The sequence below is a fragment of the Carassius auratus genome, linkage group LG44F (genome assembly GCF_003368295.1).
Source record: "Carassius auratus strain Wakin linkage group LG44F, ASM336829v1, whole genome shotgun sequence".
Classification (NCBI taxonomy): Eukaryota; Metazoa; Chordata; class Actinopteri; order Cypriniformes; family Cyprinidae; genus Carassius; species Carassius auratus.
Window position 1 is genome coordinate 6,388,362 of NC_039298.1, and position 144,179 is coordinate 6,532,540.

Here is a 144,179-nt window from a genome sequence, read left to right on the forward strand (position 1 = left end):
GCAGGTTTGGCCATGGGACTCGCAGGGGCAACTGAAGAAGTGACCGGCGGTGTAGCGGTGATAGTCGAAGCAGAAAGTTGAGTTTGTTGTAGTAGTGAGGACCGTACAGCGTTAACCAGTTCGGTGAAGGGATCCGCGGTGCGGTCCTCGCCTGTATCTGGAGAGCTCTGCATCTGGTCTGGTCTTCTGTCAGACACAGACGAGGACACAGAAGATTCAGTGAAACAATATTTAATGTGAATCAGAGGTTTCAGACACAGGTGAATCTTGACACGTGGAGGACACAGAAACAACACAACTTTCCTTCAGGTGAGTGGTGGTGCAGACGGTGACTCAGACTCAGACGATGGTAGTAGAAGTTCCGATGAGGATGAAGAGGGGAAGGCAGATCAGGTAGGTAGATTAATGTCGTTCAGGTAAGTGAGGAGATCGGTGCAAGACCAGACACTGAGTGATGGTGACTGGTGGCTTTATATGTGGTGCTGGTGATGATGCACAGGTGTTTAGAATTCAGGTGATTGGGGACGAGTGGGTGTGGCGTAAGTGTCCGATCCTGGGAGTGTAGCAAAATTTATCTTTGGCGGTATGGTTCCTTATGGGGGTTCTTGCTTAACATTAACCCCCCAGAACCATGAATTTAGAAATACATAATAATTAAGACTTTTAATAAAGTCTTTAAAGCAAACGGTGATAATTATGTAGATGTGGCAGTGGGAAGTCTATCCTGTAGCCTGGTTATAAAGATGGGTGTCTCTCAGCAGTGAGGTCCATGCCAGCTAAGATTTTTGGAAGCCTTAGTGATCTGAAACAAACAAGACGACAGCCAGAAGGTGCACAGTAATGTGCTCATGCTTATAATGGGGAGGGAGGGAGGGTCGCGAGCAGTTGAGTATACTTGCTGAGCAGTAGTGCCATGTATATATATGTCCCGTGTCTTATAGGAGAGAGGTGGTGATTAGAGCGATTTGACAGCTGACCGCATCAGCTTTTCTCAGCTTTGCCTCCGTGGCATGACTGAATTGACGCTGCGCTCGATTTCAGTCAGGAACCACTTAGGCAAGTTTACTTGAGTTTATTGAAAACAATTTATCTTTGGCATTATGGTTTCTTATGGGGGTTCTTGCTCCCAGAATAACTGAACATACAAGAGCTTTAACATTAACCCCCAAAACATAATAAGAGTATTACTGCCTGAAGAAGAATAACCCCGACACCACGTGATCATCGTCATGTGGTGAGTCTGGCCAATCGTGAACAGCTGTGTCGTCATCAGTGCTCCAGCTGTCACTCTGGAGAAACTGCAGGCCGAATCAGCCGGCTGCTCTCGAAACACTCTCGCGATACTTGATGCCACACGTGACGGTCATGTGCATCGGCGCCGTCTCAGTCGGACAATATTCTGCCCGGTGTGCACTGCTTCAGTCAGAATGCGATCCGTTTGCACAGTTCTGGTGAGTCGAACATGCCTGATGCTCAGCGAGTCAGCTGCCTAAGATCGGATGCAGCCAGTACTTCTCACTATTAATTCTCGATGGTTTCAGAGGATGGTTAGTCTTTATCACCCTCTGTTGTTCAGAGAAAGGTACACCAGGGTTCTTAAACCTTCGAGTAAATCCAAGCACTTCCAAAGGTATTTCATTTTCCAGCACTTTAGACTGGGTAATTTTTTTTTTTAATTATTATTATTTTTTTTGCATAAATACCTTAGTATTTATAAATACTAAATACATATGTAAGGACGAAAGAACCTGAGATACTTTGATCTCCTGAGAAACAGACAATACAAACATACACGGGCATCTTCGAGACAGGAGCAGGAGACCTCCTCCCCTTCTGGCCATTTGTTTCATTATAAATCCCTTCACCCATTCTTCCTTCTACTCAGTCTGCTCAAAATGATTACATGAAAATATCAATGCAAGTGATCTAACACTCATGTCTAGTATCATTGGAAATGTCTCAGTGCAACTGGTACAATGGTCTCACTCTCACAAAAGTAGATTAGAAGATAATACAGATCCGAAGAGTTAAGAGATATCTTGATTACTGTGATGGAAGTGTCCTTTCCTAGGGCCCTCCATGTAAATTACCCTCTGTTCCCATTGAGTTGTAAAACCACCCAGGCTTGGGACCTGAGGTAATGCAAATTCCAATTGTTAGTTTATGTCTTCATCTCGGGGGATGTTTGTCTTGGTCTGATGTATTTAAGGGATTGCAGCAAGAGGATCAGGGCGATTTCTGTAGCCAGAAAGCCCGTAGTGTGTTGTGTCTCTTCACTTCATACTATGTATTTTCTAAGGTCAGGTATGCATATTTTACTTTTAGATTCATCTTTGAGAATTTGATGTTTTGTATTGATATGATTTGATGTGTTTCAATTGGATATGTAATTGGCAAAATACATATCTACCTGACTGTAAATAAATTGTTACATTTTGATTCTATTCTGTCTTACTCTGTAATTATTGACTAGTAGATTACGTTGTATCCTTGTTAGCAACATGAGCACCCGAATGAATGAGTTAATATAAAAATAGAGTTAACTAGAATAATCAAATGTCAGAAGAATATTAATTGAAAAGGCATACAACCAATTTGCATTTCAATCTAAATTCGAGGTCATGCTAAAATGGAGTCAGATTAAATAATAAAATGGAGTCAGATTTGAGTTTAACCTAAACTGAATAACTTTACGCGCTGAAAGACAGAACACGCAGGAAACCTTCATCCAGCACCGGATACCTTCCTTGGGCCGAGTGTCTGGACCTTACAAAGTGGTGACCCCGACGTGATCTCCCTAATTATGCGAGTGACGTCTTTCCAGCGCTAATTTCAAATTGATTCTCTCTGAAGATATAAGGTTTGAGCTTCTTCCCTGTCTACAACTGCTGTGGTAAGTTCATTCGTTTTTCTTATTAGAAGTGTTGAGGGAAAGCTTTTTGCATTTCACATATAGACACATTTTTAGAACGGGTCGACATACCCATTGCTAGACCGGAGACCGTAGAAATCCGGTAGGGGGAGAATTAACCGGGAAACATGGCTTTTCAGGGACAATACAGTGACAGTGTAGATCGGGAGATCATGGAAATTCCAGCATTACAAATAAAAGACACACTTCTTAGTTTAAATGATAAAGGATTCAATCTTAAATGGAAAAACAATGAAATTGTAGCTTGGTTTTTGGCCGAGGGCAAAAAATTGGCATCTAAATCGAAATATAAGAATATCCCAACTGCTATCGTCTACCTGCTTCGTAAAAATGACCTCGAGACAATAGCTGAAAACAAACGCACAATAACAAGCATCAAAAAAAATTGAAAAAGGGCGCTCTGAAGAATTGCAAAAACTAAGAGCACAGGTCGAGGCATTTACATTCGAAAGACAAGGTTGGGCAAGAAAGAGTGAGATGATGTCAAGAAAACTCGAAGAGCTTCAAAATAAACTCCAAACCGGCAATAATTATATATCAGCTCTTGAAGACTGCTGTAATAATGCAGGCTTCCCAGTGGCTGCAGTTAAGCAAGCGGCACTGCATGAAACCTTTGATTATGATAGAAACAGCGATAGTGATGATGATGATGTTGCCGCATTAGATTCTCAGAGAAACCGAGATCCCGTTCAGAGACACGGAGAACAAAATCAGCGAAGTCCGATTAAAACCAGAGCAAAATCCAGCGAAAAACCCTCCAAATCAGTTAAAATTGCTGTACTCAAAACCATAACAAATACAAACAATGAAATAACCACGATTAGCCGCCCATTAACATGCGAAGAGTGTACAACACACAAACAGATTGTGGGAATGATGCCCAGAAGAGGGCCATTCCAACCGTATTGGGAAACACTTATGCTACAAGCCACAGTGTATAAACTGGAAACTAGGGATGTATGGCAAATCGCACTCTTAACCATTCCTGAAGAACTCCGATCTAAATTAACCCCTCGAATGAAATCTGGAGACATAATCAAGCGAAACAATAACGAAACTGACGAAAGTATCTTTGAACGATTAAAACAGGCATTGCTAGATATAAGGGGTCCAACAAGCGCAGATTGGAGCAGGATACTACAAATTAAGCAGGAAAGCAATGAACCATTTGAAACATTCGCCGAACGTCTGTGGACGACATACAAAGAATATTCCGGTCTAGAAAATGCAAGCCGTGATCACGAACCATTGTTACAACTCATAAAGAACAATGCTGGCACTCCAGTCCAAAATGCTTTGTTAAACGGAGCAGATTCAGCCGAAAACACATTCAGAGCGATTGTAGATTGGGGTTCAAGCAGGGGCGTAGCAACCGGGGGGGACGGGGGGGACACGTCCCCCGCACTTTTAGAAACAGGTGATTCTGACCCCTGCTAATTTTTTTTTATTTTTATTTTTTTAGGATCCAGCGTGAATATTTCCTGTAGAGTTCTCTGATTTGTTACTTAGATTTGAGTGAAGTAACATTCAGCCAATCACAGAGCGAATCATCTCCTGGGCGCGTCTGCTGTGAGCTTCAAATCTCTTGTTGCTCTTCTGAATTTTCGTTCGTTCGTTTGTTCACTTTGCTATTAGGCCGTCTGGGATAAAATGCACCCCAGAAAAAAGCAAAGGACAATAACATCCTTTTTTTCAAACACACACTGTAAGTATGTTACAGTATGTCGCGATAAATTTTTCATGTTATGATTTAACCTATTGAACCCGTATGGACCTCGTCACGTCGCGCCGGATTCAGTGTGTTAAATGCTCTCCTAATTGTCACTTTGGATAAAAGCGTCTGCTAAATAAGACGTAACAATGTTATTGGTTTCTGCTGTCTTTTGTTTGTCTACGTGCTGCTCGCGGAGTAAAATTATCATTTCACAATAAATCATATTTGTTTTGCAACGAATATCTTAAAATACTTTATCAAATTTTATTCTTTTAATTCATAACTGTTACTTTATGTCCTAACTAGTCTGCAGGAAAGGCAGGCTGTGACGTCACTGGCAGAGAGAGGGGGCAGTTGCTCAACCTCTCCAGAATGTGTACAGGTGAGATTTGTATAAAAAAAAAAAGCAGATTGACTATCTTAAACTGCAGGAGGGAACTTTTGACGCTCTAGCGGTTAATAAACAGAACTGCTTGCGTCTTGCGGAAGAACATCATAGCCGGAACTACTTCTCTCTGTTTATGTCTATGAAGAATCACAAAGGTACTGGGTTACTCCGCCGCGGTACCCCGAAGCAATCTAAAATAGTCTGAATATAAACACTTATAGGTGCACCCTAGTGATTCAGGACAAGCTAAAAACACGGTTTGGAAAATGGATTCATGGTGTACTCGCTTATTATATACATTTTTCTACATTTTGAACACAAACAAAGTTACGGACCGCAGCTCTGATTGGTTGTTTTTTACCGGGAGCGATGGAGTTTCTGCAAATGGCAATAGGACACTGGGAGGAGCCAGAGGAGCTTGATTTTTTCACAGATTATCTGTCTCATATTTTTCATAAAATGTATGTTGTATAAAATTACTGTAGATGTAATCTGTATACTCATTTAACACCTGTTTTTGTCCAACTGTTAAAAAAAAGAGTTATTGTTCAAATGTAGTGCAACTGAAATATTGTAAATATCATAAAATATCTTTATTTCATAAAAAAAAAAATATATATATATATATATATATAGATGGTCTCCCATTGGTCTCAAAGTCCTGCAGTATTTTTAAATTTTGAGTATGATTTAACAAAAATAGGTTCCTGTAAGCTATCATGTCATGTTCCCAAATTTGAAAAAGTAAAATGCCAATTGGTATTCTATTTAGAATTTATTATGAACATCAGCTTTGGGTCAAATCACCATACAGCTGTCCCCCCCACTTTTAAAATGGCTGCTACGCCCCTGGGTTCAAGGATAGAAAACAGATGAAAATCAAAGCCCCAAACCATTGCATCTGCACAGTGGATGAAAGAAGGGAATTATTCTAAAAGCAATGGGGCTGAAAAGCATGTCCACTTCTTGGAGGAGGTGACTTGCTGTGATGAATCTAGAACTTTTAGTTCAGAGGAAGCCTGTGCCACTGCTCAAGATAGTGTGCCGATTTCAGTTCTTAAGGAGATTCAGCACCATAATAGCGCAGAGTCGTGGACCAGAGCGCAAGGTGTAAAGAAAACATTAGAGATTCATGAAAATCCTCAAACTTCAGGAGAACACAGCAAACAAACCTGTGGCAAAGATAGCAGGTTTTGTTCTTCCTGTCAGAAAATAGGCCATACAGAGGAAAAATGCTGGTCACTGGGAAGGGGTAGACCTCCACCTTATTTTCTGAAATGTAGGATATCACTTTCTAAAGGCAAAGATCAGGGGTTTACATGTAACAAGTCTACCTCTGGTAACACTCTTAGTGAGTTGACTGCATTGTTAATGCAAGGCCTTCAGCTACTGACTTCACTTACTAGTGGGTTAGCAGTTTAATAGCAATGAGTTTAATATGGAAACATCCAAATTTCAATAATCCTGCTTGCATTTTCAAATTTATAATTGTGCTGAACATTGTGAGCATAGAAAACACATTATAGTTGTTTGTGCTATTAAATGTACACATAGCTTAGTTTAGTTTATTCTTTAAAAAACACATGACTGCTTTACTGTAAGTGTGTAAACAGTTAGGTTTAAGGTTGTAGATGCTACATGCATTCTAGACCATGTGTCTTGTGTAAAATTGGAATAACTTTAATAATGGAATTGCATCGCAATTTCAAGTTGCATGTGTGTCCGTGTTGAATTTGTTTGTCTCCTGAGTGGTACACTCTGCTATTTTCTGTATAGCTGCAGTTAAACCATGTAGAGGAGCATAGAATAGCCATGTGGCCACAGTGTGATTTCATAAATGTCTCAATGAAAATGCTCTCCTCACATGTGAGAACTTAAACCGTGTGGCAGATTGATTTGCTTTACAGTGCCAAAAGGGAGGAAGTGTGATTTCATTTCAATAGTTTGGCACAAGCGATAGCAAACCAATTCATCCTTCACTGAGGAGCACCAACTAAAAATTTGATCTGATCAGAGACAATGGCATTATTTGGAAATGGAAACTCTGAATTTGCAACTAATCTTGTAATAATAAAAACATTTTATGGAAGTATTTTGCACATAAATACATAAACACCTTAGTTAAGCACATGCACAGACCTGACTGAACTCACGCTGCGCTCGATTTGGCTAATGCAATAAACAGCTATGTACATCTTTTCACAGCCTACAATGTCTAAAGGAGGGACACCACAGTTCTGATTCCATGGTTCAATTCACATCTTGTAAAATGACTGCCATCTTGAAATTTCAAGTGGCTCGAACAATTTTCTTGTCAAGTGACCCATGAAGACTGCTCATGCCAATTTGCATGAGCAGTCTCTGTGGGTCACTTGACAATAAGCCACCTACAGCTACTTAAAATTTCAAGATGGCGGCCATTTTTCAAGATTACCACCACCTAAATGGAGCAGTTAAGCAATATAATTGTTTAGTTAGTGACATAAGCATACAAATTGGTATGAGCAGTCTCTAAGGGTTGCTTGACAAGAAAACACACCCAGCCACTAGAAATTTCTATTTTCAAGATGGCTGACCCCTGGAACCTCAAAAGGTCAATTTTCCGATAGAAATGTATTGTTTTTTCTTTTTCATTAAGGATGATTTGGTATCATTTTATTTCATATGTTTTAGACTATTCAAAAGAACAACTTTTAACACATCAAAATACAGTTGTGTTGATTTGTTGATTAAAGATAGATTAGACAAGAGTGAATATCTGCTCTACCAGGGCACAATGCTGTTAAACTGAGAGTGGGGTCAATGTTGGCTAATTGTAAAGTTAGTATCCCAAATGCTGTCTAATCTACCCCAAAACAGTTAGATGACTGTTTTGGGGTAGACGCACCTGAACTGACAGGTTGTGCCAGTGCGGGAGAGCTGAGCCAAGGTTAATGGGGTTTTAGCTAACCGGATGGTGTACAGATCACACAGGATATAAATGGCACTGGATGAACGATCGGACTAAGTGTAGGGTTAAGGCATGAACTTAGTTGTATCCCATACATCAAAGTGCTTGGTAAAGGGTGGTAAAAGGATAAACCCTCTGCCCATACATTTGCTGCAGACATGGCAGTGAAACAAGGACACAAATCCTAATGATTGATGTCAATGACATAGACATTTTAATCATAGCCACTTCTGTTATGCCGTCTTTGATGCAACTTGGCCTGGAGAAAATTTGGGTGACGTTTGGCAAAGTAGAGAAGACAAGATGGATCTCTATACGTGAGGTGGTTTCAGCCATAGGACCAGAGAAAACATGTGGTATCCTCTTCTTCCATGCCTTCAATGGTTGTGACATTGTGTCATCCTTCCATGGCAAATCAAAGAAGTCTGCCTGGAAAATATGGGACCTGTGTGATTAGGTCTCAAATACATTTGCAAGACTCAGCAAATGTCCCTCTGCAGTCGATGATAGTGACCTGCAAGCTTTGGAGATATTTGTTGTACTAATGTATGACAGGTCAAGCGATGTCACCACTGTGAATGAGGCCAGGCTTTCTTTGCCAGAAAACAAAGACAATATGACTTGATCCCATCAACTCAAGCAGCAGTCAAAGAGAATGCCAAATATGCTTCTTATGAGACTGGATACTTGTGGGGACAGGCACTGAAGTGACATCCACAAATACCGAGCCCATCCGACTGGGGATGGGTTAAAAAGGACAAAGAGTGGAAAGTCTTCTGCACTCCACTTCCACCTATTGCAGAAAGTTGTTGGGAGTTGACCAAATTGTGGGTGCAACAAGGCATGTACTGGAAGGTGTAAGTGCTTCAGATATGGAATCAGTTGCACATGCCTATGTAGTTTCCCCTGCTTTAACCTATTTGCATGTTTCCTTTGCCAGTGTTAGCCCTGTTTCCGGTGTAGGCCTATGGCCCGGTTTCCCCTCGCCACATCGGTGCATCATGTTTTATTTTGTCACCAGACTATCACTGTGACATTTTCATTTTAATTCCTTAGTATTGTTTGAGATACTTTCTGTTTGTCATGGTTCCACGGCTGTGTCAGCCAGAGTCGCTGTTGCCTCTGGATCTGTTCTTATTGACATTCAGTATTAGTCATTACTCAATTTTTTGTTTGGTCCATACAGCACCACAACTGTGCTAATTTATCAATCTTATTTTTTGTTTCCCCATCTCTCAGTAATAATTTGACATGTTTAATAATTGTTAGTTTAAAAAAACAAACAATAACAAAAGCTCCCTTGTGACTTAACTTGTCGTGGTAGGGGGGCTTGTGTACCTCAATGAACCCTGACAGGCTTTACCAAACTGGACAGGTCATGGGTGAGGAGTCAGACAAAACACAGTCAAACTACCTCTCTTGAAAGAGTCTTTTGAGGAACCCAATACATTTCCATTAAACAATTTATCATTTAAAGATCCACATGGCGGGCGGCAGTAATCCAGAAAAATTGCCGCCATCTTGAAATTTTATGTTGCTGTGGGCGGTTTCTTGTCAAATGACCCTTTGAGACAGCTCATGGCAATTTTCATGGTTGTATCACCAACTAAATGATTTCTTAAACCTAATTGCTCCATTAAGGTTGTGGCCATCTTGAAAATGGCCGCCATCTTGAAATTTCACGCAGCTGTGGGTGGCTTATTGTCTAGTGACCATCAGAGATGGTATATATCACTATATCACTTAACTGCTCCACTAAGGTGTCGTCCATCTTGCAAAATGGCCGCCATCTTGAAATTTCAAGTGGCTCGGGCAATTTTCTTGTCAAGTGACCCATGGAGACTGCTAATGCCAATTTTCACACTTCATAATCTGAACGATTATATATCATAAACTGAACGATTATATCAATTAGTCGCTCCACTATACAAAAATGCATCGATTTGCTACAGAAGGCCTTTGTTCAGCCCCCGGAGCCGTATGAGACAGTTTTTTTTATTATGGATGGGTGATTTTTATTTAACTTCTTTTAGACTGATGCACTGCAACACCTGCTGGATTTGTCTGGAAGAAGAAATTCATATACACCTAAGATGATTTTCGGGTGAGTAATTAAGGGCTAATTTTAATTTTCGGGTGAACTAACCCTTTAACACAACAGGAGAGACTGTTAGAAAGGGAACTCTCTGATTACGTACGTCACCAAGATTCCCTGAGATAAGGGAAAGAGTGTTGCATAGGCTACTGTGGTGCAAATGAGTCGAGGATTGCCGCTTCAGTTGAAAGATTCTGACGAAATGGCACTTATATAGTCATCTACATGAATGTGAACAAATCAGGCATCAGTTATCAGAGTAAACAGAAGTTTAACAGCAGAGAACCAAGGTTACATCAATAACCGGAGCATTTTCAAATGTTTGTAATGAAACATTATATTAATATTAATAATTATTTTACATTCATATCTGCAAATCACTTTCGTTGTGAAAAGAAAATCAGTCAGATGACTGCAGTTTTACTGTTGTGATGGGAATTTCCCCTCTCGATATATGAACATTTGCTTGTTGAAAATCACAAGTCCAAACGCATTTTATGTAATGTGCTGCACATGATGCAAGACGTCAGTGTGTCATTTTTCAAGAAGAAAGTGGATCAGGGAGATTTCTCTCTGTCACAATCACTCAAGAGGAATCAGCCAATGAGAAGACGCTTCCTCAGAATTCTTCTGAACACAGACTGTTAGAGATGTACCACAACTCTTTTATTGAACTGAAATTGAACAACACTGCATCCACTTCTGTTCGTGAAGTGATATGCTTGATTTACACTCAATGGGAATGTAAAGGGTTTACATTACAGGTAAAAGAGATTGAACATTTCAACAAATTCATAAAAGGATAAAAAAAAAAACAATCTCCATGGATGGAGTTACAGGCATAAAGAAAAGAAATAAACACTAAACCTAAATTGTAATTTTAATAAACATAGTGCGCTTGCACCTTCTGAAGAACCCATCACCAATGACAAGCTGCAGATTGCCCAGGAGACTCAGGGGAGTGTGTGTGTGTGTGTGTGTGTGTGTTTTAAAGAGCTGACAGTCAACATCACTCTGTCACTGACTAATGGCTACACAGCTGAATATTACAGTAGAGGAATCAAGAGAAAGCACACTCTGCTTAAGAAGGAATCACATTAACATTCATTGTGCGAACAGCAAATGAAAAGATTGAATCATGTAACGTAACTGATATTTCTAGAAAAGCAGTCTACTGCTGAGAGAAGCTGTGCTCCAGCGAGCGGTTATCTGTCCGTCCGCATCAGTATAGAGACCCGGACGGGATTTTCTAGCTGTTGGTCCCTGGGAAGGTTCCTGTGCCTAAAATGATTAAATGATCCATTCATGTTGGTCTTTGGGTTAATGAGAGCAGTTCAGCACTTTATTTTCATTCACTCTCTCTACCTCATTCATTCCAATTTATTATTAATATTTTTTCTCTGTGGTCAATACTAGCATTCATCTCAACACACTCTTAGTCTCTAGAGGTTCAGGTGACCATGCACTGGTCTCTTCACCTCATTTTAAAGGTTCTTCTTTCTAACAAGGCACTGTCCGTCCCTCACTCGTACTCTGCGATCAGCACCATCATTCCCACACCGAACAGCAGAGCAAGTATCTCCAGCATTGACTGCCAGAAGCTAGAGCGTCCCACCAGCAGCTCTGGAAGAACCGTGACGGTCGCGATATAAACGAAGCCTCCCGCAGTGAAGGGCAGGATCCAGGCTGTTGCCGCGGCACCCACCCCTTCAGCCAATAAGGAGCAGGCAGTTCCAGCTAGTGCACCAATGGCGGTGAGGAGCTGCAGACACATGGCCTGATGAAAACAGCAGAAGTAAGGGTCAAGTAAGAACAGTGCTGTTCAGAAAACTCTTTTTTCAACCATTCTCAGGCTCTCTGGAGCTCTGTACCTTCCTCTTGGTGCAGCCTGACTGGACGAGGATGGCGAAGTCTCCAATCTCATGTGGGACCTCATGTAAGAGGATGGTGATGGTGGTAACAGCGCCGACCGCTGGACCTACCAGGAATGACGCGCCGATCGCGAGACCATCGGTGAAGTTGTGGGTGAAATCAGCAGCCAGGTTCAGGTAACCCGACACTTTAATATCTGCAGACACAGAGTTGATCCGTCAGAGACAGCATCGCTGACACACGCAAACACAACACCTCAAACACTGGAGCTTCTGTACCAGAACCCGGCTCTACTGCTTTCTTTGCAGCCTTCTTCTCCTTCCCTCCCTTCTTCTCTCGTTTCTTGTCATCATCCTCTTCATCGCTGTCTTTAGCCTTTGGAGCAGCTGAAAACATGGCAAGAAAGGGTTTTATTGTATGTGGAAACCTGTCAACAATGTCCGGATCACTGCTCAAAAAAAAAACACAGAAAAGAAAAAAATAGAGAAGAGAGGAATTACATTTCAGTATTATTCATTAGCAGCAGGATTGTTTGCGACGACATGATTCTCTGCTACATTACGAGGAACAGCTGCTAGGTCTCTGTCATTCATCATCGAGTGACAGAGGTACAGATTCTCACTCTAGAGAGAGGTGCTTTAGCAATGTTTCAAGGGCTTTAAATGCAAACACACTCTGACTGGTTTGAAGTTTAGAGACTCTTACCATGAGAGTGAGAGTGAGAGTGTCCTCCCTTCAAAAGACGAACAAATTTCTCAACCACCAGGAACGCAACAATGCCAGCCAGCACCCACAGCCCGACCAACATCATGTGACCATGGGCGGCACCTGGGACAGAAACCACACACTGACTGATGCTTCAGGAAACAGCAGCAGAGCATCGTGTCTTTCAGTGACCGAACAGCAGCCTACCGTGTGAGTGACCGTGTGACTCCTCACTACCATGTGCCCCGTCGCTGCCGTGTGACTGACCATGATGAGAATGAGGTTCTGTGTTGGGACGAGATCAAGGGGTGAAGGTTTGGAGGGTTAATAGAGTCTTCTGACAGGAGAACAAGCCTTCATTTGATAGACCATCTCGAATAAAATCAGCACTACCAATATAATATATTTACAGAGTCTGGGGAAGTGTGTCTGGAGTCATGTGACAGGATGTTCTGGTCACATGACCTCCACAGTGTGCTGACTCACCCAGCGCATGAGGGATGAGATGAAGGAACGCATCCCCGAGCAACCCTCCGGACGCGAAGCTCAGGAGCACTTTGAGCAGGTTCTGGTGCTGGTCCGTGTTCGACTGCACTGGGATGAGGAAGAGGATGAGGAAGGGCGCAGCGCTGATCAGCAGAGTGGCTCCAATGGCCTACGAGCAGGAGACAAAGAGAGAGAGAGAAGGGAAGCTCAATGCTGTAAAGACATGGTTTCAGCCAGTCCTCCACAGACCCCTGGAGGTTAAAGATGGCACTGCAGAGCGTCTGTGGATGGAAACAGATCTCGGAAATAAAGACATTCAATGTTTTTCTCAATGTTCTGAGCAAATGTGTCTCGTGTTCTATCATAGATATATATATACACAGATGCCTCAGTGACTGCTTCTGTGGGCCGCTGTAGTAGCATTCTGACTATAACATGCAATTGAGAGTTAGAATTCTGTGAAAGAAGAAGTCTGAACTGTGAGATAAAAATCCACAATAACATTTAAAAAATATATATTATTCAGTGATGGAAAAGGGCTTTCATAATTTCAGATGGTCCAGCAGTCCATCATCTGATTATATGAGTGAATATTAGGCTTTGATTTGAATGAAAACAGCGCATCTGTGCATTAACGTGCATCAGCATGTTTACCTGCATCCAGAGCTCCATCGTGCTCCGCTTCCCTGCTTCCACATCTCTCTTCAGCCGCTCTGCTCCGTGTCCATGATCGTGTCCGTGAGCGTGTCCGTAATCGTGTGCGTGTCCGTGATCGTGTCCGTGATCGTGTGCGTGTCCGTGATCGTGTGCGTGTCCGTGATCGTGTGCGTGTCCGTGATCGTGTCCGTGATCGTGTCCGTGTCCGTGATCGTGTGCGTGTCCGTGATGCTCCTCTTCAGCGTGGGGCAGGTTGGCTTCAGCGCTCCACTTGCTGGCCCCATGATGCATCTTGGCCCCTCCGTGCGAGTGTCCGTGGCAGCCTCCGTCGCCGTGCGAGTGTCCGTGAGCGAGCGTCTGCTGACACACGGCCATCCCAACAGTGATCAGAAACAGTGATCTGATGAAGGTCCTCATTCCTCCTGCACACAAACACAACACTTCAGTCATGATGAGAGACAGGTCCATGCACTTCCATGCAGGTCCATGTAGGCTTTCAACTAACAGGAGGAGCTCATAAAAACTGCACACACAATAATATAAGAAACCAGAGAAATCTTCAGAACAGTTTCAGATCAAGTACAGGATTTCACACAGAATGTCATCCAGTATGTCAGATTTAGTTCAACTCAAATAGCTTGAACTAGTCAAATCGGCCGGTTTTTTTGGGGGGTTTTTTTTTTGGAGGTCAGATTATAACAGATTTTCACAGCTTTTATGAACTCGTACTTGTCACTAACAATTCACGAACAAACGAACGAATGAATGAATGAATGAACGGACACACAGACGTCACGTCAGAACAACATCCTGCAGTAAAGCGGACATGATGACAGCAGCAGAACTGAAGCAATGAAATCTGTTTCCGAGGGCTCTGTGTTACTGGAGACCGGTTATTAAGAGCAGTTCCCTCCCAAATAAGTATTTTGAAGTAAAGCCTAACGAGAAACAGTGTTTCATCTTTACGTTAAGACAAAATAAAAACAATCTCCGGTTTTCCGAGACGTAGGAACCCTGAAGATCAACCGAATCCAGCGACTTAAATCAAGTCTAAACCATCTGTGTCACAGTAACCGAGCGAAAGAGCTCAGGATGATATGTGTGTGCTCAAAGCATCGGCTCCATTCAGTCATTAGAGCTAGCGTCAGGTAAATCATCTCTAGCGTGAGTGTTTGAACAGGATTACAGCTTCTCTGCAGCATCAACACACTAGAAGGAGCAGATCAGTGCAGTAAACACACGGTCACTCTCACAAAGATCGTCATGTAAAGAACTGACCTGCTGCTGTATCCGCACACGACTCCGGTAACCTTTAAAACCGGTAACGGGAAAAACAAACAAACTCCGATTTCACTTATTTTGCGCAGTCGATCAAATAAAGACCAGTAAATGCTGCTGCTCAGGCTCAATCCGACGTGGCATTTAGTCAACGCACTGAAATCCCGCGAGACTTCCGATCTTTGCGTTCAAAAAGAGCTAAAACAATGAAATAACGCGATATTACAGTCGCACGTCAAGCCGGATGCGAATGCTTTAAATTAAATACTTAGTGCTTTTTTAAAAGCTGTTTATCATTAGTATTATTTTAAAGCTATCTTTCTTTCATTGTACATTGGGTTAGTGATGAATCAGAAAATGATGTATTATTTTAAAGAAATTACTGCAATAATTCATCGTTTCCTATGAGGTATAAAGTTATTATTGCGCGGGGGATTGAGTTACTTAGGAGTATATAAATTAAACTTTCTGTCTCAGAGTAAAAAACAAACAAACAAGACTTTAGTTCTTGATATTACATCTATATAACTCACATTCATGTCGCAAACTTGCAACTTTTTTCTTCTTCTTTGAATTGTATTTTTATTTTTGTAATTTTAACTTTAGATCTCACATTATTGACTGTATTTCTCATAATTGTGCCTTTTTTAATGGTAAAGAAAATAAATGGTAACACTTTAGTATAGGGTCCAATTCACACTGATACCTAGCTGCTTATTAGCATGTCTATTATTAACATATTAACAGCTGTTTATTAGTGCTTATAAAGTACATAATAATGCATGACATCCATAATCCTACCCAATTCCCTAAACTTAACAACTACCTTATAAACTATAAGTAAGCATCAAATAAGGAGTTAATTGATGCAAAAGTTATAGTTAATGGTTAGAATTGGACCCTAAAATAAAGTGTGACCAAATAAATTAAATGCTTGAACTGCATTTTTATTTTAATTTTAACTTTAGATCTCACATTATTGACTTTATTTCTCATAATTGCGACTTATATGTTGTTGTTTTTTAATGGTGAAGAAAGCAAATAAAATGCTCTGTAGTACTTTGGAAATGTAAAGTTTCAACAGTCATTAATCAGTTCTTATAAAAGTAGACCAATCTAACCTTTACTTAGCAGTTAATGTTCCTATGCAAATGAGTTGCCCCGAGAAAAGAAATATGAAAAACTGAGATCGCTTTAACAAGTCAGATCAAAACAAGTCCGTGTGCTATAATCACTCTCAGAACTGTGAACAGCAGAACACAAGTTTGTTTTCGACTGGTCATAGTCTGGCCACCTGGCCGAGAATCATGTTCTGGTGGAGGAGCCTAACAACATCAAGGTGAAACTCTACTGGAGTCAGATTTGATTCTGTTTCTTAGAGAGTAGAGAGTGTGTATGTGAGACCCAGAGTCACACGCTTCTCCTGACCTTCATTATAAGTGACAGACATGTCCAATCAATCATCCTGGTGTCCAGTCTGGCTGATAATTTTCAGAAAGGTCAAGTTCAGAGCTCCTCTCCACTGACCCCAGAGACACAGACGGGAGATGCCATTGTCCTGATGCTAATCAGAGAGCCCACTGAAAATCACTCCATTCGATTACAGCCGTCTGCATATTGAGCATCTGGCCCTGAAATGTGTCCAGTCGTCCCTTCTGTGCAGCCCCGTGACCCTGCAGCCGCCCCGTCCTCCTCACCATCAGATGAGCAGCAGAGCTCAAGCTGACGGCCATCTCTCTCCGTGTGTCTGTCCAGCCTGGCCAACGGTGTGAAGCTGCAAACAGATCCAAGAAGTGCTCTTTAGTTTAATCTGAATGCTCCTGAACATTCTCCTGCTCTCAGCCTAACTCTTCTCTCAGTCTTTAACTCTGGTAGTTTACAGTGTCATGGTTAAAGCATCACGGAAGAGACTGGTCATGCTAGAGCAAGAGGCTCCACACTGATAAACGTATAACTAACCAGACTGTGAGCAGCAGGTGCGACTGAAGTATCTTAATGTCTGGACAGAGCTAGTGTTGTTTTTGCTGGTCTGTTTTAATTTTAGTTTCAGTCTGTATATAATGTAGTTTAAGGTTTTAAAAAAAAACACATTATTTTCCACGAAATGTACATTACTGTTTCTCCTCTATGCCCTGCCTTTCTGAAACAGGACGATTTCAGAGATTTGGGCAGTGTTATGCAGATCTTCCCACACAGTGAAGTAGACATGTGGGGTGTGTTTAAACAAGGCATTTTAGGGGAGCGTGGATGGGTCTTCACTTCTATAAGAATATCTCTTTGGGTTTGAGACTCTTCAGTCTTTGCAGCTTATCTGATCTATTCACGAACAGCGTGTAACACTCCAAAGATAAAGCGTGTTTGAGAATGTTAACTGTGAGAGGATGATTGCAGTCCATTTCATGGTGTAATAGAAGTAGAACCAATGGGACGCTGCATCTTTCTCTCTCTGCTCTCAAGACACAATATTTTTTTAATTCACAGTGTTTAATGGGATTGTAGTTCTTTCCCTCATTGAAGTAAAAAGAATGTGTCTTTGTCTTTTTGTGTAATCTATGAATATATATATATATATATACATATATTCATACACACACGCACAGGAACCAAAGACTGGTGAAAAATTGAGTGACTATAAAGTGACGTGACATACAGCCAAGTATGGTGACCCATAGTCAAAATTCATGGTCTGCATTTCACCCACCCAAAGTGCACACACGAACACACACAGTGAACACACACACACACACACACACACACACACACACACACACACACACACACACACACACACACACACACACACACACACACACACACAGTGACCACACACACACACAGCAGTGAACACACACACACACACACACTGTGAACACACACCCGGGGAGCAGTTAGGAGTTCGGTGTCTTGCTCAAGGGCTCCTCAAACTCAAACCCACAACCCTCGGGTTAGGAGTCAAACTCTAGAACCACTAGACACAGTGATGTAGGACACGACCATTAGGCCATGACTGTACTCTGGATCCCCACATGCTCTAGAGGAAATCATCTGATAACCCTCAGGAACATTTCTCCAACCAGCGGTTTTATATCTGAACGGTTCTTACAGCATGAACCTCCGAAGAACAGAAAAGTGAACATTATGAACATTATGTTAGTTTGTATATTGATTTTAACAGGAGTTTTCCATGCCTGTGTGAAATGCATTTTTTGGTATTCACATACAACTTTATTCACCTTGGAAAGCTATTCATCGTGGTTATGTAATGTTATATAAATAATACTATTGATAAACAGCTTTTAAAAAAGCACTAAGTATTTAATTTAAAGCATTCGCATCCGGCTTGACGTGCGACTGTAATATCGCGTTATTTCATTGTTTTAGCTCTTTTTGAACGCAAAGATCGGAAGTCTCGCGGGATTTCAGTGCGTTGACTAAATGCCACGTCGGATTGAGCCTGAGCAGCAGCATTTACTGGTCTTTATATATATATGTTATATAATATAAAAAAATTTTATTGGTACAGTAACTTGATCAATACTGTTTTCATCAGTCTTAATAGCTTGTTGGCGACACTGTTCCTGGAGCTCCACACTCTTAGACAAAAGTGCAAAAGCTGTGCCTTCAAGACAAGCTCTTGCACCCCTAAAGGCACAGCTTTTGCACTTTTTTCCCCTGACAGTGCAGCACCGCACATAACGCATGTCTTCATTGTCTGACACAGCAGTATGAGACTCTACTGATGAGCTGAACGATGTGGGTTTGTCTTTGAATTGAAGAAATAGATGCTGCAACTGTTTTTAGCTGTTACAGCTCCATGGCACACTGCCAAGGTCTCAGGAGCCAGAGGAGATGATTGAGACGTCACAGTCGAGGCTGGCTCAGCAGTCTGTGCATATCTGTCTTCAGTGTTAAGCATTTTTGTTACAGTGCTGCTGAAGTTGCACAAAAGGTGTCAGACGGAGCCAGAGACCTTCAATCCTGTTACTGTAACATACGCCTCGTGACATTGTGTTCTCTATCAGTTATAAGCTCATCGTTATAAAGTAACGAGTCTTTTCTAGTGTACAGTGAAACCTTGGTTGTATCACTTGGCTGTGTAAGATTTAAGTTGCATAAGGTCTTTTTGGACAATGGACAAAAGCCTCCATTTTATTTGGGAGATGTGTAATGGCTGTTGAATACACACATATAATGCAACATTTCCAAAGCCTAAACAATGCAATGTCAAAAAGTAAGATCTTATTTTTACATTCTAGTTAAATGCGCAGACGTATTTTATCAGTATAGTGTGTTTTTCTTCACAAAGATCCAGTGTGTGTCCTCATGTAATCGAATGTAAGAGGCGTTGGAAGTTGAAATCAGTGTGTGTGAGAGAAGTGCAAATGTAAATTGGATAAGAGCAGAGAAGAAGACATCGCCACAAATACTCCAACTGTTTTGGAATGGGGTGTTTTTTAACCACACACACAGTACGTTTTGGTCATTTTCAGGCCAATCCACATTAAGGGTTAACCCGGCTATTCTCTGCAGTGTTGGAGGTGTCAGCACCTAGCGTTTGTCAGTTCTTTAGGTTTGATCTGAGTGACACACACACACACACACTCTGTGCTGGATCGGGGTGGTCACCGGGCCCCTTTCTTTCACACAGCGGCCCCTCGGTTCAATGTTAACGTCCAGCGTTCACACCCTGGCCTCCTCTTGTGCTGTCCAGCTGGCTGTAACCTCTGACCTCCTGACCCTCACTCCTGACCCCTGGACTCGTTCCCACGCCACACGTTTGTGTACGGCCCTCCGAGGCCATCGCTGCCACGGTAACAGATGGAAATAACTTTGTTCAGTCGAGAGGTGGACAATCTGCCAAAACTCTCCTCAGTAACGTCACGTACCTCTCCAGAGCCTCCGATCATGTGATCTGATGAGACTGACAGTGTCTACACTAATAAAAACCTTCACCCCTCAGTCAAACTAATGTTCAGACTCAAAACTCAAAACGTGACGAAATGCTTCATGTCTCTCAAGCAGCTGTCTGTTTAATCTTCTGAGAGCTGGACAATATAATCTAAATATTTACAATATAACACAATATAAATCATTTTCAAGCACAGTAAGTACGTTATAGTTGTTCTGAAGTCAGAGAAGATACTAATGGAAATGAAAGTCATACTTTATATTTTACAACATCCCTGCTTAAATGATGAATACTGATGAAACCCACATCAGACTCTTGACAACCAGCTATTGTCATCTAAAACAAACCAATTGTATTTTCACCAATGCTTTTGGAGTATTGCTCACTGTTGCTTTGAACAAAACTGACCACATTTCATTCTCCTAAATGCCTTTGAATGACATTTAATCTTTGATAGAGAACACTATGAATACCATATAGCTGAGTCCAGAGATCGTTATCTTCTCATCGTTATATATATCATCATATCACGCAGCACTATGCTATAAACACAGTATACTTCCTTTAAATGGGCATGAAACTATGTGCAAAGCACTGTGCAAATCAATTTTACTTGACCTGACCTGATTTTCTTCTTCTTTTGTTCCTCAATATTTGGCATGAATTAATATCAATCCTTACATGGATCAATACAGTCATTCTGGGCACTGTCAAATAAGCACAGATTCAGAGGACATACACATGACTGCAGCGAACTAACCATACTTTACATGTCAGGAGAGATTTCTTTAGGTGGAAGATGCCATAATTTACTTCATGAACTGCTGAGTCTTTTTTATTTTTATGCTCAAAAATGTAAACATGATAAATCACATGAGGCCATTCTGAGCATTTTGTGCCTAAAGCTAAATCATACTCAGCAAGTGAAACAGTAAATCAGGTCTGAATGAACACGACTGGTTTTCTTGAGCTGCCCAAACACATACTTCCACTCCTTACAGAGAAATGAGCGCCCTTTGACCCTCGTTCTGAGTGAACAGGACCACAAACAGAACTCCAGCTCATGTTCTGCACATAACCGGGGCTTTTACCGTTACACGTTAAGTGCTTCTGAACGCTTTATTCTGAAGCGCTGGCTTCAGATCGTCCGAACCCTGACAAACGCCAAGCTGAAGTCACAGTCATGTTTCCTGCATCTGTATCTCCATCGCTGCAGCACGGCCTCCTCCCTCGCTCTTTCTCTCTCGCCCGCTTCATTGTTTCGCTAGAGATTCTCTCCATTGAGCTCCAGTCTCTTAGGAAACCCCAGTCCTGCATGAAATGAGGGGGACAGAAGAAAAGGAGGTTAGGAGGGAGGACGGGGGAAAGAGGAGGATTCTCACACAGAATGAGAGGGACGGCGTGAGGAGAGAACAGAAGATGTTGAGGAGCTCTCTCTGGCCCAGGGATCTTCACTCTCTCCACACAGGCCTTCACTGAGGAATATCTCCTTTTCTGTTTCTCTTCAGGAGGAAAGCTGTAGAGAGACAGCAGGTCATTCGGTCTCGTGAGAACTGAATGAGAAATATTTGGGTTTGTATTGAGATGACTGCAGATTTTGAGTCTTCACACCGTGAGGCTTGTTCCGATTACTGGTGTATTTTCTATCTGGGCAAATGACTCTTCGTTTCACTGCAAGCATTTTTGGGGAATATGTTGAAAAGATCTCGCTCAGAATATTTGTTTTCTGTTCGCAGAACTCAGTTTTGAATGTGATGTGAAGTCGAGAGCTGTTCTGTGTCGGGATCACTGTTTGTGTTTGTTATTAGCAGGTGGACTCTAGATGGAGACTGTCACATTTTCTACTCGTATTTTGGGGGAAATGTATAAGCAAGGAACACGTGGAGTCATGGAGTCAAAGATCTCATGTGGGCCTGGTTATTAGATTCATAAAAAAAAGATTCCACTGCTTTGGAAAATCCTGACGAGCTTGATGGATGGATTAATTTTTACCAACATTTACCAAAATGTAACAACTAGAGATGAGTGTTATGCTGTGATGAAGTTCCATCATAAGTTGTGGAAGAAGCGGCTCTTATCTGAAACCATCAGTTCAGTTGAACCCACCGAAGCCGAAGAAAGAGGAAAAGATCAATTCGGGTTTTTGTTTTGTTTTGTTTTTTAAGTGGTGTTTAGTCAAACTCCATGGAGACTGAAGCATATTTACAGCCTGTCAAAGCCAGAGAAAGTGAATGGTTTGATTAATCTCAAATCTTTTGTGCGGCTCTGTGAGTTATGGGTTAAGATCCTGCCGTCGGCCGCTGCTATTATCTGAAGTTGTGTGCTTTGATCGTGTAGGAGATGAGGATCCTATTGTGAGACAAACTGCCCGGAGAACTGACCCTCTCACCGCTGACTACTGAGTCCAGCCAGACGCTTCTGAAGAACCCAACACAGCAGGAGCAGACCACTGCTTCTCTCCTCTTCTCTTCTCTCTTCGTGTGTCTGGTCTCATGTTGACTGTCTGGTGCTGATTGTCCAAACGCAATTCTTGTGCTTGTGTGAAGCAGGAGTTGTGGATGGACATCACGCTTCGGACCGTCCCTCACGTCTCCAGAACAGGCCCAACATGGGGTTCAAATGGTAAATGGTAAATGGACTGCATTTATATAGTGCTTTCAACAGACCACATGGCCATCCAAAGCGCTTTACAAGTTGCCTCACATTCACCCATACACACTCACATTCACACACCGATTGCGGTGTCAGCCATTCAAGGCACATCCAGCTCGTCGGGAGCAGCTGGGGTTAGGTGTCTTGCTCAAGGACACCTCAACACTTGGTCAGGTGGAGCCGGGGATCGAACCACCAACCTTCCGGTTTGTAGACAACCTACATGAACCACTGAGCCACTGCTGCCCAACATTGTTCCTCTGATGTTTCTCTTGAGATGTGCTTCAGGAGCCACTAGGAGGCCTCAAGATGACTTCAAACTAATTCAAATAAGACAAAACAAGCTTTGAAATATGACAAAACAACTAAAAATCTATCATTTATCAATTTATTAAATACACTCCAACGAAATATTTAATATTAATTTTAATTCTAGTTATTTGAATCTGTGGACCCTTCTGATTTCTGAAATATATATGTAAAGCAAAGGTTTCCCAAACCGGGATTTCATGGGTCTATGAAAAGTAAATATTTAATTAAATCATAGAAAATTTAATCTAACACTAAAGAGATTTGCATGCCGTGTGCTCATTAGCTGACAGCAGAACATCACACAGAAGTTGTTAAATAATTAAGATTTGAACAACATTTGTATCCTTTTAAGTCAAAGAGCTTTGGCTTGTGAATGCTGCTCAGCAGAGTTTCAGAAGAGACCTCAACAATACCTCAAACTGTGCTCAGATCTGCCAAGTAACCAAAATGTGACCTTTATTTAGTGCTGTGCTACTCAGTTTTGCCTTGTTTGTGTATCGTGTTTTTATTTAAGACAAAACTGATGATCAAATGAGCTATTACTAACTCAATTAACCCCGTAAAATTAATTAAAGTCGAAGAGTAGAAATAAACAGTAGAAGAGAAATCTCTTGGCAGTTCTGTTTTCCTTTGACTATGCATTTGAAGTTAGAAGGAGAAAAAAAGGAAGATTACATATTAAAGGATGGAGTGAAAAGGGTGTTGATGTGAAGGAGTTGCACTGTGAGCTGAAGCTGAAACACTGTTTCATCTAAACAGTCAACAAGGTGAAAATCTGAAATTCAAAAGAAAACTCAAATCTATCTGTGCAGATGGAACTGAAAAAGCAACAGAGAACAGCAGAAAGAAAGAAAGAAAGAAATAGGGAGCGAGATAAAGAGAGATGGGCATTAATATGCTAATGGCCTGAGTGAATACACAACAGCTCTACTGACCAGACTAATCACTGCTGGACACACACTGAGGTTAATCCCACACACACACACACACACACGTTAATCCTCACTCATGGAGGTGCATGCGTGTGTGCACACATTATGCACGCTCACACATTTGCATGGACACAGCACACATGCTTGGTCACTGCCACACACACACACACACACACACTTCACCTCATGATACTTTGCTCTTGTATTTATCTTACACCCATGGCAAACCTAAAAAACCTATAGAATATATATTTATGCATACTTATGTATTATTAAAATGTATAATATTATTTTTTTCATGAATAAACAGTTTCTTTTGTTGCGATACACTGTGCACAAAAAAATTGTGTAACTGCATATCTTTTTTATGTCACTTTTGATGTGTGATTTCAACTTGACTTGTTGGATTATATGTGAAAAATAAATAAATAAATAAAGCTATAATAGCATAACAAATGTAAGCTCCGTTTCCTCAGACAGTCCAGCCTCTGGGTTTCTTTATTCTTCAGACATCTCATGTCACTGCTCTTCTGACATATGTCTCACGAGAGCAGTAACGTTTGGAAAATAAAATAACATTATAATCAGCAGTGTTGTGTTATAAACAGTATTACAGTTTTAAATTTGCTTAGACGGTAAAAGTGCTTTAGGTGTACTCAGTGAAACCATTCAGTCATAGACTGAATCTTCAGACAAAATCTGCAAAACTACTAGCACATTATGTGCTTTAAACACAGTTTGCTTTTGTAAAACAAACATTTCGCAAAGCATTTTTAAAAAACTGTAAGCGTGCAATGAAAGAAAAATGCGTTTTGAAACTATAGCTCCATTTCTCAAAACTCTACACACAATACCAAATACACAAACACATGCAAAACATTTCACATATCTTGCAAAAGCAAATATTTCATTGAAAACTATTTTATCTTTTTCATTTTGTGCAATAATTCTACACACCAACATAAAATAATCCATACATGCCAAATTACACGCTGCTCCCTTGTGTGTGTTCTGCTTGTTCAGAGTGCAGCGGAGCCAAGAGTTTGTCACAGCACTCACACATGCATATGCACATGTACAGTATGCATGCACAACTGATGAATTTACACAGTTATGCTGCTTTTAGCTGTGAAATAAAGCAGACTTTCTGACTTGGCTTGTATGCACATTCAGTGTGTATGTGTGTGTGTATTGTAAATACACTCACACAGTGTATATATTGCGAGCGTGTTTCACCAAGTACAACATCCCTGATAGCATACACTTCTAGGCCTTATCTGGGCCAAATATGGCACATATGGCTGAGTTCTGGCTGTGGCAGAGGTCATTTGGGCCATATCTGGCCCACACACATCAGTGTCAGTTCTGGCATGTTGTATGTGGGCCAGATGTGGCCCATGTGTGACAAACCGGTTTTAGGTTGAAGTAATGTGACTGTTTCAAGCATGTTTCGATAAATGACAACTTTTATAAATGAAAAATATAAGCATAAAACTTTTGATAAATACCCCTGGCATAATTTACTATTTTAGTAACTGGCAATCTTTTTATAAAGGCATAAAATATCTTACAGACCCCAAAATCTTGAATGGTTGTGTCACGGTTCATGAATTCACTGTCTCTCTCTCGTCTAGTGTGCTGTTGTGTGTGTCTGTGGGCATGGTCACTGATCAGCGGTGATCAGTAGCGCCAGCTGGATTCTATTGTTTGTTCCCTTTATAAGTTCAGTAACCAGTGTCTCATGTTGTCAGATCGTTGTGCTTCCCGGTGTGTTCCTGTACCTGTTCCTGTGTCTGTCTAGTTGGATTGGATTCCCCGTGTTGTCGTCGTGTTCTTCCCCGGATGTCACGAGGGTTTACTACACTGACCGGAATACCATTCAAGGGATCATCACTGGACTGAGCACCTTCACCAGTTGTCCACGAGGTCCCTGCGTCACAGTCCATCCTGCGTTGTGTCCGCCCGCCTGTTCTGCTGTGCTGAGATCGTCATTGTTCTATGTTCTGACCTTTTGTACTGAGTACCAATAAATAGCGTTATTGCATTTACATCCTGTTTCTGTCTTACGTAACAGGTTGTGTAAATTAAGTTCATTAAATGTTACCCTGGCATATGCAGTCCATTCTATAGAGACTGTATCTGTTCCCCAAAAACCGACGACAAATAATATTTATTAAGGGATCTAGAATTTATTTTTTTCAGTTTAAACCTACTAGATTAAAAATAGTCATTTTTAGCCAAGCATACACAAAACATGTAATAACCTTGTACTCCATTGATGAAATAGTAAAAAGTGCACATGATATATTGTCACGTTTCTCCAAATGTCCATCCAAAGGTTATTAGAAACTGCACAGCACAGGACTTGAAGGACTTGTGAGAACTTCAGATGATACCAATACTCAAAAGACCTTAGATGATGGCAACTAAAGATGGACATACAAACTACCGCCACTGCAAAAAAAGGTAATGTTAATTTGCAAGAGCTGTTGTCACCATGGTCTCTGGGTGTAGGCTCCGGGAAAGATCCTCAGAGATGTGAATGCCAAGGAACTTGTAGCTCTTAACTGTCTCTACTATCTCTCCATTGATGTGAAGGGGAACGTGACCCTCTCTCTGTGACTTCCTGTAGTCCACAATCATCTCCTTGGTCTTGCTGACGTTTAGAGAGATTCTTATCAGCACACCATGCTGTGAGTGCATTAACCTCATCTCTGCAAATTTGATGATGATGATGTTGGAGCTATGCTTAGCAGAGCAGTCATATGTGAACAGGGAGTACAAGAGAGGACTGAGTACACATCCCTGTGGGGCACCAGTGCTGAGTGTGTGTGAGGAGAATGTGTGAAGGGTTATAATGGGAATTATATTGGTTTAAATGTGAACTATAATGGTGTCTACTGGAATTTGATGGATTCTGTTTGTATCTGGTACAGTTGTGGCTCACATCTGTCAGCCAGACTCAGGTTGAGTCATCACCGTCATTCAGCGCATTATATGGGCAAGAAGAATGTGGGAGATGTGGGCCAGAAGTGGGCCACATGTCATTTGCTATCTGGATCAAAATCCTTGTTGATCCTGGAACAACATTCCAATCAACCTATCAGAATTGAGATATAACTTTTCAGAAAATACCTGTTTTAGGATTACAATAAGAGTTAAATTAAATTAAAATTTATGCATTTAGCAGACGCTTTTATCCAAAGCAACTTACAGTGCATTCTGGCTATCAATTTTTACATATCATGTGTTCCCGGGGAATCGAACCCCCAACCTTGCTCTTGCTTGCTTGCTATGCAGTGCTCTACCAGTTGAGCTACAGGAACACTAGAGTTAGGTGCTTCTACACCCTTGTTAATCAGCTATTATTTCCCACTGATTTTAGGAATAAATTATGGGTAAGGTTGGGTTTAGGGGTAGGGATTGGGTTAAGTCTAAATATTTTTTGACAATAACGTTGATATTAAATTAATTCAAAATTCCTGTATTCCAGACAGAAAAGATAATACCTCCCAAACTCCCTTTAAAACACCATATATACACATTTGTTTTGTTTATTCTTTTTATTTTTTATTTTTTATAAAGCTTTACATGGTTTTGCTCCTCAGCATATGATCATCATGTCTTGTACAATGCCTTACGTTCTTCCAGTCGTCGTATTCTTTCTGTTGCCCGTTCACGTTTCAAAACAAAACTACGATGGCTTCTCCAAAATTCTGGAACAGTCTAACCAATATTAGATCTCCCTCTTCTGTTTGTATTTTTAAATCTTCCCTAAAAACCTAATCTGTATTCTTTATATTTAATGTGAGGGTGTTTATATTTTTACATATGTTTACAAGGTTTTGATCCATTGTGTTAATTCTGTTTTAATTTTCTTCTAATTTTGTTTTAATATTTCTATACAGCACTTTAGTTGCAACTTCTGTTGTTTTGAAATGTGCTTTATAAATGAATAAACTAAACTAAACAGAAAGTGGTGGCAAATCGCTGTTTTAATGAGTAAGCCATTCAAACGATTCGTTCAAACGGCTGATTCATTCAGAAGCAAGAATTACCCTGCATCCCAGTCTTCATACTATCCATCCTAAATAGTATGTGAGATCAGAATAAAAGTGTCCCAAAGCTTAGTGTTTGAAATTATAGTGTTACGACTTCTAGGGGTCAGCCGTAACAGGAAAAGGAAGAGAGTCTGAACCAGAGAGAGGTTGAATAAACAATAATTTATTTACAAGTTGGGACTTAGCGTCAGGGGCAGACAAGGCCAAAATAACAAACAAAAAAATCCTCTGTTAACCCTCTACACTTCCTAAATCAAAATTAAAGAAACCAAAAGAAATAAAATACAGATTCAACTTACCTGACTCCCTAAACCCAAAACAATGTGAAAAGTGAAATCAAAATAAAAATGGCGTCTAACCCCCTACTTCCCTTAACAAAAACTAAGATCAACAAAATGTTTACAAGATATATATATATATATATATATATACACACACACAAGTTAACAGCAAACAATTTACAATCAGAATCCAAAATCGTAGTCAATCAGGCTTATGTCAAGTTAACCGGGAATATCACAGAATTTAAACAAAAATAAGACAATACAATATAATTATCACAGAACACAATCTTATTCACCAACACACTATCTCTCTGGTAAGACACTCAAATTCAAACAATCAACAATAACAAGGCAAACAGCAAACTATGGAGTCACACGCATGGCACAATCATGGCCTCTATTGAGTGTTTGGGGCAGTCCTTATATCTGGATCAGGTGAAGAGGAGAACCAATCGCAGCCTCCAATTAATTATCTCCAGGAACCGCCCATCTGAAACAAACATGCACAGAGAACACAAGAGGGCAGAATGGAAACAACCAACAAATGACTTTTGCTCATAACACCCCCACCCACAAAATAAAACATCCTGTTTTACAGATTAACACGAGACAGTGATTCAGCAATCACATTTTCAATGCCCTTTTTATGACAGATCACCAAATTGTAACTTTGGCAGATTAGCGACCAGCGCATAAGACGATGATTAGCATTTGACATCCGTTGAAGAAATACAAGAAGGTTATGGTCAGTATAAACCGTAACAGGTTTTGAACTGGAGCCAACATAGACCTCAAAGTGTTGAAGAGCGAGAATTAAGCCAAGGGCTTCTTTTTCTATGGTACTATAGTTAATCTGATGTTTGTGGAACTTTTTCGAAAAGAAACTTATTGGGTGATTCAAACCAGCTGCATCGGTTTGAAGAAGGACGGCTCCAGCACCGGTACCACTAGCGTCCACTTCCATCAAAAATGGTTTTTCAAAACAGGGGGCAGCGAGCACAGGGGCACTACAAAGCAAAGTTTTCAAGACTTCAAAGGCGGACTGACATTCACAAGACCACTTAAATGAGACTGCTTTACGTAATAGTCCAGTGAGAGGACTGGCAACATCTGAAAAATTCTTACAAAAACATCTGTAGTAGCCAGTCATTCCAAGAAATCGACGGAGCTCTTTCCTAGTTTTAGGAGCTGGGAAATCAAGGATGGCTTGTATTTTGGAATTAAGAGGACACACTTGACCATTTCCAACCTCCTTACCCAAGTATGTGACAGTAGCACAACCAAATTCACACTTTGATAAATTCAAGGTTAGGTTAGCATTTCTCAAGCGTTTGAAGAGATTATCCAAAGTTTTGAGATGGTCTTTCCAAGTATCAGCATAGCACACCACATCATCCAAATAAGCCTCACAATTTGACACATCAGACAACACTATGGACATTAGTCGCTGAAAGGTAGCTCCAGCATTTCGAAGGCCAAAAGCCATAACACGGTACTGCAAAAATACGTCAGGTGTGGCAAAAGCAGAAATCTCACATGCTTGCTTTGTGAGTGGCACCTGCCAATATCCTTTTAGCGGATCTAGTTTAGTCATGAATTTAACGTTACCTACCCGATCAACACAATCTTCCATACGAGGAAGCGGAAAAGAGTCAGCTTTAGTTAAAGCGTTAACTTTACGGTAGTCAGTACAAAACCTGGAGGTCCCATCTGGCTTAGGGACAAGTAGACATGGCGAACACCAGGGACTGGCACTAGGAACTGCTAAATTGTGTTCTAGCAAGTACTGGGTTTCCTGCTTCATTAGTTTTCTTTTAACTGGGTTTACACGGTAGGCATTCTGTTTAACTGGGGCATGTGAACAAACATCTATATCATGTTCAATTACGTGGGTAGTTGAAGGGAAGTCATTAAACAAAGTCGGGTATTTATTAAGAAGACTGGAAATATCTGCTTGGGCAGACACAGGCAAATGGGACAATTTTTCTGACAGATTCAACAAAGCCTCAGAATTTGGCAAACGAGCTGACAAGAATGATGCACTATTCATTTTCAAATCATCACTTTCAGGTGAATAATCCGACAATGACACAGTAACTGGTACAACAGTAGCAACGGGCTTACTAACTTCAGAATCAGAACGTGACGAATATGCTTTAAGCATATTAATGTGGCAGACTCGTGACTTCCTTCTTCGATCAGGGGTATCAACTACATAGTCAGTGTCTCCTAGCTTCTCCTTGATGCTGTAAGGACCAGTGAACTTAGCTTGGAGTGCTGAACCTTGCACTGGAAGTAAGATAAGAACTTTATCGCCAGTCTGAAATGATCGCGATACAGCCTTTTGGTCATAGTGATATTTCATTTGGCTTTGCACAGAACTGAGCGATTGTTTTGCCAACTTCCACACCGCATGCAAGCGTTCGCGGAACGCACTGACATAATCCAATACATTGGTAGTTGAAGACGAACGGCTAGATGAAAGAATTTGCTCTTGCAAAATTTTCAATGGACCACGAACAGTGTGTCCAAAAATTGACTCAGAGGGACTAAATCCAAGTGATGCTTGAGTGGTATTACGTACTGCAAATAACAAGAGCGGGATGTGTTCATCCCATTCTTTTTCATGTTCCACGCAAAAGATTCGAAGTATCGACTTTAAGGTTTGATGAAAACGTTCAATAGCACCTTGTGACTGAGGGTGGTATGCACTGGACACCTGATGCTTGATATTTAACTGTTTCATTACCTTTGCAAACACTTTGGACATAAAATTGGTACCTTGGTCAGACTGAATGTATTTTGGCATTCCGAAAGTAGTGCAAAACTTTACAATTGCCTTGATAATAGCATTAGCTTTGAGGGAACGTAGCGGTTTTGCCTCAGGAAACCTAGTTGACACACATATTAACGTTACTAGATAAGAATTTCCAGACTTGGTTTTGGGCAACGGTCCTACACAATCAATCAGAATTCGCTCAAACGGTTCACCTAATACAGGTATAGGTTTCAATGGAGCTGGAGGAACCACGTGATTTGGTTTGCCCGCTATTTGGCACGCATGACAGGATTTACAAAATTTGACTACATCTGACTTCATGGAAGGCCAAAAGAAATGCTTCATCAAATGATCATAAGTTTTACGAATGCCAAAATGGCCAGAAAGCTCATGATCATGTGCAACACTCAGTACCTGCTCTCTGTAAGGTTTCGGGACAACAACTTGTAAAACAGTACTCCAATCATAGTTGGTGTGGCGTGGAGACCACTTACGCATCAACACATCATCCTCAAAGTAGTATGCAACAGGATGCTCTGACAAATCAGTCAGCTCAACAGCGGCTTCAACACAATGAGTCAAAGTTTTATCAGCACGTTGTGCCTCAATTAAAATGGGTTTACCAATGGGTAAATCAAAACCTGGGAGTGCACACACCTCTACCTGATCAGTACTAACCTCCTTTGCATTGACAGCATTGTCAGCACACATAAATGAATCAGACAGATCCACAGTATCTCTAAATTTGCGAGCTTGAGCTCGGGTCACAATGCATGCGCCAAACACATCAGGAAACTCTTCCTGCAGAACATCACCCTCATGCACAATAGGAGTATCTATTACCTCAGGCAGACAAAAAACTTTATCACCTGCCAGATCATTACTAAGAATGAGTGACACCCCTTTAACAGGTAACTGTGCTTGGACTGCCAGTTTAACCTTCCCTGAAATGATCCCAGAGCGTAGAAACACTTGGTGTAAAGGAACTTTAACTACTGTGAGATCAATACCCTGTACCAGCACATTAGAACCACAGCTTGACTGTTCAGAGAATGGCAACACATTTTGTAGGATAAACCAGCACCAGTGTCACGGAGGATACGAATATGCTTCAACTCAAACTCCGTTTCACCCAATGATACTACATCACAGATAAAGGGTTCAAAAGTAGACTCAACCACTGAATTCAAAGACACATTTTGTTCTGATGCGAAAACCTTTCTTTCGATCAATGCAACACTTTCGAAGGGTTTGCTTTTCTACTGACCTTGCATTTCAAGGTGGGACAATTAGCGATGAGGTGCCCAACCTCATGACAATAAAAGCACTCACGGTTCTCATTACTGTCTGCACTCGAAATGTTCTTTGGTGCCACTGTGGCATCCTTAGAAGTACGAACTCGATCAGGGAAATTACGCTTTGTGGGTGAAAACACTATTTTATGCGTTAGTACAAATTCGTCAGAAAAAACGGCAGCCTCAGAAAGAGATGAGACTTTCTGCTCATTTAAGTAGACCACAATTTTCTCTGGTAAACAACTCTTAAACTCCTCCAACAGCAATAACTCTTTAAGCTTTTCAAACGTGTCTATCTTGTTTGCAGCGCACCATTTATCAAATAAATTAGCTTTGTCTCTCGCAAATTCAACAAACGTTTGGCTAGGGATTTTCACAAGACTGCGGAACTTTTGCCGGTATGCTTCAGGAACTAGCTCATAAGCACGCAAAACGGAATTCTTCATTACATCATAATCCAAGCTCTGCTCAAGTGTTAACGCTGAGCAGATTTCTTGGGCTTTACCAATGAGTTTACACTGCAACAACAGTGGCCAAACATTACGTGGCCATTTTAATGTGGCAGCGATTCGCTCAAACACAGTGAAATAAGTGTCAACCTCACTTTCTCGAAACAGTGGTACTAGTGCAATTTGGCGGCTAACATCAAATTCAGGTTGACTTACTTGTGGGTTGCGTCGAGGTGCAGGAATGGGACCTGGAGTGGAAGCACTGATGGGTGACGACACAGACACGCTCACACTAGGCGCATCAGCAGCTGAGGGGAGAACAGGTGATCTGGTTTTGAGCTCAAGCTCCAATTCTTTGAGCTTGATTGCTCGCTTAGTTTCAAGCTCAACTGTGCGAACATGCAGCAGCTGACTTTGATATTGTTGCCTGCTCAACTCCAACTCCAACTCTTTTAGTTTGATTGCAAACCGAGGATCGCTCGGAAAAGGGAGATCAACGGGATCCATGCTGGCCATCTCCTCGGCTTTGGGATTCTCCGCCCCCTTACCCACGGAAATTGGCAACTGATCTGCAACACCCGCTTCACTCACCTCTGGCAAAACTCCATTTTCCACCAAAAGCTTATAGATCACATCCCTGATCTCACGCTTCACTGCACCACGAGGAACTTTAATTTGATATAAATCAGCAACTGAAAACAGATCATCTTTGCGACAAATATCCAATTGTTCAGCAGTAGGCTGAATTGCAAACTTTTCCAATTCAAATTTAGAGTTCCTTCCCCCTTAAAGTGACAACCACTAGCCAAACAAAAAAACAAAGCAAATTTCATGAATTTGTTTTATCACAAACACGTGACCGAAAAACTCCAATTGGTTTGTGGGGAAAAACTCCTTTTTAAGACGAGCCCCCAATTTCTGTTACGACTTCTAGGGCTCAGCCGTAACAGGAAAAGGAAGAGAGTCTGAACCAGAGAGAGGTTGAATAAACAATAATTTATTTACAAGTTGGGACTTAGCGTCAGGGGCAGACAAGGCCAAAATAACAAACAAAAAAATCCTCTGTTAACCCTCTACACTTACTAAATCAAAATTAAAGAAACCAAAAGAAATAAAATACAGATTCAACTTACCTGACTCCCTAAACCCAAAACAATGTGAAAAGTGATATCAAAATAAAATGGCGTCTAACCCCCTACTTCCCTTAACAAAAACTAAGATCAACAAAATGTTTACAAGATATATATATATATATATATATATATATATATATATATATATATATATATATATATATACACACACACACACACACAAGTTAACAGCAAACAATTTACAATCAGAATCCAAAATCGTAGTCAATCAGGCTTAGGTCAAGTTAACCGGGAATATCACAGAATTTAAACAAAATAAGACAATACAATATAATTATCACAGAACACAATCTTATTCACCACTCCAGGAACCGCCCATCTGAAACAAACATGCACAGAGAGCACAAGAGGGCAGAATGGAAACAACCAACAAATGACTTTTGCTCATGACAATAGTCTGCCTCGACCCAGCTTCCACTCCACAATATGTTTGATCAGTGCTTTAAGTGGGCCGGTACGCACCGGTACTCAGTACCGCCACTTCCAAATATAGCTCTTGAGCATACCGCCACCTCTCCGTGCGCCAGGAACATGCTTTTAGCGTACCGGTACGCTCATTTGGACATCTGTTTTAATAGAGGTTTTAATCCTTTGCCAGTGCTGCCGTTTTTCAGAGCGCCCATCACAATGTAAGCTTCCTAATTCATCCCACCGAGAGCAGAGACTACATCACCCACATACCCATGACTTTTACAAGTGAGAAGCGCATACGTTGCTTTTATCGCTGTCAGTAACAACTTAACATGGCCGGAGAGAATTTGTGAAACGCGGACAAGAATTCAAATGCAGTGAACAACACTTAATATGCTCTCATGGCTTCAGATTCTGAGTACTACATCATAACGGCTCGCTGGCTGACACCCCGCCATATCGCTGCAGCTCAGACGCAAACTAATGAAGTTAATGCAGTAGCTCTTTCAGGCAGGGTGACCAGATGTCCCGAAAAATTCCGGACAGTCCCGAAATCGAAAGTGTTGTCCCGAATCTGGCCCTAATTGTCCCCAAAATTATACTAAAGCAAAATCTTGAGTAGTTATTGTCTGATAAACATTAAAAATTGTCTGCGGAGGTTGAGTCGTTCTGCAACCAGCCCCCGCCGGCTGCTCATTGGCTGCAGGATCTTTTTTCTAAGTTCTTAAAAAATATATATATATATATACGGTATAATAGAGTACCGGCACCTCTTTTGGGCCACTTAAAGCACTGTGTTTGATCATGCTCATTTCCCAAAATGGCTTAATTATTAGAGAGAAGAGGAAGTCAACAGTTGTGTTGTTTGTAGACCATTTGTCAGAACTTAATTAACACAAAGATTACAGCTGTTACAACATGATCAACTTCATTTACATGAAGGGTAGTAAACCGAAAATGTATAAAAGGTTTGAACCCAAGTTACTACATGTACTTTGTGACAGCTATGTTCCAATAAACATCTTCATCAAGATCTTCAATGTCCTCATCACCTTTTCTTACAATAGCACACTCACCTAAAGGATTATTAGGAACACCTGTTCAATTTCTCATTAATGCAATTATCTAAGAAGAGCAACTTTGACTGAAATAACCACTTGTTACAACCAAGGTATGCAGCAAAGCATTTGTGAAGCCGCAACATGCACAACCTTGAGAGGGATGGGCTACAACAGCAGAAGACCCAATCGGGTACCACTCATCTCCACTACAAGTAGGAAAAAGAGTCTACAAATTGCACGAGCTCACCAAAACTGGACAGTTGAAGACTGGAAAAATGTTGCCTGGTCTGATGAATCTCGATTTCTGTTGAGACATTCAGATGGTAGAGTCAGAATTTGCGTAAACAGAATGAGAACATGGATCTATCATGCTTTGTTACCACTGTGCACGCTGGTGGTGGTGGTGTAATGGTGTGGGGGATGTGTTCTTGGCACACTTTATGTTACATGTTATCTATATTCTATTTCATCTGCAACAGCAATGTAAACTTTTATAAACATCCGTTTGGTTGTTAACTTTAAATGCATCATTATGCAGAAAATATGAGCAGAATTATCTGCATAAAGACCCACGGCACAAAGATCAGCGTGTTACTTCATTTCTCTACAATATGGTAAGAGGTTAAATTAAATGTGGAGGATTTTAACTGTAACAAGATGATTGACAGATCAGTTTATAGTGTCAGGGAGCATGTAACTATGTGACACACGGTCCTTTAAGGACGCAATTGTGTGAAGTGATAATATGTCCTAAAGCTTGCCTACTCTTCTACTACACACTCAAAATTGTGTGCTTTTTCTTCACCAAAAAGAAGACGTGTTCTCAGTTTCTCACGTAACCTCTGTTCCCTGCTATTGGAATTACCTTTTCCTCCAAATACTACTGAAGTGCCTGAATTATGAGGGGCTCACACTATATAAAGCAGCGCTTGTACATCATCCATTCAGAATCTTGACTAAAACAAATTGGCATTCTAAAATCCTGAAATTGGTGACACGGCAATAACAGCAATGTGTCATTCCCTCATCTCATGGAACTGAGGTTACATGAGTAACCGAGTGAGTGTCACTGCGATGGAGCCTGGCTCGATTAAGTTTCACATAAAGAACTATAATGATAGAGGCAATGATATTGACACCCTTGTAAAATACAGTTAAGGTCTACAGGACCTAGTCAAAACCATGTAAAACTCACACCAGGAGCAGAGTTAATGCAGGTGAAATAGAAAATGTGAAATGGTGGTGGCTCCAGAGCTATCACATATAGATTAGTTGAAGTTTATTTAATTTCAATGAAATTATGTTTTATGATGCAATCGTCATACCGGTGCTCAAATAAGCAGAGTATGATGGTGCTCATGTCTTAAAAGACAGTTACTGACAGCACATGTGAGGTAAGCGACAAAACATCTAGGTTATAAAACCTCAAAAAAGTGCTGGGTGATGACCAGCCTGCCACCCTGCAAATGTCTTGAATAGATATGCCGTTTGTCCAGGCCAACGAAGATGCGAGTCCACAGGTTGAGTGGGCCCAAACCCCTATAGGACATTTCATGCTCTTAGTGTCAGAGCGAGACTGGGACTCAGTTGCAGCATCAGGCTCCTGTGAGGGGAACATAGGAGGTTGAAAACCAATGGAGCACTGGAATGGAGACATACCTGAGGCCACCACTGCCAAGGAGTTATGGGCATAATCAATCCAGAATAACTGTTGGCTCCAAGAACTCGGATTATGGGATGTCAGGCAGCGGAAAGCTTGTTCCAGAACCTGGTTTGCCCGCTTGGACTGCCCATTGGTCTGAGGGTGAAAACCTGACGACAGACTCGTAGAGCCCCCGATCTGTCGACAGAACTCCTTCCAGAACCGGGAGACAAACTGTGGCCCCCTATCAGAAACCATGTCCACCAGAAGGCCATGAATCCGGAAAATGTGGTCAAACGCCACTTGAGCTGTCTCCTTAGCTGAAGGCAGTTTTGGAAGGAGGATGAAATGGGCTGCTTTAAAGAAGCGATCAATCACCATCAATACTACGGTGTTACCCCTCGATGGTGGAAGACAAAGTCAAGGTCTATGTGTGACCAGGGGTGGGAAGGGATGGGTAAGGGGTGTAGCAGACCAACAGGAGGCTGATTAGAACTCTTGTTCTGAGTGCAAATTGGGCAGGCAAACACAAACTGCCTGACATCCTGGGCCATGGATGGCCACCAAAATAGCTGGCGGATGGCAGCCAGAGATCTCAGAACCCCAGGATGACAAACCAACTTGGATGAATGCCCCCACTGGAGGACTTCAGGGCGCAGCTCAGCCGGCACGAAAAGTCTACCCTCTGGGCACTCCCTTGGCACCTCTCTCTCTCGTATGGCTTCCAGCACTCTCCTCTCTACATGCCAGGAGAGGGACCCCACCACAATTTCTTTAGGGATAATGGTTTCAGTTGATGCACCCGTTCTCCTAGTATCTCTGTAAAAATGGGAGAGGGCATCAGGTTTTATATTTTTGGAGCCTGGGCGATACGAGAGAGAGAAGTTGAACCGACCAAAGAAGAGTGCCCATCGGGCCTGGCGTGAATGCACCATCTTGGCCGAACGGACATATTCCAAATTCTTATGGTCCATCAAAACCAAGAAGGGCTGTGCTGACCCCTCCAGCCAGTGACGCCACTCACCCAAGGCCAGTCTGACCGCCAACAGCTCCCGGTTCCCTACGTCATAATTCCGTTCTGCTGGGCTCAGGCGGTGAGAGTAGTAGGCACAGGGAAGTACCTTCCCATCTCTGGGGGATCTCTGAGAAAGGACTGCACCTTTTCCAATCTCAGAAGCATCCACCTTCACAATTAACTGACGTTCAGGGTCTGGAAACGAAAGAACAGGAGCAGAAATGAATCTGGACTTTAGGTCATTAAAGGCCTCCTGAGCATTCAAATTCCATCTAAACGGTACCTTAGTGGAGGTAAGAGCTGTCAAGGGTGCAGCAACCTGACTAAAGTGCCTGTAGAAGTTGACAAATCCCAGAAACCGCTGCAGTGCCTTGCGTGAGTCTGGAGGTGGCCACTTGGCTACGGCCCTTACCTTAGCGGGATCTGCTTTGATTCCCTCCGCGGAAATGATATATCCCAGGAAGTGAACTGACTTGGAGTGGAAAACGCACTTCTTCGCTTTAACATATAGCTGGTTCTCCAGCAGCCGTTGTAGCACCTGGCGCACGTGTTGGGTGTGTACCTGACGTGAAGGAGAAAAAATAAGTGGTGTAACCCAAATTTTGACTTCTGTCATGTGTGCATTTGAAACGTGCTTAAAAGTACAGGACAGCCTGTGCTGAAGGCCTCAGCTGAACTTTAGACTTAGAAGACTTCTATATCAATATGGAATTAAGAAAAGTTAAAGATATAGATTTCCGAGAAATGTTTATACCTCTAACAAAAAACCGCATGATTCAGAGACATTCGATAACGAATGTTTTGATATCTGTCTGGGACGTGGCTGCAGAGACGTGGCATGAGTTTGATACAGATTTGCAGGACTATAAGAGGAGGCAATTCACCCCTCCTTTGCTCAGCTCAGACTGAGTTCAGCCTAGACCCTTCTAGCTGGACTTAGTCTTTTCTCACCTTTTTCTTCCCATATTCCGGGGCTCACTTGAACTCTTTGATCATCTTACAGGTTTTTATTCATATCAGATACATTGTCTTTGTTGTTGTTATCTCGAAATGCAGGTATTTTATATGCTTGTTATATACTTTGTATTATTTTACTAATATTTTGAATTGCTTTTGCATATTGCAATCAAGGGTATTGCATTAATTTTAAATGAGTAAAATCCACTATATATGGATTGCTTTTAAAACTATATTAATTTTGGGATTTGTATTTTCTATATTTGAAGCTGATTTTAATACTTACTAATCTGTTTGCAAGTTATGAGTTGTATTCTCATTTCCTATATTCTTTGAATAAATTGGCATACTAAAATACCACCCCACCGTCTGACCAGGATTGAAGTCTCATTTTTTTGCATCAATAAGAATGTCATCAAGGTACACAAAGACAAACTTGTTAACCATGTCTCGCAACACGTCATTAACCAGTGCCTGGAAAACAGCTGGGCCATTTGTCAGGCCAAAGGGTAGCACCCGGTAGTCATAATGTCCCGAAGGAGTGATGAATGCTGTCTTCCACTCATCCCCCTCTCGAATCCGAACCAGGTGATAAGCATTACGGAGGTCCAACTTACTGAAGACCTTGGCTCCCTTCAAAAGTTCAAAGGCAGATGACATTAAGGGCAGGGGGGTACCTATTCTTAACGGTAATGTCATTCAAACCTATGTAATCAATACAAGGGCGCAAGGAGCCATCTTTCTTCTTAACAAAGAAAAACCCTGCGCCGGCAGGAGACAAGGAGGGACGGATGAGAGCGGCATCAAGGGACTGACGAATATATTTTTCCATAGCCTCTCTTTCTGGACCAGACAGGGAATATAACCGACCTCTGGGCGGAGAAGTGCCTGGGAGGAGGCAATCATAAGGCTGGTGCAGAGGCAGGGACACAGCCCGGGACTTGCTGAAGACCTGCCGCAGATCGCAGTACTCCTCCGGCACCCTGGACAGATCAGCATCATCCACCTGCACAACAGGAAACACAGCACCAGGAAAAGAGGCAGAATCCAAACAAGACTCAAGACAAGACTGCTCCCAAGACAAAACTGAATTTCTGGCCCAATCCACATGAGGGCCATGCTGCACCAACCACGGGTGTCCCAGAACCACGGGGGCACTCGGGGAGTCAAGAAGGTACATTTACATTTACATTTAATCATTTAGCAGACGCTTTTATCCAAAGCGACTTACAAATGAGAACAATAGAAGCAGTCAGGTCAACAAGAGAACAACAACAGAATACAAGTGCCATGACAAGTCTCAGTTAGTCTAGTATAGAACGCATAGCCAGGTGTATTTGATTTTTTTTTTTTTTTTTTTATTAAATGAAAAAGACAAGAAGAGGAAAAGTACTGGTGTTAGTAGGTTAAGTGCAGGCGAAAAAGATGAGTCTTTAGATGTTTCTTGAAAGTGAGTAAAGACTCTGCTGTACGAATTGAGATTGGGAGGTCATTCCACCAGCTGGGCACAGTCCAGGAAAAGGTCCGTGAGAGTGATTTTGAATTTCTTTGGGATGGCACCACAAGGCGTTGTTCACTTGCAATGCGCAAGCTTCTGGAGGGCACATAGGATTTAACCAGTGAGTTTAGGTAAGTTGGTGCCGTGCCAGTGGTTGTCTTGTAGGCAAGCATCAGTACCTTGAATTTGATGCGAGCAGCTACTGGTAGCCAGTGTAACCTGATGAGGAGGGGAGTAACATGAGCTTTTTTTGGCTCATTGAAGACAACCCTCGCTGCTGCATTCTGGATCATTTGCAGAGGCTTGACAGTACATGCAGGAAGGCCCGCCAGGAGAGCATTAAAATAGTCCAGTCTGGAGAGAACAAGAGCTTGGACAAGAAGTTGGGTTGCTTGCTCTGACAGGAAGGGTCTAATCTTCCTAATGTTGTATAAGGCAAACCTGCAGGACCAGGTCGTTGTAGCAATGTGGTCAGTGAAGCTTAACTGATGATCCATCACAACTCCTAGGTTTCTGGCTGTCCTTGAAGGAGTTATGGTTGACGAGCCCAGCTGTATAGAGAAGTTGTGATGAATCAATGGATTAGCTGGAATCATCAGTAGTGCAGTTTTTGTAAGGTTAAGCTGAAGGTGATGGTCATTCATCCAGCGGGAAATGTCACTCAGACAGGCTGAAATGCGAGCAGCTACCGTCAGGTCATCAGGCTGGAATGAGAAGTAGAGTTGGGTGTCATCAGCATAGCAGTGATAAGAAAAGCCATGCTTCTGAATGACAGATCATAAAAATGTCATGTAGATGGAGAAGAGAAGTGGTCCAAGTACTGAGCCCTGAGGAACCCCAGTAGCAAGGTGGTGTGACTTTGAAACATCACCCCTCCAAGACACACTGAAGGATCTGTCAGAGAGGTAGGACTTAACCCACAGGAGAGCAGTTCCAGAGATCCCCATCTTTCTGAGGGTGGACAGGAGAATCTGGTGATTAACAGTGTCAAAAGCAGCAGACAGGTCCAGTAAGATGAGTACCGAGGATTTTGAAGCTGCTCTTGCTAGTCGCAGGGCTTCAGTAACTGAGAGCAGAGCAGTCTCAGTTGAGTGGCCACTTTTGAAGCCAGATTGGTTGCTGTCCAGGAGGTTGTTCTGTCCAAGGAACATAGAAAGCTGGTTGAACACAGCCCGCTCAAGTGTCTTTGCAATGAATGGAAGAAGGGATACCGGTCTGTAGTTTTCAAGAAGCGCTGGATTTAGAGATGGTTTCTTGAGCAGTGGGCTTACCCGAGCCTGCTTGAATGCTAAGGGAAATGTTCCAGATTGAAGAGAGGAGTTGATAATGTGAGTAAGTGAAGGTATGACTGAAGAAGAGATCGCTTGAAGGAGGTGAGTGGGGATAGGATCAAGTGGACAAGTAGTAGGATGATTGGACAGGAGAATTTTGGAGACGTCCATCTCTGAGAGTGGGGAGAAGGAGGATAAAGAGTGTGCATCAGTCATTGTGAAGTTTTCCTCAGTCTGTGGTGTGGAGAATTGTTCACTGATGGATCTCGTCTTATTTGTGAAGAAAGTTGCAAAGTCGTCCGCTGTAAGAGTCGATGGAGGAGGTGGAGGCGGCGGATTAGGAAGAGAAGAGAAAGTCTTGAATAGTGTCCGAGCGTCACAGCAGCTGTTAATTTTGTTGTGGTAATAGGATGTTTTAGCTGTTAAGACCTTTGCAGAGAAGAAAGAGAGGAGTGATTGATACACACTGAGGTCCGTAGAGTTTTTTGATTTCTGCCATTTCCTCTCTGCAGCCCTGAGTTTAGAGCGATGTTCACGGAGAACCTCGGACAGCCAGGGGGCAGATGGGGCAGTGCGTGCTGGTCTAGACAACAGTGGGCAAAAGTTGTCCAAGCAAGATGTTAAAGTGGAGCAAAGAGTGTCCGTAGCACTGTTCGTGTCCAGAGCAGAAAACTGAGAGAATGGTGGAAGAGAGGATGAAACCACAGCAGATAGGCGAGATGGAGAGAGTGAGCATAGGTTCCGTCGAAAAGTGACCTGCGTTGGAGTGTGTGCCACTTCAGGAGTAAGTGCTAGGTACAGGTACAGCTCGGTTATCTCATGGTGATTGCCAGAAACGATAAGACTTACAGGAGGGGTGAGGTGAGTGATGGTGGTGATAGGGGAATCATCAGGAGACCGAACAGAGATAGGAGTAGAGAGGGGAATGACAGGAATTCCCCACTGCTTGGCCAGTGCCGTGTCCATGAAACTACCACCAGCCCTAGAATCCACCAGGGCCGAACAGGAGTGACTAGAACCTCCAAACTGGACACCCATGGGAAGTAGTGTGTGGGAAGAGTGGGGGAAATTAAGAGGAGATGTGTCCATCAGAATCCCCCTGGCTACTGATGGGCCCTGGTATTTAGCTGGCATTTTCTGACGAAGTGTCCGGCCCTCCCACAGTAGAGACAGAAGCCCCGGGTGAGGCAGGACCGGGGTGGATTCGCTGGTCATTTCTCCCACCCTCCAAGAAGTGCGAGCAGTCAATTGTTGGTGACGAAGGTGAAGGCAGCTCTCAACACGGAGGGCCAAGTCGACCAGATCATCAAAACTGCGTGGAAGCTCTTGGGTGGCAATCATGTCTTGGATCTCCTCATCTAGTCCAGCACGGAACACAGCTCTGCAAGCCCCCTTATTCCAGTCACAGGCCGCTGCTAAGGTCTTGAATTCAATGGCAGACTCAGTCACTGAACGGCCTCCTTGCCGTAGCTGTGCCAGCTGGGCTGCTGCCTCATTACCCCGAACAGAACGATCAAATAATTTGACCATCTCCTGTCGAGAGGACTCAAAAGAGGCACAAAAGGGAGCCTGGGCCTCCCATACTGAAGTTCCCCAGTCACAGGCCCTGTCTGTGAGGAGGGTTACAACATAAGCCACCTTAGTCTCTTCCTGGGCATACAGGCGGGGCTGGAGGGCCAAGACTAGGGAGCACTGAGACAGGCTAGTGGGGTCAGATCGTTCTGTCAGAGCGAGACTGGGACTCAGTTGCAGGTGCTCAAAAGGTCAGTTTAATAGATGGGCTTTAATTTCAAAGGACAGACAAAATTAAAATTAACAAACAAAACTATCCAGGAACAGGGCAGTCTGGAGGAGATCCAAAAGAGCCTCCTGGACGAATTCCACTTGGAAATCCACTAATGCAATGCCCGGATAAACTGACAGGGAGGCGGGGGCGCTGTTAAGGTGGGTAACTGGTGGCGCGCTACGATGCTGCGAAGAAGAGGAGTGACAGCGATCGGTGATCACTAGCACGGAAGGCTGGAGAGTAGCGCTGCCTGAAACCAGGAGGAAGTGGGAAAAAACAAAACTAGAGGATGAAAACAGAACCGGCACGATCTCTGTGGAGGCTAAACAAGAGATGCGGACAAAGCTGAGACATGGACGAGAACAACACGACGATCTGACAACAGGCAGCACACATGAGGAGACTAAATAGAGAAGGAGTGATTATCATGATGCAGAGCAGGCTGATAATAATGAAACAAGAGGGTGGAGACAGGCACCACGGTGACACAGAAGCACATGGTAAGTGTAAACAACCACACACTATAGGGAAAAACATACAGATCAGCCCGGGGACGTGACACTTAGAGCCGTAAGCCAAAGCAATTGTGTTAATGATCCAATGTGACAGCCTTTGCTTGGACACAGGCAGACCTTTTGTGCACCTTTTGTGCACCTTGCCAAAGCTGCTCCAAGAGCCTGAACTGTCTAGAGCTCTCGATATATATGTGCACCGCACTTACAGGATACAGCAAAAATGTAGAAATGTACAGCAGCTCTGGCCCGGCCAGTGTTTTAAGATAGACAGCAGTTTTATGACCTGCACTTTAAATAGAACTCTAGGCACATAACCCTTCTTAGGCTTTAAGGTGTGTCTGCAATCTCCTGGCCTGAACTCAATACACGAGTCCTGAATTGACAGTGCCTACAGGTCCCAAGCTCAGTTAACAGAAGCCAGTGTGAGCAGGAGTGCTGTCTTGGGAGAGAGCACTCGCAAGCTTGCCAATTGTATGGGCTCGAACGGGGGTCCCGTGAGGTTTTCAAGTACAAGCTCCAAGTCCCAAGTGGGTAAGGTGGAAGCGCGAGGAAGGTTCAGCCTTATTGCTTCTTTTAAAAATTGTATGATCCGCATCCTCACTAGTTCTGGGAATCCATCTCTGAGGAATCCATTTCGGTTCCACTAACATTACAGATTCCCTTTCTTCTCTGATTTTGCCAAGCAAGCAAGGCAGAAGTTTCACTAGAGGAAAGGCATACTTTCGTACCTTCAGCCAGCTGTGAGCAAGTGCATCCACACCCAAGGGAGACCGTGTCGGTGAATAAAAAAGTGGGAAACAAGTGTTCTTTGCTGATGCAAATAGATTCACCTCTGCCCTGTCAAATACACTCCAAATCATATTGACTGTCAAAAGGTGTAATCTCCACTCTCCGTGGACTCCCCCTCCCCTCAACAGTAAGTCTGCGCCGCGATTCAGGGATCTGGGGACATGTACTGCTCACCAATCTCAGTGACTGCAAGCTCACCCTCTTGGTGATTTATAATCACTACCACTGTCATGTTTTTTATCCTGATGAGAACGTGACGGTGGAGAATGTCTGGGAAAAAAACTTGAGTGCTAGGTGTAAAGCACAGAGCTCTAGACAGTTTATGTGCCACAATTTCTCTTTTTCTGACCATGAGTTAGAAGTCTGAGATTGTCGCTGAGCAGCGAGCTCTCTGATTGAACTTAGACTATCCAATCATTGAGTCAAGGAATCGCATTCCGCTCTGCTTTAGAAAAGAGAGAGCAGCATCCATGCACTTCGTAAACGTATTAGGGGCAAAGGATAAACCGAAGAGTAGAGCCGTGAATTGATACGCTATCCCCTCAAATGCAAATCTCAGGAAGTGGGCCTGTGGCGGGGGGCTACCTGAATGTAGAAATAAGCATCCTTTAAATCCACGGCGAAAAACCAATATCTCAGTCTGGTGTGTGAGAGGATTTGCCTTAGCATAATCAATTTGAACAAGCGCTTCAAAAATCAAGGATTTGACAGTCCGCCGTCTTTCTTTGGCACTAGAAAATAATGACTGTAGAAGCAGCTCTCACAATCTGCAAGGGACACTGTCTCTACAGTGTGTTTTGCAAGAAGATTGTGTATTTCCTCATACAGAACTGAGGCATTCTGCTACTGTACAGTGGACATGAACACACTGTTGAAACGGGTGGTGTGCGGATGAACTGAAGCATGTAGCCATTTCTTTTTTTGATTTCATAACCCCCTCTGATATCCTTTGCGATGTCTGCCACGCTTCTGTGAACTGTGACAGTGCAACTGTGCAACAGCGTGATGGATAACTCACCATTGGGGGGCAGGGAGTTTAATATCACACAAGTGTGAGAGTGAGTAATGGAGGAGAGTGGAGTGAGAGGAGGAAAATTGCCCTGATATTGAGGTGAATTTTTAAATATATATATATATATATATATATATATATATATATATATATATATATATATATCAATGCTCTGGATGTTCATCTCCAAAATCAGCTCAAATCTGGGCCACAGCAGCTCCAGCACAGCCTCCCAGTACCTACACACACACACACACATACACACACGCACACACACGCACACACTATTCACACGACACATCAAACACAGACAGTTCTTTTGCGCTCGACGTAATGGCGTCATTGGCAATGATTGCCCTTGATTCAACTCTTCGGATTACCCATGCTCATAACACTAGCACAGAATCAGTTCAGAATCAATCACCAAAAGAATCAGTTCAGTTCAGACGCTCTGTGTGTCAGTCTGCTTCACGCTGAATCACGCATGCCGGTATCATCAGCTCCTCGGTTCTTGAATCGGACGCGTCTGACAGAAACGGTTCTCGGTTCAGAGTACTGGTAATCCGAAAACCGATGCAACCGGTTCTTGACTCGAGAACGAGAAACGCTCCTGCAGTGGGCATGTACGTTCGTTATCTGGCTCTACTTCACATATTTTCCTCCGGCCTTTATTTATGACCAGCCTTTATTTGTCCGTATTGACCACGCCCCTGGCCACTATCAGAGGTCCGGCATTTATTTGATTATCGGTTTTTATCTGAGGAATTACGGTATATATATATATATATATATATATTAATGGTGGGCATAGATTATTTTTTTTTAATCTAGATTAATCTCACTGTGATTTTGAAATTAATCTATATTAATCTAGATTAAAGTGGCTCATTCGAATTCTGCCGAAGGCATTCAGAATATGTGTGTTACCCAAATAAATTTGACAAACAGTAAGTCTTTGAGAAGGGGTTTATCAAGCTAGGTGGTGCATTAGAAAAGGGGCTCATCTCCTGTTTCCAAAATGCATCACAAAGTGCTTGAAAGAGCTGTAAACTAATTCCACATTGAACAAGGTGCAAACAACCTTATGCCTGTTTCACACGTACTCCGTCTGCAGTGCGTATGCGTTGCATATTTTTTTTAGACACCCATGTTAACGGATTCCAGTAGCGTTCCAGTAGCGTTGCGTCTGCAGCAGTGCAGCGATCCTTTACGTACCGAGTAGTGGACTGCAAACATGTCCTGTGTGAAAGCACATCGAGTCCGTGCTGCACCACATACGTAACGCACACGGACTGCATATGCACTGCAGACAGAGTATGTGTGAAACAGGCGTGAACAGGGCCGTAGCTGGGGTCAGCACTAGATAGTCTTCAATGTAAAAATGAAATATACAATCAAACCTACATATATTCACCTTCAACATTTAGACAACTTCAACATTTCTCACATTATTACAGTTTTGCTATATATATTGTTGTGTCTTTTGCCGGTTCTCAGAAGAATCAAACTCAGTCAGGGATTTTTTCTCTCAGAAGAAAATACTTTATTTTAAGCAAAACAAAGCCGAGAGTTCCTTGCAAGGAGATCTCTCGAATGCTAGGTTGCATCTCATTATATACCCTATACAGGGCGTTTCCAAATAGTCAGACTTTTTCCTTATGCTTGAAATTTTAATACCTCCCTAGGGAGAAGAGGCCCTCTACTTGTTTTGGTATAAAGAAAGGCCCTTTCTGTATGTCTGGCCATATGTTTTTCATCAGTTCTGAACATTCCAGCACGTAGGCATATTCCTTTCTATCCTTTACCTATAGGATTATAATGGAAAAACAACTAGCAACAAAAATGGCTAGATTTACATTGATTATTCTTGATTGATTAAAATCTTACTAATAAAAATCTTCCACAATATCAAAATTGATATCTGGTGTCTGAATAATTTTTGGTTTGACTGTTAAAACTACAAAGTAATTCAGTCAAGAGCAGTGAGTGATTTTCATTTTCATTTTCTTGGATTAACATTACAGCAGCCAGTAGCTAAATTAGGCACGGTCACGTTAAGAGACGATGAACGCATCCAATATAATACACATCCCATTTTTTTCCTCAACTGTTTACTTTCACCTCAGAAATAACTGACAGTTTTTTCGAGCATAATTTCCAAGGTGGATATTTTGTATCTATTTGTTGGCACAAGAGCAAAAATAAGCAAATTCGATGTTTAAGTGTTTTGAGACGCCTTTCTCTTTGTGAGCCCTGAACACCAGAACAGTGGCATCGTTCAGGTGCAGGAGGGACTTCGAGGAGAACTTCGCAGAAGAGAGCTCGGTTCAGTGTCACTGTCCATGATACGCGGCTCTCTCTCTCTCTCTGCACCGAACAAAGCACGAGTAACCAGCCCCATAAGAGTCTCACGGCTGATCGCCGATAACGGCCCACCACTAATATATATATAGATAAAAGGAACAGTCAAAGCACAAATATGACAATCGTTCTTGCTGCCCACAACAAGCAGGGGTGCGTGTTGAACACACACAGCGGAGCAAACAGACTTCTTCTGTGGCTCATATTCACTAGGTGCAGACAGAGTCAGGAATGTGGCTTTGATTCCAGAAGCAGCTGTCTTGCCTCAACACCGGCTCATCGGTTTTTCCAGAGGAGCGGGAATGCACAGGAGGGTTCATGTCAGCGCGTTTTGGCAGGAAGTGGCTAATGGCCTCAGACTGTTTTTGCACTTCAATAAAGCACTATGTGAACATCTCCACTGCTGCCCTAAAAAAACCTGATGGATTCATGGGTGCATCCAGAAGGTCTGTCTTCTCCGAGTCTTTCGACTCAGTCAGGGTATGCCACAGGTCACGATCCAGCACTACAAGATTCCCCATGTTGTAGCTGATCGCATGAGCTGTAACTTTTGTCGCTCTGAGAGCCAGATCCATGGTGCGTCGGAGCTCTTTGAAGACTTCTGTGTCCGGGGTGTCCTTTCAGCCATGGTCCGACTGGAGGTACCACTCATCCAGACGGCTTCTGGCCGGCAGGAAGCACCCATCCCCAAACCGCGCTCATCAACCGCCTTGGTCAGGATGCTTAAGAGCCTGACATCACTATAATGTCCCCTGCATCGCTGCCGTGGGGTGCTGTGTAATCCAGCGGGCTGGTGGACCACTCCTCCCTCACAGACGCTGCCACTGAAATGGCATCATCTTCATCCTCAGCATCCTCCATGGCACTGAAAGACCTCATATCTTGCACTGGGGGAGGGATGGAGATCAGTGGTCATGAAGTACACTCGAAAGGATGCTGCACCAAGGGAGTGGGGAGCACATCACCTGACCCAGACAGATTAACACCAGAAGCTTGCGACACTTTACTACTTGGCTCAATAGAGGCGGCAGAGGAAGATCATGTCAGAGATATTTGGGAGAGTTCATTGCCTTGGACAATGGCAACACGGATCTTGAGAGTCTGAAGGCTCCTATCTCCACAGTGGAGGCAGTGCAATCCCCTAGCCTTGCCTCTGCATGGGTGTGACTCAAGCAAAAGTCACATGATTCATGGCCATCAGAGAGTTTGATTGGCTCCATGCAGGAGAGGCAATCGTGAGAGGTCATCCTTATCTAAAGCTCACTGGAACACAATAGGGGAAAGAAGGCATGTCTGCTGCAGCGTGGCTTACCGTGACGAGGGTAGGAATCTGAATGAATTCATTGATCTCACCATCCGTATTGACAATTTGATCCGCTCACGACGCCCAACACAAGCTCCAGTCCACATGTCTCACGAAGCGGCCATGAGTCAGGAACCAATGCAACTAGGAACGACCCACATCACGCCTGAGGAACTGCCAATTGACCCTAACTCCCTGTAACTCACTCTTGGCAGTGGAGGCGCTAGATGGACGACCCCTCGGTGACGGGAGGATTCTCCAGATCATGGAGGAAGCCACGCTCCTCATCCAAGGGCTTCATCAGACCTTCATCTTCACCAGCTTCAGCAGGGTTCTTTTTTGTTAAAAAGAAGGATTGGGGATTTCAAGACTGGGAGGGAGAGATAGAGAACCAGAGAGAGCGAGAAAGAGAAAGTCAGGAGAGGTTCTGTAGGTGTATGTGAGTGTACATGTGTGTTAGGGCAAGTTAGTGAGCTACATTCAAGTAAGAGGAAACTTTACCATAGGACTTGGATTAATCAAGATATCACAACAGGCATTGGTCCATAGGATTTACTCAATATGTCAAAGAGTAACAATTACATAAAAATTAGAAGACAAGACTGGACCTTTAGAATGAACAGCTAGACAATGTGTAATAATAAAGTGCAATTGTACACTATAATAACGGTATTACATTAATAAACAAATAACTTCAACACTGGACACAAGCCAAGCACTGTCCAACACACACACAGAGAGAGAGAGAGAAGAGAGAGAGAGAAGAGAGAAAACATCAAACAGAAAACACAAAGCCTCTCTTTGAAACGAATTTCGTTTGGAATTTATTTTATCTTAATTTTAATCCATGTTTCATTATTTTGTATAATCACAACACGTTCAGACATGAACCAAAACTCAGCGTATAGGTAGCCTAGGCTACTCGCCTCACAGTCCTAAACAAATTAGAAATATCCTATATCTATTATCTACAGAAAGCTTGAAATTTCTTCTTTTAAACAGAACCATTCAAAACTAAATAAAAGTAGGCTAGGCAGTGGTGGACTGGGACAGTAAATCAGGGAATCTGACTCCACCCCAGGCTACCTCTGTTTCTGCAGTCACCACCCAATTCATGTGTCCACCAGACTGATAAACTCTTTGGCTCTTTCAGTTGTTTGAATTGGGTTATACTTAAAAATAAATCAAAATCCTTAGACTGTGGACAGGCAAAATAATCAAATTAAGTATCAAGAAGTATCAAGGCATTCACTGTCTCTATCATCTTTCCCTGAATCCCCCTCTCTCTCACACTGCACATCGAGTTTCTCTGCAATATCAAATAAGCACTTTCAATAATCTATATTAATTATGCAGCCATCAATTGTATGTCTCAATGATCACAGTCCTACTACTGATGACCTTATAAATCATAAAAGCACATATTTTTCTAAGAGTATAGCCAGCATGTTTAGTTTTGCTTATAGCTTAAACTTTAGCTGAAGGTTCCTGCTCGGACTCAAAAGCTGAACTGTCCACCCTCTCTTGTTCAAAGCAGGAGCACTAACAGCACTAGTGCTACTGTTGCTTCCTTCATCACCTTCAAAATAAATAAGCATTGTACACTAGGCTATATATGGTAGGCTAGAAATAGAAAATCAGTTTCTGGTCAATTTTGGCACAAAAAAAATACTGTATCTTCAGGGGCGTCGCACCCGTGGGGGATGTGGGTGTTTTAACACCCACACTTTTCCCGGTGAGAGGGTTCAACACCCACACGTTTTCTGCAGTTTTTCCGCAGTTTTGCACAAACGCCTTTCTACAGTCGCTCCTCCGTTTCTCTGGCCGCTCTGTGTCTGCGCTCGCTGCGACTGCCTCCTCCCCCCTCCCTCTCATGACACCTGCTTTGAGTGTGACTGGCTGATGATTGGCTGTTCTGCCTTAAGTCCCGCCTCTCTTGGAGTGTTATCGGTCAGCTCATTCTGACGAGGCGAGGCGGGAACTTATGGTTATTGTTATTTACATCTCCCTTTTCCAGGTACTTGGAATGAGTGTTTGTGCTTTCAAGGTTTTTAAATAAACTTGATATGTGTTTGGGAAGATGTTCTGTTATCGTTTTGTTGACATGTCGAGTGTTTTCGGTATTATATTTAGTTTTTTAGACTAAGGCTAATTGCTATTATTGGGATATTGTTCAGCAGCTAACTTAGCTAAATTCGGTTATGTAACGTTATGTGGCATGCAATGTATAACATAACTGTGATGAAGGAGGCAGGGAATTGACGAGAAGGGGGGACAAACTGCCATTGTTAAGCAGTGTAGTTATGGGTCATTGCCAGTGCAACTGATTTTGATATTTTGAGTATTGTTTGTTGATTAGCTGAATACTTTTGTGGATACTTCCCTGTTGTGTTTGATTGTAACGTTACCTGTTGAGGAGAAAAAAGTGAGAAATGATGACATTGTTTGCATACCTGTTGAAGAACTATGAAAGAAAAGTGTATATTATTTTAATGTTTAAAAACAGTAAATTGTTACATTATTTATACCACCAGAGAAAAAGCTTTGTGTGGGCATTTTTTTCTCCTCTTTTCTCCCCTTTTCAGGCCATAAGTAAGCAAAATTTAGCAGTCTCAGTCACAGTCCTGTCAGACCCATGTCACTATCAAGCTTACCGCTGTCTTTTTGTCACGCAGTATCATTAAGATGCAGAAAAGAAAGAGGCTGGAGAAGATTGACACCTTTTTCAAGAGAAATCCTGTAAGTGAAGTTGAAAGCTGAAAGTTGAAAAATGTTGACATTAAACAACAGTAGCCTATTCCCATTAGATACTGTTCGCATTTATTTCATGATATTACTTTTCAATATTCCCTGAGGTTTGCTAGTGCCACAGCTGTAACTGTTTTTCTCTATTCCTTTACCACTGCCCATTATTACCACTTTAGGAGAGGAAATTGCTGGAGGCATCAGTTTCAGAGAGAGCACAGGAAGGTTCTCAGGTGAGCAATGAAAATAATGTTACAGTTTCTGAAAGGGGTCTATGAAAGAAGAGAGGCCATGTGTGTGTGTGTGTGTGTGTGTTTGTGTCATGGGTGGTGCTTATTTCCATCCCAGGTGCACACGTGTGTCTGGTGTGTTTTCATTTCAAATGTTTTGATTAGGGTGTATGTGAGGATGTGGCCAGAAGTGAAGAAGACAGAGATGAAGCGGGAGGAAAAGGCAGACACGAAGCAGGCAGACAAGAAGAACAGAGTGAGGGAGAGGTCAGAGAGGATAAGGATGAAGATGAAATGGTAGAGAGAGTAGCAGAGAACTCAAACATGGCTGTTACTCGCCATCAGTTCAGTAAGCCCAATCAACCAGATCCAAAATTAATTGCTAAACAGTCCTTGCCCAAATATACTCTGAGTTTTCAAACTCAGTGGTACCAGAAATTTCCATGGCTCCATGTGAGTCCTGGTGTTGAGGGTGTATTGTGCTTTTACTGCTCCAAAGCCTTTAACTCTGAGACATCACCTCTTGCCAAGAATGCTGATTCAGCATTCATTTCATCTGGGTTTAAAAATTGGAAAAAAGCCCTTGAGCGATTTACTGTGCATGAGAGATCTGATAGTCATAAGACAGCCATGACAACGCACATCTATGAAGATCGATCAGTACAGGTTCAGCTATCTAGTGTGAGTGTGAAACAGCAAGAGGAAGCAAGGGGATGTCTTCTCAAAATCATTGGTGCTGTGCAGATGTTGGCTAGGCAGGGTTTACCTTTTAGGGGCCATGAATGTGGTGAGGGAAATTTTGAACAGGTTCTGAAGTACAAATCAGAGGATGACCCCTCTCTAGCCAAGTGGTTGACAGGTGGTAGGAAGGATGTATATACTTCAGCTATGGTTCAAAATGAAATCCTGACTTTATTCAGCAGCGTGATCATATGAGAAATAGTTGAAAGCATCAGATCACTTCCACACCTGCAGTACTCTGTGATGATGGATGGGACACGAGACGTGTCTGGAAAAGAGCAAGAGGCAGTGTGTTTGAGATATCTTGACAAGGATTTAGTCCCTCATGAAGAATTTATTGGTCTTTATGAGGTTTCTTTGACAACAGGAGAAAATCTAGCAAAAGTAGTCATGGATGTTTTGCAGCGCCTAAACTTGCCTATCACTGGGTTGCGTGGCCAAGCATACGTTGGGGCCGCAAATATGGCTGGCAAATACAATGGAGCACAGGCCATTGTAAGAAAAATACAACCTCTGGCTCCCTATGTTCATTGTGCTGCCCACTGTGTTAACCTAATTACACAGCGGTCCTGTACTGCCTCAATATTTATCCGTAATTCTCTGGATCGGGTCAATGAGTTGGGAGTGTTGTTTGGGCAGTCAGGGAAACTGAAGGACATATTTAAGGGAATTGCAAGGTCTGAGGAGGGTGAGGGTCCATGTCACAGTATAAGACCTCTGTGTCCAACAAGGTGGACGGTCCGCACTAGTGCCATCCGCACTGTGCTAAACCAGTACGAGTGCATAATCAAGGCTTTGGCTGAGATGGCAGTGAGTGAGTCTGATGCGGCTAGTAAGGCACAGGGGCTGTACGAGACATTTCAGCAGGGAAATGTTGTCCTTGGTCTTGTATGTGCTTTGGAGATCACAGGGGAGTTGGAGGTTTTGAATATGTCCCTCCAGAGCAGAACACAGACCCTAGATGGTATGCTTTCAGCTGTTGCCTGTGTTAAGGAAAGTTTCAGCAAAAAGAGAAACACAGAGAGTTTTCAGGCTCTTTACATGAAAGCAACAAGGATGTGTGAGACACTCCATCTCACTCCTATTGCCTCTCCTCGTGTCCGTATCCCACCTCAGCGCTTCACAGGTAATGCTCCTGCACATGTACATGTCTCCCCTCCTGACTACTACAGGACTGAATTCTTCAAAGTTCTGGATGTTGCTGACATGCAGTTTAGAGAACGATTTGAGCAGGAGGGAATGCAAATGTTAAGGCACCTGGAACAAGTTCTCTTAACTGGAAAGATACATGGTGTTGTCCAACAGTACCCAGAAATCAACCCAGACATCCTCAAAGTTCAGCTTGTATTGTTCAGAATGAAGTACAGCTTCCAGTCTAGTACTGAAATTGTTGCTATTCTTCAAGGGATGACCCCAGAGGTCCGTGGTCTCTTTGACCAAGTCGAAACAGTGACCCGACTCCTCCTAGTTGTGCCTGTGTCATCAGCAGAGTCAGAAAGGAGTTTCAGCAGCCTCCGGAGGCTGAAAACATGGCTTCGCAGCACCATGACACAAACCCGCCTGAACAGTATTGCTGTGTGCAATGTACATAAAGACAAGCTGGACAGGGTAAACAGAAAAATGATTGCTGAACAGTTTGTCTCCTGTAAGGAGGGCAGAAAGAGCACTTTTGGTTCTTTCAAATGAGTGGTAGTTGGTCATATGTTCATTGGCCAGTTGGTTGTTGTTGTTGGTTGCGACTATATAAATATTTGTATTTTTCTAAAAAAAAAAATTTTTTGTTCTCAATATATGTTGTTTGTATATCTGGAGTTTGTAACAAAAATAATTTCCCCCTGGGATTATTAAAGTATTCCTGATTCTGATTTTTTTGATTCTGAAGTCTTTATTTGATAACATAATTTATAACTAACTGTACAATTAAACGTAGTATAATTATGGTAGGTTTGCCTTAAATAAAAGATCGCCGCTTGCATTCATGTGTGTTTTTATCTGGTTATTTGTTTTGTGAAAGATCTGCAGCATAAATCATTATCTGTCTACGAGTAGCCATTGTTATTGTTTTGCATTAATTATCAGATTAAACAGATATTAAAAGTCATGTATTTTTTACTGTGTAAAATAATCTTGTGAAAATAACGATGGAACAGACTGATGTATGTGTACAATTGAGAAATGGATACTTCTGAAGATAAATCGCAGCCCACGTCTCACGAGGTAAATATTTAATATAAAAATAATAATAACAATGCAAACATCTTCGAGAAATAAGTAATTTGTACATTAACATATTTGGTAAGATAAAATACATTATATAGCTGTGTATACACACCATGAGTTAAACTTTCATCTCGTGAACAATAGTGAACATTAGTGTATTTAATTCAACAGGACCGAAACATACACAGGTTTCAAATCCACTGGCTCAGTTAACATTTGTAGTATAGTGATAATAGCAGTGTATATCTTATTTGCATATGAAGTGATATTATAAATCCTGTAAACATATAGAAGGTAATTTTTGGACTTCTCTGGTTCTCTGCACTGACTTTAAGCACAGCCGGAAATACCTACGCACACACTCGCAAGACCGGAAATCCAAGATGGCGGAGATATGCAACTAGCCCATTAGTATTGAACAAGAGTGAATGATTTGTAGAGGTTTTTTTCATAGCTGTTGTTGTAATGTCTGGGAATCCAAAATGCGGATGCATCAACAGAAACATATATTATCTGAACCCTGTTTGTTTTACGTGTTATTTATTTAAACCATATTACAGGTCTCAGCGCCTGTCGAACCGTGTGTGCTAAACTGAACAGTTCGGTTTTTTCAGTGAACCATAGTAAATATAAATGTAATTCTGACCGACCTGCTCCCTTACTGGCGAAAATGGCTTGGATTTTGCAGCAACTTGCTGCGTCTGTGGCCAGGGCTTTTCTCGTTTCCCTCCCTGCTCCTCATTTGCGCTCCATTTTTTGCGCGATTTTCTTACATAAAGCCTGCCTCGGGATTTTTCTCCGGCGCATTCACTACTGCGAAGATCGCGAATCAGTGTCAACCTCATCTATTATCGCATTTGTAACTCGCGGTATTTTAATTTGAAAATTGCTTGTATTTTGACAATTGACTGGATTGTCTCTGTTTCTTGGTGTGACTTCCTTCCGGAATTGACGCGGATGGCTCGCGGCTCGCACAAAAAATAGACCAGACGCCGAAACTGGCGCTTCACTGTCGCCAAACGGAAAATCTAACCGCACTTGGCGCTTGTTAATTTCGGACCCTGGGCCAATAAAAACTGGACCGCGGGCCGTAGTTTGGACACCCATGGACCCAGTTAGATGGGGCTTCGAAAATGTACTACCTACTATCTACTACTTTTTACTGGCCTTAATTTGGCATAATTTAATTTACTACCTTTTACAACCCCGCGGAAACCCTGTTAAATTTGTTAATATTTTTTCTAACCCTGATATTATTTGCACCTTTACCTCATCTACATTTGTAAGAAAAACTTTAAAGTAACATGTTGTTCTTTCCACCAGCCAATGACAATTCTGAAAGAAAACTAATTATGTTTGTAGTAACACATGCAACTTTAACACACATCTGAGGGTCATATAAACCATGTGCTTGTATTTCAATGTTACTATTAATATTGTGGTTATTTTAACAAATAGCTAATTCAGTTCAACTGTATGAAGTTAAAGAGGGTGAATGTTATTACTCGACTGAATCTGCACATGAATTTAACAAAGTGTTCATTCCAGGGGCTGTCAAAATGACAGTTTCAAATCAGTCAGAGCTGCAGAAATGCATCCCAGACAGCAACATAGTGTTGGCCCAGATCCGGCCCACATCTGGCCCGCATGAAATCCATGTGGGCCAGATGTGGGCCAGACTTGGGCCGAAACTGCTTGCTGTCTGGGATCCATCAGGGGGCATGAGGCAGGAAGTGACTCTGCAGTAGTGACAGGACACTGTGGACCTGTGACAACAACATCTCTCTGCTGAATGAGCTGAACACCTTCTTCGCTCGCTTTGAGCAACAAAACAGCACCACTGTACAAAACACTCCACCTCCTCCCGGGGAACAGGTGATGACGCTGACCCCAGACAGCGTGAGGAGATCCTTCAGCAGGATCAATGCCCGCAAAGCTCCGGGTCCTGACAACATCCCTGGGCGTGTACTGAAAGACTGTGCAGTGGAAACTCACTGATGTCGTCACAGACATTTTCAATATCTTACTTAGTCAGGCTGTTGTCCCCACATACTTCAGAGCTACCACCATCATTCCAGCCCCGAAGAAGCCATCTCCATCCTGCTTCATTGACTACCGTCCAGTTGCACTTACCCCCATCATCATGAAGTGCTTTGAACGGCTAGTCATGCACCACATCAAGTCTGCCCTCCCCCCCTCCCTGGACCCCTTCCAGTTTGCATATTAGTCCACCCGCTCCACCGATGATGCCATTGTCACTGCTGTCCACTCAGCACTCACCCATCTGGACAAAAAGGACTCTTATGTCAGAATGATGTTCATAGATTTCAGTTCAGCATTCAACACAATCATCCCTCAACAGCTCATCTACAAGCTGAGTCAGCTGGGGCTCAACACTTCGCTGTGCAACTGGCTGTTGGACTTTCTGACTGGAAGACCTCAGGCAGTACGGGTCGTCAGCAACACATCCAGCACCATCACACTGAACACTGGGGCCCCCCAAGGATGTGTGCTGAGCCCCCTCCTCTTCACTCTGCTGACCCATGACTGCACACCATCACACAGCTCAAACCTCTTCATTAAGTTTGCAGATGACACGACGGTGGTGGGTCTCATTAGCAACAAAGATGAGACAAACTACAGGAGCGAGGTGAGCCGCCTGGCTGGGTGGTGCAGTGACAACAATCTTTCTCTGAATGTGGAGAAGATGAAGGAGATTGCTGTAGACTTCAGGAGAGCACACACTCAGCAGGTTCCTCTGACCATCAACGGTGCGACTGTGGAGAGAGTGAGCAGCACCAAGTTCCTGGGTGTGCACATCACAGAGGACCTCGTCTGGACCGAAAACACAGCAGCACTGGCCAAGAAATCAATGACTATACTTCTTAAATAAGCTTTTTTTTTTTTTTTGCAATAAAATATTTTTATCTGCACTGTTCACTTCATGGGTTTGCACTCTATCTGCCATGTGCCTTGCACGGCTTTATTTAACTTTTAACTTTATTTTCTTTCTTTTTTTTTTTTTTTAAATGTCCTTATTGTATAGTTGTATTTTATATTTTATATTTGATCTAGATTTTTAGGCTCTACTGTTTGTGTTATCTGTATGCACCGTGGGTCTGAGAGTAGCACAATTTCAATTCTCTGTATGTATGTACTGTACATGTGGAAGAATTGACAATAAAGCAGACTTGACTTGACTTGACATTCTGGAATGAATCTTTAATGTGACTCGGGAAGAACAACTAATTTTGAGGAGTGATTTGTTCAGCTGCGCATGCACAACATTCTATCGGTTCTGTATTTTGAGTCTTGGGGTTTTCAAGTCATTCGTTGATCATGTGACATTATTCTGTGTGGTCACATCATTTCAAATGAAACAAATTTAAAATAGCCAATAGCATTTTGTTTATATCTGCTCGGGCCAGAGCTCAACTGCATTTGACAGCCACAGTCTAATAGATTACCCTCTAGATTCAATATGAAACTTTTAGTAAAACAAAATAGTGGTCCTAATCATGCTGAGGCTGTGTTGTTGTAAAAGTTTTTTTTATATAGGCCGACTCACACATATGATCTGCTTTGTGCAATCTTGTATCTGGACTGGAGCCAAAGTCCAGATCAGACTTTGTGTGCTGCAGCAGTTTATATAAAAAACAATGTGAAACCAGACCTCATTTGGACCTATCAAAAGCATATTTACACTGTCTAAATTGTTCCCTATCATCTACCGTAGACTACAGGAGAACTGAGCAGCGTAGAGCGCCCTCTCACAACTGGAGACGGTAATGTTTTCTCTTTGTTCATGTCTCTTAGTTCATTTCTCTTGGTTCATGTCAAATTAATTTTGATAAATAAGTCACACCTAACTATAATTCGCAGGACCAGCCAAACTATGAAAAAAAGTGTGACTTATAGTCCGGAAAATATGGTACATGTGCACTACAAGCCATTCACTGTACAGAAAATACTACACTGTGAACAAGTGACTGATCTCAGCTGGTGCTTCAGATTCTAGAGAGCATTTGATTGGTCAGAAGATAAGATGAGAAGATGAAGTACAATGTGGCGTAAAAAAAAAAAAATGTTGAGCCGTTTTGGTGAAAGTGACAAACTGTTTTGAATGCTTATATCTTCTAAATGCGAATTTTGTCACTGTTTAGGAGCACACTGCCTTATAGATAACCTTAAAGGGATACTCCACCCCAAAATGAAAATTTTGTCATTGATCCCTTTACCCCCATGTCTTAAAATCTTTTTCGTCTTCGGAACACAATTTAAGATATTTTGGATGAAAACCGGGAGCCATCAGTGGTTCAATCAAACGTAACATTAAGAAGCAATGAGAATACTTTTTGTAAGCGAAGAAAACAAAAATAACGACTTTATTCATCAATTCCTTTCAATTGCAGATTTTTGTTCTTGTTTTAATCATAACACTTTGATTAATTTCTATAATAAACGCTGCGTAAGCTGAGGCTGATTCTTCAGTGAGGGCATGACAGGATTCATTGTGAGAGCATTGTGATGTGGATCCCAGACTTCCACTTTAAGGCCGGGATGAGCTCTTCTTCTAGAACATGTCAGTAGATGATTTAACACTGATGATGATGATGTGTGTCTGGATGGCAGTGTGATCTCCTGCTCACAGATACATCACCTCAGCCAGCGTCACCGTGGACCTCCTGTCGAAGGACCTGGCCCTGCGTCTTGCTCCGGAGGGAGAGAAGCGGTTCAGCGTCTCCATCATCGGGACAGTTCTCTGTGAGTCACGCTGCTGTCTGTCCTTCAGACGCTAAACGTCTCTTCTACGCTGTGACACAAGGCCAGAATCAGACGCCTCGACTGGGACAGAAGCCCAGGGAGGACACCTCCAGCCTAAAAGAGGACGATGACCTCTTCCTGCGGCTCTGCTGAGATCAGCACAGACCCGATCATCCTCTTATTCCTCCTATTTCTACAGTAGCTGCAGCAGTAAAGCCATCAACTGTACATCTGTGGAAAACAAGGGTCTGTTCATGTTCCCACATTACACGAGACAATTAATACTGCACTGAGACAAGTGCATCCCATCACTCCTCATGTTCAGGACATTGTGCACCCTGAAACCAAATTAATTAGCTATTATTATGCTTTGATCCACGGAGAGAGAATAAACATCTCAAAAGCAGAGGAGATCAGTCTGCTATCTTGCTATTACTCTTCTACTCGTAGGCGATGTCCATCAAAACCCTGGGCCTAATTCCAGCTGTAGTGTACAACTCGCCACTGGACAGGGTAGGCCGACTGTTGATTAGAAACTGTGCCATTTCATGACTGCGATGTCCCAAAGTAGTAATCAAGCGTGATGGTTGCAGCAAACGTGCTCCCAACACTTCCAAATATCACAAAAGTGTGTGATAAAACATCCACTCATAAACAATGCAACCTTTTGCTGTTTCAAACAACAAATCACGCAAAACCTAAAGGGTTACTCGGGGGACATTTAAACATTAGAAGTGTTGCTTCAAAGATCAACTCGAGAAACTACTCATGGACTCAAATCTGGATTTCCTCTGTAGGTCGGGATCATGGCATGGCATACTTAGTAACAGGGTATAATATCTTTAGAAAAGATCGAAATACTGGCAGAGGAGGTGGATTACTGATGTATGCGAAAGATTGTATAAACTGCAATGAAATTGAACTAAATTGCATGGATATCGAATGTATTGAAGTAAGAATGATTTTATCTATCAACATGTCATTCACGGTTATTTGTATATATAGACCCCGTCATCAAATAATGTTTTATGAATTCCTGAGAAATATTTTGAAAGAATTTGATAGGAACAAAGAGTTGATTTTAGTTGGAGACCTAAACATTAATTGGACAGAGAAGTCAAAAAGGAAGAAAACTTAAAGGTATAACACAATTGATACCATGTCCCACCAGAATAATCCCATCATCTCAGACGCACATTGATCTCTTTTAGACTGATATTCAGCAATAAACCAGAAGAATAACTAAAACATTTAATTTTTTGAGGGGGCTATCGGATCATAATCTGACAATGGTATCACGGAAACTAACAAAACAAAGGTTCATATGCCAGCAAGAAAGTAAAAAGGTCTTAAACATTATACCAAAGAGGTTTCTCAATGAATTTGAAAACCAGTTGAGTCAACTAACATGGAGTGAGATCTTGTCCACAGTTTAATGAGGTTAATAGTGTTACAAATAGTTCAGTAAAAGGGTTTTATGTGTCTAATGAAGCAGTGGGATCATGCTCTAAAAACTGCAATTAAGTCAGGGTTAGCCCATCATAGAAGAACATTTCAACAGTTACGTAATAAAGTTGTAAATGAATTGAGAGAGGGAAAAGCAAAGTTTTTTATTGATATTATAAATGATTATAAAGGGCACAGTAAGCAAACTTGGGAAAACATCATTAGAGCCTTAAAGAAGACCAAAAACAGAGACAAAGAGTTTGAATAGCAAGGGACTTTAATTAAAGATAAAGATCAAATATCTTCTATGTTTAATAGTTATTTTATGAATTCAGTTCAAGATTTGGCACAAGGCTTTGGTCTAAGAGGGAAGGTTATTTCACCATCAAATGATAATCTTCCACTGTTTAGCTTTTCTGAAGTGCCAGAATCTTCCATACTTAAAATATTAGGTAAGTTTAAGAACTCTAAGGCTAAAGATGTTTTTTCCCCAGTGCTTGGAAATCAGCTGTTATAACCCCTATTATTAAGGCTGGAGGTGTGACTAATTTAACCAATTATAGACCTATTAGTATCCTCCCTGCTGTTTCTAAAGTAATGGAGAGGATAGTCACCCCATGCAGTTTGGATTCAGGAAACACCATGCCACAGAAACAGCCACTTGTTATCTTATTGAGCAAATAAAATCCAGCCTTGACAATGGAGGGGTTGTTGGGGCTGTTTTCCTCGATCTTAAGAAGGCGTTTGATACAGTAAATTATAATGTTCTGTTATCTAAACTCTCAAAGATTAATTTCTCTCCCAGCGCTCTGACATGGATGGAGTCTTATTTAGATTCTAGAAAGCAGTGCACCAGGATTAATGATAGATGCTCCTCCTTTGCTAACTGCACTACTGGAGTCCCTCAGGGATCCATTTTAGGACCAATTTTATTTAGTTTATATATTAATGACCTGCCATTGATTTACCCAGTTCACATCCAATTGTACGCTGAAGATACAGTTATCTACACCCATGCGAAAACTAGAGAACAAGCTGCAGCAAAACTTACTGCAGTGTTGACCAAAGTATCAGACTGGTTAACTCTCAATTGTTTTACTCTTAATGTAAGCAAAACAGTGGGTATATATTTCTCTATTAAGAGGAATGTTACACAACATCAACCCGATATCTGTATTATGGGAGAGATGATACATATTGTTGATCCATTGATACATTTCAAGTATCTGGGCATAATTATTGATTCTAATTTAAGTTTTAAAAAACACATAAAAAAGATCTGCAATTGTGTCAGAGCTAATTTGGCTAATTTTAGACATATAAGATGAAGCTGGCCCCAGGTGGGTCGGACCACACTAAAACCTTTATGTACCCTTTACAAACAAGCTGTGAAAGTTCTTGACAAAAAGCCAAGAAACTATCACCATTGCACCATCACAAAAAAATACAATGTATTAACCTTTGATAGTTTTCTGTTTGCAGACATGTGCCTGATGTATAAATTGATCCATGATCTTGCAGCTACCTCACTCAAGCAATGTGTGTCACCAGGGCTTCTGTAAGAGGTGACTGTTACACCCAGTTTAGAAAGACAAAAAGGTCTCTAGCCTCATGTAAACAGACGGTTGTGTTTCTGGACAGCACCTGTGGGGTTTGGGACAGGCCCTAAATCCAGAAAGTCCTCCATTCTTGTTCGCTTACAATTTCATTAATTCAGTCAATGATTTAAACACTTGATTTCACCAGCCCTTCTCTTTTCTCCTGCCTCTTTGGTTGACGAGATGAGTTTTGGATAGCTGTGTATAATAAACCGATTTAATACTGAAATTTAGTTTGAAATGGAAGTGACTGCAATAATGATTAAAATAATCATGAGACTAATTGTTTATTTTAATCTACTAACAGCCCTAATATTAAGGTTGTGTCGTAGCCCGGGCTATAGTCAGAAGATAGTTACACACCTTCATGACTCTTCTTTCTTTTTTTTTTTTGACTCTTGATTTGTGGACTTTCTTTTTTTAAAGGTGGACACATTTATGAATCTGAATTGAATAAAAGCTTGTTTCCTCCACAAAATAAAGACAAGGGAATTGCAACTTCCCCCCCCTCACTATTCTAAGAACAAGTCCCATTTACAACCATGATTACGAAACACTAATGTGAGAAAAAATGTTTTTGAGATAGGAAAGTCACGAGCACAGAACTGAAATGATCCTGCACTGTAGTGGGCTAAATGGTTATTTTTGTTTCTTTCCTAGCTAGTTTTGTACAGATTCACCCATGCGTTCTTCATTAATACAGAAGGACACATCTGGACACAGAGTCTAATCATGACTGAACGGACAGATTCCAGACTTCACGAGTTCCTGGAAGCGGAAAGCATCGGTCAAGAAGGAGAGCAGGACACAGATTGGCTAAACAGTTGACTTTATTGAAGGTTTACTTCTTCTTGGACACTCCCACAGTTCTGCCGCGGCGTCCGGTGGTCTTGGTGTGCTGACCGCGCACACGCAGACTAGAGAAGAAGAGAGGAGAGAGAGACAGCAGTGAGTACATCACATCACCTGAGGACCGAACACATCTGAGAGGAGACTGAACCAGAGATCAGCACTGTCGTCCCTCAAACCTGCGGTGTGCACCTGCCCCAAAAACTCAAGTCTCATAACAATTCTGAACGGATTATAGCATCGAAGACACACAAAGCCCTCTCTCCATCATCACTAAGTATGGAGAGTTACACTGCATCTTTTTAAATAAATCCGTCACTTTCAGCAGCGAGTCACTTATGAACGGCTAAACGCCTCTGATCCCACGACTAACACGTGTCTGAGCGCTGACACTCACCCCCAGAAGTGACGCAGGCCGCGGTGAGCTCGGATCTTCTTCAGACGCTCCAGATCTTCTCTCAGTTTGTTGTCCAGACCGTTAGCGAGGACCTGTGGAGAAACACATCATCACTCAGAGCAGCCGTGAGCGATCACCGCTGGAGAACACCTTCATCACGCCTCAGACCGTACCTGACTGTATTTCCCATCTTTGATGTCCTTCTGTCTGTTCAGGAACCAGTCAGGGATCTTGTACTGGCGAGGATTCTGCATGATGGTCACCACCCGCTCCACCTGTCATCAACAACACACCTGTAAACACCGGTCCACCTCAGAACATGTTTGACCATGACTCCGCTTCAGTTCTGTGACTGATGTCTGAAGGAAAGTGAACGCTTGGGTGTTTAATGAGGTGTTCTGCTGAAACTGAAGCGCACCTCATCATCAGTGAGTTCTCCGGCACGCTTGGTCAGGTCGATGTCTGCTTTCCTCAGCACCACATGAGCATATCTCCTGCCCACCCCCTGCAGAACACAACACAGATCAACACACACACACACAGCAGATCAACACACACACACACAATCACTCGGGGCAGAACTGAAGTCTGTAACCGTGCCTGTGCGGAAAGCTCACCTTGATGGCGGTGATGGCGAACGCGATCTTGCGTCTTCCGTCGATGTTGGTGTTCAGGACACGCAGGATGTGCTGGAACTTCTCTGGAATGACGAGCGACTGAGAAAACACACACACACACACGTGCGTTCAGTCCATCTGATCAATGCTATAATACACTGTATAATTACACTGTATTATGTATTGTATTACTTTATGCTGTAATAAAGCCAGCGAATTACACATCTATTCACCAACCGAAACTAAACACAACCCGACGCAAACATCTGATAATATGAAACCCTTGCTAATACTAATGCCCGGTTTTGTACACTGACCGAGCGCGGGATTTCTGTCACTCATTAAACTTTTAACCCTTTATCATAAACCAGTCATGTTAACTTAAATACATCCTATATGTATTAAATAATAAGATGTTAAATTGGTGACATTAAACACTCGCCAATAATTACGATGTTGTAAGATTTCAACAACAATCTTCAGGACATAATTTCGTGCCTTACCATCTTGTTCGCTGGTTCCGCGCAAAGAGGAAGTGATCACGATCTCGCGATAATTTCACTGGACGCGCGAGCTCGACAGGAACTTGTTCCGGCATGATACAAATGTCCGGCTGGCCGATGCGAACAAAAATATATATATTAAAACGATTATGTTTAAAAATATAAAGCTCAGTTATTGTTGTTTTATACACTGTAGTTATATTACAGAGTGTTTACTTTTTCTTAAGTAGGTTTCTTATGATTGTTCAGTGTGACACGCGTCTTTTTCTCGCCGACCGGAAGTTCGCGGGACTGTGATACTGAACGGAAGTGTAGTCTTTGTGAACTACAGACGCCATGGCGGAGACGCTGCTGACCGGCGCGGACTCTGCGGAGTATCTACAGGACGAGGTGAGGAGCCCTTGACCGCTGCGCCGCAGCAAACATCAGCGCGACTCATCTCGGCATGTGCAGCTCGTTATTTCGCTCGACATCCTCAGATATTTCGTGTTTGGTTGTCATTTTAGAAAGATCACGTGACAGCGCACTGACGTCTCAAAAATTGACACAATATAGCGAATAGTGCAGGTCTCTTTTATTATTCACCAATGTCACATTTTGTCACCGCTGTATTCTCTGTTGTGTATGCAAGTTTATATACTACTATATACTCACATGCAAAAATGACTAATAATGAATGGCAAGTGTCAATAGTTGTTTTAATCACGCCATCAAAACTTAAGGAACTTTATGACTAATGATTTTTAGATATTTGTTGAAACATCAGCAGATCTCAGTCAGTTTAGTCCCATCAGGATTTCAAAGATACATATCTGATCTGTATATAAGCAGCAGTATCTAGTTATATAATAATATGTAACATCTAATAAAGACGGGGATATGAAAGGTTTAAATGAGAAGAAATTGAAGCCGTGACGCTGCACACTTTGTTAAAGAAGATGCTGGTATGTGTGAAAAGACAAATCTGCTAATGCATTTATTATTTATTTATTTTTATTGTTATTATTTTTGTGACTGAAGTTGCTGCAGCTTTTCTCTGAGTTTGGGGTGATATTTGTGCATAATTTGTCATGTATTAATGTAGTTTCTTTGAGTGTCAAGAAGAGTGTAGTTACATGTAAATCGTTTATTTTTTTAATTTTTTTTAAATTAAATTATTGATTTCAAGTGTGCAGGCAGGCCCTTCAAACTTTAAAGGTTTAATTACTAATTTAATGTACTGACAGATTAACAGTCACGTTGTTCTCTATCATTGTCATATGGTTGATTTTCTAAAATATTTTAACAATATTTACATAATTTTACAGTTGCATTCTTTCCAAATGTTAAAAGGGCTGGTCCTCTCTGTTCATGTGATGATGACAGTAGAGCATCTGTTTGTGGCTTTGCTCTCGAGATAATGTGTGTGTGTGTGTGTGAGAGAGAGTGAGTGAGTATGAGTGAGTGAGCGAGTGAGTGAGTGTGTGTGAGTGAGCTAGAGTGAGTGAGTGAGTGTGAGAGTGTGTGTGAGAGAGTGAGTGAGCGAGAGTGAGTGTGAGTGAGTGAGCGTGAGTGTGAGTATTATACCTGGGGTACTCCTTTTCTAACCCAAATATTTGGTCTTGTAAACGTGTTTCGGCATATCCCCATTAAAATGTGTGTTCTGCGCATGTTCTATTCGCTAGGAATCTTGGTCTTTTGAGTCTTTGGATACAGGAAGAAGAATCGGAAATGACGCATATTGCGTCTTACGTCCAGACGCTAACCGTGCGTCGCCGTTTACATCGGGATATTGGCGACTGATTACACATTCCATGTATACAGGAGTAACTCTCTCTGCTCACGCATGTAAATGGGTTATCCCGAATGTTTCAGAAACCCAAAAAGTGACCTTAACCCGACCATAACCCGAATTTTAACAGCTTGTAAACGTAGTCAGTGAGTGAGTGTGTGTGAGAGTGAGTGTGTGTGAGAGTGAGTGTGTGTGAGCGTGAGTGACTGTGTGTGAGTGACTGTGTGTGAGTGAATGAGTGTGAGATTGAGTGTGCGAGAGTGAGCGAGAGTGAGTGTGTGTGAGAGAGTGAGTGAGAGAGTGAGCGAGAGTGTGAGTGAGAGTGAGTGTGTGTGAGTGACCGAGCGAGAGTGAGTGTGAGTGAGCGAGCGAGAGTGAGTGTGTGTGTGTGAGTGAGTGTGTGAGTGAGTGAGTGAGCGAGAGTGAGTGAGTGTGTGTGAGTGAGTGAGTGAGTTAGTGATAGTTTGTGAGTGTGAGTGAGCGAGCGAGAGTGAGTGAGTGAGTGTGAGTGAGTGAGTTAGTGATAGTTTGTGAGTGTGAGTGAGCGAGCGAGAGTGAGCGAGCGAGAGTGAGTGAGTGAGTGTGTGTGAGTGATTGAGTTAGTGATAGTTTGTGAGTGTGAGTGAGCGAGAGTGAGTGTGTGTGAGTGAGTGAGTGTGTGAGTGAGTGAGTGAGCGAGAGTGAGTGAGTGTGTGTGAGTGAGTTAGTGATAGTTTGTGTGTGTGAGTGAGTGTAAGTGAGTGAGCGAGCGAGAGTGAGCGAGCGAGAGTGAGTGAGTGAGTGTGTGTGAGTGAGTGAGTTAGTGATAGTTTGTGAGTGTGAGTGAGCGAGAGTGAGTGTGTGTGAGTGAGTGAGTGTGTGAGTGAGTGAGCGAGAGTGAGTGAGTGTGTGTGAGTGAGTGAGTTAGTGATAGTTTGTGAGTGTGAGTGAGCGAGCGAGAGTGAGTGAGTGTGTGTGAGTGTGTGAGTGAGTGAGTGAGTGAGTGAGCGAGAGTGAGTGAGTGTGAGTGAGTGAGTGAGTGTGTGAGTGAGTGAGTGAGCGAGAGTGAGTGAGTGTGTGTGAGTGAGTGAGTTAGTGATAGTTTGTGAGTGTGAGTGAGCGAGCGAGAGTGAGTGAGTGAGTGAGTGTGTGTGAGTGTGTGAGTGAGTGAGTGAGTGAGCGAGAGTGAGTGAGTGTGAGTGAGTGTGTGAGTGAGTGAGTGAGTGAGTGAGCGAGAGTGAGTGAGTGAGTGTGAGTGAGTGAGTGTGTGAGTGAGTGAGTGAGCGAGAGTGAGTGAGTGTGTGTGAGTGAGTGAGTGAGTGTGTGAGCGAGAGTGAGTGTGAGTGTGTGAGTGAGTGAGTGAGTGAGTGAGCGAGAGTGAGTGAGTGTGTGTGAGTAATGAGTTAGTGATAGTTTGTGAGTGTGAGTGAGCGAGCGAGAGTGAGTGAGTGTGTGTGAGTGTGTGAGTGAGTGAGTGAGCGAGAGTGAGTGAGTGTGAGTGAGTGAGCGAGAGGGAGTGTGTGTGAGTGAGTGAGTGAGTTAGTGATAGTTTTTGTGAGTGTGAGTGAGCGAGTGTGTGAGTGAGTGAGTGAGTTAGTGATAGTTTGTGTGTGTGAGTGAGTGTGAGTGAGGGAGCGAGAGTGAGTGAGTGTGTGTGAGTGAGTGAGTGAGTGAGTGAGTTAGTGATAGTTTGTGTGTGTGAGTGAGTGTGAGTGAGCGAGCGAGAGTGAGTGAGTGAGTGTGTGTGAGTGAATGAGTTAGTGATAGTTTGTGTGTGTGAGTGAGTGTGAGTGAGGGAGCGAGAGTGACTGAGTGTGTGTGTGTGAGTGAGTGAGTGAGTTAGTGATAGTTTGTGTGTGTGAGTGAGTGTGAGTGAGCGAGCGAGAGTGAGTGAGTGAGTGTGTGTGAGTGAGTGAGTGAGTTAGTGATAGTTTGTGAGTGTGAGTGAGCGAGCGAGAGTGTGTGTGTGTGTGAATGAGTGAGTGTGTGTGTGAGTGAGTGTGTGTGTGTGTGAGTGAGTGAGCGAGAGTGAGTGAGTCAGTTCAGTTCAATTGAGCTGTATTGGCCTGACTGTGGAACAGCACAATGTTGCCAAAGCAATAAACAATGAACAAGTTATATAGGCATGTAGATAATTTAAGATGAAAGAACTTATTCATTGCCATATTGTACATATATTATCACACAACACACACACACACACACACACACAAATAATACTAAAGGTGAATATTTACAGAGAGCATTGATAAAGAATGTGTCATGTTTCGGCAGAAGTCTGACTTTGATGTGGCTCCTGCACTGAATCTGGGGGATCTGGACATCACCACAGATGAGTTCATTCTGGACGAGGTGGACAGTGAGTTGTGTTTTCATTGGCTAAGGGAAGGGCAGGGAGCTTCTTCCCAGAATCCACTAGTAAGATGCTTGTTATTTGTGTGTTTTCAGTTCACATTCAAGCGAATCTGGAGGATGATCTGGTGAAGGAGGCACTCAAGACGGTGAGATGAAGCTGATCTGCTGTGTGTGTTTGTGTTTGTGTGTGCGTGTCTCATGTGTTTGTGTGGATCAGGGTGTGGATCTGAGGCAGTACTCCAAACAGGTGGAGACGGAGCTGCAGCGCATCGAACAAGCATCAATCAAGGACTGTATCCATACCTCAGTGCATTTATCACAGAATCACTCATCCAAAGAAACAAATCTTTACTTCACTACTTCATGAGGATCACTTTCCTATCGCTGTTATGATTGTTTTTTTCCTTCTCTGTTTGACATGGATGTTAGTAGAGACCCTTAACAGTAGCGCTGGTGCAGATATCAAAGAGAGTCAGAATATAGCCTCTTTACACAACCAGATCTCAGCCTGTGACTCCATACTGGAGGTGAGTGTGTCCTGCCTTCTACAGTAGTAATTAATAACGAACGGAGAGTGTTGTTCAAGCTCAAAATTCAGAAACTAAAATCTCAGTTTGAAGAAACAAAGTCACCTACATCTTGGATGCCCTGGGGGTAGCAGATAAACATCACATTTTCATTTTTGGGTGAAGTATCCCTTTAATAAGATGCAGATTAATTCTCTGCCAGCAGGTGGTGCTCATGAACAGCAGTGATACAGTGTTTCCTTGGTTACCGCTGTAAACAAAGCAGAGCTGCTTATGAACTCTACTTTAATCTGGAGTTGTACAGTGGCAAGATGAAAAGAAAATGCCACTTAACTTTTCTAAAGACTCTCAGAGATATATACATATAAACTCCTGCTCCAATTGAATCATGATTTGTTTCGAATCTCAACCGAACTGAATCGTGATAATCTTTACACCCCTAATCTTAATTCGGGCAGCTTTGATGCTGCTGGGCTCTTTGAGCACATCTGGAGCTGTCTGAGGGATGTGAAGCTGTGTTGAGTCTGCTGCTTTGCTCCTCTGTGTCCAGCGCATGGAGGGCATGTTGAGCAGCTTCCAGAGCGACCTGTCGTCCATCAGCAGTGAGATCCAGACGCTCCAGCAGCAGTCGGTCAGCATGAACCTGAGGCTGAAGAACCGGCAGGCCGTGCGCAGTCATCTCAGCCAGCTGGTGGATGAGCTGGTCGTCCCCAGCACCATGATCTCGTAAGGACACGCTCATCACAGGCAGCGCTGTAGCGTCTCAATCATTCAGTTAGGAGCTCTGTGTGTGTGTGTGTGTGTGTTTCAGTGTGATTCTGGACAGTCCTGTGACGGAGCAGGAGTTTCTGGAGCAGCTTCACGAGCTCAACAGCAAGATCAACTATGCTAAAGAGCTCAGCTTCAGAGAAACCCTCGCCTGCTCCGACGTACAGGACATCGTAGATCGCCTCAAAATTAAAGTGAGAGCAAATCAGAGATTCTACTTGATCAAACAGATGTATTGAAAATGAACACTACTGAGTTTTCTGCTCACAGGCCGTCTCAAAGATCCGGGAGTTCATCCTGCAGAAGATCTACTCCTTCAGAAAGCCCATGACCAACTACCAGATCCCTCAGAACACGCTGCTGAAGTACAGGTGCGTGGCTTCATCAGAGGAATGAGAAGCAGAAGATTTCTCCGAGAAGGCAGAATTAGGCCCAATCCCAATTCTATTTTATACCCCTTCCTCTTGTCCCTTGAAACAGAGTGTCAAGGGGTAGCGGAGAACATATTCCCCTAAGGGTTGGGACACCACTACCATGACGCCACACGCCATCGTTCGTCATCTAGATCTAGCTCTGCTGTGCTGGTGTGCATTAGAGCCTTCATCGTTCTGTATTAATGAGCTGCTTACTGACACACACACACACACACACATATCAGAAATCATGCAGCTCACACATCCAGGAGAAAATAAACTTGTCAACACTGCCCCACGACTTTTATTAAATACAGTTTAAATACTGAATCACTACTATATATTTTCCAGTGATGAGAGGATATAATCACTGTTTTAAGTAAACTCACTCTAAAAAGATAAACACACAGACGCGAATACACACAACTTCCATTTCTTTCTCTCTCTCTCGAATTGGCAATATTTGAGAAAATGGTTTAGCGGTTTCTAATTATTGGGGGGATTATCCCCCATCAGTGTCTACAGCAGTTATGGTCCTGATCAGACATGTGCTGTGGCACTATCATGCAATCTGAAATGATATGATGTTAGCAAATATTAGCGATTTTTTGCAAACATTTCTTTGAGTAACATGACCGTTAATATGAACTCACAATTGAATGGAACATAAAACAAATGAATACTTTTCGTTAAGATCTTTATTTATGCTAAAAAAAAAGCTTACATTTATGTGTCTTTTTGTTCGCTGTAGTAGCCATGTTTCCGAGATAATTCATACCCCTTTGTTTGAAGTGTGGCTATCTGGCCCTTCCCCTTACCCCTACCCCTCCAACCAAAAGGGAAAGGGGAAGGGCTAAGGGGTAGAATTGGGATGGGCCTTAGTCTTCGTCTCTGGCCTCTCAGTTCAACCCCACTGTGCTGTAAAACTGTTTCTCACATGTAGAATGTCTTTCCTTCAACCCTGGAACATTACACTCCACAATACCCTGAACACAAAGATTGTGGGTTATTAATTTATCCACATGACGGTGGTCCCCCGTGTCTATGCCTGCTCCCTACTTGTGTTTACTAGAGCCTTTCTGTAATGAGAATATATATCATATATCAATATCATTCTCTCTATTTTGAACTACTTTGATCTTCTCATCTCTGTTGAGAGAGAAGCGCTGTCTGATTACGGATGTGTTTCAGGTTTTTCTATCAGTTCCTGCTAGCCAATGAGAGGACCGTTGCTAAGGAGGTCCGGGACGAGTATGTGGACACCATGAGCAAGATCTACTTCAGTTACTTCAAGTCCTACAGTGGCAGACTGCTGAAAGTCCAGGTGACAGACTGTGCTTCTGGAAGAGCTTGAGAGTGTAGTATTTATCGAGCGCTAACGCTGCGGCTGGCGCTTCACATGCTGCTCAAACAATGACTTCATTAAGTGCTTCATTTGTGCCTGCTGTGTAAGCAGACAGATCAGATGTTTGTGTGGTTTGAGTTAGGTCTGATTTGGGCACCCAGATCTACAGGCTGCATGTAGCTAAAAAAGCAAATGTCAAAATAATAATAGGCTGATAACACATCTGAACGTACGTATGTATGATGGATATGTATGTAATTTAGGATTCTCTCTCTTTCTGTCAGTATGAAGATGTTGCAGATAAGGATGATCTGATGGGAGTGGAGGACACAGCCAAAAAAGATATCCTTCAAACCGCCGTCTGAACACAATCACTTACAGTAGCACACTTACTTCAGGATCAGTATCAGATGTCTTTGGGATTTGGTAGGGAAAGCATTAGCTTTTGGCTGTGCCATTATGATGTGGTTGATTCCTTTAACTGCTATGCAGGGTTTTTCTCCAAGCCTTCTCTCAAGAGTAGGAACACTATTTTTACTGTTGGCCCGAGGGGGGCAGTGCTGAGTCCTGCAGAGCTGGAGGGGCCCATACTGATCCCACACACTGCTCAGAGAGGAGACACCAGAGTGAGACACTCCGCTTCACACACACACACACACACACACACACACACACACACACACACACTGCTCAGATAGGAGACACCAGAGTGAGACACTGCGCTTCACTCACACACACACACACATATGCGCACACACTCTCACACACACACACACACACCCCATAGGCTCATGTGTGAAAGCCCAATACTCAGCCTCTACTTGCCTGTAAACACTGATGGCACCAAGGTTATTATAGTGTAGTTTTGCATTTTTTAGTTCGTTTTATTTCAATATCATTTTCAAATTTGCAATAAAATTTAGTTGAGTTTTTATTCGTTTCAATAATAATTTTGTCAGTTTTAGTTTGTGAACATTTCTATTTCATTTTTATTTAGTTTGGTTTTAGTAATTGAGGTTTAGCAGAATGAACTTCCAGTGCGCAGCAGAACAAAGAGAGATCTTAACCTTGTTAACGCAAACGTCTGGCTCATTCATCTGCATGCTCTGCAGTCTGATTGTGTCAAAGCAACTGAACAGCATTAATTAGGAAAAGAAAATTAATTAGGAGACGTCACTGTTCGCTATGGTGTCAGTATAGCAGCTGGAAATTGAAAATTGCACATATATATATATATATATATATAAAACATGTTTACTGAACAGATCACTCTTTCTTTAAGAATAAGAATTATAATGAAAATGTTCTTAGTGATAAAAATCCACCTCAGAGTCTGCTCTATCCTATAAGGAGTCCTTTTACATTACTGTAAGGTTACGGTTAACAACAGAGCGCTAACTTCAATTTAATTACTATTTTTTAGTGCTGTCAATCGATTAAAAAAAATTAACTAATTAATCGCACAATTTTTTTTAATTAATCGCGATTAATCGCAATTAAAAGACTGAAACTTTTTGGATATGTAAATGTAAAATGTAAATAATTAATGTAAACTCAAGACAAAGAAACTATTTAAATGCAAAATATGATTGTTTATTGGAATTTTTGTTTAACTTGTAACACAGATTTTCTCATGTAAACAACATACCTGCAATAAACCATCAATATCCTCCAAATTAACTGTTGGCTTGAAAGCCATATTTATTACATAAATAAAAACACAGGCATGTAAGTACCATTTGAATTTCAAGACAATCAATGCCAATAAAGAAGTAAAATGATTTCCATGTTGAATTCTAAGTGGACTGCAAAAAAATTCCAAAGTATAGTCATTGCCAGTGCTTTAAGTGGGCCAGAGCACCAGTACTCAGTACCGCCACTTCCAAATATAGCTCTTGAGCGTACCGCCACCTCTCCGTGCGCCCAGAACGTGCTTGTAGCGTACCGGTACGCTCATTTGGACATCTGTTTTAATCGAGGTTTTAATCTTTTACCTGCACTGCCGATTTTCAGAGCGCCCTTCACAATGCAAGCTTCCTAATTCATCCCACCCAGAGCAGAAACTACATTACCCATTCACCCTTAAGTTATACAAGTGAATAGCGCATGTGTCGCTTTTCCCACTGTTAAGTGTCAACAACTCAACGTGGCCGGAGAAGGTGTGTGAAACTCGTTGTGAGTTATACTAAAGCAAAATCTTGAGTATTTATTGTCTGATAAACATTAAAAACTGTCTGCGGAGGTTGAGTCGTCCTGCAGCCCCCGCTGGCTGCTCATTGGATGCAGCATCTTTTTTCTAAGTTCTAAAAAAATACCGTAGACGGCAAGGCACAAATTTAGATATTCATTTATCTAATTAATCTATAGCCTATGCACAAAGACAATATGATCTTTTTGTCCCCTTTTTGTTTTAAAGCTTGATGAAGAGAGAGAGCGCAAGTTGCTGCAGCTGAGGAGGACAGTGATGCACGCGTACAGGAGTGATTGACAGTTCGCGGCACTGTGTACAAAAAATACTCCGCTACACAATTATTTCCTTATTTTCGTTTAAGCTTATTAACGTTAGCGTTACAGAAAGGTCTGATTTACGCACTGTTACAGTCATTGTTTTTTTTTTTTTTAAACAATGACATTTGAGTTCATGATTTTAATGTTGCTGTTTCTTGTGGCAGACTGAAGAGTAATCCGGCAGAGTTTTATACTGAAACTTTCCGTCTAAAAGTCCTTCCTTGGTCTTATCCATATTTCTTTGCACGTTGAACACACATAGGCCACAACTGGAAATAAAAAAAACTGCAACCGCGTTAATTGCGTTATTTTTTTTTTTACGCGTTAAATATTTCAAATTAATCGAATGCGTTAACGCGCTAATTTTGACAGCACTACTATTTTTATATAATTAACACTCAAAAATGTATGCAAACTGTAAATTGCAGTTTTTAAATGAAATTAAAAGACCGTCAAAACCGCATTTTCTGTTTCCTGAAGAAAATGGACATCATTTGAAAGACGAGACATTGATTTTTATCAGAAGTAACAATATATAAGACTGTAAGTTTCCAATGAAGTTCTGCTCGTGCAGTGGTTAAAACAACACTGTATTTGTTTGGTTCATTTGCTCACCGAACCGAAAGAATATTGAGTACGAATACGTGTACCATTACAACCCTGCCCTCTCTGTGTGTTCCCTGCTGATGGGTCCGTCTCTCTCTGTCTCAGTACCCGTACGAAACGCTCTTCCGCAGTCAGCACTACGCTCTGCTGGACAACGGCTGTCGAGAGTTCCTCTTCCTGTCCGACTTCTTCATGGTGGCCGGAAACTCTGCTCTGGATTTGTTCAACAGCATTATGGGAAAAACACTCAGCATGTTCCTGGTACAGTCACTCCCTTACGAAGATCAGTATCTTGAAACATGATATCCCCATATTTCTGTTGTTCTAGTGATGTAATTGGCTTACAAAATCTACATTATTATTATTATTATTATAGTTTGTAATAGTTTTTTTGTTAGACATTGTCCATTCTTCATCTTTGTGTCTCTCCTCGGTCTGCAGAAGAGTCTGTCCACGTACCTGTCAGACTGTTACGACAGTATTGCCGTGTTTCTCTGCATTCACATCATTCTGCGCTTCAGAGCCATCACAGTCAAGAGGAACATCCCCGCGCTCGACAAGTGAGTGCCTCGTTCATCACAAACACAAGCTGTAGAGGACAGTCGTCTGCTCTCATTCTGCCCAGGAATGAACCCTAGTGTTGTAGTGTTACAGCACAAAATATCACTTCATGTGCTCACTAAATCCATGAAGTTGGTGGGTGTTTAACAGTTCACCCGAGCACCCATGGGTTTATTGGATGGGACGGTAAGATCAGACAGGAAAGTGCGGGGCTATCAGTGCCAACATATCCAGGGCTCCAGACTCTGATACAAGTGCAGTTACTAATAATATTACATGTTTGTTTCTTGGTAATGCACATTTGACAGTGAAGCACTGAGCTTGAGTTGGGACGTGCACAAAATTTACTTTTATTAACAAAACTGTGCAAAATTTAAGTTAAAAAATGACATGGATTTAAACGTCCTTGAATCATGATGTAAAGTGAAGGATCATCAGGCAGTTGGTGGCACGGTTACTCCATCCCAAAATGAAAATGTTGTCATTAATCACTTACCCTAATGTCGTTCCAAACCCGTAAATCGTCAGAATACTCCCATCTGCCATCAGTGATTCAACCATAACGTAATGAAGTGATGAGAATACGGTTCACACATAAAAAAAATAAATAACGACTTTATTCAACAGGTCTCATCTGTGTCTCTCCACATCAGCGTAGCACCATATTGGCAGCTTACATTCTTCTGTATCATCCGCGCCACAAGGATGCACTGTTTTCTTTCAAATCAAAGTGTAAATATAAATAGAAAATGTATCCTTGTGGCGCGGATGATACAGAAGAGTGTCAGCTCAAAAAAGTCTCTAATTTGGTTTTATTCACCTATTATTTTACTTGGCAGTCAGTGGGACAGTCATAAGCCTCCAAGTTTTTATCCAAAATATCTTAAAATGTGTTCTGAAGACAAACCAAGCTTTAGGGGTTTGGAGCAACATGGGGGTAAGAGATTAATGACAACATTTTCACTTTAAGCTGGTTATGTTTATATTTTCTGTAGGCAAATTACATGATGTACTGTAGGCTATTTTATCAGTGTTGTTCAATAAAACCATACAATTGCTTGGTTTTGATACTTTATCTGAACCAGTTATTATCACCTCATCATTAGCTTATATAGTAATAGCTATACTATAGTCTGTTTTATTTGTATTACTAAAAATACCAGATTACTCATTGTCAAAATAATCTGTATCAGGTAACGTATGTAACCATAGTTCCCTGAGTAGGGAATGAGACATGCGTCCTCTAGGGGGCGCTTTGGGGAACACTTCATCATGACCCGTGTCTGAAGCATACATTGAAAAAAACCAACTTGTTGGCCGGTGACAGCCTCCGACAGCCTCTGACGTCACTACCGGCGCGACTATAAATCAGCACCGGGAGAGCACGTCATTATCTTCTTCGTCTGAAGCTTGCGTCTGAAGCATGGCAGAGAGCTAGAGGACACAGTGTCTCGTTCCCTACTCAGGGAACTATGGTTACATATGTAACCTGAGACAGTTCCCTTTCGAGGGAACTTTGAACTGCATCCTCTAGGGGGTGCTTTGGGGAACAGTATACCCACGCCATCATGCTGAGGGGAGTGCAGGCACTAAGTACCAACTCTACCATTTCCATTGGAGTTGCCCCTGGGACGTTTAGACGGCTGTCTCAGTACCCCTTACGGCAAAAAGGCCTAAGCTACATACCCAACTTAATTGTTAGGGCCTCGGCCCAGGGTAGAGCTGAAGGCTTGGAATCAGGAAAGATTCCTTTAAAGGGATACGGCTAAGAACCTAGTATTTCTACCAAGTCCTGCCTGTCTTACAGGGGCTACCGCTAGCTTACGCATAAGCTTGCTGAAAGAGCTGTCTCTACAGATCTCTAGTAGCAACACTCTGTTTAGATAGGTATCCGAGGATACATAGGTGGAGTGGCGCCCAAGATGAATGGGGCTTTTACCAACTCAAGAAAGGGCACGAAGCAACCACGTGAAGCCCTCACCATATAGGATTTTAGAAAGAACGCAGAATACTAGCGTGCAAACTTACCACAGTGTGGACTTCAGAAAGTGTGCAAAGACTTCACGTGCACACTTACCATGGCATGGATTTTCAAATACTGTTCTAAGGAGCTCTCATGGCACTCCGATAGAGCAGCTCATAGATAGTGTATCTCAAAACAGTATGATTGTCATCAACTCAATCTGTGGAAACAATCCTGGAGCGCTCTGGGGAAAAAACAGAGAACTCAGTCTCATACGAGAGGAGAACTCCGAGCTCAGAGTAGCGCGCTCATAGGTGACCCTTTTTTGGAAAAAAGTGGAGCGCTGCAAATTACCACGAGAATCACCCAAATAGCCCCTCATGTTGAGGGTAGCAATGCTTGAGGTGTATAAACAAATACACACTTGCTGAATGGAGCACAAAGAACCAAGGTCTGATCATCTCAAGAAAGGGAACGAAGCGGAGCGCATAAACCTTATCGTACAAGATTTCAGAAAGTTTGCAGAGTTTTGCGTGCAAACTTACCACTTGTGGATTTTTAGAAAGTGCGCAAAGTGTTCACGTGCACACTGACCACCATGTGGTTTTGAGAAAGTACACAGAGCTTAGCGTGTGGACTTAAAGGTTCCTAAGCATCGCAGAGGTGCTGAATCTCACGGGAGAGGCAAGCTCAATTTTACAAACCTCGGGCGAGGGGAACATCACCTGAGGCAGCATATACAAGAAGACTTCTGTAACTGCCACCTCCACTACCCGCTAGATGCGACAGCACCCCTAAGCAGCCAGGAGACCCCTCAGTGTGACCTTGCCGGACATCCATGAAATTCCCTGCAGTGCTGTGCCAGGCCTGATGATCAAGGAGGCTCCCTCAGAAACCTGTGATCTCAGCTGCCTAATACCGGAACATTAAGCCGGATGGCTGGTGCTGGCGAGTTTTTATTACCACTGAAACTGAGCACTGCAAAGGAAACTCACAGAGTTTATTAGTAGACACGTAACCTCCAGCAATTAAACACACATAAGTATATACAGAGATGGGTTACATTTACTCACCAACCCTCCTGCGCTGGAGCCCCGCTCAAGGGGCGCCTCCTTTTAGTCTGGACCATCAGTCAGGTGGTTGCTATGAACATAGAACCATTAAACCATTATAGGTCCAGCACAGGAGACTGTTATACAAGATGTTTCCACCTAACCTCGATCAGGTGGAGAGCTGGTGGTTACAGGGGAATTAGGAGGGGGAGGATAAAAGCAGAAGTTAACCCTCTGAAGTCGATTAACGCATATACGCATTATGAGGCTATTTTCTCCTTATAACCTCTTAGATTCCAGAGGGTTAAAAATCCCCAAAGGGAACGAGTAGATACCTCGGTATCACTCCGATTCGGACGAGAACGCTGCCTCGTCTAGATCATACCCCTTAGGTTCTGCTTACCTCCTCTTGACCCATGATTCCTCTAACTCCTGCCCGCAGGTGGAGGAGGAGCGCTAGTTCAGCTACCTGATCAGGTAAAGGCCCCTGCCTCTATCCAGGTCTCTTAGCAGATCAGTCAGATATGCTTGAAGCACCAGCATTGTGTGTAATAAAGCCACAGCCTGACCTGCTTCTGCGTATGCCTTGCCATTTAAGCGACTTGATTTTCTGAAGGGGCTTAGATGACAAGGCATCACCTCGATGTCGGCAGATTACTTTCATGCCGAAACCGATGGATGAGAGAAGAAAACGGCATCTTATATTTCTTTTTAATCTCTGTATGGAGATCATGCACAAATGAAAGGCTCACCAGAGCTGGAGGGTTATGGTCAAAAGGTAATTTTCGCTCAATAACCTCCAACAGCTCTACATACACAGGGCAGGAGAATTGAGAAAGCTCAGCCTCAGCTCCTTCACCATCCTCAAATATCTCCTGCTTTTCCTGGGTAAAAACCCAGCAGAGCACTAACCTCAGTATCAGAAAGTTTTAAAGATATAACATCATCCTCCCGAGGCTCTCTCTCGTCAGTCGCCCTTCTTTTTTTTCTTTTTTTTTTTATGAGCGCGAAAGGAAAGGTCCCTCTTTAAACCTTTCAGACAGATCCACATGTATTCTCACGAGCTCATTTTCTTCCATGCCTCAGCGTGGACAGATCCTGAACCGCAGGAAGCAGATGGCTGCCTTTTTTTTTTTTTAATCAGAAGAGAGATGAACGAGAGCGGAGCTTTTTCCATTGAAAAAACGCTCACAATGCATGCAGATTGCCTCCTCAAAGACATCGCGTGCATGCTCTTCACCCAAACAAATGACGCAAAGATAGCGTTTGTCTTCGGGTGTCAAATAAACGCCGACACGGATGCACACATCGTCTAAACGCTTGCTAGTTGTCGCCATGATAAACAGAGAAAAATCGCACTTACCGGTTCTCTCAGAAGCACGCTTCAAACAAAACAGTCAGTGAAGATGAAGAAGATAATGACGTGCTCTCCCGGTGCTGATTTATAGTCGCGCCGGTAGTGATGTCGGAGGCTGTCGCCGGCCAACAAGTTGGTGTTTTTTTAATGTATGTTTCAGACACGGGTCACAACGAGGTGTTCCCCCAAAGTGCCCCCTAGAGGACGCAGTTCAAAGTTCCCTCGAAATGGAACTGTAGATTACTTGATTACCAAAGTAATCATTAGTTACAGCCCTTGATTAGTTAAAATACTTCAAAATACAGCTGCATTGTTTTGAGTTGTGTGATCAAAAGACAAATATTTAGTCATTTTAAAAATGTTTTAAAAATAGTATTAAAGTATTGTCTCATTCTGTCTTTATATCTATATATATAAAGCTTTCATTCTTCAGGTCAATTATACATTCATGAAAAAGAAAATCAGTTTGAATAAGGAAACTTTGTCTATCTTTTGAATTGTTAAAGTTGCCACAGTCATTGCATGCTTTTGTGTTGCATTTTATTGGTGCCATTTTGTTTTATTAGTTTATTAGAATTTGAAAGATAATAACAATATTGTTTAATAAGTGAGATCTCAGATTTTAGTCCTTGTAAGCCAAAAAAGTAATGCTTGAAAGTCCTGTAATTTCAGTTTCTGTAGGAGGCCTGTCCTCAGTACTTCCTTGGGTCCCCTGTATGAGCACGTACTGTAAAATAAAGTGTAAGCTGATGCCTGCCGCATTGCATGCCATCAGTCCTCCAACATTAGCAATGCAAATCACAAGGTCTTTAACACGGGTAACGAGCGAGAACAAACCTGTTTAACTGGTTCTCACTCCCTATAAGCATCCCGTGTTGCATGTCTAAGACTTTTTACATAAATTAGTCATGGCATTAGCACTATACTGACCTCAAACATGTCCTTTAGCATCTTAATTTCACCAGTGCTGGGAAACGCCTTTCTGTTTCTGCTTTTTTTATTGAGAGTCAGTGGTGTCAGATGTCTTTTAAGAGGAAATAATTGAACATTGTTTCATTTCTAGTCTTCAGCATGTTTGGCTTTAAACATTCGTCTTGGAGTGAGCTTTATCCATTGTTACTAGGGATGAGTACCATCTGAAACCCAGTATTAAACTGACACAAGCACACAACATGAAACCCTGTTTAATTATGATGGAGGAGCAAAGTAAACATTCAAACATCTGCTTACACTTTAGGCATTTGTATGTGACATTAAAATGATATTAAATCACTCAATGTAACTGGATCTTCTTGAACCAGTTCAGCAAATCGAACTGAATCGTTTAAAACATTTTTTATTGTCGTGTGAATAGCGTCTGTGTGTGTGTGTGTGTGTGTGTGTGCAGGTACTGGGAGGCTGTGCTGGAGCTGCTGTGGCCCAGATTTGAGCTGATTTTGGAGATGAACATCCAGAGCATTCGAAACACTGATCCTCAGAAACTTGGTGTCCTGGACACCAGACCACACTACGTGTGTATACTCACATACACACACACACACACACACACACACACACACTCCTTCAGTGTGAGTTATGATGAGATGTGGGTAGATTTTAGAAATGGCCAGAGGAGGAGCTGCTCTTCATCAAGCATTTCATCAGTGTTTATGTCAGTCACTCCAGAATGAAGCAGATCGCTTCATAAAGAACGTTTCATAAAGTTCGTAAAGTTTCTGCTAGTGCAAGCATTGTGTAGGTTCATTCAACTACATTTATTACTACAACTACATAAAGGTATTATTAAACAAATAAAATGACATATTGCTCATGTTGTCTTTAGATTTGAAAATACAACAACAATTGTTCCAGTTTTCTTTTTATTTCTATGCGTGTACTGATATTAGAACCTGCATCTTTGCATTGATGCATTGATGGTCTTGAGAGAAAACACTGTCTCTTGTCACATATTAAACACAGCATCCACACAGATCAGATGTGTGTTCTCTGGATCATATATATATAGTGGGGTACATGTGGTCTGTTTTTCTTGCTGTTGCTGTAGATCACACGCCGGTATGCTGAGTTCTCCTCTGCTGTTGTTAGCATAAACCAAACCTTTCCGAACGAGAGGACCCATACTCTTCTGGGACAGCTGCAGGTGAGAGCAGAAACACCTCTGTGTCCTCCTGACGTAGAGCGGCTCACGCTGAAGCTCACCTGCTCTGGTTTCAGGTGGAGGTGGAGAACTTTGTGCTGAAGATGGCGGCTGAGTTTCCCTCTAGACGAGACCAGCTCATCTTCCTCATCAACAACTACGACATGATGCTCGGCGTGCTCATGGTGAGGCGACTCGCTGCTAACCGCTACGACTCTGGTGGGTGTCAGAGCGCACCATAACGTGTGTGTGTGTGTGTGCAGGAGAGAGCAGCTGACGACAGTAAAGAGGTGGAGGGCTTCCAGCAGCTGCTGCTGGCCAGAACACAGGTATATGATCTGAGATCCTGAGCACCGGCGCACACTGTGTAATGTGAGTAACCCTGTGTGTGTGTGTGTGTGTGTGTGTGTGTGTGTGTGGGACAGGAGTTTATAGAGGAGATTCTTTCACCTCCGTTTGGAGGCATGATTGCGTTTGTGAAGGAGAGCGAGGCACTAATGGAGAAAGGGCAGCTGGACAAACTCCGAAATGATGAAGGTGAGTGCTGAAGCTGCAGAGGTTTGTCTTATTGGTTTAATCGTGCTTCTTTAACCATCTGGAGTCGATTAACGTGTATACGCGTTATGAGTCATTTTCTCCTGATAACCCCAAAAATAACTTAAATTACACTTTCAGTTTTGATCGTACAGATAAGAGCAATATATCAACCGAATCTGTAAAGGGTCTACTTTTTTTCTATACAGACATAATAACAGCAAAATTTTGTGCTTTTATAAAATAAAGAAAACAAACAAGGTGTGCTGTCTGCAGCCTTTGTCTGCGCTGATCTTCGTTTACAAACACGTCATTAAAATGAACTGTAACTCAGTGAATACTAAACGAAGAGACATGAGAGATATATCTATAGAAAACCTGACATGCCTACTTCAAATATTATGTGAAATAATTATCCATATGAAAACAATGCGATGTCTGTTTTTCACGTCTCCCTTCATTATCTTCTAATGTGACCATGCCCCCGTGCTGAACGCGCTATTCAGATTCTAATGTTTCTCTGAAGCGCGCGGCTTGAATACACCCACAACAGAAGACAACGCAGAGAGACTGTTCAAGTTTTTTATTTTACTGTTTGCTTCATGATGAGAGGAATAAGACATAATTCACCCCAAAGAGATGTGATGTGGATTACCTCAGGATTTGAGATTTGGATTTCCTCAGAAAAAAAGTGAAGCGCTGTATTCAGCAGAGATCATAAACGTACGTCTTTATTTATATACTTGTAATAGGTTTCACATAGTGTATAAACATTTTACTAGTTAGACTTTTTCCGAACTATAATTCCTGACTAAATGTATAATCAAGTGAATCATTATGAAGTTTCATTCACATCATCTAAATGTTCTACTGTACTTCTAGTATCAGTGACCAAGTGTAACAATATACACTGTACCATTCCAAAGCTTGGAGCCAGTATATATAGAAATTAACTTTAACCGCATTAATAATAATAATAATAATAATAATAATAATAATAATAATAACAGTATTTTTTGTTTGTTTGTTTTTTTAGTAGAAAATCTGAATATTAGAAGGAATTCTGAAGGATCATGTAGATGGACTAATGATGCAAAAAATTCAGCTTTGATTGTTCTTAATAAACTTTAACTGTACTCGAAAGTGAATATTAAATAATTTTTGTGAGATAATTAAATATATTCTAAAAAAACTACAAACATAAAAATATATACATTTACTTTGTCCTCACATACTTTCTTGTAAGTCTTCCCTCTCAGTCACAAACCTGACTGAAACCCTATCATACACCCAGCGCAAGCGTGCTGGTCTAACAGAGAGGTGTGTTCAGGGGCATTGCTATTTTAAGGAGCTGAAAATAGACTGCGTCATAGACCAGCTCAAACCTAGTCTAAAGTCAATGGCGCAATATTTTTTGTTATTTAAAGAGCGCGTTGGTAGAAAATGCGCCTCTGGGCGGGTCCATAGATGATCGTCACACAAACATGCCAAATATTAAAAACAAAAGGATTACAATGTAAAAGAATATTATTGTGTAGGCTACATTAATATACAAATGTAATGATGGAGAGTCCTTGCGTATATTAGAATTACGCTACATATTTGCAATTCAGCCTATTAATACTTGTAATGATGAATGAAATTCTACTTCATCCAACGCCGCCTTCACCTCGGGAAGCTTTGGTGGATTCCTGCTTGTCCCGTAGATGATCTGCGCAGATTGGTTTCTTCGCTTGAGAAGCGTTCAGTTTTTCTGCTTGCAAAAAAATTTGGGAATGGGAGATGACACTCTGATTGTTTTTTTTGAACATTACGCCCATTACTCTTTAAGAGAAAAGGGACAACCCATTCCAGAAATGCACCACGGACCATTTTTCCATCGTTAAAATGGCAAAAGTGGATTTGGAAATGCCCTTAGTGCACCTGCGCCATGTGCTTTACACTTTGCATTTAGATCATTAAAATAGGGCCCTCATTATGCAGCTCATTATGCAGCTCATTATGCAGGTCTTTGTCTTCTCAGGTGTAAATCACAATGATATTCATGATAGTTGACGCCTACTCACATATGGCTTTTACCAACAAAATGTGTCTTAGAAAATTTAAATCAATATATTGTTTTCTGTGAGTAAGTAAACAAGATGATCTTCACATCATTTAGAAAGAATAATTCTAGGCTAGATGCTCCAGGTTTGTCAGTCTTGTGAACAAATTTTCTGTATGTGTTTCATGACCTTCAAAATTTTAGTTTTTCACTAACCACATATAAACGTTGTTTTCTCAAAAACACAATCATGTACATACATGCTATTTACATATTATTGTAGCCTAGTTTATACTGAATACACTGTTTTCAGACTTTAGCCATGTAAATGTATATGTTGAAAAAAGTCAGGGCATGTCAAAAATTCTCCAGGCCTCAAAACCCCCCTAGACTTCAGAGGGTTAACTGATGCCGCGTTTCCACTGAAATTACCCGGTAAATCAGCAAACAGCAGCGTACTTGATAACATCAGTCAGCTGCCCTTGGCTAATGCAATTTTCCTCTGTGTATATTTACATTAAAACGGAATAGGATATCAAATACCACTGCGTCCTTTCGTTTTCATTTAAACAGAATAACAGCTGTGTACTTAGTTCAGGGATATGTGTATATGCAGCCATTACAATGAAACTAAATATTATATCAATTGCCTCTTTAAAATTTTCATTTGAACATATACAGTATTGTTCAAAATAATAGCAGTACAATGTGACTAACCAGAATAATCAAGGTTTTTCATATATTTTTTTTATTGCTACGTGGCAAACAAGTTACCAGTAGGTTCAGTAGATTCTCAGAAAACAAATGAGACCCAGCATTCATGATATGCACGCTCTTAAGGCTGTGCAATTGGGCAATTAGTTGAATTAGTTGAAAGGGGTGTGTTCAAAAAAATAGCAGTGTGGCATTCAATCACTGAGGTCATCAATTTTGTGAAGAAACAGGTGTGAATCAGGTGGCCCCTATTTAAGGATGAAGCCAACACTTGTTGAACATGCATTTGAAAGCTGAGGAAAATGGGTCGTTCAAGACATTGTTCAGAAGAACAGCGTACTTTGATTAAAAAGTTGATTAGAGAGGGGAAAACCTATAAAGAGGTGCAAAAAATGATAGGCTGTTCAGCTAAAATGATCTCCAATGCCTTAAAATGGAGAGCAAAACCAGAGAGACGTGGAAGAAAACGGAAGACAACCATCAAAATGGATAGAAGAATAACCAGAATGGCAAAGGCTCAGCCAATGATCACCTCCAGGATGATCAAAGACAGTCTGGAGTTACCTGTAAGTACTGTGACAGTTAGAAGACGTCTGTGTGAAGCTAATCTATTTTCAAGAATCCCCCGCAAAGTCCCTCTGTTAAAAAAAAGGCATGTGCAGAAGAGGTTACAATTTGCCAAAGAACACATCAACTGGCCTAAAGAGAAATGGAGGAACATTTTGTGGACTGATGAGTGTAAAATTGTTCTTTTTGGGTCCAAGGGCCACAGGCAGTTTGTGAGACGACCCCCAAACTCTGAATTCAAGCCCCAGTACACAGTGAAGACAGTGAAGCATGGAGGTGCAAGCATCATGATATGGGCATGTTTCTCCTACTATGGTGTTGGGCCTATTTATCGCATACCAGGGATCATGGATCAGTTTGCATATGTTAAAATACTTGAAGAGGTCATGTTGCCCTATGCTGAAGAGGACATGCCCTTGAAATGGTTGTTTCAACAAGACAATGACCCAAAACACACTAGTAAACGGGCAAAGTCTTGGTTCCAAACCAACAAAATTAATGTTATGGAGTGGCCAGCCCAATCTCCAGACCTTAATCCAATTGAGAACTTGTGGGGTGATATCAAAAATGCTGTTTCTGAAGCAAAACCAAGAAATGTGAATGAATTGTGGAATGTTGTTAAAGAATCATGGAGTGGAATAACAGCTGAGAGGTGCCACAAGTTGGTTGACTCCATGCCACACAGATGTCAAGCAGTTTTAAAAAACTGTGGTCATACAACTAAATATTAGTAAAATGTTTGTACAAAATAGTTTTGAGTTTGTACAGTCAAAGGTAGACACTGCTATTTTTTTGAACACACCCTTTTCAACTAATTGCCCAATTGCACAGCCTTAAGAGCGTGCATATCATGAATGCTGGGTCTCATTTGTTTTCTGAGAATCTACTGAACCTACTGGTAACTTGTTTGCCACGTAGCAATAAAAAATATACTAAAAACCTTGATTATTCTGGTTAGTCACATTGTACTGCTATTATTTTGAACAATACTGTAGATCAACTGAATACAGACCAAAGATAACCTGTTATATTTACCAAAACGAATTATATTTTGTGTTTAACCACTAAAGACACATCAGAGCCAGCGGCACACATCAGAAGGTCTAGCTGAGTTGAGAGTGCTCTCGGCGGATAGATGATCACTGAGCTCTCGCTGATCGCGTGGAGCTCACCGCCTCCGAGATCGGCAAAAATAGGCGCTGTCTTTATAAATAAACCACAGATTTGAGTTTTAAACAACTACATTCTCGCCTGAAATACTTTTAAAATTACATTTCATGACACAATAACAGTAATATTTTGAAAATGTTGATTCGAATAAATGGTGGTCGAACTCAACCAGTGCTGCGTGAACTCAACCAATCAGGATGTTTAGTGCTCAAGCCCCGCCCCCAAAAGTTCCGGAACTTTGAAAAAGTACCACCTCGCCAGCAGGGACTTTCTGAGGAGCATTTCTTTACCCGGAACTTTATTTAGTTCCTGGTTCCTGCGGTGGAAACACACTGAGTACCAGGCCAAAGTCCCTAGTTCCTGGGTAAAGTTCCTGCGGTGGAAAAACAGTGATGCATTAAAACATAGAAATACACCTTTCATATATATAAATATATATGTTTGTATAAAATAATAGCTATTCTTAATATTCTGTTAGACATTATATTTTATTTTTACTATATTATAAATATTTCAGTGATTTATATCTGACAAATCCAGATCTTTTTGACTCTTTAGATTGAGTTTCCTAGTTTAGCTGTTTTTCTGTTCAAATATGTCTGGTTATTGTTGTCATCCTAATGGAGATTCTCGTTCTTACAGTCACCATCACCGCTCAACACTTACTGTACGCTACTGTTCGTGTTTTGAATTAAATGTAAAAAAGCCTTTCTCCTTTTTCTAATGGTCCGTGTGTGTGTGTGTGTGTGTGTGTGCTGATGTAACGGTCCATGTGTGTGTGTGTGTGCTGATCTAACGGTCCGTGTGTGTGTGTGTGCTGATGTAACGGCCCATGTGTGTGTGTGTGTGTGTGTGTGTGTCAGCTCGTATCACGCAGCTGGTGCGGGGTTTCTCCAGCTCGTGGAAGCAGTCTGTGGAGGCCTTGAGTCAAGACGTCATGCGCTCCTTCACCAACTTCAAGAACGGAACCAGCATCATTCAGGTAGAGCCTGGTGAAGTAATGAAGTAGCTCATAGATGCTCTGTCAGACTGATGAGACGCTGTCTGCTTGTGTTCTCTAGGGAGCGCTGACCCAGCTCATCCAGTACTATCATGGTTTCCACAAGGTCCTCTCGCAGCCCACGTTCCGCAGTCTGGCAGTGCGCTCCGAGCTCATAAACATCCATCATCTGATGGTGGAAGTCAAGAAACACAAGCCAAACTTCTGAACCCTTCAGTATCTGTGGTAGCTACACTGCAGAAACCATTCTTCAGAAGAACATGATGCATTTCCCTGATAAGAAAAACTAGCTAACTGAAGTAACTGAAGTCTTAAAGGGTTTTTTTATTTATTTATGGAAAACAAGACATTAAAAGTATGATATTTTTCAGTTTAGAGCTTTCAGTCGATGGAAAGAAGTGTTGAATATTTGGAGCATTATTCTCATTGTTTGGTCATTCTTTTGTTTGGAAATTAGCTGATTATGGGATCTTCTTTTCATAAGGTGTGTTTGTAATTTCTTCTTTTATATGATTTGATTTATTTCCATGTTTGCTCTGTAAATTCAGTTTCAGCTTCTGTAAATGGTTTTGTGTTCCTCTCGTGTCTGAAAGTACAGTGTGTGGGGACGGATGTCTTCATAAAGTTATAACAAAGAAAAGCATTCCATGTCTCAAAATAAAAGATATCAGATCTAAAGTCTCTTTAAATATTCCCATCATTTTATCAGTTCTTTAAAGTGAAAAAGAGGCTTTACTAAAGAGGAAATTTTGCTGAGTCATTTATTAACAATACTTGATGTGACCGAATTTACCTCATTACATTTCTCAAGGCAGGAAGTCAATGAACTAAAAATGATTAACATTTCAAATTCACAGACAATTCAGTTAACAATTGCAAAGTTAGTCATAACAAGCTTAATTTTAAGGATAGATTCAAACAGGCATTTCTTTAGCTGCGGATCCTAAACATTTATTGCTCATTTCTTTCTTTATTGATCCATTCAGTCTTCCAGATGTTAAAATCCTGTCATGTTATTTGCATATGTTCTCCTCCTAGCTTATGTAGAAACATATCTCAGAGTGATTAGAGAGAGTGTTTGCCTATTCGTTTTATTTGAAGAGCATGTGGCCTAAAAGAGCTCTTGATATCAGTGTGGACTCACGCAAGCTTCTTTCAGTCTACTCTACAAACATTTCTTAAATGTCTGATGAAAGTATACCATCAACTCTTGGCAGTTTTCATACTTTGGTTTTATTTAGTGAACTCACACACACACACACACACACACACACGAGCTAGCATCAGTGCTTGACCAGTCTACACAGTAGATCACAACTAACTCTGGGACAGTGCTGCATGCCACATTACATTTCATTTCAATAACATTTCCAATCTGAAATTTGTTAAACGTTGTAAAATTGACACATGAAAATAATTTACAAAAACAAAATACTTCACAGTATGGACAGACTTCAGTTTAAGCTTCACCACCAGCCTTTGTACATGGTGATTCTGTGTTTCTGATGCAGTTTAGAGATGACTTTGCCCTCGAAGTCTCCATCATGAGGTCCTCCATTAGAGTCCATGCCGAAATCCTCAAAGTAATGATGCCACGCTCCTTCTTTTGAGGGTCCAAACCCAAACACACTGACCTAAGAGAGAGGAATCATTACATCACACAGAGCCTTACCGGAATACATCTATCATCTGATGTTAACTCGTCTCTATTTGACTCTAACTCTAGCACTCTCTATTCTAATTCTATTCTCAAAAAGAAATCTTTTAAAATAAAACACTAGCTTCTCTCATTTTTTGCATTCATTTGTGTAGTTTTTATTTATTGTACAATTAAAAAAGCAAGAAAAAAGGTCTCACTAGCTTTAATCTTTTTCTATGATATCAGTTTTTAAACTGCTATGTGTACTGTGTTAAGCTGAGTTGTTATATAACTTGTTATAGCACTTGTGTTTTACTATGGTATCATTTACCTTTGCATTTAAACCAGATTACTCAGAGGCAGAATAACATACAAGCATGGCCCTTGATATTTCTAGATCTATAACCGTGCTAGGGACTGATGCGTTTACACTTTGGAAATGAAATGACTGAAGATAGCAGGGAGGGTTCACTCAGTACTCCTCACCTCATCACAGATGTGCAGGGCGAATATTAGAGAAATGAAGCCAGTGGAAGGATATTGTCCATGACTCTGCAGCCAGCTCTCATAGATGTATTTCATAAATGCAGGATGGAGGATCATCACCTTAAAAGAGCAACACAACAGTCCCGTGGGGTAAATCTGCAGATGTTTCTCAATAATAGTAAAAGTTAGCCATTTATACATTCACAGTTGTTCTGCATTGATTTGACACATTTCTCCGAACTTGGATCACTGCTCTCAGATCAGTTGTAAAAACAGATTCTGTTTTCATTCATTTTATATCAATTACAAATGGCATCCATCATTTTCTCAAAACACTGTAGACAGGATCCTCAAATGTTTTCACAATAGTTCATACCGCCAACTAAAACTTGGCTGAAGAAACTGTATTTCTTGGTTTTACACAATCAGCCCAAACACAGGAAATGCAGATTTCCAAGTTGTTTACACATCAACAATTATAAACAGAAAGTCTCAGTCTGCCTGATATATATTAGGGGAGTTACGGTATATAACTCAGACGTCACGGTTCGGTACAGCAGCAGGAAAAAAATAAGCACATTTTTATTATTATTATTATTTTAAACTGGTTTACTGAACAAATTGCTCTTTCTTTAAATAAATTCAATAATAAAAATAAAAATAAAGGGGATAAAAATCTACCTTGGCTTATGCTCTAGTGAGCCCTTTTACATTAGTCCTACTATAAGGTTACAGTTAATAACAGAGCCCAGACTTAAACTGAAGTTTATGTTTAATTTGCATTTCATTTTTTTATGTGACAAGCAACACTCAAAAAAAAAAAAGAAAAAAAAAAAAAAAACGTGTATGCAAACATGTAATTTGCACAAAATGCAGTTTTTAAATTAACTTCTAAATTCTAAATATTCTGATGAAATGTGTCTTTCACACAGTGCCTCAACTCGTTTCACAACATTCATAATGTTTTTCTACAAAACTACCACTGGTTCTGCAACTATTTACCTAAATTTATGTGCCTCTAGAAGCTTGCGTTCTGCAAGTGAACGTCGCTTGATTGTTCATCCCAAAGAAGCACAAAGTCACTTTTACAGACTTTTAAATTAAATGTTCCTCCTGGTGGAATGACCTTCCCAACTCAATCCGAGCAGCTGAGTCCTTAGCCATCTTCAGGAATCGGCTTAAAACACATCTCTTCCAAAAACTAACAATCAAACAAAATCTAACTAGCTTTCTAATCTTTTTGTATTCTGTCTGTTTTAATTTCATTTATTATACAATTAACAAAAGCAAAAAAAGACCTCTGACACTAGCTTGCTCTATTCTTTTTTTATTCTATCTGTATTATTTTTATTTATTATATTATTTAAAACTCCATGCTACGTGTACTGTGTTACCCTAACTGAGACTTGTTATAGCACTTGTGCATCATTGCTCTTTTTGTTGTTTTTGATTGCTTCCACTGTCCTCATGTGTTTTGGATGAAGTTGCTTTGGATAAAAGTGTCTGCTAAATGACTAAATGTAAATAATATCATGTAAATAAACATAAAAATAATAAGACTCACTAACTGGTAAAGTAAAATATAATGAGAACATAATCTTACTGCCGTCTTGCCGCGGCTGAAACACTTTTTGAGCGATGACATGAGATGTTCATTCATGTTCATTTTGCTTTAAAACTAGAAGTAAACGAGACGACTGCAAGGCATTTATACAGCGATCTGTCACCGACTAAAACAGAATATTAAAAAGACATAATTTGAAAGATGAGGCTTTGATTCTTATTAAAAGTAACAATGGAAGTTTTGATCAGTAAACAAGTGCACGGAATAATCATACACCCCTAAAAATAAATAAATAAATAAGTAAATATGTAAATAATGTGTGTGTGTGTGTGTGTGTGTGTGTGTGTGTGTGTGTGTGTGTGTGTGTGTGTGTGTAAAGGAAGGGGTGTACTGAGAGAGAGAGCAACAGTGGAAGAGGTAGGAGGAGAGGAGGAGGGGGTGTAAGAAGAGAAGGAGAAGGAAGGATTGAGGGAGAAGAGATATTTAGATTGAAGGGCAATGTTACGCTGGGAAGAGAAAAAAAGGAAAAAATTCAGGAAGGCTACAGACAGAGCCACCTGATTGACCATGTTATAAATCATGGTCTCTTCTTGGGAGAAGCTGGCCAGAGTGTTCAGCCAAATTAAACCGATCCACAGTGGCTTCAATTATCTGCACATTTCAGAGAGAACAGCAGTAAGTAACTACACCATTCTGGTTCTATGAGTATATTCTAGAGCCTTATTTATTTACAGTTTGTCAAAAAGAGCATTAGACAGCTGCAGCTCATCCAGAACACTGCTGCCAGGATTCTGACTAGAACCAGAAAATCTGAGCATATCACACCAGTCCTCAGGTCCTTACACTGGCTTCCAGTTACATTTAGGATTGATTTTAAACTACTTTTACTCATATATAAGTCACTAAATGACCTAGGACTGAAATATATTGCAGATATGTTCACTGAATATAAACCTAACAGAGCACTCAGATCACTAGGATCGAGTCAGTTAGAAAAACCAAGGGTTCACACAAAATGTCCGAACTGATTGCACTATATTTTACCTATTCACTGTATTTTATGTTAAATCATTTTTTTTAACTGTTTAAAATTAATTTTAAATAAGTATTTTTTTTTCTTTAAATAATTGTAAAAGTTTTAAAATTGCTTATTTTATTTTTGTATTATTTTTCTTCATGGTTATGTTACTTTCTTTTATGTAAAGCACTTTGAATTACCATTGTGAACGACATGTGCTATATAAATAAACTTGCTTTGCCTACAGTGTAAATGTTTCTAATTGTTCAAATTTGTTTTGGCTAGATAAACAAGACTAAATGGACAAGAACATGTCATTGTTGACATTGTGGTCCAGAACAACACCTTTCTCCTTAAAGAAATTCAGCAAAGAATCATAAAAGACAATCAATTTTTTTGTTATATTCACCAAAGCAGTCCTGCCACAAATGATCATGATCTCCACTACAATAGAGCGCAGATTGTTCAGGTATGTGAATGCCACACAGTCTGCACATTTACTGTACAAAACAAAGACATGTATTTCCTGGACATTATAAGTCACACACTGGAAAAGTTTATTCATCTTTGATAGTGATGTATGAAAGTGAGAAAGCTCAAAAACATCCGTTTTTTTTTCTTTCTTTTTTTTATGGAGTTGAATAGCAGTGGAACTCATTATGAGTACCTGTATGTTTCTAGAGATGGAAAGTGTGTGTTCAAAACCCTTCCAACCAAGTGAGTCTTCTTCAAGCAATGGAAGAGGCCTGTGGAGATGTTCAGGCAGAAGCTTGTCATGATGGATTCAACATTCACACCATTTTTTCCCCACAATGCCTGGCTCATGAGAATATATGTTGTGATGTAGATTCAATTCTCTGGCCAGATGTAATTGAGAGACATGGTCAAATTGTTTTATTGACTGCGGTGCATTTATTTATTTATTAATTGAAGAAATTTATTGAAGAACACAAGAACAAGGTGGAGGATCCACTTGCAGTAGGATTTATTGAGAGTACAAATGAAGAACTAACACAGGGATAAGAACAAAAAAATACGTTACAGAAGCATAGACTAGACAACAAAGACTGAAATAACTGGACCAGCAAGATATTTCAGGTCATAGGAAGTTCATGTACAACCTCTGCGATTGCATCTAGGCAGACAGAGAGTACAGAGACGTCATCTTGGGGCGTGACAATTCAGGCTATATGGTACGTCCACACCAGAAGCGAATGAAGCGTTAAGCACCAGTGATTTAAATGTTAAGTCAATGCAAATAGACATCCTGTGAATGAAGCCCTGTTCACACTACCAGTGACACACAGCGACATAATCAGCTGGCGACTTCCGACGACATGAGCAACAGTGACCGTTGGCGAAGGAATGTGGGCGTTTCAAGCAATGCGAGTCAAGCGACAAAAATTGAGAATTCTTCAACTTTATGCAAATAATCAGCAAATTTCGCGAGCAGCAACCAATAGGAGTAAAGAATCTGTCTACGGCGCTCACACGTCACCGTCTCGAGTCAGTGTTGCCAGATTGTAAATGTCCAAGGGCGGAGTTATTTATCTATTCTAAACCAACAACATTTTGACACGACCTGCAAATTACCACAATAGATAACAAGGCGTATTTTTGGACGGAAGCAGTGAGACAAAATACTATCCCATTATTTTCAGTGACTGTCTGCATCGCGGCGCATATTAAAACATATTAAAATTATTTTTAACACTTGCTTTGTCGTGTCTTGTAAAGAAGGAGTTTAGATGTTGCTGTGTGGTGCAGTTAACTCCACATCTGAGCTGCTGTCATTGGAACCCTGCATGTTGCCAGATGTTGAAGGGGTTCTTGCTGTCATCGACCGCAACTAGTGCTTGTTGGCTTTAAAGCAGGGCACTTAACACACCCTGAGGTGCACACGAACACATTTAGAGTGTCTGTAATGAGCCGATTTCTTGTATGAGTAAAGAAGCCCTATTACTGCAACTACCATCATTTAAATTTCCATAAAATTCTGAAATTATCGTACATTACGGGATTTTTTTAATCGTACAAATACGATAATTATCATACGTCTGGCAACACTGTCTCGAGTGCACGCAAGACAGGACAGATTTCCTGAGCGATTTCACTGTTTTATATGATTTGACTGCAACCACACACACATTAACATTAGAGCAAGCAGTAGAAATGCCCACAAGCATCTTCACAGCACGAGTATAGCGACACACATCGAAAAAGTCGATGGCGGTGTGAACAGGGTTTACAGGCAGTGTGATAGACGAGATTTCAATGGAAAACGCGCTTTCTGGCACTTTGACACGTGAAACGCCTGATTAGTGTGAATCGCTCGAGTTGAGTTGTCGTGCTGCATTAACCAATCAGGAGCTTGCTCTAGTAGTGACATGATTTCGATGTAGCGAGCGGAGGGAAAATCCGAAACAAGAATGGAGATCAAAGTCATCGTCGCTGCATGTGGATACCCAGAGCTGTATGATACTTATTCATTCTTTTACAGAAACAGGAATAAAAATGATCTTGCTTGGAAGAGACAGATTAATTGAATAAAGACAAAAGATTACCTGTTAGATTTATCCAAAACGAATTATATTTTATGTTTAACCACTAAAGAGACATCAGAGCCAGTGGCAAATTTCAGAAGGCCTAGCCGAGTCGAGACTGCTCTCGTTCGTAACATGAGCACTGAGCTCCTGCTGATCACTTGGAGCTGATCGTCTCCGAAATCACCGAAACACATTTTTAAATAGGTGCTGTCTTTATAAATAAACTGCATATTTGAGTTTAAAACAACTGCATTCTCACCTGAAATACTTTTAAAACTACACTTCATGACACAATAACAGTAATATTTTGAAATTATGAGAATAAATGGTGGAAATCACAATGTATGAAGACATGAACAAAGAGTAAGGGGGTCTACAGGGCAGAAGTGGAGGGAGGAGAGAGGAAGGCTCAAACAGAGCCACCCCGATTGACCATGTTATAAATCATGGTCTCTTCTTGGGAGAAGCTGGCAAGATTGTTCAGCCAAACTTAAACCGATCCACAGTGGCTTCAATTATCTGCACATTTCAGAGAGAACAGCAGTAAGTAACTACACCATTCAGGTTCTATGAGAATATTCTAGAGCCTTGTCTATTTATAGTTTAATTCTCTAGTGTAAATGTACCTTACTGTTCAAATTGGTTTTAAGAATTGAATTTTTGGGTAGATAAACAAGACTAAATGAACAAGAATATGTCATTGTTGACATTGTGGTCCAGAACAACACCTTTCTCTTCAAAGAAATTCAGTAAAGAATCATAAAAGACAATCAATTTATTTTGTAATATTCAAAACAGGACAGGCTGCATGCTCACAGATGACTTCAGTAGTAGAAACGGAACAGCCAGGGAGCTCACAGGCTGGCGCCTACATAGCACTGAGCTCTGGGGCTTGAGTGGACTTTGGTGCAAGTTCATGGACCGATTCATGGACTGGAACGGGCTCTGGAGCAGACTCACTGCATCTGAAGGAAAATCGTTTTGATCTGTAAGGATATTTTTGCAGCTGGGATGGCGTCGAGAGGCGGGTTGATTAGAAAGTCATCAAGAGGGTGAATGAGGTGTGGAATTGTGTAATTGTTCGGCAAATTAAACAGACCGTTTCTGATAACGTGTAAAAAATCTTGGGGCTGCTTTGCATACGAAAATGAAGTGTACAGCGAACACAGAATTTCCTGTACCAGAATACCCTGAATGAGTGCTGGATGAATAGGCATCGCTTTAAAAAGTTGAAGTGGTGTCAACTTTAGCGAGCCAAATGCCATGATCCAAAATTTTATCATATTGATCACATGATCAATGTTCTGCTATTTAAGATAAAATTCATTAAGAGGAACCAAAGTGTTTATGCGGGGCTGACAGATCGATTATAAGGCATTTGTTAAAAGAGAATTTCCCTAGTGGCCACTCAGATGGGCCAAAGTGAACACTTTTTGTAAATAATATGATAACTGATCATAATATAGATGTGCTCTGCTTGACAGAAACCTGGCTAAAACCTGATGATTACATTATTTTAAATGAGTCCACCCCCCAAGATTATTGTTATAAACACGAGCCGCGTCTAAAAGGCAAAGGGGGAGGTGTTGCTTCAATTTATAATAACGTTTTCAGGATTTCTCAGAGGGCAGGCTTCAAGTATAACTCGTTTGAAGTAATGGTGCTTCATATAACATTATCCAGAGAAACCAATGTTAATGATAAATCCCCTGTTATGTTTGTACTGGCTACTGTATACAGGCCACCAGGGCACCATACAGACTTTATTAAAGAGTTTGGTGATTTTACATCCGAGTTAGTTCTGGCTGCAGATAAAGTCTTAATAGTTGGTGATTTTAATATCCATGTCGATAATGAAAAAGATGTATTGGGATCAGCATTTATAGACATTCTGAACTCTATTGGTGTTAGACAACACGTTTCAGGACCTACTCATTGTCGAAATCATACTCTAGATTTAATACTGTCACATGGAATTGATGTTGATAGTGTTGAAATTATTCAGCCAAGTGATGATATCTCAGATCATTATTTAGTTCTGTGTAAACTCCATATAGCCAAAATTGTAAATTCTACTTCTTGTTACAAGTATCGAAGAACCATCACTTCTACCACAAAAGACAGCTTTTTAAGTTATCTTCCTGATGTATCCGAATTCCTTAGCATATCCAAAACCTCAGAACAACTTGATGATGTAACAGAAACTATGGACTCTCTCTTTTCTAGCACTTTAAATACAGTTGCTCCTTTACGCTTAAGAAAGGTTAAGGAAAACAGTTTGACACCATGGTATAATGAGCATACTCGCACCCTAAAGAGAGCAGCCCGAAAAATGGAGCGCAGCTGGAGGAAAACAAAACTAGAGGTATTTCGTATTGCTTGGCGGGAAAGTAGCATATCCTACCGAAAAGCATTAAAAACTGCTAGATCTGATTACTTTTCTTCTCTTTTAGAAGAAAACAAACATAACCCCAGGTATTTATTCAATACAGTGGCTAAATTAACGAAAAATAAAGCCTCAACAAGTGTTGACATTTCCCAACACCACAGCAGTAATGACTTTATGAACTACTTTACTTCTAAAATCGATACTATTAGAGATAAAATTGCAACCATTCAGCCGTCAGCTACAGTTTCGCATCAGACAGTGCACTATAGACCCCCTGAGGAACAGTTCCACTCATTCTCTACTATAGGAGAGGAAGAATTGTATAAACTTGTTAAATCATCTAAACTTACAACATGTATGTTAGACCCTATACCATCTAAGCTCTTAAAAGAGGTGCTTCCAGAAGTCATAGGTCCTATTCTGACTATTATTAATTCCTCATTGTTATTAGGACATGTCCCCAAAACCTTCAAACTGGCTGTTATTAAGCCTCTCATAAAAAAGCCACAACTTGACCCCAGAGAACTAGTTAATTATAGACCAATCTCGAATCTCCCTTTTCTGTCCAAGATACTAGAAAAGGTGGTATCCTCACAATTATATTCCTTCTTAGAGAAAAATGGTATATGTGAGGATTTCCAGTCAGGATTTAGACCGTATCATAGTACTGAAACTGCTCTCCTTAGAGTTACAAATGATCTGCTCTTATCATCTGATCGTGGGTGTATCTCTCTATTAGTTTTATTGGATCTTAGTGCTGCGTTTGACACAATTGACCACAACATTCTTTTGCATAGACTTGAACACTTTGTTGGCATCAGTGGAAGTGCATTAGCATGGTTTAAATCGTACTTATATGACCGCCATCAGTTCGTAGCAGTGAATGAAGATGTATCATATCGATCACAAGTGCAGTATGGAGTACCTCAAGGCTCAGTTCTAGGGCCGCTACTCTTCACGCTTTATATGTTACCCTTGGGAGATATCATCAGGAAACATGGTGTTAGCTTTCACTGTTATGCTGATGATACGCAGCTCTATATTTCCTCGCAGCCCGGTGAAACACACCAATTTGAAAAACTAATGGAATGCATAGTCGATATAAAAAATTGGATGACGAGTAATTTCTTACTGCTAAATTCAGAAAAAACAGAGGTGTTAATCATAGGGCCTAAAAACTCTACTTGTAATAACCTAGAACACTGTCTAAGACTTGATGGTTGCTCTGTCAATTCTTCGTCATCAGTTAGGAACCTAGGTGTGCTACTTGATCGCAATCTTTCCTTAGAAAGCCACGTTTCTAGCATTTGTAAAACTGCATTTTTCCATCTCAAAAATATATCTAAATTACGGCCTATGCTCTCAATGTCAAATGCAGAAATGTTAATCCATGCATTTATGACTTCAAGGTTAGACTACTGTAATGCTTTATTGGGTGGTTGTTCTGCACGCTTGGTAAACAAACTACAGCTAGTCCAAAATGCAGCAGCAAGAGTTCTTACTAGAACCAGGAAGTATGACCATATTAGCCCGGTCCTGTCCACACTGCACTGGCTCCCTATCAAACATCGTATAGATTTTAAAATATTGCTTATTACTTATAAAGCCCTAAATGGTTTAGCACCTCAGTATTTGAATGAGCTCCTTTTACATTATACTCCTCTACGTCCGCTACGTTCTCAAAACTCAGGCAATTGGATAATACCTAGAATATCAAAATCAACTGCGGGCGGCAGATCCTTTTCCTATTTGGCGCCTAAACTCTGGAATAACCTACCTAACATTGTTCGGGAGGCAGACACACTCTTGCAGTTTAAATCTAGATTAAAGACCCATCTCTTTAACCTGGCATACACATAACATACTAATATGCTTTTAATATCCAAATCCGTTAAAGGATTTTTAGGCTGCATTAATTAGGTAAACTGGAACCGGAACACTTCACATAATACCGTACTTTCTACATCATTAGAAGAATGGCATCTACGCTAATATTTGTCTGTTTCTCTCTTGTTCCGAGGTCACCGTGGCCACCAGATCGAGTCTGTGTCCAGATCAGAGGGTCACTGTAGTCACCCGGATCCAGTACGTATCCAGACCAGATGGTGGATCAGCACCTAGAAAGGACCTCTACTGCCCTGAAAGACAGCGGAGACCAGGACAACTAGAGCCCAGATACAGATCCCCTGTAAAGACCTTGTCTCAGAGGACCACCAGGACAAGACCACAGGAAACAGATGATTCTTCTGCACAATCTGACTTTGCTGCTGTCTGGAATTGAACTACTGGTTTCGTCTGGTCAGAGGAGAACTGGCCCCCCAACTGAGCCTGGTTTCTCCCAAGGTTTTTTTCTCCATTCTGTCACCGATGGAGTTTCGGTTCCTTGCCGCTGTCGCCTCTGGCTTGCTTAGTTGGGGTCACTTCATCTACAGCGATATCGTTGACTTGATTGCAAATTAAAACAGACACTATTTCAACTGAACAGAGATGACATCAATGAATTCAATGATGAACTGCCTTTAACTATCATTTTGCATTATTGAGACACTGTTTTCCAAATGAATGTTGTTCAGTGCTTTGGCGCAATGTATTTTGTTTAAAGCACTATATAAATAAAGGTGAGGTGATTGAAAACTGAGAAGTCAGGAGCAACGAAAAGGCCGATCCTCATTTAAATCCTCGTTTAGTTCTCATCACCTATGAGGAAAGGCAGAACAGTCTATTTCAGAGAAACGGCCGCAGCAATTGACAACTCTGAAAAGAGCAAATAACTATTGCAAACTATCGCAATTTAAAAAAAAAAAAAAGAAACAAACCTTCAAAGTTCAAACCTTTACATGTGATGTCCCCATATTCACATTAACATTCTTTTGTTTGGGTTTAACACATTTTTTGCTTAGATGGAACAGCAGCTAAGCTAATTTTACTCTATTTTCTTTTCTGTTTCTGCCACAGGATTGGCAAACCATGGTACCGAGGAATTAGACAAGCATCAGTGTGGATCCAGCCCTTCCCAAGATAAACAAACACCTGATAAGAGATTATGCAAACCCCTCAGATGAGGCCAACCCTCAGACAACATCCAAAACTACCAAATCTTTCTATAAGGTTGATAGCAACATATAGTCATTGCTGTTAATAGTGTTCACCATCTGTTTGATTACATGACATTAACTAACTACTTGATTTTTATCGTACATAAGTACCATATGGACATCAACTTGTGATCAGTGTCACGGCGCGGTAGAGATGGCGCTGTGGAAAGAACAAGATCTGGGTCCAAGTGCAGGGAAGAGACACTTTATTTTAACAAGAACAAACGAGAACTAAAAGGCCAACACGGCAAAAACAAAACCAAAACAAAATCACAGGGACAAGCAGGAAAACGAGCACGAGAAACACAGGTACATAGACATTACAATATAGCCAGGCAGAGTGGTGGGTGAGACGAGACTATATACTCGTGAACAAACAGGGAACAGCTGTGTGAGTGATAATGTGCACAGGTGTACAGAGTGAGTGGATGCAACAGGTGTACAGAGTGAATAAGGTAATGAGTCAGGGAGCAAGGGAGAAACACAGGTGGAGCAACTAAACAGTAATGAGGTGACAAGGTGGACGGGGTCAGAAAAGGAAAGGAGAGAGCACATGGCACCAAATAAACACAACACAAGCCATGTGCTCACAGAAAGACAAAGACAGAAAGACAGAAGACTGTGACAATCAGTACTAGGGCAGCTACTCTTCACGCTTTATATGTTACCCTTGGGAGATATCATCAGGAAACATGGTGTTAGCTTTCACTGTTATGCTGATGATACTCAGCTCTATATTTCTTCCCGGCCCGGTGAAACACACCAATTTGAAAAACTAGTGGAATGCATAGTCAATATACTGGATGACGAGTAATTTCTTACTCTTAAATTCAGAAAAAAAACAGAGGTGTTAATTATAGGACCTAAAAACTCTACTTGTAATAACCTAGAACACTGTCTTAGACTTGATGGCTGCTCTGTCAATTCTTCGTCATCAGTTAGGAACCTAGGTGTGCTACTTGATCGCAATCTTTCCTTAGAAAGCCACGTTTCTAGTATTTGTAAAACTGCATTTTTCCATATCAAAAGAGAAAGGACCTCTACTGCCCTGAAAGACAGCGGAGATCAGGACAACTAGAGCCCAGATACAGATCCCCTGTAAAGACCTTGTATCAGAGGAGCACCAGGACAAGACCACAGGAAACAGATGATTCTTCTGCACAATCTGACTTTGCTGCAGCCTGGAATTGAACTACTGGTTTCGTCTGGTCAGAGGAGAACTGGCCCCCCAACTGAGCCTGGTTTCTCCCAAGGTTTTTTTCTCCATTAAGTCACCGATGGAGTTTCGGTTCCTTGCCGCTGTCGCCTCTGGCTTGCTTAGTTGGGGTCACTTCATCTACAGCGATATCGTTGACTTGATTGCAAATAAATGCACAGACATTATTTAACTGAACAGAGATGACATCTCTAAATTCATTTACATTACATTTACATGCGACTTACATTTACTAATTATGAAAGAGGTCGCACGCCTCTGGAGCAACTAGGGGTTAAGTGTCTTGCTCAGGGACACATTGGTGTCTCACAGTGGATTCGAACCCGGGTCTCTCACACCAATGGCATGTGTCTTATCCACTGCGCCAACACCACCCCTGAATTCAATGATGAACTAATTTTGCATTATTGACTCACTGTTTTCCTAATGAATGTTGTTCAGTTGCTTTGACGCAATGTATTTTGTTTAAAGCGCTATATAAATAAAGGTGACTTGACTTGACTTGACATGAAACAATCAACATGACGTAACCTGAGATGAGCAGGAAACAGTGCATTCATGAACCGTGACAGTTACATTGTTTTTTTATGCTTCACAGGTGTGTAGTCTGTAGAGTGTAAACTCTCATGGGAAACACTCAAGCTGTGAAGATGGCAGAACAACAGAAAGAAGCAGTCATTGGAATGCAGCGGCGGCTATGACTGAGTCCTACATGAAAGAAACAGAAGCTGTGTTTCGAACAGCCTATCATTTGGCCCCCCAAAAACAGACCCTTTTCTGACCCTGAGAGCCACATTGAGCTGCAAGAATTAAATGGTATAAAAATGGGCTCGATACGTGCTGCCAATGAGATGCAGAGCGAAATCATCAATAGCATCATGGCGTCATCGAGTAAGTTAGCTATCATAATTGACGCGGCCTCTTCTTTAAGTCACAAAGCTGTCATAATAGTTTCAATTAAAGCATAATTCAAGAAGAAAGCCCTGAATTCATATTCCTTGAGCTTGCTGAACTGGAAAATCAGAGAGCAGATATCATAGCAGAGGGTTTACTCAATTGTTTAATGAATGCTGGCTTTATAGAAGAATGGCTTCTTGAAAACTGGGTAGCATTTGTGACTGATGGCACCAGCATCATGTTAGGAAAAAAGTCAGGAGTAGCAACCAGGTTGACCTTGAAATTCCCAAAGCTTTTTGCATGACACTTTATGAACCATAGACTTGAACTAGCTGTGTCAGATGCAGTTGATAAACTCTGCAAATCACTTTATAGCATTTATGCACAAGCTACATTCTCTGTATAGTATGTCAAACAAAAATGAGCATGAACTCAAAGAGGCAGCAGCTGAGGTAGGGTCTCACTTCTTCACAGTTGTACGCTAGTCTTGGATGTACGCTGGGTGGCCAGTAACTTTCTGACTGTTCGTGCTGTTTCACCATCACTGGGAGCTTTTGTGCTGCACTTTAAGAATGCTTGTTCTGATGAGAGGATGTCCAACAAAGAGAATCAAATGAACAGAGGTTTATTGGACCGTGTTCAAAGTCCTGAATTTCTTTGTAAACTATGATACACCCCATGAACTTAAGTGTCCTGCCACAATAGCTTTAGGCTCGTTCTGTAACTCTGTGTAAACAGAGTGATACATTCATTTAGAGAGAGTCCAGTTGAGAAATATGGTGATCTATAGCTTTGAAAAGAAATACAAAGCTCAAGCCTATCAGTTCATGACAGTTCATACAAAGCCAATGTTTATCAATGCTTGTCTTTCAAAGATGAAACTATCAAGTACCTAAGTATCCTTGATCAGAGTAAATGGCCATTCAAACCCCAGCATCCACCATGATGAAGAACAAGTGAAGCGGCTGTGCAAGCGATTTAATTTGTGCACAGACCAAGCACTGAATGGGATGTGGGACCTACTGGAAGAGCCCAGCAGTGTGCCCAATAGCCTAAAACCACTTATTTACTGTATGAAAACATTCCCTGTCAGCACAGCAGGGTGTGAGAGAAACTTTAGCCTTATGCTACTACTGGTCTCAAACATATCAAACTTGATGATAAACATATATACATCAATATACTGTAGTACATGGGTAAAACCTACACTGACAGTAAATCTTGTGTTCAGATTCAGTTATTTCATAGTATTTCAACTACCTTAGGTTAAGTACCTTGAACCAAAATATGAACTCTTATTAAGAAACCATGCATTGGGTATAAGAGTATACAGCACTGTGCTTTTCATGAATATGTTGTAAAATGTATATATTTTTGTTCATTATATTAAGCTAAATGTTGTTTTTAGCATATTGTTTTAAATATATTGTTGAATTCTTTTAATGTTGATGATATTTTAAACCAAATATTGTTAGTTTTTTTTTTTTTTTTTACATATTGTTTTAAAAAATATTGTTGAATTCTCTGAATGATGATGATGATATTTTAATGTATGTTAAAAATAAACTAATTTCTAGCTCAAACACCATGTTTGCCTTACTTTGAATATATCTTATAATCATGCATTAGTCGTGTAGGAACAGTAATATTTGCAAAAATGCCCCGGCAAAGAATCTACTACTACTTACAAGGTGAGAAAATAATGTTGATGGATGGAGGAATAAGGAATAGTTTACTCAAAATTCATCATTACTTTATGTAGTTGTCTCTTCCTATAGTCTGTAGGTCAGTATTGATTGCAAAATCTGCACCTCTTCTGTGGCTAATATTATTTTCATAATGATCCTCACTCTGTGAAGTCAGGCAGCAGAAGTTAAGTGCCAGTGTGGACATACTACTCATTTTGGGGGTTTTTATAACACTGTTTATAACACACGGTGTTCATCCTTTGCTGGAATGCTATAATACAATTGTGGACATAAATTAAGAGTATACCCACATCTCCAGGGACAACTACACCACTGCATACAAGTAATGTGAAGAATACAAATTATTTTAGGAAACTCAATATTAAAGGGGGGATGAAATGCTCATTTTCAATAAAATTGCTCATCTCCTGTTAATCTTGAGTACCTATAGATTAGTACTGCATCCTTCATATCTCCAAAAAGCCTTAAGTTTTATTATATTTATAAGAGAAAAATAGTCTGAGACAATTTTTTTCGGAAAAACACAAGCCGCTAGAGGCGTGACGTGTGGGCGGAGCTAAAGAATCATGAGCGCCAGTAGGCTTTTGTGTTGAGAGCGTTTGGAAGCTGTGACATTACCGTGAGGTCAAAATCAACCAAAACAAACCATGGCTTACAGTCAGATTCAGCGTATATTTATGATCCAGAATCAGATCCAGATTTTGAGCGGGGCTCGAACCCAGGTCTCCTCTAACAAGGAGGTTAAATGGCTACAGCCACTAGCGTCTGTTGCTAGTGCATCTCTTGAGATCGGGGAGTGAAGTTTACCTGCACAGCACTAACGAGGTTTACTTGATGTGCTTACGCGCTGATAGCTAAGTTAACAACACAGAGATATTTTAAGCAGTTTTACACACCGCCTGCGGTTCCAACACACGATCGTGACCCTTTTTCGTTGGGACTGCATTATCCTTAAGAAATAAACGATACGCAAATCCGGCGTCCAACTGGGCCTTGTTTGTAAAACAAGCATCTTCGAAATGCAGGGAACAAACACAAACACTTGCACAACTCCGTTGATGCTCTGTAAAAATAAACTCCATCCACTGGTCCCTTAATGCTGTTTCTCTTTTGGTAATCTGTGCAGGGTTGTCTTGCCCTCAGGACCCATATAAGGAAATTCCGCTCCATCTAACGTCACACAGAGCCATACTCGAAAAAACTTTCCGAAACTTGTGACAAACCGGAAGGAGTATTTTTGGAACAGAAATACTCCTTCAAACGTACAACTTAATTTTTGAAACTTTGTCCATGTTTAGCATGGGAATCAAACTCTTTAACAGTGTAAAAAACTCAGTATGCATGAAATAGCATTTCACCCCCCCTTTAATACTCACACTGACATTAAATGCCACAGTTTAATGTACAAATGTATTTATAAAATTCCACACACACAGATATGCTTTTATTTGTGCATGTAACACAAACTATCTATGGGATATAGGTTGGCTGCTTGTCCAACAAAGCTCCTTTTACTCACAACCAGATTTTATTCTAATGACCAGAATTTAATAAGAGCATAAATGAAGAACTAACCCGGGACATTAGGATACACCAGGAAACAAAGACCAACACCGAACAGGGCAAACGCAGGGGTATAAAAACAAGAGTTAACAAGGGGTGGAGCCAATATATCACTATGACAACAAACAAGGCAGAAGAGGAAACAGGAACTAAACACAGGAAGTTTAAACAGAAACACTGGGGGCAGAAGATCACGGATGGAGAATGTCAGTTATGCCTACCTTATTCCTGTCTGCTTTAATTGATGGTTTCACATACATGTACGTCCTGAGAGTAAATGTAAAAAAAAAAAAAAAGTTAAATTAAATCCAACATAAAATAAGAAATATATATATATATGTGTGTGTGTGTGTGTGTGTGTGTGTGTGTGTGTGTTATAGATGTAAACAATGTTTGATGACACACACAGTTTGGTTTAAATACATTAAAGCGTTTCAGAGTTAGGGCTACATTTTGAAGTGCTCTTCATTGAAATTGTTTGCAAGATATTTGAGAATGGTTTGACTAATCAACTTAAACTTAAGTTTTTACTGTTAAGATTTGAAGTTGATCTGCTTCAATTTTTGCAAAGATCAGAGCAACACACTAGAAGACTGAAAAGGTAGGTTTCTCATATGGTATTTTGGAGCTTGACAGCACCAGTTCTTATTTTCTTTATATAAACGAGTGGCCAGAATATTCTTCTCAAATCACAGCCTTCACAAATAAATACATAAAAAGTTGTGTGTGTTGAATGATATGGGTTTTAAGAAAAAAAAAATATATAGAATTTTCATTTTTGGTTGAACTATTCCTTTAAGCTCACCAAAACAGTTTAGATAACAACAGGGGTTTAAGTTATAAGACTGGTATTTCTTTCCAAATATGACCATTGTTGTCAATGTCAAATTTATTTATATAGCACTATTAAACTCAACCATGGGTTGACCAATGTGCTGCACAATAAAAACATTTCAACAGACAGTACAAAATAATTACTAAAGGAAACAGTACAGTAGAAAGCCAACAACATCAAGCCGCAGAAGCTGTTAATGTAAAGCTGAGAAACATGAGGAACAGGTCTCACAGATCAATGTGTCTGGTGGTGAAGATGCTGATGAGCCACTGCAGATCCAGAATCTTAAAGGGTAACAGAATGAGGTGAGTCGTCTCGTCCATGTCCACAGCGCTCTCGGGGTAGATGACACGGTGAGTGGTCTTAGAGCCCACGTCCTGCTCAAAACCATCTGTTGGGCCCTCATTCATCCTGAGATAACAACACACAGGTAACACAGATGAACACAGTTTGGCTAAATGATAAGAGTATTTAATACATTTACATTCACATTATATTTAGTCATTTAGCAGACCCTTTTATCCAAAGCGACATACAGAGGACAATGGAAGCAATCAAACTCAACAAAAGAGCAATCATATATAAGTGCTATAAAGTCTCAATTAGCTTAATGCAATACACAAAGTAAGTTGATTTTATATAATATAATAAAAAAACAGAATAGAAAAATAATAGAGCAAGCTAGTGTAAGAGGCCTCTTTTGTTGATTGTATAATAAATAAAAAGAAAACAGACAGATAAAATACAAATACAAAAATTGCTGTTGTTTTATTTTGAGATAACAAGCAGTGTTTATGTTAGCAATGCAAATGTCAAATCTATCCCACAGTGCTATCCAAATTAGCATTGGCTGTTTTCTGTGACAGTGGACGCACGTAGTACCTTATAACGAAGTCTTGTGAGTCTATGAGCGGCCCATAATGGGATCCATTGAGGTTGCCCGAGTTGCCCACCACAGCACAGGTCCTGCAGCGGCTGGGACTGCTGTCGGAGTAGTGCTCTTTATCTGGGAAGAGGGATAACAACACCTCCACCACTTTGTTGTAGTTGGCTACAGTTGATTCGTTTTGTAGACTCTGTTAAACATTTTAAAACAATGTGACAAAATTGGGAGTTACACGTAAAATTGATTATTGTTCGTGCTGTAATACATTTCACAAAATCTGCATAAAAAGGAGACTCATATGTCATATATATACAGTGATGTAACATTACATCTTCCATAGTACCAAACAGAGCAAGCAAAGTTTTATTTAAAAATTTTTTTATGAAAGACCAAGACCAAAAGCTAAATCTTGAAATCCCAAGCACTTGCCAAACTCACAATCAGGTAACACATATCAGATCAGCAATACAATCATGACAACCTCAATGTGGTTTCTTGTATATTTCATGATAAACAGTGTATGAGCATGTGCGATCCGAGCAGGTCCATCTGGACACCAAGTGTTTCTATGTAAGCAGAGCTTCTAAGAGCAGCTGGACTGAGATGATGTCTTCACTAACAGGCGATCGGCTCTTTTATTCAGAATTTGATATTGTTCTGCCATATTCTGTGCTGTTGGGAACGCAGTGTGTTTTTAACTGTGTGACGTCACACACCTTCAGTTTCCTGCTCAGAGAACCAAGTGGTGTTTCCAGCATTTAGACTGAAACTGGATTTATTTTCAACAAGCAACGGACACATTTAGATTCATGAAGCTTTTTCATCTCCTCTTGAACAGGGAAACTAATCAATGGAAGTTTTTAAGAGTACTGAATCGTGAAACTTCTCTTTACATGGGCTTTTTGCCCTAATATTATACAGGATAATCAAATAGGAAAGTAGTGGGCCAGACTTGAACCTGCATGCCATTGAGAACACAAAAACTCTTACACAATATTTGATCTATTACTATACTAACAGCATCACATTATCATTTTGTGACATATGATATCACAAGAACATTGACTTGCCTGATTCCTGCCAATTGAATGCAAAAAAAAAGAAAGAAAGTGTTCCTGTAGTTTAGATGCTAGCAATACCTAGGTCATGGGTTCAGTTCTGAGTGAACACTTATATTTGAAAAATATGTAGCTCAAATGCACTCTATGAATGTGTCAGTGTAATTGTAAATGATGAATAAACAGCACAGCTACTGTTCCACACAGTTACACAGACTGAAGAGCCTTGTGCTTACCCTCCACCACCAATAGGTTTGCCAGTCCAGTCGGCTGTTCTTGGTGTTAAGTGTCACATTGGCAGAGGGTTTATATCTTTGAGAAAACCACAAAAGATCCTCCGAATCCATTGCACAGTTACAGACACATGAATCTGTGAGAAAACTCCTAGTAGATGTTTGGCAGAAGAGAAGTATACAGATAGTGCTGGCGACGCTGACAAACACAGCGACTCGGTGAAGAGTTCTTTTGTTAATCATCTTGTTATATGTGTGCTGTTTGAATGAAATGTTTTAAATGGTTTCTTCCTGAAAGCAGAGGAAGAAAGAGTTAAAAAAAACTTATTAGACCGATGTGCTCATACTCTCTCTGCACTCATTGTCAACATTAACTATTACACATTTTCATCTTAAACTACACAGGAAAAATGCATATAGCCAATTGTTTTGCTGTATTCTATTATTAACAAAATATTAGTTTAATTGTTCATATCAATGTTATTATTAACCTTAAAAAAAAGCCCTTAGGACATGATGAGACAGAACAAGATTTTCAAGTTTGATGACGTGAGGCGCACTGTGCTTTTTCAAAAGAATACAGAATACCCAAGACCTGTCACTCTTGTTTTGAATGTGGGAAAATGCAAGGCTTAATATGGCCGCTCTATTGAAGGAGCCTTGCCTTCTGAGTAAAGGAGCCGATTGCTATCCAGAGAAGTCATTGCATTACTGCGGCTGCCATCAGAAAACCCGTTTGCAATAGAGTTGTGGAACTATGATGTCACTTTGTAGGAAAAAACCCAGAAGTGAGTTAGCATTTCAGCATTTCTGGTCCCAAAGTCAAAGGGTTTTTTTACAATATCCAAAACCTCACTCACTCTGCTGTTATTTAATAGATTAAATGCACTAGAATCTTATTGAATAGAACATGGAGACACATTTTTAATTAAAATATTCATATTAATCGAGGATTTATTGACCTTTAATGCACCTTTTTCGAAAATACATGCTTTCACATGTCCTTTAGTTAGGACTTTTTCATTTATTCATGTCTCATTTCAGTTTTAGTTTGGCTCTAGTTTTATATTTATTAGAGATTATAAGAAAAGGTTCATGTAGCATGGATTTGAATTCACAAACAGAGTAAATCATTTTCACTGAACATGTTAAAGTAAGTTTGATAAAGTTGTGTGAAGCGTGGAGCTGGGGACGCTGAAGGCGAGCGACCCTAGTTTAGCTTTAGTTCTGGAGCCTTTATTTAGGCTTCAAAATTCTCCAAAGTTATATTTCTTTGTGAAGGTTATCTTGATGGACAAAACATGTCAGTGTCATGAACTATGGCTGAACACAGAGCTTTTTTGCGATAACCCAAAAGCCTTTGTAAAAGTGTGACGCTAACCGCTGATCCTCCTACGGCGTGACGTCACAGTTCCCCCATAGAAACAGTCTGCATTCAGAGACAAGCAAATATGCTTTTTCTGATGCTATTTGAGCAGAAGAAACAACATTAATGCAACAGTTCTCAGATTTAATTGGTGATTTTAAATATTACATTTAATAAGTCTACAGTTTTGAACTTTCCCCATTCAAAGAGATTAGAGCTGCAGTTGGATGTCTGAGAGGCATTTCAAAGATGTCCACTAAGTGAAATTATTTGTAATAAAAAAAAAAAATACCCTGCAGCACTGCTGTTTTCTAAATTAAAAATATTAAAATATTAAAAATTAAAAACATATTCTGTCAGATCAGAGCTTTGGACGACATTATAGGCTGATCTATGAGGGTGTAGTCCAGCTTAACCAATTAAGATATGTTTTACTTTAATTTAAAATGTAAAGTTCACTTTGACATGCACTACTGGTCAAAAGTTTGGGAGAATAAAGCTTTTATTTTTTATTTATTTTATTTTTTTCTTACAGGAGTTTCTTATGCTCTTCAAGGCAGCATTTATTTGATTAAAAATACAGGGTAAAAATAATAATATATAAATAATATTAATAATAAATAATAATAAATAATACTGTGAAATATTATTATGATGTAAAATAACTGTTTTCTATTTTAATATACATTAAATTTTAATTTATTCCTCTGATGTGCAGCTGTATTTTCAGCATCATTACTCCAGTATTCCGTGCCACATGATCTTCAGAAATTATTCTAATATGCTGATTTTTGTAAAAAAAAAATTTGGAACCTGATACTTTTTCAGGATTCTTTGATAAATAAAAGTTAGAAAGAAGAGCATTTATTGTAAAAATATATATTTTCTAACATTATACACTACTGTTCAAAAGAATGAGGTCAGTATATTTGTACTCTTTCTTTTTTACAACTTTTATTCAGCAAGGATATGCTAAATTGTTAAGAATTGATAGCAAGGATTTATAAGATTTTGCAAGATTACTGTTGTTGTTTTTTTCTGTATTTTTGATTAACAAAAAAACTGCAGCGTTGAAGAGCAGAAAAGGCTTCTTTAAAAAAACATTTAAAGTCTTTTAAACTTTTAAGCGGTAGTGTATATCTGAAGAGAAACAGAACTACAAACAGGCTGGTAAAACTGAAACAAGGTCCAGAGATCTGTTACCTGTGAGAAGAATCTGTAAACAAATGATTTGTTCTTCCGTTTGTTAACCAACTTCCATTTCGAAGAGTTCAGTTTACAGAGAAATCATGCCCGTGTGAGCCCTTACTAATGGCAGAGTCTTAGATGACTTACTAAAACACAGGAGAGTGATCACTACAGTACAGTGAGTCAGGTGAAAATATAAATATGTAAACTTCACTATACACTATAATCTCTAGCAAGCACGTTTGACCAGTTTAACCCGATTCCAAACACACACCCACCCTCTTGTAACGTGTTACATTTCATATATTATGGCAAAAGGAAAAAAAGGGAGGCAATATTTTATTTTTTAATTGCTGATTCTTGAGTACTGGGATAAAACAATTTACATGACTGAACTACAGAATTATTTAAGCTTAACCTGTTTAAATTGTTCTGGGGTTTTCTTTCTCACAAGACTTGCCTGTAAATTAATGTGTCAACATTAAAAGATACAATATAATATGTGCTATGGTCTTACAGAGGGAGACAATAATAATCCACAATAAAAAGTCTTTAAAGTTGTAATCCACATAAAACTCAGGCAAGACGATACAGATAGTAAAATCAAACATTAACTAATATCTGACCAAATACTGAACAGAAAGAAGACTATTAAATAAGGCAGCTGACAAGTGAAAAACAGGTGGAGGAAGTTAATTAATCATGACTAATGAGCAAATGAATCAAAAACCACAGAAACAAACAAGTCAGAAGAAAGGGAATCACAGAACAGATCATAATCATAAAAGTTCACCCCCTCCCGGAATGGCACGTCCTCGTGCCAACAAAAAATTCCAGGGAGGGTGGGGGTTCAAGATTAATTGCAGCAAGATTAATGTTTAATGAGCCAAAAGAATTACACGTCACACCTCTGTTTACCAATAGCTGCTCGAAAAAAAAATTCAAGGCATTGATGTTTGCCTACAAAACTACCACTGGTTCTGCACCCATTTACATAAATTTGTTACTTCAGACTTATGTGACCTCTAGAAGCTTGCATTCAGCAAGTGAAAGTCGCTTGATTGTTCATCCCAAAGAAGCACAAAGTCACTTTTACGGACTTTTAAATTAAATGTTCCTCCTGGTGGAATGACCTCCCCAACTCAATCCCAGCAGCTGAGTCCTTAGCCATCTTCAAGAATCGGCTTAAAACACATCTCTTCCATCTTTATTTGACCCTCTAACTTTAACAGTCTCTATTCTAATTCTATTTTTTTTTTAATCTAATCACCTTTCTAATCTTTTGTATTCTATTTTCTTTTCATTTATTATGCAATTGCATATGTGTGTGTGTGTGTGTGTGTGTGTGTGTGTATGTGTAAAGACCTCTAACTAGCTTGCTCTATTCTTTTTTTATTCTATCTGTTTTCTTTTTATTTATTATTGTTATTATTATTATTATTATTATTTAAAATCCCTTGCTACATGCACTCTGTTAACCTAACTGAGACTTGTTATAGCACTTTAATATCATTGCTCTTTTTGTTGTTTTTGATTTCTTCCACTGTCTTCATCTGTAAGTCACTTTGGATAAAAGCGTCTCCTAAATTAATAAATGTAATGTAATGTAATGTAATGGTTCAATACGTTGTCATGGGGCAGATAAAGGGCAGGCAACGGAGACAGAGCATAGTCCATGGTGCCAGGGTGGAGTAGATGGAGGGAGGAGCCAGGGAGGAGCCTGGAGCAGGAGGAGGCAGATGGAAATCCAGAGGCCAGCCAGGATACCAGCCCACAGAGGAGACAACAGCGGGAGGAGTCATGGTGGAGAAGGGGCCAACCACACCAGGGGGCTGACTGACGGAGACTTTACAGGGGATCTGTATCTGGGGCTCTAGTTGTCCTGGTCCCTGCTTTCTTTAAGGGTTGTAGAGGTCCTTTCTGGGTGCTGTTCCACCATCTGGTCTGCATACAAACTGGATCCGACTGACTGCAGTGACCTTGGAATAAGAGAGAAACAGACTAATATTAGCGTAGATGCCATTCTTCTAATGATGTAGCAAGTACATCAGTTGTTATGGGAAGTGTTCCCAGTTCCGGTTTACCTAATTGATGCAGCCTAAAAATACTTTAACGGATTTGGATATTAAAAGCATATTAGTATGTTATGTGTATGTGTCACGGAGGCGAACCCCGTGATTCCCGCTACTGGCCAGCAGAGGGCTCCATCTCCTGAATATTGACTCTCACACTCACTTATACTGATTCGCACTACACTACCCATCATCCCCGTGCCTCGGACTCTGATCATCACACAGGTGCAGCTCATTGGCACGGGTATATAAGCTGCACTACTCCTTCAGTCAAACGCGAAGTCTTGTTTTGTTCCGGCTGACATTTCCAAGCGTTATTTCCCGTGTTTGATTTCCTGTTTACCAGTTCTGTTTGCCTACCGTCTCTTGAACCATTGCTGCCTGCCTCTTGACCTTGGATTGTTTATTGGACTCTGAATATTGCCTGCTACCCCGATCTTCTGCCTGTGTTTGATGACGATTCTGGTTATCTCTACTATTGTGTTTGCTGGTACTGATCCCTGCCTGTACGACCACAAGCTATTCAATAAAGCCTGCAAAATGGATTCCCCGTCTAGTGATGAATTGTTACAGAAGACTTCGCCACAACCGAATCCAGCGGCTTACGATCATCTGTGTGCTACTATGGCAGCTCAGGCAAGTCAAATCGCTGCTAACCAGCATCAATTGAATCGTCTGACTTCAATCACTGAGGAACTGGTAAAGGCTGTTCAAAACCTCCACAGCACTGCCGTGACGTCACCTCCACCTGCAGCGGTCGCCATTTCCCACGCGGCAGGAACGCCAGCGCAAGTTAATCCACGACTGGCTTATTTGAAATTTGACGGGGACTCTACCAAGTGTAAGGGCTTCCTACTACAGTGCTCGCTGTTCGTTGAACAACAACCCACCCTTTACACCACTGATGCTGGTAAGATCGCCTTCGTTTGCTCATTATTAACGGGAAGAGCTTTGGAATGGATAACGGCGGTATGGCGCGAGGATGGAACGGCGTTCACCACTTTCGCTGACTTTCTGGTGCGATTCTGTGAGGTGTTTGATCACCCCCGAGAGGGGAAAGGAGCGGGTGAGCGTTTGCTTGAGTTGTCGCAGGGAGGATTAACAGCAGCGGAATATGCCTTGAACTTTCGTACACTGGCTGCTCAGACGTCATGGGTGAATGACACGCTGAAGGTATTGTTTTGCAAGGGGCTTAATCACGAACTGCAAACCGAACTCGCTTGCCGTGATGAGGGGAGAACTCTGAGTGATCTCATTTCGCTAACCATAACCATTGATAACCTGCAACACTCTCGCCGTGTCAGTACTCAACGCCTCTTCCCCGCTGCGGCAACACGATCCGCAGAAACTACAGAACCCATGCAAGTCAACTCCTATCATCTGACAGATGAGGAACGTCACCGCCGCAGGTCTAACCGACTCTGTCTCTACTGTGGCGCTCCGGGACATCAACGAATTACTTGCCCATCATGTCGCTCTTCTTATACTCCGAAATCGGTGAGTGCATTTCTTAACTGTGTTTCAGTCCCTCTGGTAATCAAGACCAACAACGTTCGAGTGGCTACCACTGCTCTACTTGACTCAGGAGCAGCTGGGAACTTTATCTCTGAGGAATTTGCCAGAAGGAATAACATTTCTCTAATTTCATGCACTGATTCTCTGTCTGTAGCCACAATAGATGGACGCCCTTTGGGGTCTGGAGTGATTACTCACCGCACTCAAGATCTACAAATGTTAACCGGTCTGTTACACCAAGAAACCATTCAATTCTACGTGCTCCCTGTATCTAACACCCCTGTTATTTTGGGCTTGCCCTGGCTCAGACTGCATGATCCTCAGGTGTCGTGGAGAGAGGGACAAATTCTTAGATGGAGCACCCAGTGTCAGAAATCATGCCTCTCGACCATCTCTCCCATGACTGTGCAAGTTGTCACATTAGACTCGGAGTTCACCGTACTAACCGATCATAAGAACCTTGAATATTTGCGCTCAGCCAAGTGCCTCAATCCACGGCAGGCCAGATGGTCACTGTTCTTCTCCCGATTTGACTTCTCAGTTACCTACCGTCCAGGCTCCAAGAACACTAAGGCAGATGCGCTATCCCGTATTCACAAAGATGAACAGATCCCATCCGAACCTGAATCTATACTTCCTTTCAAAGTAATCATTGCACCTGTACAATGGGACATCATGACACTTATCCAGCAACACAACTCTCAACATGAACCTCCGACAACTTGTCCTCCCGATAAGGTTTACGTACCACCCACTCTACGCGATCAAGTACTCAACCACACGCACTGTTTGCCCGCATCCGGTCATCCAGGTATCACGGCTACCATTCATCTGCTTCAGAACCGGTTCTGGTGGGAATCATTACCCAAGGACACCATAGCCTTCATCCAACAATGCCAAACCTGTAATGCACACAAGACTCCCTGCCAATTACCAGCCGGATTACTCCAACCACTCCCTATCCCACAATGACCTTGGTCCCACCTAGCAGTAGACTTTATCACTGATCTACCTGTCTCTCAGGGAAACACTGTTGTTCTGACTGTGATTGATCGATTCTCCAAAGCCTGTCGCCTTATTCCTCTACCCAAACTGCCTACTGCTTTACAAACTGCCGAATTACTCTGCAACTGGGTCTTCCGTCTCTACGGACTACCAGAGGATATCGTCTCCAATAGAGGTCCTCAATTCACATCTCGTCTCTGGAAAGCCTTCTTCCAAGCCCTCGATGTAAACGTAAGCCTGACCTCCGGTTACCACCCTCAATCCAACGGTCAGGTCGAAAGACTCAATCAGGAACTCACCCGGTTCCTGAGATCATACTGTAGTTCCAACCAAGAAGATTGGGCACGGTACCTCCTTTGGGCCGAGTACGCACAGAATTCTCAGGTCAAGCCAGCTACTGGAATAACCCCCTTTAAGTGCATCCTTAGTTATCAACCTCCCATGTTTCCCTGGTCCGGGGAACCCACCGACGTACCCGCCGTCACGGACTGGTTGCAACGCAGTGAGGAGACTAGGAATCAAGTTCACGTACACCTTCAACGAGCCATCCGCCATCAAAGGGAACATGCTGACCACCGTCGGCGTCCTGGGCCTGTATACCAACCCGGACAATGGGTGTGGCTCTCTACCCGAGATCTCCGTCTCCGACTACCCTGCAAGAAGTTGAGTCCAAGGTACGTGGGTCCATTCAAGATTACACACCAGATCACTCCTGTTTCATTCCGTCTTGCATTACCTGACACCTATCGCATCTCTCCCACCTTTCATGTATCTCTGCTCAAGCCCGCTGTGGCCCCTGGAGAAGTGGGAGTCCCCAGCCCGTCCAGATTGAGACTCAGGAAACTTACCAGGTGCGAGAACTTCTTAACTCCAGGCGTCGTGGACGCATCCTGCAGTATCTGGTCGACTGGGAGGGGTACGGTCCGGAGGAACAATCCTGGGTCAATGCTGACGACATACTAGACCCCAACCTCATCACTGAGTTCCATTGGTTACATCCGGAGAGACCGGCCCCTCGACAACGCGGTAGACCCCGACGTCGTCTACCATCTCGCGCCAGGAGTCGCTCGCAGGGGGGGGGGCTCTGTCACGGAGACGAACCCCGTGATTCCCGCTACTGGCCAGCAGAGGGCTCCATCTCCTGAATATTGAATCTCACACTCACTTATACCGATTCACACTAAACTACCCATCATCCCCGTGCCTCGGACTCTTATCATCACACAGGTGCAGCTCATTGGCACGGGTATATAAGCTGCACTACTCCTTCAGTCAAACGCGAAGTCTTGTTTTGCTCCGGCTGACATTTCCAAGCGTTATTTCCCGTGTTTGATTTCCTGTTTACCAGTTCTGTTTGCCTACCGTCTCTTGAACCATTGCTGCCTGCCTCTTGACCTTGGATTGTTTATTGGACTCTGAATATTGCCTGCTACCCCGATCTTCTGCCTGTGTTTGACGACGATTCTGGTTATCTCTACTATTGTGTTTGCTGGTACTGATCCCTGCCTGTACGACCACGAGCTATTCAATAAAGCCTGCAAAATGGATTCCCCGTCTAGTGATGAATTGTTACAGTATGCCAGGTTAAAGAGATGGGTCTTTAATCTAGATTTAAACTGCAAGAGTGTGTCTGCCTCCCGAACAATGTTAGGTAGGTTATTCCAGAGTTTAGGCACCAAATAGGAAAAGGACCTGCCGCCCGCAGTTGATTTTGATATTCTAGGTATTATCAAATTGCCTGAGTTTTGAGAACGTAGCGGATGTAGAGGAGTACAGTATTGTTCAAAATAATGAATGAAGATGCTATGCCTATGCTGAAGAGGACATGCCCTTGAAATGGTTGTTTCAACAAGACAATGACCCAAAACACACTAGTAAACGGGCAAAGTCTTGGTTCCAAACCAACAAAATTAATGTTATGGAGTGGCCAGCCCAATCTCCAGACCTTAATCCAATTGAGAACTTGTGGGGTGATATCAAAAATGCTGTTTCTGAAGCAAAACCAAGAAATGTGAATGAATTGTGGAATGCTGTTAAAGAATCATGGAGTGGAATAACAGCTGAGAGGTGCCACAAGTTGGTTGACTCCATGCCACACAGATGTCAAGCAGTTTTAAAAAACTGTGGTCATACAACTAAATATTAGTTTAGTGATTCACAGGATTGCTAAATCCCAGAAAAAAAATGTTTGTACAAAATAGTTTTGAGTTTGTACAGTCAAAGGTAGACACTGCTATTTTTTTGAACACACCCCTTTCAACTAATTGCCCAATTGCACAGCCTTAAGAGCGTGCATATCATGAATGCTGGGTCTTGTTTGTTTTCTGACAATCTACTGAACCTACTGGTAACTTGTTTGCCACGTAGCAATAAAAAATATACTAAAAACCTTGATTATTCTGGTTAGTCACATTGTACTGCTATTATTTTGAACAATACTGTATAATGTTAAAGGAGCTCATTCAAATACTGAGGTGCTAAACCATTCAGGGCTTTATAAGTAATAAGTAATATTTTAAAATCTATACCATGTTTGATAGGGAGCCAGTGCAGCGATGACAGGACCGGGCTAATATGGTCATACTTCTTGGTTCTAGTAAGAACTCTTGCTGCTGCATTTTGGACTAGCTGTAGTTTGTTTACTAAGCGTGCAGAACAACCACACAATAAAGCATTACAATAATCTAACCTTGAAGTCATAAATGCATGGATTAACATTTCTGCATTTGACATTGAGAGCATAGGCCGTAATTTAGATATATTTTTGAGATGGAAAAATGCAGTTTTACAAATGCTAGAAACGTGGCTTTCTAAGGAAAGATTGCGATCAAATAGCACACCTAGGTTCCTAAATGATGGCGAAGAATTGACAGAGCAACCATCAAGTCTTAGACGGCGTTCTAGGTTATTACAAGCAGGGTTTTTAGGTCCTATAATTAACACCTCTGTTTTTTATGAATTTAGGAGTAAGAAATTACTCATCATCCAATTTTTTATATCGACTATGCATTCCATTAGTTTTACAAATTGGTGTGTTTCACCATGCCGCGAAGAAATATAGAGCTGAGTATCATCAGCATCAACAGTGAAAGCTAACACCATGTTTCCTGATGATATCTCCCAAGGGTAACATATAAAGCGTGAAGAGTAGTGGCCCTAGTACTGAGCCTTGAGGTACTCCATACTGCACTTGTGATCGATATGCAGCTGGTGGAAGGCTGTTGCTGTTGTGGGGGAGCGGTGTCAGATGCAGGGGGGTGCCCACGGTGACAAGCAGGCCAATGGGCTGCAGCCTGGGTGGAAGCAGCAAGTTTCCTCTGGAGCATGATGTGTTTGATTGCCTCAGACTGCTTCTGTGCCCCCGAGAACTGCTGGGCAAAGCTCATCACCGAAGAGACCGGTCTGTGACACCGGCGTATTCAGGAACTGTACCTTATCATGCTCCTCCATGTCAGCTAGACACAGCCAGAGATGGCTCTCCTCCACCACTAACATGGGCATCGCATGACACCGAGACTGAGTGGTCACCTTCGTCCCTTGAAGTGTGAGGTCCGTCGCAGCCCACGGATTATATAGAACCGCCAGGTTGTTGCCACCCTCATACAGGTCTCTCAGGGCTTTGGCCTAATGGACATGCAGTAATGCCATAGCGTGGATGGCAGAAGCCACCTCCCCACAAGCTCTGTAAACACACAACACACATGATTTCTCTTTCAACCAGCTATCTCTGATGGCATTCTTTAATGCTTGCATATCAGCATTATCTGCTGTGGCTTTCCTGAAGAGTTCCATTTTTTTCAGAAATGGGAAGTTGTGATGCCACCCATTTGACCTCAAAATTTTCTCCCAACAGATCCCCTGTCTCCTCTATCAAAAATGCACGGCTCGGAGCATCAGCAATATACAATTCTTTACCAGGTTTGTAGATCACATTGAGATTGTACCTCTGAAGATATAGAAGCATTCTCTGAAGTCTCACCAGAGCTTAATAATGGTAATGACTTTCTGAAAATGCTTTGCAACAGTTTGTGGTCAATTCAAACTTTCTTGTTCCAGCTTGATTAGCCATAATCCTTTATTTGCATCAAGTAATGTGAAGTAATTTGTATTAGGTATTCTTGAAACTACCTCTTCCACAGTTAGCATAGGATAATGCTTTCGTTTTATCACTTAATTTAGATCTTTGGGGTCCAAATTTTATGTGAAGTGACCAGTCACAATGTGCTGCACAGAAGGAACACAGAGCCAAGGCTAAGCAAAATAAGACATTTTTAATCCAACAAAGGGTATATCCAACATGGGACAATGGAGGAAGACACACGTAAGTAACTGGTAGACTCGACAAAACTGAACTGAAAGGGCAAGGGTTATAAAGACAGGATGATTGGGGAAATACAGGTGCATGGAATAACTAAATTAACAGGGATACGGAATACAGGAGGAACAACTAGACACAACTGTGCTCTAAGAGAACTGTGCACGCCATACACAGGAGACAGAAACTGTGTCACAGGGGCAAAAAACACACAAAGAATGATGGTGGGCTGAGGGTGAGCAGAGGGGCTGGAAGACGACAACATTGGAGGAGGGAGGAATGGGTGTGTGGGGGGGGGGGGGGTACATTTCATAGGAGTGGCCACAGGAGTACACCTTCTAGGAGCAGGGCACTGGAGCGAGCTCTGGGGCTGGAGCCGATGTGTGAGAGGCCCAGACCCACACAAATGCTAGCGCTATTATGGACAGTCCAATGGTCTCCTGGCTGAGTTCTGGAGCGGACTCAGGGGCCATCCCTGAGCTTAACTTGGGATCAGGTGCCCATCATGGGCTTAGCTGGGGAACAGGCACTGGAGAATTGGAAGAAGCCCCCTCAGGGCTGGACAAGGAAACCAAGGACAAAGGAGGGCTGGACGAAAACCGTGGAGACATCGGAGAGAGGAGAGGGGGCAGTTCATCCTGGTTTATAAAGACAGGATAATTGGGGAAATACAGGTGCATGGAATAAATTAACAGGGACACGGAACACATAAGGAGGGAAAACAAGACACACATGGGAACTAATCAAACCATACACGGTAGAACAAAGTTTTTGGTTTGGTGAGAAATCCACTGGTAAACCTTTAGTGATATATTTGTGAATGTGTGTTTATAATATACAAATAAGTTCCACAGGAGGAAAGAAGGGGTGGGCCACACGGTGTCCCCCCACTCTGATAGAAACAGCCAATCACAGCCTGGAAATGGAGAAGCACCACATTGCAGTCTCCTCCTCATCGAAAAGAGAGAAATATACCTTCCCAAAAGACACTCCTTGTACTGAGTCTGAATCCTGTGAGGGAAGAGGAAATAACAGCTACAATAGTTCTGAATCTGAGTCCTGTAAGGGATAGACACTAACAGAGGAAGTTCTGAGTCTCTGATACATCCCATAGTCACTAACAGATCAACAAAGATTCTGAGTCTCCGGCTTGTGAAGGTGAGACTGCAACAGATCACCAACATTCCGAGCCTCAGGCCTGTGAGGGAAGAGGCAATAACAGATACCAAGTCCTAAGTCTCCAGCTTCAATGCAGCAACAGATACAACCACGTTCTGAGCCTCCAGTCTGTGAGGAAAGAGATAATCTACATTCAGACTTCATTTAGAGTCTTTGTCCAGTGAGACAACAACAGATGCAGCACCTCCTGAATCTCCAGCCTAGAGAGAAAAAGTTGATTGACCAAGTTCTGAGTCTCTAGTCCAGAGAGGCAGATGACACACAGACATCTGCAACAAGGTTAAGCTTCATTCAAAGGTACCTTTTTTTTTACATGTTCCAGGCTTAGGACCTTCTGCACCTACTCCAGGGCCACATCTGCAGGTTCCAGATTTTAAGACCCTTTAGTGCTCTAGGAGATCAGCATCCTCCAACGCCATGTTCAAGGCTGTCGAAACGGATTCCTGCTTCCTGTGGTTCGAGTCCAAATCAAGTCCAAGTCCAAAAATTTTGAGTCCAAGTCAAGACTGAGTTCAAATGCACATGCACATTGGAAAAGGCAATGGCGGCTCGCAGCAGGGCAGGTGCTGTTTCGCTGCCATTCCATACTAAGAAATTATATCTGCAACAACTTAATGGGCTTAATATTGGTAACGTTTACAAAAGCAATTTGCTTCACTTTAATATGACTGTATGGATCATTATCTATATTCTGACTCTCATCGCCACTACAATGCTGCCGTGTTTTGCTAACACACTCAATCAAAAGCAATGCACGGGAAATGAAAACACCTGTTCCAAACATCTAGCGATGCCCTTGTTTGATGGATATACAGGCACGTTTCTCTGTCGGACAATTTGCTTCATATTGCAATGTTCTTAATAATGGAAAAGTGATTATTACAAAGGCTGCTTTAAAAAAGAAAACGATATTTAATTCTGACGCTCCTTCTTGCTGGGGATGTTCATCTTAATCCCGGACCGACTGCAGGAGAAGCGGGCCCAGATCGACATCATCTACCGACACTCGTGGAGAACGTATGTCCTGGCTTGGATAGTATTAGACTGGGACAAGAATTGACTGTTAACTGCAATCGGCCTACCTTTGAAGCTGGCGGACTGGGTGAGTTGACTGCGGGAATCTTACCAACTGTTACCGCGTCTCCTGTAGCGGATTGTGTGCAGGGGGTTGGCTTCATGCCATCTATCAATCTCAAACGCAAGGTAAATCCCGCAATTGTGAAACACCGTAGGCATAAACCAGGCTCGTGTTCTGTGGGACTCTCAGGCCAAACGAAGCGGATTAATAGGCGGACACTTGAATATCCGAAGTGTAATTCCTCAGAGTGAACAATTGCAACATCTCCTTTATGAATCAAATTTGGACTTCTTATGTTTATCAGAAACGTGGTTGCATGCAAACTCTCCAGCCGATATTTTAAAAGTGCACCGTTATAATATGTTCAGACAAGATAGATCTATTGGTCGGGGTGGAGGTGTGTTGTTTTATGTTAAGGACAATATAAGTTGTAAGCAAATCCAGTGGTCCAGTGATAATGACTTAGAATGTATTGGTCTTAAATTAACTCTCTCACCCCAAATGTCATTTATTGTGATTGTAGTATTTTGACCACCATCTGCAAAAAAAAGTGTTCTATGATAAGTTGAATATCCTACTTAAAGAGTGTGATACTAACAAAGAGATAATTTTATTAGGAGATTTTAATATAAACTGGAGTGATAACGCAAAAAGGAAAGATCTAAAACGTGTAATGAGTAATTTTGATTTTCAACAGGTTGTTGAAGGGCCGACTAGGATTACTAATTCTTCAGAAACACTCATTGATTTGGTCTTTACTAATAGGCCAGAAAGAATAAAGAAATCCTATAATCTTGTTACCGGTTTATCAGACCACAATATGATATTGATCTTGAGAAAACTCACAAAACAGAGATTTAATATAACCGCAAACGTTGATCAAGAACATTATAAAGTTCCTAATGGACAATTAACTAATCTTGAAAATACAATTAAAGAAATGAATTGGAATGAGTACCTTGCAAATACAAATGTGGATGATAACTGTAAGTTTTATGAGGAAAGTTAAATATAAACCAGGCAAAAGAAATTATCTACCGTGGTTAAATGAAAACATAAGGTTACTCATGAAACAAAGGGACCAAGCTCTTAAGATGGCTCTCAGGAACAAAGTGGATCATGAGAAGCGTCTATTTACCACACTGAGAAATAAGGTTGTAAAAGACCTCAAAAAGGCTAAAGCAACATTTTTTTATTAATGCTATAAGTGAAACAAAAGGGAACAGTAAAGAAATCTGGCGGAATTTGAATAAATTAACCGGGAAATATAATACCATTAATAAAAAAAAATCGAATTAAATATAGATGGAAATGTGATTGATGATCCAAGCAGAGTGGCCATAGCATTTAATAATTATTTCATTGATTCTATAAAAACTTTGACTCACAATTCCCAGAGATTGAACTATTCTATCCCTCCTCTGAATACTAATGCTCCCATCTTAACTTTTAGAGAAGTGACTAATTCCAAAGTGTGTATGATTATTTCCTCCTTAAATTGTTCAAGGGCAAAGGATGTCTATGGAATGGACACAATATTTATTAAAACTCATAAGGAGGCACTCATTCCTCCTATTACAAAAATTATTAATCAGTCTATCATTGATGGAGTTTTTCCAAGTGCCCATGCAATTTGGCTTTAGGAAACATCATTCCACAGCTAATTGTTTTCTTTTGGAAAATATAAAGTCTAAACTTGACCAAGGAGGTGTAGTTGGGGCGGTCTTCCTTGATTTGAAGAAAGTTTTTGAAACAGTAGATCATGAGATTTTAGTAACAAAGTTATCAAAGTTTAATTTTTCATCCAGTGTCATCAAATGGATACAATCATACCTTTTAGATAGAAAACAATGTGTTCGCATAGGCCATAAAACTTCGCAAGTAACTGATAATGACTTGGGGGTACCGCACGGTTCAACTTTGGGTCCTCTGTTGTTTTGCCTGTATATTAATGATCTACCTGAAGTTTGTCCTTCTGCAGTAACTTGTCAGATGTACGCTGATGATACGGTTATATATGTACACGCAAAAAACAAGAGGCAATCTGCCAAGGAACTATCAGCTACTATGGTCAATATTTCTAATTGGCTAACAAACTCTTGTTTACATTTTAATACCAGTAAATCTGTATGCATGTTCTTTTCAAAATCAGCAAATAAAGATCCCAATCCAGAAGTTACTGTAGCAGGAAGAACACTGTCAGTTGTACAGGAGTTTAAATATTTAGGTATAATACTAGACACACAACTGACATTTAAGTCACAAGTTAGAAAAGTTGTAAACAGAATTAAATTTAAATTGATAAATTTTAGGCATATTAGAAGTAATTTGACCACAGAGGCCTCAAAGTTGTACATCGATGCCATGATATTGTCGCAAATGAACTACTTTATGACCAGCTGGACGCAGACAGGAAGGACTGCATTACAGTCAGTAGAAACAGTTTATAAACGGGCTTTGAAAACTATGGATAATAAGTGAAATTCTTTTCATCATTGTAATATTTTAAAGAAACATGTTTTTTTAAACTGGGAAAATATGGTCAAATTTGCTGATATCTTGCTTGTGTATAAAATGTTCCATGGTTTAGCCCCCCCTCCACTTAATGAATTCGTTAAACAAAATCTTAACGCATCCACCAGAGCGACTTCTAGAGGTGATTGTAAAATATCATATAGGAAAAGTTCCTTTGGACAGTCAGCCTTTTCCTACCGTGCAGCGCATACCTGGAACACAATACCTACAGAAGTAAGAAACATTACCTCTCTCACTGCCTTTTCAAAAACTATAAAACAGTGGTTGCTGGACAATCAAATATGTTGTCATAATCTGCAGTAGTGCAGTTATTCACTCACAGGTTGATATATCCTATGTGACTTTACTGGTGCTTGTTTGATGTTGACTGTGTCTATGTAATCTGTTTATGTTTTTAATGTGTTTGTATGCAATGTTTTTTACAGTTTTATGATAACAACCTGCCAGGGACTCCAGATGAAAATTAGTCTGTACGGCTATATCTGGCTCATTTACATTTGGACATTGTCCTTATGTTTATTAATGTGCATTGTCCCTTTTAAATAAATAAACAAACAAACAAACAAATGAAAGAAAAAAAGGATCCTCTTCATGACCACTTACTTAAATACTGATAATGTATGTGATGCGAGAGACAGCATATCTCCTATTGTAAGAAAATTATTTTACATTATTATTCGTAATGATCAAAAAGCATGTGCAAAGTAACAACTCTGTAGGACAGAGGTCTCCAGACTAGATCCAGGAAGGCCAATGCCCTGTAGAGTTTAACACTAACACGAAGGGAAGTTTTGGCCTAATGGTTAGAGAGTTGGACTCCCAATTGAAAGGTTATGAGTTCGAGTCCCAGGCCGGCAGGAATTGTGGGTGGGGGGAGTGCATGTACAGTTCTCTCTCCACCTTCAATACCATGACTTAGGTGCCCTTGAGCAAGGCATTGAACCCCCAACTGCTCCCTTGGTGCTGCAGCATAAATGGCTGCCCACTGCTCCGTGTGTGTGTCCACTGCTCCGTGTGTGTGCACTTCGGATGGGTTAAATGCAGAGCACAAATTCTGAGTATGGGTCACCATACTTGGCTGAATGTCACGTCACTTTCACTTTCACTTTTTAACACTATCTGGAAGTTTCTAGTATGTCTAGTAAGAGCTTGATTTGTTGATTCAAGGGTGTATAATTAGGGTTAGACTTAAACTCTAAAGGACACTGTCCCTCTAGGACCGAGTTTGGAGCTGTAGGTTCAAATTATTTTTATGTACTTTATTTACATTTTATTAAGTTGGCTTGAGAAAGATCTATCTATCATAGATCATAAATCATGGTAAACTATGATAAATCATGCTAGAATCAGTAAATCATACTTGAACATGGTAAATCGTGGTATACTATAGTAAATCATGGTAAACTCATAGTAAATTATACTTGAACATGGCAAATCGTGGTATACTATAGTAAATCATGGTAAACTATAGTAAATTGTGGTAAATCATGGTAAACTATGTTAAATCATGCTAGAATCAATAAATGATACTTGAAAATGGTAAATCGTGGTATACTATAGTAAATCATGGTAAACTACGGTAAATTGTGGTAAATCATGGTAAACTATGCTAAATCAGGCTAGAATCAATAAATCATACTTGAACATGGTAAATCATGGTATACTATAGTGAATCATGGTAAACTATGGTAAATTGTGGTAAATCGTGGTAAACTATGATAAATCATGATAAACTATGGTAAATCGTGGTAAACTATGATAAATCATGCTAGAATCAATAAATGATACTTGAAAATGGTAAATCGTGGTATACTATAGTAAATCATGGTAAACTACGGTAAATTGTGGTAAATCATGGTAAACTATGCTAAATCAGGCTAGAATCAATAAATCATACTTGAACATGGTAAATCATGGTATACTATAGTGAATCATGGTAAACTATGGTAAATCGTGGTAAATCGTGGTAAACTATGATAAATCATGGTAAACTATGGTAAATCGTGGTAAACTATGGTAAATAATGGTAAACTATGGTAAATCATGCTAGAATCTATAAATCATACTTGAACATGGTAAATTGTGGTATACTATAGTAAATCATGGTAAACTATGGTAAATCGTGGTAAATAATGGTAAACTATGGTAAATCATGCTAGAATCAGTAAATCATACTTGAACATGGTAAATCATGGTATACTATAGTAAATCATGGTAAACTACGTTAAATAGTGGTAAATCATGGTAAACTATGATAAATCATGCTAGAATCAGTAAATCATACTTGAACATGGTAAATCGTGGTATACTATAGTAAATCATGGTTAACTATGGTAAATCGTGGTAAATAATGGTAAACTATGATAAATCATGGTAAACTATGGTAAATCATGGTAAACTATGGTAAATCATGCTAGGAACATGCTAGTCGCATACTAGTCATGCTAGAAACATGTTAATCATGCTAAAATCATGCTACCAACATGCTAGTCGCATGCTAGCCATGCTAGAAACATGCTAATCATGCTAAAAACATGCTAGTGACATGCTAATTGCATGCTAATCATGCTCGAAATATACTAGCAACATGTTAGTCATGATAACAATATGCTAGCAACATGCTATTAACATGCTAATCATCCTAGAAACATGCTAGCAACATGCTAGTCATTCTAACAAAATGCTAGTAACTTGCTAATCATGCTAGAAACATGCTAGCAACATGCTAGCAGCATGTTAATCATGCTAGAACATGCTAGAAACATGCTAGTCATGCTAACAACATGCTATTTGCATGCTAATCATGCTAGGAACATGATAGCAACATGCTAATCATGTTAGAAACATGGTAGCGACATGCTAGTCATGTTAACAACATGCTAGTAACTTGCTAATCATGCTATAAACATGTTAGTCACATGCATTCTTTCAAACTAATCTATAATTTTTTCTTTTGAACTAATCTATATCATTCTTTCTAACTAATCTATGTGTCATTCTTTCTAACTAATATATCTTTCTTTCTTTCAACTAATCTATCAATCTAACTTTAAACTATAAACTTCTAACTTCTTCAAACTTTCTGGTCAGGCTTTCTCAAGCCAACTTAAAGTTTGTCTCAACAAATTTTTTTTTCTAGTTTATTTTGTAATGCTGCTGTTTGCTGAAATTATATCTGTGGTCAAAAACTTTAATGACTGATGCCTTGGTGCAGCATACACACACGCAAAGCTCAGGATTTGACGCATACGCACGGTTAAGGCTAGGAGGGATATGTTTGGCAGCTACATTTTTGTCATACTGTACTTTCATAGACCAATTGAGTGCAGTCGGAAACAATTGACTACTCGAGCACGCATTAACCATAATGCATACAAAGAGTTTGCAAATACAATGTGAATTTTAAGATTACAATATTGTGTGGAGCTGTTACTTTCTATGACCTTATTTATGTTGCATACAAAATTAAAATATGTAATGTAATAATTAGGGTTGTGATTGAAGCCGAATACCTTATTCGGAATGCCATGGATAATGGCTTTAAAAACTAATAACAGACAAGGAATAATTCTGCCTGAGTACTCAGCTGAAGCTGGCACAGTTCGGTGATTGCTAAATAACAGTTGAGTCAGGGGAACAGCGCAATATTACAGACCACTAAAGTCAAGAGTATGAAGTAAATGAATGTAAACTTTATGAATGCAAAGAGTGCAAATCAAGCACCGCATTGCTGTTGTCTCTCCATGCATCTCTCATAAATCTCTTCCGCTCTTCCGGCAGACGTACCCTTAGGACGAATATAAGGAAATTCCGCTCCATCTAACGTCACACAGAGCCATACTCGAAAAAAACTTTCCGAAACTTGTGGCAAACCGGAAGGAGTATTTTTGAAACAGAGATACTCCTTCAAACGTACAACTTAATTTTTTTTAACTTTGTCCATGTTTAGCATGGGAATCCAACTCTTTAACAGTGTAAAAAACTCAGTATGCATGAAATAGCATTTCACCCCCCCTTTAAATATGTAATGTCATAAGTATAATGTTTTTAAAATTTTCATATGTAATTGTTGCATAAGGCTCTATATTAATAAGCGTTTATTGATAAAAAGAAAAACTATTTAATGTGTTTTCATTTACAATAGCATGAACCATGATTAGTCGAGTAATCGACTAGTAGAAATCAGTAGTCTTGCAACCCCTATACTGTATAACATTAATTAGTATTTCATTTTTGTAAAGTGTAATTTTAAGGCTATCTAGGTGTAGACACAATCTAACAGGAACAAAATTAAATTAGAAACATCTAAACTTTTCAGAAAGAAGCAAGTGCGCTGCTGGTCAAGCACATGCTTTCCCTGAGAGAAACAGCTGATCATAGCTGTACAAGGATGGCAATTTTTTAAATGAATTTATTAGCAGAGCTACTACAAGGGATTTTTAGAGCTGGAAATCAATTTATTTTTGCTGAAACTTCTGCTTCTTCATGGAGAGCGGGTCATGGTTGCTCAGCAACAGCAGATGCCAAATGTGGATTTGTTTTGAAGGAGAATTTAAATGTTTTTGCTGGACTCGTTTGAGACCAACGAGAACATTTGGCGAGTCCAGTGACCAAGTCCAAGACAAGTCCGAGTGCAAACACCAACGAGTCTGAGACAAGTCAGAGATGATAAAAAAATGTCTCGAGTCCGGACTCGAGTCCAAGACTGGACAAATACAAATATCATAACATCATTGATGATGCAAGTACCCATCACTACACTATTTTGCCTCCCTAGGTTGGCAAAAGTGAATATCACTACACTCCAAAGGTCCCTGATCATGCAGTTTGTCTGGAAAAAGCAATTTGCTTCAAATACTTGTCCTGATCCCTTTTGTGTCAAATACCTTTTATATTCATATAAAGTAACTTCAGATACCTGTCCTTATTCCAGGTGTTTTGTGTCAAATACCTTTTATATTATAAAGAGTAACTTCAGATACCTCTCCTGATCACAGGGCTTTCAAGTCAGATTACAGCTATGTCCATACTAACACAGGTATTTTCAAAACTCCAGCTATTTATGTACGGTTTGGCCATTCGTCCACATGCAAATCCAGCACCAGGTCACTGAAACAGAACTTTTTTGAAAACTCCGGTTGCAGTGTTATCATGTAGACAGCAAAACGCTAGTTACGCATGTAACTGAGGTTCTGTGAATTCTGGATGTCTGCTAGAGGCATTGTAAACACTATGGATTATCGCAGCACCAGCTAGATAGGTCAAGAGAATATACCGACAAAGTCACGCAGTGTGACGTATGCTGAGCCCCTGGAGGTTATAAGCTACAGTAGCTCAGCAATCTTCCTCGGTACGCCTTTCTCGCGCATTACGAGTGACTGAGAATTCTGGCGGTTATCCAGAATTTACAGAACCACAGTTACATGCATAACTAGCATTCTGTTTCATTCTTACTGACCACCACAATACAATATGGATGACACATACCAACATAATCATGAGGAATGCCACCCACCTGAAAAAAATTAAGGGCGCTCCAGAAGAACCGCATAACTAACGGCGTGAGGAGCAGCAACGTTGACCTTATACATCCATGCAAACGTGCATGAAGAAGCCTAGGTAGCAGCCGTGCAGATATCCATCAAAGAAACTCCTCTAAAAACAGCCCATGAAGATGAGATTGCCCTAGTGGAATGGCAAGTAAGCCCCCAGGGCAATGGTATCCCTGTCTCTACTATCCAGTTCGATAACCTCTGCTTCGATACTGGAGCACCTTTCTTCACACCACCATAGCAGACAAATAACTGGTCTGACTGTCTTAACTGAATAGTAGTTCACACAACACTTCAAGGCACAAACAGGACACAAAAGTTTGGCACTTGAGTGAAGACTCTGAAGAAGTCTGAAAAGAGGCCAGTTCAATGTGCTGATTTATGAACTGAGGAAGAAGGACCTTCAGAGGAAAAGAAGGGCTGGGTCATAGAACCACCCCGGAATCATCTGGTAACCAACGCAAGCAACATTCGCTAACAGACAGTGCATGCAACTCACTGACTCGTTTCGCAGTAGCAATAGCTAACAAAAAAGAAGTCTTCAAGGACACCCATTTAATGTCAATGCAAGGGCTCAAAATCGGGTGAGCACAGGAATGCAAGCACAAGTGACAAATCCCACACAGGGAAATGAGGATTCAGAGTTCAGACGGTGTGCTCCCTTCAGAAAACTGCAGACAAGACTGTGAGAGCCAAGAGAAGAGCCACCAACTGGAACATGATATGCAGAAATCGCAGCAATGGACACTTTAAACGTGGAAGCTGCTTTTCCTTCCTCCAATAAACTTTGAAAGAAAGCTTAAGATACTTGGAATATCACATGTTGCAGGATCAAACTCCTGTTACTCACACCATGCAGAAATAAGCTTCCAATGGGAGGCATAAATCTGTAGTGTGGAAGAAGCCCTAGAATTAGAGATGGTGTGAATAACAGCAGGATCACAATACTCCAGGGAAGGTTAGCCCAATGGCCAGACCCAAAGCTGCAGATGAACCGGGTACGGGTGCCAAACACTGCCCTCCAGCTGGGAGAGGAGGTCCTTCCTGGGAGGAAGCTTCCATGGATTTCCTGGAAACCATGGTCCCACAAATACCCCTTCAATTCCACGTCACCCCCCCATCCTGTGAGGGAAGCATCTGTTGTGACTAGGGCTGTCAACGAATATTCTAAATTCGAATATATATTCGAATAGTTAAAAAAATGAATATCAAAGGTGAAAATTAATACTCGAATTAAAAAAAAGTCGACAAAAAAGTCAGAGGAAGTAGAGGCATGGTTGTCTGCTTTGCGAGTGGGCGAGTGGGAGTCGCCTGAAGGTTCAGGGACAGGTCACAGGAGTCGCACTGTCTTGCACAGCATCACTGCTGACGTCTTCATGTAAGATGCCAGCAAATGCAGAGCCCAGCTCGAACGCAGCAGAGAAAGTGGGGTAAAATTGTTGACCTGCGAGATAAAGTTTTATGCAAGCTATTTAAGTTACAGTTAGTATACCATTCGACAACTAGTAACATGAGGTCACATCTCAAAAATGTGTACCCAACTGAGCATGGCATAATGTGTGGAACTCCAACTAAACACTCACGTCTTGACACTTAACGTTACTTTGCATCGGCCGCCACAAGCTCTTTGTCTGCAACCCGACAAGAGGCCATTACGGATGAAATAATTTGGTTCATTTGTAAGGACATGAGACCGATCAGTATCGCGGATGGGGCAGGCTTCGGGGAGTTCTGTCAAGCAATGGAACCGAGGTTTGATTATTTATCGTTTCATGTCAAGGAAAAGTTTACCACAGCACAGCTCGCTCGGAGCATTCAATGTCAGTTCTATATGCAAAACTTCAATTAATATTAATAATATTTGTTTCAATCACTGAATGAAGCCTGCTATATTTGGGACAACAGTCGCAACCTTAAATTGCTTGCACAAAACTCTTGATCAGCACTCAAAATGTGTTTGTTCATTTAAACCGTTATGCGCAGAGAGGGTGTGAGAGCGTGAGGTCTGCAGAATTGGACATTAGTTGATTTCCTTGATTTTGTGTAGGTAATACAATGTCAAATATGTTTAAAATTAAATAGACTACCTATACAAGTAGTTATGTCTCTGTATTATTTTGTCCTGCTATTGACATAATGCGCGTCATTTACAACATGCGCAACCAGATGTTCGAATAGTTTGAATATTCGTGTTTTTTTTTAGAGGGAATATTCGAACTTCATTTTTGAGCAATTTTGACAGCCCTAGTCGTGACCAACTCCCGACGAGAGGGAACAACACCCAGGGGCACTCCTGCCTTCAGAAACTCTAACTGTCTCCCCCACCTCAACGCACATATGCAACAGTGAGAAATTACAACCAGGCGATGGCGATGCCTGGTGGAATCTAGCCGTAAACTGTTATTCCATAACTGGAGTGGTCTGAGGAGGCAAAAGTTGCAGAATATTCGTCACACGTTCCTGAGACAGGGAGGCAGACATTAAACAGGAATTCAGGGTCATTCCTATGAACATAGTAGTCTGTGATGGGACCAGATGGCTCTTTTTCTCATTCACAGAAAACCCCAGCTTCTGCACATGTCTCAAAAGCGTTCTGGAGTCTTGTACAGCCTGTCACTGTGTTGGTGCAAAGAGAGGCCAGTCGTCCAAATAAGAATGCGCATACCTCTCATCCAAAGAGGAGATAGAGCTGCGCTCACACACCTTGTGAAGGCGCGAGGAGCAAGGGAAAGGCCGAAGTGTAGCACTTTGAACTGGTAAGCTTGGTTTAGAAAACTGAAACGCAAAAACTTTCTGTCATGTATAGAAATTGGGACGTGAAGGTATGCATCTTTCAGGTCGATACTTACGAACCAATCGTCTGCAGTCACAGACTGAAGAATGTCGGCCATGTGAAGCATTTAAAAAGGAAGGACCTTCAGGAACAAATTCAGAAGCCTCAAATTGAGAATTGGGCAGAAGCCACCGTCCTCCTTTGGAACGAGAAAATATGTTGAATAGAACCCGTCTTTCTGAACGAGAGGAACTTTTTCTATGGCTCCCTTCTCTAACAGTGAACAAATTTCCAGAGAGAGAGCGCAAATGGCATCTCTGACAACTGTAGGAACAATTCTTGAAAGTCTGAGAGGCAGGCATCGAAACTGTAGAGTATATCCCCTGTTCAGAGTCGTCAACACCCAGGGGTCTGCCATGTTGGATCTCCAGTATTCCAACTGATCTATTGAAAATTGATCGACTGCTGGCCTGACTGTTTCAGGCTTTATGTGTGTGATTTTTAGTGTTCGCGGGGAGATGCTGCGACCCGGCTCAAAGTCATAACATAAAGAGGACAACTGACAAGATGATTTCAAATTAAGAAATTGTAAGTTTATTTAAAATTAAAAAAATAATGTCTAGGGTTCGAACACAAGATAATTATAGTAAATATCGACACAAAATCAAATCAATAAACAGTTGGAAATGAGGTTGGTAGAGTTGTGGAAATCATGGGAACACAAATTCAAGAATCCACTCTTCAAACGAAAATCACAAAACCCAAATGAGAAAGAACTAGGCAAAATTCAGGAGCTCTTTAAATAGTTTGCCAAAGGTGCAGCTGACCTTCATTAGAGCAATCCCGCCCACCAAAAAGGAGTCAGTCCTAGAACTCAAAAGATAAAAAGAAAACGGGGCAGGGATGTAACACCTCCACCCACAAGACATTAAATAATCTGGATTATTTAATACAATTAATAAACATAACCCCAAAATGAGGAAAAATAAATCTACACCAATTTAAATAGAAGAGAAAAAGATACCCACCAGTAAATGGGAATTCAGCACGCACAAAGGGCCACATTTATGAAAGAATTCATATTTAGTAATCGTCCAAAGGTCACTTGCCGGAACATTACACACAAGACATGTTCCTTTCCTTTAATGTGATTAATTTGTAAAGGATATGATTGCAGAAACAAGCTCCATCTCATTAAGCGCTGGTTGGTAGTACAACTACGCTGTAAAAAGACTAAAGGATTGTGATCAGTCATCACCTTAATCGGACTGCCACTGCACAAATAAACCTCAAAATGTTGAATAGCCAAAATCAATGCCAAAGCTTCCTTCTCAATTACAGAATAGTTTCTTTGATGGATATTGAATTTTTTGGAAAAGAAACACATTGGATGTTCAACCCCTCGGTCATCGCCCTGCAAAAGAACTGCACCAGCACCCTTTTCACTGGCATCTACCGCCAGTTTAAAAGGAGTCTCGAAATTTGGGGCTGACAAGACAGGGGCATTCACTAACAATGCCTTGGCATTATCAAAGGCCTGCTGACAATCGATCGTCCACACAAAATCTTTTTTTGGACTTAACAAGTCAGTAAGAGGACTCACTACACTTGCAAAATTTGGACAAACAGCCAGATAATAGCCAGTCATTCCCAAAAACCTTCTCAAATCCTTACGAGACTGAGGAACAGGAAAAAGGTCTATAGCTTCCACTTTAGCACGAATTGTTCGTACCTGACCCTGCCCCACAATTTTGCCCAAATAAGTGATGGTGGCTTTGGCAAATTCACACTTGGCCAAGTTAACAGTCAGATTAGCAGCTAACAAACAATCTAATATAACCTTTATTTGAGTTATATGACTACTCCAATCAGAACTATACACCACAATGTCGTCCAGATATGCCTCACAGTTGTTTAACCCTGACATCACTCGATTGACTAATCTCTGGAAAGTAGAAGCAGCATTTTGCATGCCAAAGCCATAACCTCCCTTACGAAAAATAACCATGGTTTTATTATAGTAAAACCGTAGTAACCCATGGTTTTTTGGCGTATTGACTGCCATTTGTAAAACCACAGATTTACTACAAATACCATGGTTAAACTATGGTTAATATAGCAAAACCATAGTTAATTTGTGGTTACCATGGTTTAACTACAGTAACCATGGTTTTTTGGTTTTATTTGTAGAAAAACCATGGTTAATTTTCTTAAGGGCTGATATTCCCATAACCCATCTGGGGTCACAAATGCAGAAATCTCTTTGGCTCTGTCAGAAAGAGGAACCTGCCAGTAGCCCTTCAACAGATCTAACTTGGTCACATAACTGGCAGGCCCTACCCGGTCAATGCAATCATCCAATCTAGGTAAAGGATAAGAATCTACTTTAATTAGAGCATTAACTTTACGGAAGTCTGTACAAAACCTCTGAGAGCAATCAGACTTGGGTACCAAAATGCATGGAGATCTCCAGGCACTTTGGCTTGGTACAGGGATTCCATGCTCAGTCATATAGGTCACCTCTTTGCTCAATAGAGCACGCTTTTCAGGACCAACCCCGTATGGATGTTGTTTCACAGGAGCAGCACCTGAAACACCATATCATGCACCACAAGATTTGTTTGGTTAGGCACATCTGGAAACAAAGGAATATAGGAACTGATCAGTTCTACAAGAGTAGACCTTTCCATCTGAGGCAAATGAGAGAGATGAGCCTCAAGATTAAAGAGAATTTCAGAGTTATTTAACCGAGGTACAGGTACTTGCACATCACCAAGTTCCTCCGGAAAAATGGGCACACACAGTAAAACAGCCACATTATTGGTTAATCCATCAGAGTCTCTGGCTCTAACAAAGTACTCCTTCAACATATTAATATGACACAAATGATTACGCTTACATCTGCCTGGCGTAGAAATGACATAATCTAGATCACCAACCTTGCGTTCAATGGTGTAAGGCCCTGAAAACCGTGCCTGTAATGACGAACCATGTATAGGAAGCAAAGCAAGAACTTGATCTCCTACTGAAAAATCCTGCTTCTTAGCCCTCTTGTCATACCAGGCCTTCATCTTTTTCTGTGAGCCAGCCAAATTAGTATGAGCAATTTCACAGGCTTTACTAAGCCGATGTCAAAAATGACTAACATAGTCCAGCAGATTGGAAGAATCAGATGCCTCCACCAGCCATTTCTCCTTTAACAATTTCAATGGACCACGGACATTATGACCAAAAACCAATTGAGCAGGACTAAACCCCAGGGAATCCTGTACAGCCTCTCTGGTGGCAAAAAGCATGAAATGCACCCCTTCATCCCAGTCCCTCTGGAACTCAAGAAAGTAGGTTCTTAACATGGCTTTCAGGGTTTGATGAAACCTCTCAAGGGCTCCCTGGGACTCTGGGTGGTAAGCACTAGAATAGCAAGATGAAATACCCAACTGATCCAGCACCTGCTCAAAAATTTTGAACATAAAATTGGACCCTTGATCAGACTGAACAGTTTTTGGAAGCCCGAACATTGAGAAGAACTTCAGCAAGGCCTGTGCCACAGCGGGAGCAGTTATCTTCCTTAAAGGAATGGCCTCGGGGAAGCGAGTAGATGCACACATAACCGTCAAAAAATACTGGTGGCCGGGTTTGGTTTTAGGTAATGGACCAACACAATCTACTAAAACTCTACCAAAAGGCTCCTCAAAAGCTGGAATAGGATGCAAAGGAGCAACAGGTATAGTCTGGTTGAGTTTACCTGTTACCTGGCAAATATGGCATGTCTTACAATAAGAAACTACATCTCTTTTTAGACCAGGCCAATAGAAATTCTGCAATATACGATTATATGTCTTATTTATACCAAGATGTCCGGCCATACTACAGTAATGCGATAGCTTGAGAACAACTTCACGAAAAACCTGAGCTACCACGACCTGACAAAGATCGAGGGCACCATTTTCTCATTAGTACCCCGTCCTTCTGGAAAAACCCAGATGACAACTCATTCACCTCTTGTTCCGTACTCAGTTCATCTAACAGAGAAGATAAAGAAGAGTCTTTACTCTGTTCTAAAATGAGTTGATCCCTTGTAATCAATTATTTTCTGTAAGGAATGTCTTGGGATGTTTCTAACACTTCCTTACCTATCATTATCTCAGATTCAACAGACCCATCTTTATCTCCACCCTTCCAATCACACTCCCCAAAAAAGGTATCGGTCAAATTAAAATGTGTACCCCCTTCAACGGTGGAACTAGAAGTCTGTTTAGACATAGCCGGTGTCACCGCACATACTGAAAAAACATTTGGAAAAGTCTGAGACAACTTATCAAAGCTCTCACCTGATATAGGCGCTTCCGTAACTTGAGGGCTAGGTATAACTTTAACTCCTGCCAAATCATTGCCCAAAATGAAAGAAACCACTTTGGCAAAGAAGGTAGCACTCCTACTACTACCTGACCAGAGACCAAGGGTGACTTTATACCAATGCGATGTAAAGTGACAATGGTACATCCCATTTCACCAAAACTTGAGCACCTGTATTAGTCTGGTCAGACAGAGGTAATACCCCCTTAAGAAGTAATGATTTTGCAGCTCCCGTGTCCCTGAGAATATGCACCGGAACACCACGGTCCTGTCCTGATAAAGAGACAATTCCAGTTGTTAAAAAAGGAGTATAATCAGTGGAACCATCACTACTTTCCATGTTCTCCCCCTTCGGTGAATGGCGCTCAAAAAACTCATCACTTGGCAAAAGGGGCAATTGGCATGCAGTAGTTAACCCCACTGGCTTCGTAGATTTTGCTTTCTTATTGAGAACAAAGCACTCCGATATCTTATGACCTGGCTTTTTGCAATAGAAAAAAATAATATTTGCCTTTACAGGAACTGCCTCAAGTTTCCTAGGAGAGGTTGAACCAGAAATAGATCCGGCCATGACCAACTTACTTCGACTCTGATAGTAGTTTCTTTTTAGGTCACGATTTCCAAAAAAACCTTTATGGGTTAGAGAAAATTCATCAGCCCCAGTGGCTGCATCACACAACTTGGAAACCTTCTGTTCATTCAAGTAAGTAACTAGACCTTCTGGGAGACAATTCTTAAACTCTTCTATAAGAACCAACTCCCTGAGCTGTTCATTGGTCTCAACCTGCTTAGAAGCACACCACCTATCAAACATGTTCTCCTTTTCTCGAGTAAACTCTACAAACATCTGCTTCTCACTTTTAAAGTAATTTCGAAAGTGTTGACGATATGCTTCTGGCACTAACTCTTAAGCATGGAGAATGGAGGTTTTAACAGTATCATATACAGCACTCTATTCTAGACTAAGTACTGAATAAACCTCTTGAGCCTTACCCGTAAGCACACATTGTAAAAGCAGCGTCCAAACCTCTTTAGGCCACTTCAGTGTAGTAGCAACTCTCTCAAAGTGGGAGAAATACTTCTCTACCTCTTTTTCAGAAAAAGGAGGAACCATTCTTATATGCTTCCCAATATCAAAAACTTGCTCTACCCTTTGAGGAATCTCAGAGGGAACAACAAAAGGTGAAACAGGCGATTGGCCCTCAGGCCTCCGACCTGCCAACTCCAGCTCCATTTTTTTAAGGTCAAAAGCCCGCTCACGCTCCCTTTCCTGTCCCTCCAATTTCCTAATCTCAAGTTCTCCCTGCAGCTCTTTCACTTTCAAAGCTAATTGGTCCTGTTCTAGACGACACCTCACTAACTCCAAATCCAACTCTTTTTCCCGTAACGCCATCTCTTTCAGCTTGACTTCACTGCCAACAATGGGACCTGGCACCTGTAATTTTCCACCAAAAACGTTCTTTTCCTCTAAAGTGCCCTTTAAACTTTTTAAGATCAACTCTTTAAGTTTCTTATCAGCACTAGTAAGCTCTATATCATAATGAGCAGCAACCAACAACAGCTGCTCTTTAGTGCACTTTTCAAGTGCTTCCTCAGAAGGCTCTTTCAAAAAAATTTCCACATTAGAAGCCATAGCTAAACTCTACACTTTCAGAACAGTAGCCACTTTAGGAGTTCCCAAAAACACCACAGTATCCTTTCAAATATATTTCACAAAAACAAGGATTTAAACTTTTGACCAGCTCCATTTCCACACAACTACTAAAAAGGTAATTTTAATCTGCACCAGTCAACAAGTCAATCACTTACCCGAACACTATATAGGTTTACAAAAACCTCTCAACCGGTAACATGCTAAGACATGCTTATGGTAATCTTCAAAAAGAAACCTCCTCATAAATCACCAAAATCATGCCTAAATTGCTGACCACATTCTTACAACCAAGCATGCTACATCACCACCGCATGTTACCCAACACATTGACATGCTAACAACTTTGGTTACTGGTGCTCCACTGCTGGTTAACCAGTGGGAACAGCCTGAACATCAAACTCTGAATGATGAGAAAAATAAGGGGAATCAAAAGACTGTTCCCTGGCTCCTTGATTCTGAACAGTCTCATCCTTCTGCGTCATATTTACAGGTGTAGCAGATGTGTCAGGCTGAAGCGAGTGAAGTAAGAGTTTCAGCTCTGCAATCTCTGAAGAAGGCGGCGATATCATCATAGACAGTGAACCTTTCTCAACATGTGACTGCACATCACCTCACGATTTGGCCTTCTTAGACAGGAGGGGAGCACCAGCTGCCACCGACGCCCTGCGTTTCCGAGTGCGTGTAAATGCTACGTCTAACTGCCCGAGTTTCACCATTGAATTAGGGTCTAACTCGGCAAGACGAACTGCCGTTCCGACTCAGTCAAAAGGCTGCAGTGCATGCATGGGTCCGTGAGAGCCTCTCGCAGATGTTGAATACCCAAACACGACGGACAAATGTCATGACCGTCATCAGGGAGAAAATGATTAGGGCAAACCTTGCACACCAGTGGGAAACCAGTGGCGTTCGAGCTGTGAGCCATAGTTACTCGCTACTAACACCCTCAGCACCGTAAGGTTAAGTTTAGCGTTTAACTTTAAGTTTAAGTTTAGTAAGTTTACCTACTGAAATCTTTAACAGGATTCTGATTGGCCAACATGGCTTTACAGTTGTAAATATCTTTATAAATATCTGTTATATCACCACCTGTTGGCTTGGCATGCTCTTGACGGTGCTTCATAGTATGTTTTTGCACTTTCATGTGGACGGAGATTAAAAAAAAAAAAAAAAAAAAAACGAAAAAGGAAAAACTCTGTTTATAATTATAAAAATTATAAAAAGACACATTTTTATATAACTCTGACTGGATTCGTCTGAAAGAAGAAAGTCATATACACCTAGGATGACTTGAGGTTGAGTCATTTTTGGGGGAATTTTAATTTTAGGGTTGCTTTGTCTGCATGCTCTGATCTGATCTTTTGGCTTAACTGCTTTCATTCTGTGTACCTCCATTTCTTCATTTAGTGCTTTCATCTGACTTGATATACAGTATTGTTCAAAATTATAGCAGTACAATGTGACTAACCAGAATAATCAAGGTTTTTTGTATATTTTTTATTGCTACGTGGCAAACAAGTTACCAGTAGGTTCAGTAGATTGTCAGAAAACAAACAAGACCCAGCATTCATGATATGCACGCTCTTAAGGCTGTGCAATTGGGCAATTAGTTGAAAGGGGTGTGTTCAAAAAAATAGCAGTGTCTACCTTTGACTGTACAAACTCAAAACTATTTTGTACAAACATTTTTTTTTTCTGGGATTTAGCAATCCTGTGAATCACTAAACTAATATTTAGTTGTATGACCACAGTTTTTTAAAACTGCTTGACATCTGTGTGGCATGGAGTCAACCAACTTGTGGCAACTCTCAGCTGTTATTCCACTCCACTTCTATCCATTTTGATGGTTGTCTTCCGTTTTCTTCCACGTCTCTCTGGTTTTGCTCTCCATTTTAAGGCATTGGAGATCATTTTAGCTGAACAGCCTATCATTTTTTGCACCTCTTTATAGGTTTTCCCCTCTCTAATCAAATTTTTAATCAAAGTACGCTGTTCTTCTGAACAATGTCTTGAACGACCCATTTTCCTCAGCTTTCAAATGTATGTTCAACAAGTGTTGGCTTCATCCTTAAATAGGGGCCACCTGATTCACACCTGTTTCTTCACAAAATTGATGACCTCAGTGATTGAATGCCACACTGCTATTTTTTTGAACACACCCCTTTCAACTAATTCAACTAATTGCCCAATTGCACAGCCTTAAGAGCGTGCATATCTTGAATGCTGGGTCTCATTTGTTTTCTGAGAATCTACTGAACCTACTGGTAACTTGTTTGCCACGTAGCAATAAAAAAATATACGAAAAACCTTGATTATTCTGGTTAGTCACATTGTACTGCTATTATTTTGAACAATACTGTAATCTCACTGGTCCTGCAGGCTTTTCATCTACCTCTCTCAGCAGGCTTCATTTTACATTATATTTACATTTTTTTCACATTTATTAATTTAGCTCACACTTTTATCCAAAGCGACCTACAATTGCTATATATGTCAGAGGTCGCATGCCTCTGGAGCAACTAGGTGTTAAGTGTCTTGCTCAGGGACACATTGGTGTCTCACAGTGGATTCGAACCCAGGTCTCTAATACCAATGGCATGTGTCTTATCCACTGCGCCACCCCCTTTTAACAGTTTGTCCTCTATACTGCATACAATTCTGTCACAAATCAATGAGTCATTTAGATTTAGTCTTTTGCTTTTTTCATGTCTGTGACATAAGCATCAATCATTTCTGAGAGTCCCTGTGAGTGTGTGAAGAACACGTCTAATAATAAAGTCTTTAGACTTGTCTTTTAGTAGTAGTAGTTTTCTTGCCACAAGTAGAAACATCACACACTGTACCTTCTTGGATTATTCAGCTATATTGCTTGCCGTAGCGAAAAGTTCAAATCCAATCTTTGAATCCAACTTTTCCAATTTTCCTAGACATTTCCCCGCAGGTCCAAAGGCGGCGAAGGCTGTAATTGTGCCATAATAACTGTATCAGTTTTATACAGAAACTTCTGATACCCTGTTATAGTTTATATTTATGAAATGACTCAAAACTCTACTATTCGGATGCCAGATTTATTTTATTCAGTTATTCTTTCTACCCCTCCTCTTAATATGCATGACAACTACGGATGCCCCAAGGCACACAATGCATTCAGATGAAAACATATGTAACCCGCACAAGGTTACTGGAGTGCAAAATCTCTACTCTTCCTGTGGGTGGCATGTACACCCCAGGGAATTTAATATTAAATAAAAAACTCAATTTCTCCGGTGAAGACATTGTTAAAAAGCAACAAGGACTGGTATGCGAAATATCCTAAAAAATATCCTCTGTAGGACAGAAATTCTAAGAAACATCTTGAACCAAATTTTTAAATATTGTGTGTCCCATTAGGTTGAAAGCTGTGAGATTGAGAGTTAAGCAGCATGACAGCAAGCTTTTCAAGATAGCTCCGGTA

The 144,179-nt window shown here is 41.1% G+C and overlaps 4 protein-coding genes across 5 annotated transcripts; 1 reads left to right on the plus strand and 3 right to left on the minus strand.

The window, feature by feature from the left end:
* Positions 1 to 10,723: 10,723 nt before the first annotated feature.
* LOC113068418 (zinc transporter Slc39a7-like) lies at positions 10,724 to 15,243 on the minus strand. Its single transcript, XM_026241199.1, has 8 exons — positions 15,078 to 15,243; positions 13,797 to 14,221; positions 13,143 to 13,311; positions 12,864 to 12,941; positions 12,657 to 12,779; positions 12,230 to 12,337; positions 11,951 to 12,147; positions 10,724 to 11,856 (listed from the first exon to the last, which is right to left on the minus strand). The coding sequence occupies exons 2-8, from the start codon at positions 14,214 to 14,216 to the stop codon at positions 11,602 to 11,604; spliced, it is 1,350 nt and encodes a 449-aa protein (XP_026096984.1). The 5' UTR covers positions 14,217 to 14,221; positions 15,078 to 15,243; the 3' UTR covers positions 10,724 to 11,601.
* Positions 15,244 to 64,081: 48,838 nt separating this feature from the next.
* On the minus strand, positions 64,082 to 65,759 carry LOC113068421 (40S ribosomal protein S18). The gene is made up of 6 exons (XM_026241203.1): positions 65,636 to 65,759; positions 65,133 to 65,231; positions 64,934 to 65,020; positions 64,689 to 64,790; positions 64,516 to 64,607; positions 64,082 to 64,186 (listed from the first exon to the last, which is right to left on the minus strand). The coding sequence occupies exons 1-6, from the start codon at positions 65,636 to 65,638 to the stop codon at positions 64,111 to 64,113; spliced, it is 459 nt and encodes a 152-aa protein (XP_026096988.1). The 5' UTR covers positions 65,639 to 65,759; the 3' UTR covers positions 64,082 to 64,110.
* Positions 65,760 to 65,869: 110 nt separating this feature from the next.
* On the plus strand, positions 65,870 to 89,684 carry LOC113068419 (vacuolar protein sorting-associated protein 52 homolog). Of its 2 annotated transcripts, none has more exons than XM_026241200.1 (20): positions 65,870 to 66,025; positions 69,660 to 69,744; positions 69,834 to 69,886; positions 69,958 to 70,033; positions 70,200 to 70,267; positions 70,818 to 70,993; positions 71,079 to 71,229; positions 71,306 to 71,406; positions 72,640 to 72,772; positions 73,078 to 73,135; positions 73,286 to 73,419; positions 76,013 to 76,168; positions 76,349 to 76,467; positions 82,228 to 82,351; positions 82,885 to 82,980; positions 83,055 to 83,162; positions 83,241 to 83,306; positions 83,403 to 83,514; positions 88,870 to 88,988; positions 89,068 to 89,684. In XM_026241200.1, exons 1-20 carry the CDS (start codon positions 65,972 to 65,974, stop codon positions 89,212 to 89,214), a joined length of 2,136 nt encoding a protein of 711 aa, XP_026096985.1. In that variant the 5' UTR covers positions 65,870 to 65,971; the 3' UTR covers positions 89,215 to 89,684. The 2 variants fall into 2 exon arrangements, with proteins under 2 accessions (XP_026096985.1, XP_026096986.1); XM_026241201.1 differs by having other exon boundaries at positions 65,911 to 66,025; positions 69,663 to 69,744.
* Positions 89,685 to 89,750: 66 nt separating this feature from the next.
* LOC113068420 (CMP-N-acetylneuraminate-beta-galactosamide-alpha-2,3-sialyltransferase 1-like) lies at positions 89,751 to 112,892 on the minus strand. The gene is made up of 7 exons (XM_026241202.1): positions 112,710 to 112,892; positions 110,144 to 110,431; positions 108,846 to 109,039; positions 108,195 to 108,374; positions 107,350 to 107,395; positions 91,132 to 91,251; positions 89,751 to 90,640 (listed from the first exon to the last, which is right to left on the minus strand). The coding sequence occupies exons 2-7, from the start codon at positions 110,381 to 110,383 to the stop codon at positions 90,473 to 90,475; spliced, it is 948 nt and encodes a 315-aa protein (XP_026096987.1). The 5' UTR covers positions 110,384 to 110,431; positions 112,710 to 112,892; the 3' UTR covers positions 89,751 to 90,472.
* Between the last annotated feature and the right edge of the window lie 31,287 nt (positions 112,893 to 144,179).

Bases quoted from the DNA above. Each gene is read 5' to 3' on its own strand.
- LOC113068418 (XM_026241199.1), bottom strand. From the start codon at position 14,216: ATGAGGACCTTCATCAGATCACTGTTTCTGATCACTGTTGGGATGGCC. The intron at 13,312-13,796 runs GTAAACATGCTG...TCCTGCTCGTAG, and splicing joins CGATGGAGCTCTGGATGCAG to GCCATTGGAGCCACTCTGCT. The intron at 12,780-12,863 runs GTAGGCTGCTGT...TTTCTGTCCCAG, and splicing joins GTCACACGGTCACTCACACG to GTGCCGCCCATGGTCACATG.
- LOC113068421 (XM_026241203.1), bottom strand. The intron at 65,021-65,132 runs GTGAGCTTTCCG...TGTGTTCTGCAG, and splicing joins TCGCCATCACCGCCATCAAG to GGGGTGGGCAGGAGATATGC. The intron at 64,791-64,933 runs GTGCGCTTCAGT...TGTTGATGACAG, and splicing joins GAGAACTCACTGATGATGAG to GTGGAGCGGGTGGTGACCAT.
- LOC113068419 (XM_026241200.1), top strand. From the start codon at position 65,972: ATGGCGGAGACGCTGCTGACCGGCGCGGACTCTGCGGAGTATCTACAG. The intron at 70,994-71,078 runs GTAAGGACACGC...TGTGTGTTTCAG, and splicing joins GTCCCCAGCACCATGATCTC to TGTGATTCTGGACAGTCCTG. The intron at 76,169-76,348 runs GTACAGTCACTC...CTCGGTCTGCAG, and splicing joins AAACACTCAGCATGTTCCTG to AAGAGTCTGTCCACGTACCT.
- LOC113068420 (XM_026241202.1), bottom strand. From the start codon at position 110,383: ATGATTAACAAAAGAACTCTTCACCGAGTCGCTGTGTTTGTCAGCGTC. The intron at 108,375-108,845 runs GTACTACGTGCG...TTGTTATCTCAG, and splicing joins TCACAAGACTTCGTTATAAG to GATGAATGAGGGCCCAACAG. The intron at 107,396-108,194 runs GTGAGACCTGTT...ATTTACTCTCAG, and splicing joins ACCACCAGACACATTGATCT to GACGTACATGTATGTGAAAC.